Genomic DNA, 138,058 nt, shown 5'->3' on the forward strand with positions numbered 1-138,058 from the left:
AATCTTTTATCATTTTGTACATTATTATGACCTTGCCCATAATTATATTGTTCTTCAATGATGACATTTCTTTTGCATCATATAAAAAGAGTTTTAAGTTTTAATCTTGATGATCCCCACACAGTTAATCGCTGACAGCTTCCTTCAAGCCACTGGGACAAACAGTGCTGAAATATGAGTGCACCACATAACAACCTGTCTGAACTGGATTGACTTGCATCCCCGGTGGAGCTAAAAACCTACTGATGGCCATTCGGAGAATTCCCAAGCGAGCCCAAAACACTTGTTTGATCAACTCTTTGAAATGACATTGAGGCCGTTAAGAACAGCGTGACTATAAACACCAAGATAACCAGAATCAGCAGGAGCAATGGAGTGTTGCTACCCCTACGCAGCGTGTCACCAAACATGGGGGCAATAGAGGCGCACGTGTGATACGGCGCAGCCTCCAGTATATTCCATGACAGCTAGTTTCTTGAAGTAGTACTGAGCAATTGTATTCACACAATGATATGTTTTGGCCGTATTTTAAACTCTGTAGGGATGAAGTACTGGTATTATGTTGTACGACAAAAATACAGCAAAAACAGTCAGTAAATTGAAATCTGTTTTTATAAATACGTATATGATCAGACTTGAACTAACCCCAATGGACACATTTTTTGTCAACTTATCACAGAGCTTTAATTCCGTGTCTTAGTGAAATTGTCTCTGCTGGTTCCTCTTAACTTTTCTCACGCCTTGATACACTTTGGCTACAATTTTACTGTATTGTGCCGAGACAAAATACAAGTAAAAGTTATAAATGAATAAAAAATAGTGTACAAAAAAGAAATTAAAAAAAAATGGTGGTCTATGGGTGCCAAGCCATTTTAGAATACATTACATTTCTACATTTGCTTTTGTTGGATTGCATCAACACTTAAATAACAGGCAAGGCTGCGACACAAAATGTATTCAAACAGTCAGGTACATCACAAGGAATTGTACAAATTGGTGCCATGTGTTTCTACGTCTATTTTCCTGTCTTCTGTCTCGGCCCGGATCTACAGGGCTGTATTGCAACCTCATTTCAAGACATTTGCCCCCTCAATTTTCGTTGTCTCACATTGTACTTTAGTGACGAGAATATTTAATTGCGCCCCTTTCGAAAGCCTAATGCCCCCTTAGTCAGTCAGTTAGTTCTGGAGCCAGTGCTGCTTCTGTCAAACAGGACACATTTCCAGTCCTAGACAAATGCGTGACAAGCAGCTTCTGAGTTTACAACACGGAGGATTTCAGTGGCTCATTGTCAGGTTTGCCGAACGTCTCCATTTGGACACACTGTAAAAGTACAACATAAGAACAGTTAAAGCACACAATGATTTTGATTCAATATGCAATCCCCCCCCTCCCACATTATTGATTTATGTTAATTGAAAGCGTCAAGCGTATTGTTAACTTTGACAAGGACGGAATAAGTCTGGACAACTAAATGAGATTAGGTTTAATTACTTACTATGAACATGAAAATCATGGACAGAGAAAGGAAAGAGCTAATGGCTTGGGAGGGATGGTCTGCTTTGAAAACTTGAATGTGGCACAAATTAAGGGTTTGGACATGGTTAGGATAAGGCATATTTATATTTTTCAAAGACAGCAGACTGTCCCTCCCAAGCAGACAATCTAGCACAAACAGAAAGATATAATATAACTTTTTTGTAGTGTATTCCTTTCTTTATCTTTCTTTATTTAAGGATCCCCATTAGTCTTTACCAACGCAACGACTACTCTACTCACTGGCTTCTCACCTGTGTACTCTGCACTGTCCCATTATTGTTTTGACGTCTGGCCGGTGAAGCTGGGACCTGGCCGATTTTGCTTCGGTTTAGGTTTGGCGTGAGAGCCTGCTGGTCCGGCGTGTTCAACTCATTGGCTTGGGAGACACAGAGCGCCTTCTGGAAACTCTGCTTGAAGTTGTTGGACAGGAATCCGTAGAGGATGGGGTTGGCGCACGAGTTGACGTACGTTAAGATGACCTGGATGAAGTACATCGGAGCTGTGAAGTCGTTCTCGGGGATCGTATACACCAGGTTGACGATGTTGATGGTAAAGAACGGCAGCCAGCAGAGTACAAAGACCAAGACGATGACCACCACCATGCGGGTCACCTTACGCTCCGACTTTCGGAGCTTTGTCAGCCCCGCTCTTGCACCTGCTGACCTCACCTGAAACGGAGACAATTAGAAGAATGACTTTATTTCATTACCAAAGACATGTAATCAAATAGAGTATACAATAAAGGCCGTTTTCCATTACCCTGATGACAAGGAGCAGGTAGCACAGGCAGATCACCACCACTGGACCAAAGAAACCGAAGATGGCGGTGTAGAGGATGAACGCATTGGACCACAAGATGTACGGGTCGGGCCACGTTATGTTGCAGCTGTTGAACCCCTCTTGAACGTTCGAGAAAATGGTGACTGGCAGGGCAATGGGAAAAGCCACTGCCCACATCATGGCGTTGAGTGTCTTGGCCACCTGCGGCTTTCGCCACTTGGCACTCTTCATGGGGTGAACGACCGCCAGGTAGCGATCGATACTCATCACCGTCAGGCAAAACGTGGAGGAAAACTGGCTCAAAATGTCTGCAGTCATGTACATTTTACAAAGAAACTCCCCATAGGGCCAGTAGGACAGCACGTTTTGAGTGCACTGGAAGGGAATGCAAAGAATATAGAGTTCGTCAGCCAAGGCTAGATTGAGGATGTACAAATTGGTGACAGTCTTCATCTTGGTGTACCGGACCACTACGTAAATGACCAGAGTATTTCCGAGAAGACCGACAATGAATATGATCATGAAGATGACCGCAGAGAGCACGGTGAAGACATTGGCGGGCATCTGCGGCACTGGAGAGGAGTTGTTTTGGCTGCGAATTCCAACACTCTCCGTGGCGGGAAGATATATGTCGGCATAATCGCCATTCAGTGTCCAGTTATAGCCATCCATCTTTATCAATTATCAAGTCATGCACTGATTGAAGAGACAGGGAACAGCTGCAAAGAGAGAGATTGGTTTTCATTGCTTTGTCAGTGGCAGCTGGCACATAAAAGAACACAAATTCACTTACAACACTCTTTTCGGGGAAATCACAACCCTCTGGAAAACATATGCATATTTGACATTTGCCTGATAATTGCCTGGGAGAGGATTCAAAATTCCTTATTGTTCATGAAAGGACTCGACAATGAATGGAGAGTAGATATGTAGCAATGTGACTTGCAGGACAAGTTTGTGAACAACTATTGTTAATACAATAATCACAGCTATGAAATTGGATTGGGAATGACCTATTTTAGACAAGTGTTAGTTGTGCTGCTAAAAGACGCAACTAATTCAAGAGAGAAACAAGAACAAGTGGAAAAACTACGGTATTAGAAAGTGTAAATAGTTTTTAGGAAACAAAGACATAATGGACTTTTTATACAAAAATTAAAATTCTAAATGATTATGGAAAGGATGGCCCTCTTGCTAAATGCACTGTGTAAACAAGAAGAGCAGCTCAGCACCATGTCTCATAAATTCATCAGCTAATGTGAGATTAGCCTGTGCCTGGAGGCTGGATACTCTTTTAGCTTTTGACTTGTGCATGACCTAAAGTATTATTAACCAATAATTTCCTTATGCCAGACTTTGCGACTTGCGGCTGTTGAAAAGTGTTTCACAAATAAATGGTCTGACGTTTGGAGGCAGTGAACCATGCACCAAAACATGAGGTGACGTGCGGCCCGCAGGAGGCTGTTGGGAAAACAAACATGTGAAGGCTCCAGGGGCCATGAGCCAAACATTACCGGACACCACAATAGCCAGTGTGCACAGTGTTAATGGAGGACACAACTGGTGTTGGAAAAAAACAAATCAATTAATGATGAGTCTTTATATTGGACACAAAGATTTTTGATTTAGGTGAAACTATTGGCAGAACGCCTATTACTGGACACACAAATGTGCATTTACTATTTCACTGTTACACTCTTACTGTTTTGGTCGCATATTAATCAAGCTAATTAACACAATGCATTTTTTCTACTGGAGTCCAATTGTCTGCATTTGTTCTCAGATTTCCATTAGGTTAATGCATTTGCAAATGGCTATTGGATAATTACATTTACTTATGGTTCATTCTCAGGGAATCTTCTTACAATTGAAAAAAAGACAAAATGGGGGGAAAAGAGGGAAAAAAAAAATCAAAGTTCAAACAATTTTACTGCTCTCACTATATAATCTATATTATATGTTTTTATAAACAGTTTCCATATAATTGTAATTGACAGTAGATCAGTTATAGTAGTATAGATATTGGAATAAAAAACTTTTATATATAACTTTTTTTAAATAGACATAGATGTTACCAGCAAAAGGGATTTGTCTCTTTAAAGTCTTAACAACTTTGTAAAACTGTAATCATGGAAAAACCCAGATCCACAAACCATTATTCTTAACAATACAATACCTAAAATAACGACGGAAGTCTATCAAAGACATTATGCTCATCCACATACCTGTTGTCTCATGTGCTCCTCATCCTCTGGTCCGGTTGTGGATTCTTTTGCACTTTTTGGAAATTGCAGCGTTACTCTGGGCTCACTCTTTTCTCATTCCCCCACACACTCCTCACGGTTGGCTTTTCATCTTAAGTCCACTTGATCCTGTTTGGCTCGATTCCCCCATGATTTGTGAAGAGCTGTCACCTGTGCATTCTTCAGGAAATCCTCTAAATGAGAACACAGATGAGAGGCGCAGAGTCAAGACAACGGCCACAACCCTCTGCCTTTGGATGTGAAAGTCCCACCCACTGGGAAAACGGCATTTACTTCACAGTCCAGAGTAGAGCACGCACCAGCCTCTCCCTCCTTTCCACGAAAGCACAAATTATATGGCCGCATTCTAGTAAATGTCAATCTAGTAAATGTTAATATTGTGCTCTTCAGTGAAACAGAAGCGGGTTGCCTGGATGTAAGCTTCTTTAATGGAGGCAGTGAGTGGAGAGATAAATAACAATATGAACAACTTCAACATAAAAATATAGGGGAAAGGATTGGGAAATTTATATCATCTTTATTCCACTAATAAAACTCTATGAAACCACTTTTAGCATTTTAGGTTGTATAACTTAAAATCTGCTATTAGCTTTGAGCAAAACCAGTAAAACTAATTCAGCCGAAATTAGTTTAAAGGTTGGCACAGAGAGGGGAGTTTAATCGGACTAAAAAAGCTAGAAAAGCTGCATTGTCGTGGAGACAATGCCAGTGCTCAAATGAGAGAACGAGTCAGGTGCAGCTGTCTGGATCTTCAAATCCCAAAAATCAGCACCTAATGACATCAGCAAAGGGGAGAGAGAGAGCGTTTCCAATTAAAACATGCATGAACAGAGGCGAGTCCAGAGACTTTTCATCTGGAGAGTAAAGAGCACTGAGTGTCTTGTATGTATGCATAGTCCAGTCAAACCTGTGAAAGAGGCAGATTTAGGGACATTTGCTGTGAAAATGAACAGTGCCACCCAGCTGTGTGAGCGAGACAGTGATGTCCATTGTGGCGCTCATGTGGTCAGGGCAATGACACGGCTCATTACTGCTCTGTGCGCAGTGGCATTTACGTTGCGCCCGTCCTCAAGGTTACCACACAAGAGACCGTGCATAGACAAATAGGTGGCCTACGCGCCGGTCGAGCATCTATTCTACTGGGTAAATGGTTCCTTAATGCGAAGCTTTTTTAGTGATGTTTTTAGCAGATTATTTAGCTTGTCTTTTGAAACCTTTAACTGAAAAGAGACCAATTTACATTTGACAGAAAACCGCAGGTCTTACTGTTATCACTGACCTGATACAGTCAACCAAACAGTATCATGATGACTTGAAGTTGTTTACCTGAAATAAACTTAAGTGTACTGTTTCTGGATTTGTGCATTAGAGTTTAGTAAGCGCATAGTTTTCTTTACATATTCTGTTGAATGGAGGTAATATTTTATAGAAGAACTACTGTATTCTTTCTGCCTATCCAACGCCAAATAAATGCACAGGAATGAATCAAAACATGCTCTAATTAGACTAGAGAGGAAAAATATAAAGTAAAGGAGTTGTTATGATATTCTGTAGCGCTAAACTTCGTGAAGCCACTGCAAGTTCAACTACAACGTATGAGGGCGGTAAAAGCCGTTTGCTGAAGAAGATGAAACTACAAACTCGCATTATGGAAATGCGGAGTATATAAAGCAAATGCCTTTAATGTAGTAACTTTGTGGTTGGACATTTGTAACACACACTTCAAGGCACTCTTCAGTGACTTCTGAGACTCGAGACTCAACGTGTTTCCGTACATTATATTTTTAATAGAAGCTTGTGCACTTTTTTCTTTATATAGTTTTCCAACTGTTTTATATCAAGCAGCACATTCCCCCAGGCTCAGTCAGACACCCAAATATTTTGATTCTCAGGGTTCGTGGAACAAGGCTACTTTACTAGAGCTGTTAAAAACACATTTGACAGGGTGCAGTGGTAAAGATGTAGACTATACTCAATAACAAAGCCTATCCTCAACAAAGTATGGAGGCCTATAAAATGGACACTTTACTTTAACCTTTTCTTTTTTCTGGCACCCACACATAAAACTGACATTGACTAAGGGCTCAATATCACATTCAAGAGAAATGAAGTTTTGGGTGATTGTGTGAGTGCCCCAGTGGTTTCTGCCACCCAAAATACAACAGTCTTAGATTAGATTTGATTCTGCTTCAATTTAACTATAGTGCCCAGCACTTCAACCAGTTGTTATGGGTTAACTCATCCACTGGGAATATTGGGCATATGATACATTAAAGGTACACTGTGTAACATTTTGGACTATACTGTTGCCATCAGTACAAAACATGCTCCTAATGACCAGCTTGACAGAAAATGCTATTTCTGCAGTGAGAAATCAAAGGATGGATTTCGATGGGAACCTAACCTGTTTAAATCTCAAATTCTGCTGACATTAGTCGACATCTCCATGGAAACGAGCAGGAGACGTACCCACTCCCGGCAAAGCTATGTCATGTCTTAGGAGAGCTGAGCCACCCACAGCAAAATCACATGTTTGTTTGAGGCATTTTTCAATGCTGAAAATATCTGTCATAAAATAAAAGATTGTTTTTCAATTTTATTTTTTGGTGAAATTCTACGCAGTGTAGCTTTAACACTGCGTAGAAGTGATTAAAAAAAAATTGTGCTGTTTTTCATTGTTGCGTTTAGTAACAAGGGTCCTTGAAACTTTAGAGACAATATAAAATCTTACTGCATAACAACAAATAATTGTTGAAAAGTACATTGCTCCAGTCCGGAGTGAATCATTACATGAGCAGCTGCAAAAGTGTCAGGCCTATTTTGTCCATGTGATTCTTTTGTTTACTCTATAGTGCAATAACATTCGCTGAGGTTGACTGCAGGTTTAGTGATTGCCATAAATGGCCCAGCTCACGTCACACTGTCCTGTCATGGCTGTTAATGATGCAGTTGTGATACAGTGTTAAAGCAAATGATTCAGCTTTGTAAGAAGAATACTGCAGTTGCCTTGCTACCTTGCTTACGGCCTACAATGATTGGCAGTCAGTGTGTTCCTCCAGCCACAGAAGGGTGCTAGGTGATTGGGGCGCTCAAGCAAATGTCACTCACCACTGCAGAAGTATAATGGAAGATAATGTGCATGAAAAGGGAAACAGAGTGGGTGTGAATCTGAGTGACGCATGGTTCATATGTGTGCGTGGTAACTTAGGATTCTCTGGTCCTACAATGGTCACACTCCACTGACCACATGCAACTTTTAAAACAGTGAAATACACATTGTGCCTGCATTTCTCAGGGCTTTTAACGATACATATTTGAATGGGCTTCATTATATTAAGCTGTGAATAGGCTATATGATTGAGAGGAATGCAGTGACAAAAGTGTGACGGAGCAAGTGTGCAAATGTTGGAAAGGTAACATTGAATTGGCTTGTTTACTAATTTTCCTGATGTAGTGCGGACAACAAATTTACAAATGCCAACCATTTTTTTTTATTTTTTTTTCCACTTTAGTTTCGATGGACCAAGAATGGAAACTTACCTAAAGTGACGGTGGAAATGGCCATGACTGTCTGAACAAAGAGTCCTGATGACCTCTAGTGGCCCTGCTGTAGAAGCGCAGATGGCAGCCCTCAGGTAAGGCAAAAGCAAAAGGTTTTAGACCGTACATAGTCTGAATTTGGGTGTTAGTTGCAGAGTGCGTTTCAATGTAAAAATGTCTTTAGTCTATTATGTCAAAACAGGAAAGTATTTCATAAACTGTAAAAAAACAAAAAAAAAAACAACAAGCAGACTATTTGGAGGTTCGGTTTAAACAGATTTAACCATTTAATCTACATCAGATAAAGTTTATGATAAAGAATTCTGGTGTGATTACAGTATATGTTTTTTATACAGTAGTATCAAAGGCTTTTGCTTTGAGGCTTATGATTACATTTATATATACAGATCAATAAAATATGTATTATATGCACTTGATTATTCTGGCATCAGTTACATTTTAGCATTCTTGTTCACTATTGAACTTTTGCAATACTTTGTTTTCCCCAATGCGCCGCTCTGGCCTCGTGGAGTTTTGCATTGGCATTTTGCTTGTATAGTATTGACATCACACTGAAACCACCATGACACTTTTTTATGGCAGTCCTTGAAGTCCTTGATGTTTTCTAATCATTAACCAACTTCAATTACGTCTTGATTCTTCAGTAAAATCAGAAATAACTTTTACTCTCTTCCCACAAAAAACACCAGGTAAATAGAGTAGGCACTGTCCAGTATATAAACAATAGTGTTGAAAATAGTCATGATGGTGATTACAACAAGTTTATCCCATGTACACACGGAACCGCAGGATGCAGGTTTGGGGTTTTTCTTGAAACCGTACAGCGGCCATATGACCATGGCGGTCATGTACATGAGTGTCGCCATTATGTTGTAGACAATCACCACCTTTTCAAATGAGATCGGTGAGTGTGAGGTCAGCTGAGCAGTGCAGATTACAATAATTGCAATGGAAAAAATGAAGCATAAAGAATACACTGACACACACCACTCTAACTCTGGTGCCTTGGAGTAGTGATTAATGTCCATCGAGGTGAAGATGATGCATGCTATGAATGTCTCTAGCATTTTCATTATGCCTGGTAATGTTGAGAGGAACCCAATGTTTTCCCCTTGTGGTTTGATCCTGGTTAGAACCACCTCGCCGACATACACCAAGACACATATCCAGGACAACACAGAAGCCCCAATCTGGCGTTGGCACGGTGACCCGCTTTCTCCTTTACAAGCGAAAAAGGACGGATAAATAATGGATGCAGTGAAGATCATGAGACTTGCTAACATCGCAAAGGCAGCGGTGAAGTCTTCCCATCCAAAAGGTGCTTTGGTGTGAATTGTCGTAAACTCCATGACTATTATAGCGAGGGAGACAATGAAGCAGATGCTCCAGGTAAACATGCACCATGACCAGTACGAGTTGGTGACATATCCAACTGACGCCACCAGGCTGAATGAAATGCAAGTCAAAATGGTAGCTACGATTCGCAAGATGCCAATAGGTTGAGTGAGCGCCCGTAAATCCACTCGAATCATGGTCACGGTAGTGCAGATTATTCCGTCAGATATGGTCAGGGAAGTTCAAACTCCATTGTTCAAGAGAAAAAAGCTTGCAAACGTCCCAAAGATCCCAACGCCAAGACAGATAGGATAGTATTTGAAACTGAAATGCACTGTGGTCTATTCAAATGCAGCATCTCATCCTTATCTCTTTTTATGGCATGGGTTCATACAAGGGATTGGTGGGAGTTATCATGTTCACCTCCTAACACAGTGTGGACTATTGTCCTGTTCCTGCTTGCACTGTTCACTGACCCATTTTTTCCATACACAAATTAGACAAACCTATAATGTTGTTGTATTAGTGTACATATACATTTTTAATAACATATTGAACCATGTTTATCGTCCCAATCCTCACTTGCCAGCAGTTCACAGTGTCTTCTTCCTTCAAAATCTTGGGCAAAATATTCCTTTGCGTCCACCTGGCCTAGTATAATGTCCACTATTGTAAAAGGTGTTATCTCTATTTTCCATGTTGAATTCTATTGTCAAAAGTCAGTGGTTTTACTCACGTAGTATGATTTTTTTTTATTGATCATTAGCTACATCTATTTGGCTACGCCCTATGGAAATGATGGATCATAAACTGCCTTTAGGGCGGGGCACTCGAGTTTATTGCATGAGGTTGGCCGACTGTTCAGGGTCATACTAAAAGATCAACAGGTAGTAAGAATGTGAAAATGGAAGGTGTGTTAATCCTATTCGAGTGTTAACCTATTATATGTGGCATGAACTTCGGGGTATACATACACGCATGGCACACACATTTAAACGCGATTCATCAGTGCAGGGTTAACACAGGCCTTTACCTAAACATTAAAGAAGAACTCAGTCATAAGCCATGATAGAAGAAGTGCAAAACCACAGAAAGGATAATTGTGAATATGGAAACCTACGCAAGTTTCAACGCTACGATGTTGTGGGTTCAGTCTTTACTCTTTAAAAACTCATTACAAACTCGCCCAGCCCGGGAATCAACCCTGCAGACTTTGTTGCTGTGAGATGAGAATGCTAACGGCTCTGCCACCTCTATGTTTCGATTTCAGCTCTGGCTACTCTCCTGGGAGTGCCCCTCCGAGTGCGCCTTAGGTTTCAACCTTTCTCATCTCCAAAAAAGATAAGAATGTAATGCATCAGTTATTAGGAATTGATTTATTTATTTACTTGATTGATTGTCCCGACAATAAGACATTAGAAATATATGTAAAACATTGCATTGCTCAATCATGGTTGTGCTGCATTCATAAATGATATGGGCATGTCCATGATACAAGGGGATACACATAGCATATTTTCTAAGCATAAATGAATAATTTTAACTCGATCCATATCAGACTTTGATAACCAAGACATGAAATAGATATACTGCCAGAATAGACTTGCTTTGACATTGTTGTAGCTTTTTTTCCCCCTTTGATGAATTTAGCCTATGCACTGACAAAGAAAACCAGCCTCACTGAATAAATACTGTCCACAATATATGCTATCAAGTTGACACAAGTCATAAAGGAGATCACCACCAATTTGTTCCAAGGACAATTATAGACGGTGTTGCAGGAGTCGGGCCTGGGATTGCTCTTAAAGCTGTAGACTGGCCATATGACAACAGCTGTGATGTACATGAGCACTGCCAGCACGTTCACAAATGTCAAAACTTTATTGAACGGCGCAGGGAACAGGGCCAAAAGTCGACCGATAGTGAGGAGGATGATGAGGAGGGCAAAGATGAAGCAGATGCAGTAGACAGCCACGCACCACTGGAGGCCGGGATACTGAGTGTACTTGTATGAATCCAGGCAGATGAAAATAATGCAGGCAACAAAGGCCTCAAGCACCTTCAGGAGTCCCGGGACTGTGGATAGGAACCCACTGATCTCCCCGGGTCTGGCCCTGGTCAGCCCCACCTCGATGGCGTACAGGAGGAAGGCCAGCCAGGAGCACACACTGGCACCGATCTGTTTGCCGCAGCTGGAGCAGCTGAAGTTGACCGGGTAGATGATGGAAGCTGCCAGGATCTGTGAGGACGAAAGAGTTACAGACTGTCAGTGTAAACATTAGAAAGTATTCAGATTTACTGCCAAAAAAAGTCCTGCTATTGGCAAATATCAACAGTATTAATGTTCCAAACACATATGAGAGATGACTCTATACCAAGACGTTTATGGTCACACCAAATTATCATTTTGTTCCTCATTAGCTACAATACTGGCAGTTATACAACTTTACTCCTGTCCGATTTGCTAAGTGCTATCTATGTGCAAACTAGGTGACTGTTGTTTAAGTACATCAGTGGTTGTCTTTCACATCCAGGTTTATACGCAAAATTATATTTAATTATATTTATTTATTTATTTTTCTTTTTTACAACAAATAATTTCATTGACGACAATGCTTTGCTAAAACATCTGTAATATATATTTTTTTTTTCATCAAAGCCGTGATATATAAACAGACACATACCATCAAGGTGGCCAGCATCGCAAACGCACAGGTGAAGTCATCCCAGGAGATGGGCAGTTTGACGTTGATAGTGGTGATTTCAAAGAAGAGGATGAGGAGAGTGACCGTGAAGCAGAAACACCAGCTGAACATGCACCAGGTCCAGAAGGCACCAGGGTAGTGATGGACTGAAGCCACGAGACTGAAGGTAATACAGGTGAAGACCACCTCCAGCACCCGCAAAATACTCACAGACATCGGAGATGCCTTAAAGTCCAGCGAGACCATGGTTTATTCACTGCTCAATTTGCTGCAAATGAATGAAAATTACTGGCTCTATAACCTTTGGTGGTTGAGTGATCTTGAGGTGTTAGCTGTTCATCCCATCAGTGCTATGTGACACAATATGCCAAGAGTAATGTGGAAGCTCAGGCCGCTCCCATTTGGAACCTCTTCCTCAATATATTTATTTCAAGTCTAAAGCGCAGGTGCATAGCAAGATATGTGTGCTCACTGTTTGCACAGTGATGTGCACTTCCGTTTTCTTATCAGTTGTGTACCTGAGGGTGGACCTGTAAAATATTAAAGAATTCAGGTATTACTCTGGAAACGTTTCTTCAGGAACCTCACATTATGACACTGAAGCCGGTGCTTTACACTGATCATCTACTGTGTTTGTTATTGCTCTCTTTAAAGTTACAAATGATGACATTTTATCATTGTTCATTTATTTCAATTATTTCAGTCTTAGTAATTTTTTGTTGATTAAAATGAGTTGATCTATTTATATTCACTGCCAAAGGAACAGGTCTGTGCAAAATGATTAGGGGAGAGCGGGGTATGCACACTCTCCAGAACAATGAGTAGAAGCACAAGGCTCTAATTTTAAACTAACCAGTAAACCGTTATGTTCATAATTTCTGAACTTGATAACCACTGAGCTCTACAGGAAACATAATAGATGGAGCAGACCTGTCGCAAAGTAGATGAAGTTTTTCTTCAGGTTTGGGACATCAGTAACCTCTGTGTGACCCACTGTTCCCCACAACATGTGACCCAATGCTCCCCAGTCAGTCATTTTAGATTTTTTCACCAGCCGCCAAAAAACATATGGCATTTAGTCAATGATTAAGATACCTGTAAGATTAATGAAACTCAAGTTCTTCAGTGTGAAAGCTAACTTTTGTTCCAGTTTTTTCACTCTGCTTTACTCACTTTTCAGGCAGCTGCCACCTATCCATAAACCATAACATCTCACTCTCTTATTAGCTCTAAAACACTGGGCGACCCAACCCTCTCCATGACCCACCACCTCCCGCTCTCCCTTAAATATGTCACACTTACATGATGTTTGGTTGTCTAAAAACAAAAATAAAATGAATTGTTTTTTATTAAATCTTGACTAAAATTAAATTACATATTATCAACTAAATGACTAAAACTAAATAAAAAATGTCATCAAAATTAAGTGGAATCAGAAACAATTCACCCTCATCATTCCCAAATAACATTATTGTTAAATACTATTCAAATTATTTTACATTTGTATGATCTGTAAAGATTTTCTCAATGACTCTGTATTTATTTGCTGCATGCTTCCACTTTGAAACTTTCATCTTGATAACTTTTACACATTTAATATTACTGTGTTTTAGTTCAAACTGAAACTGAAACCCAAGGACATTGAGACATCACAGAGTTTTTGTTAAACTGTTGCCTAAGGCCCTTGAACATCCTCTTTAACGTCAGCGACAAACCGTTTTTCCAAAAGCCACAAATTAACCATAAAGCATTCTGTACCACTTCCTATAATGTGAGCTCATCTATTATGCCAGTCCACCGGAGGACAAGAACGATCAATATTTTCTTCAAAATCATTATCATGATCTCACTGTTTTGAGAGTAGCGCTGTAATATAACGTTTAGCCACAGGGGGCGCCCCCGCGCATAGTTTTAATATTTCCTTGAAGACTTCACCGACAGAGGAAGCAGCAGTGAGTTTTTACAATCTTCTTTATCACTTTTTATCTGACTTTTAGATCGTGAGTCAGGTCGGTTGTATTTCTGACTAATAAGGATGACATAGTTATGAGGGGAGACGCTGTGGATTATAGTAAAAACACTTTCCTTGTTTTAGCAGATGAGCTAAGCTAGTTTCATTTCCTCTGAAGCCCATAGGTGTAGCCCTTATCCCGTCTGCCTGTTCGGGGGGTGTTTGGACCGACCAGTGTGTTGACTCCGATTGTTTATCATTTTACTTCGAAGTTACAACAGTATTGGTGTTGTTTCTTCTTTTCTTTAAAGTTTATTATAATATTCACGCTCTTTCCTTTTCAAATGAAGTCTTTTGTCCCGTTATCTTTATCTTTATCCATCCGCATCAGATGAACTTGCCGAAATGGAGGATCACACTTTTATAATCATTGGTTAAAATAAATAAAATAAAAAAGAAGAGTAAGAATTCTTGTTCCTTTTGGCTTTGAATAAATAGTTTTCTCATCACATAATAATATAATGATGTTACACTTCCATTCACTACACAATTGTTGGAGGTCAGCCACAGCTGCCCTGGGGTGGTCGGGCAGAAGCTAGGCTGCCGAGCTGTGCCATCGGCCCCTTTGATCACCACCGCTCACTCAACTCTACATTCACATAGGCAAGATGGGGGGTCTTGCCCAATGACAGAGTTGAACCGCCAACCTTCAGGCTATAAGATGTGATTATTTTACTGGTACTGAGTGGCCACTGTGCTGACTTCTCATTGTCCGCATCTGTCTGTAATATTGGGATAAGGATTATTTGTAATAGCACATAAAACAATCAAGTAGCAGAAGATTCGATATTTGGATATAACTTAATTATGGAGTTTACATTAAGTCTTGCTTTTGACTTTTAAAATCAGAAATGTGTCTATGGTGATGCTTTATGAATGGATATTTTCACTGTTAAGGTCTGCAGTGGACTTCAAAGATGGAAAAGGGATCTGCCCCGCCTGCGTCTGAATCTGTTCCTCCATACCCAGGGCCACCATTGAACTATCCAGGTGGGCATCTCCGGCAATCTCCCCATAACACGTGGGCATCTCCCACGTGTTATGTCAACTAGTATTCGTGCATAAGTTGACAAGTTCCTATTCATACGTAGGTTTTTTTTAAACAGGTCCGTCACACCCTTCTGCGCCGGCTTTTTCTCCAGCAGGTGAGCAAACATACACGGCAAATAAGGTACACACGCCCACTGCTTTTTCCAATTTTATCAAAAGGAAGTTTCTTTTGATATGTAATATGACACAAATATGTGTATCCGTCACTGAATGCCTTCATCAAGAAAAGAAAAAAATGGCAACACAATAAACATCTTATCTCAGGTGTTAAAATGAGAATGTGTCTATCCATGCGCCTTTTTACAGTGTCTCATATTGGAATTAAGTTTGTCATGCCAAACACAATTAAGTGCCAGAGCAGAAAATACATCAAAATAAGGTATGAATCCTCTGTAACGAAGCAGGCTGTCACTAAATGGTCACTGAAGGCATTTTTCATGAGTAATGGTTTGTTTTGTTTGAGCATTTCTAATTCATTTCTTGTGGTCCTTATGACAGTCTTGTGACCTGTTTTCCGATTTTCATACTCAATCTTAGAGAAAAAGCTGAAGATATGTTATCTAGTCAAAATATGAGGTTTAATTGTATGTATGTATATATATATATATATATATGGAAAACACACAAAGCTGTGTGTCAGAGTTCTGCCCAAGTCAGCTTTGGCATCACCTTATAAATGTGAGCACACCAAAGGCAGAACAGCATGACGGGTCAAGATACAGTTGGTGTGTATATGCAAATCACCAGTGTCAAATGCAGACACTTGGGATGTTAATGTAATCACGAAAGGCCTTTTGTTTATGGGCCACGCCTTTTTGGGCCTATTGTCTTAAGTGTGAAAAAGAGGATCTCGTCAGGGAGGCAGGATGCCGGCACTTTCTGGCAGTTAGGTGAAGCTCAGTGTGTCATCAGACGAGAGGAGCCTGGTTGGGGTATTGGCCACACTGTGGCTGGCTTTAGATAGTCGTAACATTAGCCCCATTTCGGAGGACCAGACTGGACCGGAGCGGTTTGAAGGTGTTTCTACAGTCGAAAGTGAACTGCTCCACTCCAAAAGCGGGGGTCCAAACCGCTCCAGCCCCAGACCACTTCAGCCATGGGGTCTGGAGCGGTTTGCAAACTAGACCGGTTTGGGGGGAAAGGGGAGGCGGGCTTGTCACCACTCTGGTTGGTCAGGCCAATAGTCAGTTTGCATATTCAAAGTTTCTTTCTCTTCACAAGGCTCTATCATGACTGGTTCACAGAAAATATCTGCATTTTTTGCCATCTCTACTCACAGCCTATGCCTGATTTTGATGTGAAATCATTCAATTAAATGATATATTTTCCCTCATATTTATGTCAGTAATCTACTGCTCAAGTTTTCAAGTTTGATATGCACAGTTTTCCCATACATTGTTTCTTATTGTCCATATGAGAGGAGCGAGGACTCATATTTCCGTCTTTTTTTTTAGAATTCACTGTCGAACCAAAAAATAATAGGTGTACTCGTTTTAGGGATTTTTCTTTTTTTCTTCTTTCTTCTTTTCCTCTGGCATTGAAAACTGTTCAAACACTAGAGCGCTCTGCCCCTCCTAATGGCCCCATGTAGAATATACAAAGGTGTTTTGATGCAGGACTAAAGCACAGTGATATCAAGCTGTGGTTGTTGCCACATGCATATGAATGACCATGGCCACTCCCATAACGACCCAGACCACTTTACACGAAAGACACTTGAAACCCAAACTTGTGGGCGCAGCCCCTCCCTAAATGAACCGGACTCAAGTGAACCGAACTGGTCTAGTGCTGTCGAAATGGGGCTTTTGACTAAAATTGTCACAACAGACATCACTGTCCCAAATCAACACCGCCTCATGTCACCAGCTTATGGGCCTTTAAGGAAACAGTTCCCATCTCCCTTCCTCTACAAATAGACATATTACATTGAAGGTACCAGGGGACATACAATGAAACTCACAATATATTAAAACGACAGAAAAAGAACAAAACAAAAACAGACCAAACAAAAGACGGAAATATGAATCATAGAGTAGAAACAAATCTCACAGTTGAATATACATATTATGATCAAAATCAAAGCATTAACTCACAACCAATTGAAAAAAGAAAAAAATGCGACTAATTAAATCAATGGTGAACAATCGCATCACATGTCCCGACAAAGCAAATTCCTGCATCCGAGCACCCGAAAGACAAAGCACCACAACCACACACCGTGAGCCAGGGGTGTCCAGCCTCTTGACATGATGAGGCACCCCCATGTAACAAAAGCGACGGAGAGCCACCCATGCACCAAAGAGGCCCGTCCAGCGATGCCACCCCAACAAAAATATTCAGCGCCGAAGAAAATGTCTCTAAAATGTGATTAATGTGGAGCGAGAGCTGCTTGTTGGAGATAAGCTTCTCCCATGTCTATCAAACTGTGAATACTTGGTGAATGAAAACGCCCAAACTTGAGTGTCCTATGTCGGCCAAGCATCAACAATGAATACAATTACCAGAGAAAAACAAGCCGGATACAATGAGGAACTTAAATTACATTGAATTTAGAGCAAAACTTAGCGTTTCTGGTTATCTGACGATTGAGTGAAGGTACAGATAAGAATGTTGTTTTTTTGTTTTTTGCTTAATGGATATAAAATTTCGCAAGGATCAAAACAAGATCAATCATAAAGGCACCGTCTTTGTCAATACCATCATGTGTAAAAACACCAAAAACGACTAAAATATAGATTGAACTGTATGTTTAATTTATGTGTTATGAACTTTGATGAACTTTATGAACTTTCCATAGCTTTTAGTATAACTGCAATGCCATAATAGATGTGATACAGTTTCTGGATGATTGGAGCAAAAAGAACAGCAAGTGTTGTGGAAATATGTCCACAGTGTCTATACCGGATTAATTTTGAACTTGAATTTAGTTATATAGTGTCTGAACAGGGTAGATCTTGTGCAAAATCTTATATTAAATTTCTCTGATTTTGTTGGAGTAGTGATTATTTGTCAAAAAAAATTGGAGCTCAAACTGCAACATAAGCAAACTCAGGACTTAAAGGCCCTGTACCTAATTTTTTGATTGCAAACAATGAAAGGGGAGGCCACTAAATTAAAATGGTCGTTGTGGTCCAAACTCAATGGTAACTTTCTTAATGCATTTGTTGCATCCAAATTCTTCACAGGGAGAAGTCTATAAGCACATTTCTCACAAAAATGCTTGAAAAATAGCCTGTAAGTTCATGAAATTGATACAAATGTTTTATAATTTGGTGCATGCTGTTTTCCCCACAAATGTTTCAATTACATTATACCAAAGGAGGATAAAATAATTTTCATTCTATTTCTAGAAGTAAGGTATCAGGTATAGCTCCTTTTAACTCGTATAAACACTTAGACGCACCATGGGTTTTGGTTTTACGCAGTTTCCAAACAAACTTAGGTTTTCAAAAAAGGGTTTATTCTCCAGATTTAGAAGGCAAACAGCAAGGTTTCATATGCAAGGCCTACTTGCTGCCTCTCCTACTCTACTGGTAAAAACCATTAGCCAGGTGTGTGTTGGACAGTGTGCGTCACTCCCCTATATCCCCTAAGTGCGCAGTGATAGAATAACCAAACAAAATATAACAAAAGGTAAACGAATTAGAACTTAGCATATAGAAGAATATATTACAAAAAGAAAACATACTTAAGAAACCAAAAATAATGTGAACAATTACTAGAAAATACACAACTCAAAAAGTGTAACTAATAAACAAATAGTGAACTTCATTTTACTGCAAACCAAAAAACTGACAAAAACCTCCTACAGTTGGTTATCATGTATTTTTGTGGCAGTAACCACACTTGAGACCATGTGATGTTATCAAAAAAGGAGTTCCAATAGCTTTTGTCATTTTGGAACAGAGAGCTGCTCTGTTGCCGTTTCTTGCAGACCCAAAGCAGACCTTACCACAGCAGGTAACACAAGGATCAGAAACGGTTACATTGCTCGAGGGAGGGTAATTTCTGCATAGCGTCAGCGCACCCATAGGAATCAAATTTATAACTCCAGTTAACTCTTTGAGTGTGAATGAGGAATGAGTATTTTTGGCAAAATTCTTGGTGACTATGCAAATTACCCCTGGAAGTCAAAAGTTGTGAGACCAAGTCATTTTTTTTGACAGTTTTGTTGAAAAATTTATTTATTTATTTATTTGATAGGGACATGTGTGAACAATAAACATGTACCACACTACAACATTTATAGCCAAGGCTAATTTGCAATGTCCGTCCCTAGAAGGGCGTTTCATTTTCAAATGCAGTTTGGACCCTATGGTTCCAGATGTAGTATCTATGTGGGTAAAGTTGTGTTTTAAGCCATTTTCCACGACAACAAAACCTCTTTATGATGATCTGACAGCTTCAGGGGTATCTTGCTTATTTGAGCTCTACAAACTAAGAAGAATGGAAGCCCACCGATTTGATTGAAATTGGAATTCAGAATCAGAAGAAGCATAAAACACATAACACATGACTTAGTTAAATAATAAACTATAAAAAACTAAACTATAAGGGCATGCGTAAGAAGATTACATTTACACTATGATAACGACAACAACAAAAATGAATGCTGGCCGTCACCAGACTCTATCACTGCTACAGCGGTCAGTCTGGTTCCCAGCGTTTGTGCCAAAATCTCCACTAAGGAAAAGCTCACCAAACTGGGTTGACCAGGCATTGGGCAGAGTCACGCCTTCCTGTTGAAAGGCAGCTTAAGTGGCTGTCTCTCACAAAATTTCCATCTCTAGTGACTGAAACAGCAGGTTTTATACAAACAAACAGATGTGTGATAGTTTCACCTACTCATGTGCTAATTCACTCAGGATGTCTGTAGCAGAGGTCTTCAATACACAATACATTTCGGGCAGTACCATGAATATTGATTCATAAACAAAAGGCAGAGGTGTGAGGAACAGCTGTGAGCCTGACCCGAGTTTGGGCACTCTTACTTCACCAAGTAGATCGAATCATATAGAAAATATTGTTTAACTTAAAATATTTCCATTACACTCCTAAATAGTTGATTTTACTTTCAACGCAGATGGTATCAACTGAGGTTACATCGCAGCTTTTTAATGCAAATAACTCACGTTTATTTAAGTTAAAATACAGACCTGAAGCTTTTGAAAAGATTTCACTAACGTTAATCGCAGGCTTCACCTGTAAGGCATTCTCTATATAGCAGTGAGATATAGCAGTGTCATCTGCCAATTGACACAACTTTATATTTCTACCAGCAATAGACACGGCCTCCAACCGACCCAATTTCACAAAGTGGCAAAACATCAGAGCTACAACAAAGAAGAGGTAAACCGAGACAGGACAGCCCTGCCTAACACTCCAGACAGAACCTCTCTGTTGTACCATCACTTCATTTTACTGAGCTATTGGCTCCTGCATAAAGAGTTTTCATCACATCACAAAAGTACGACCCAAAGCCAAATCTACGGAGACAAGAATAAATAAAGGGGTGTTCGAATGGCCAACATTTATGAGGTCAGCATAGTCTATTAGGTCTAAAACTAATCTGATGTTATTAAATGTATTCGTGTTACTCATGAATCCAGACTGATTTTCATCAACGATAGAAGTCATAACCTTTTTAAATCGGTTAGTAAAAACAAAGGCCGGGCTCTTGCAATCATGGTTAAGAGATTGGCCTCCAATTATCGATAAGCAGAGGGTCTTTCTTGGGTTTAGGAATTAAAGTTATTGGTCCCTGGGCCATACTTACTGGGAGAATGCCTTTAACGACACTTTCAGAGAAAAATGAGAGAGAAAAGGGGCCAGCAGCTCAGCAAAATCTTTGTAAAATTCTGAAATAATGCCGTTTCAAAATTGCTGCGTGAGAGGAGCATCGCACATCAGATGTTCCACTTGCGTTATAGTATTATAATACCTTCAAACAATTGCTCCATTGCATCATTATCAAACTGTTTTATAAAGTGAGGAGAAGTGTGAAATGCTTCTCTTATTATCAGGCACAACTTCATGAATATTCAATTGTGAAATGGCATTAAATATATGGCAAAAAATCGGAATACATTTTTAAATGATTTGAAAGATTACTTCTTCAGATTTGTGTCTCCTAAGAAGATCGCTTCCGTATCTTCTGAGGTATTTACCGATTTCAAATTGGACCAGCTCTCAGTTTCTTCCATAGTTTTCCTCATTAGTAGCTTTTTGCCATAAAACACAAGTCTACTGAGTTCATGTTTAACAATGTCATGCCTTATTCATTATTCATTTTCCAATTAGAGAAATCAGTCAAGAAAGCTTTATACAGATGGTAGTAGCTTTGTGGTCCGTCAATGGAGGAGGCAAAACATCAACTCTAATATTAACAACAACAAATAACAAATTGATTTAGAAACCAGCCAATAAATCAGACGGGACTGTCTAAAGCCATATCTATTGCTTCAAGTGAAAAGTCTATTGTTGGGACATACATCATTTAAACCATATTCATCAATTAAATAGTTTAGAGAAGTATTTGACTGTGAAGGTTTCCCAGGAGAAAATCTTTCCAGGACCACATTGAAGTCCCCATTTCTCCATTGAGTTTTGCTTGCATCAATGCTGACCCGCTGTGAAGGTACTGATCAGCCACTTCCCCTCACTGCTTGATCTGTTTCGAACAGAACTATACTCCGCAGGTAGAGTGAGGGGGAGGCAGCGGTTTCAGGAAAAGGCCCGTATGTGTCAATAGCATTAGTCACATGTTGCACCATTTTTATATTGCACCATTTTATTCTGATTCATGAGTTTTCTCGAGGACAGCATGTGAACTGGAATTTGCAACTTCCCAAAAAAAAATGAAAGTGTATTATCCTGATGACACTCCTTTTCCTGAGTTCACAGATGTGGAAAGCAACTAAATGAGTCCACATTGCTGTTTCTAGTATTTTTGATCACATTCTGTTGGTATTAATGGTTGTAGTGCGTGTGTTATAGTCTGTAGCAATGTGGTCATGTATATTAAGCGTGTGCCTGTCTGATATCGTCTTTTATGTCTGAGTTACAACATCGCAAGGTAAGATTGCGACATCTGCCATAAAAAAACGGTGAAATTTTCCGTTAAATGAAACCACTGGCTTACTATTTCGGAGAGTGAGAAAAATGTTACACTTTAATCCAAGTTTTACTATTATTTGATGTTTACATGCCATACATTCCTTCTGTAACCACTGTTTACACAAAGCTGGATTTTAACCACATTTTTAAATAAATATGACACCATAAACAGATATAAGATTTATACGCAATAGCCACAGTGGATAAATGACTTCCCGCTACAAGCATCAACATGTGGGCTGCATTAACATTCTTGAACCATGAATCACTTTTTTTTGTTTTTTGTTTTAATTTGAGAGCCTTTGCCAAAGACTTGTGCAGTTTAAACTTGTTTAAACAGTTTAAAGTTGTTTAAACTGCAGATCCACAAATGTGAAAAGTATAATGTCATGATTTCACGTCTCACTTCTTGGACAGCTTTTTTTCTCTGGACAACTTCGCCCAATCAGATATAAAAGGGGAGGGATTTACATGGGAGGGGAGCCTTACAGTCGTGCCATAGTCTAGTACAGAAGGATCAACTAGGGAGCATTTCCTCTGCTGTGGTCACGTACGAAGAATTTTTTTTCCCTCCAGTGAAAGGGAAACATTTCTGCGCATTTGCTGGTTCTTGGGAATGCACAGGTAGGAACTACATACTTATTTGTCTACAAGTTAACCGTCTAAAATGTTTTCTTTGTAAAAGAAGTGTAAAAGATAATCATTAACATGTGCATCATCTGGGTTTTATTACGTTGTGGCAGTTGAAACAGCTCGCCATCTCGTACAGAGCTAAGCAGGGTGATGCAGTGTGAAAGAATTGATGTGCAAAGTTCATGCTTTATTTTTCCCGTAACATGGCTTGGCTGATTCTTGGGAAAATTGTGGGAAAGTCCAGGGGAAGGGGTGGGTCCCTTTTTTCGCCCTGTTGTTTTTCAGAACACACGCAGCCATGGGGAGTGGTAATTTAATTACTATTGATCCATTGCAGGACCAAATAATGGAATTGCAATACTAATGGACACAGATTTGATCATAGAGATGGTCCACATGAGAGACAGACACACTAATGGAGTGGACGGTAAACTCCGGGGCCGCATTTCTTATCACAAGCAGAATTCAAGCATAGACGAGATGGCGAATCCCCGACAGTTATAAGCTTCTAGCGAAAATGTTTTGTTGAAATTGAGTTATTCAAATATTCTTGTTCCTGAACCACTTCTGACAACAGAATAAAATGAGTGAGTTTTGAGCAATTTTTTTTTTTTTTTAGCAAAGACACAACTCATTTCCATTTTGTTACACGAGTGTCCGGACTTCAAACTCAATAATTTGAAAACTACACAGTTTGCAGATATAACTTGGTAATTCTAAGGGGACGATTAATACGGTTTTAAATAAAAATATTAAAACAGATTTGATCCTCAACATTTAAATATTTGTAAATTTACCTTTTGGGGAAGTGAGGGAAAACTAGCTTGTATTACCACAGATTTGTGTGAAAAAGAGGATGTCATTGTATTGAGGGAAAATCAGTTCAGTTTCTTGCTTCCCTTGTTGAAGTGTGCCGTGTTTAAGCAGCCCTTTACTTTATGCATGTGAAGCTTTTACTTCCTGTTTACAGGCAGTGTGAACCTACTGTTAACACTGTTAACCTACTGTTAACACTGCCAACACAGCTGAAATCAAAATATTCATAATAAATGATCTAATTGCAGAAGTCTTTGAAGATGGAAAAGGGATATGCCCCTGCTGACTCCGCCCCTCCATACCCAGGACCACCAATGAACTACCCAGGTGGGCAGCCTGGGATGTACCCACCACCTCAAGGTAGGAAGCATGATTTTACAATTATGTATTGTTAAGTGGATAATATTCTAATCCATCTCATGTTTTTACTTTGTGAAACAGGTGCTCCTTACCCACCACAACAAGGTTAGTAAAAATGACTAAACACATAACATTGCACTTTACTTAAAAGCACAGTAAAAGCATGGTTTGTACAGTTTGTATTTGTTCCAAGAAGACACTTGCCATGTGTCCTGTTGATTCATAGTCTTCATACTGGATTATAGTTATGGTTACGAGTACGAATAATCGTATTACCATGAATTAAATGAGTGTCTCTTGTTTTATTGTAATTATCACAATTATCATGTTATTACACTTTCAGAAACAAAGCAATTTCCATATAACTACCATGCTATTGAACTGTAAAGTGGCTTCCCTTTTACTTTTACCTTTCTATTAATGTGATCCTTTTATTTCTTTTAACAGGTTATGTGCCGGCTCCAATGCCAACGGCAACAGGTTAGCAGAGTGTTTCTAACATTCACTGGACTTATAATGTAGTGGAAAGTGTATCTATCCAACCCGCCCGCCTCTATTTACTCTTGTATGCATGCTTAGCATGCTTCACTAAGTGATACCGAAAATAACCTCATGGTCAGCGAACTGCAGTGGGAGGAAAATTCTCTCAAATGCTTGGAACAAAGCAGCTATTTTCTGTCCAGGGATTTTCTTTGCAAACACAATAACACAATTTGAAAATTATTATTTTTGAACCTAAAACAAACACTAATTTTGGATATTTGAACATATGGAAAACCCCACCCTCAGCCATTCTCTAATGAGCGTAAGTCTTGTAATGGCGCGCTAAAAGGATTAAATAGCATTTAGTCATTATATTGTTTTTGTACATTGGCACCATCTGCTGGCAGTACACGATGTAACAACCGTTTCATCACCCCCCCTATTCCGGATTTACCACTGCTGTTAGCCTTTGTACAGCCTTTTATGTGAGTACAGTATTAGTTGAGCCGGTTGGCTTAGACATGGTGGATAAATGAAGTGGACAATAGAGATCATAGACCTGTGATGTAATGCCATTAAAAGAGGTAATTGTCTAGACCTATAAGTAATGCGTGATTGTCCTCCACAGTGACTCACATGGTGGTCAGCCCAATGCTACAGGATGCCCCAGGTCAGGCTATGTGCCCTCACTGCCAGCAGACTGTGACCACCTGCACTGAGCGCACCCCTGGACTCATGACCTGGCTTATCTGCGGGGGATTGGCCATATTTGGGTGATTACACTTATTCATATTATAGTTTTTATTCTACGAAAAAGTTGAGGACAGTACGATATTATAAGTATTTAAAGATGATTACTTAAAGTAAAAAAAGAAAATCTCAAGACATTAACTGATTGTGTAAAACATTTTAATGCACAGCTCTAATCAGCGACATGTTTTCAGAAAGTAGCCTAGTTATTTTTTGGTTATGTCGCATCTCACCTAAAATTCTTGTCAGTTACCATAAAGTTATTGAAATGTAAATATTTACTATTATTATTACAACTACATATTCTACATTTTCCCTCTTTCAGATGCTTCCTCTGCTGCTGCATTCCCTTCTGTGTTGATTCCTGTAAGGATGTGGAGCACCGTTGTCCAAATTGCCAAAAAACGATCCACGTTTACAAACGTTTATAACAAGTTTGTCTTTTGAATGTGCACAGTGTGAAAGCAAGGGACATGTCATTATATCGACGCCTGTGTGTGCTCATTCACTGTATCTTCTTGTATAATCAGTGTAAATAGATGGTTATCATATATAAAACCATGTTGTGATGCAGGACGGCTTACTGCAATTAGTTTAATTTTCAGTCATGTAAACATAATGATGCAAGTTCATGAATTGATTATTGGAAGTAGTGCCACACTGTGATGTGGGCGGTTCCATGGGGTTAGGGTTAGGTAAGTAACTTTGCAAATTTTAGCCCTTTGAAGAAGCTTTTAAAGCCAAATATTGTATGTATTAGTCACAGATTGAAAAATGCTGTCTAAGTAGCTTGTACAACTTTTTTTTTTTTTTACAGCACATTTGATTTGTGCTGTTTTCTGTAAGACTGTGGAGTATTAACTGTGATGGAAGAATATTTCAATGATTGTTTAATAAATACCTGCTTTTTACTGCATTGAGTATCACAATGTTTGCTGTGTTCATGTGAAGTGATTTGCTCCAGAGATGTTTTATTTTTTTTCACTTCTCCCTGAAGCAAAGAGGAAGTGGTCAGTGCGTCCACACCCACCACACTGCCTTCAGTTTAAGTGAGCCCCCCATGAGACTGAGGGTTGTGTTTGTGTGTCTCTTTTTCAGCAACAGGAACAGAAGCTGTAGAAATTAATCTGATACTGATATTAGTGAATCAATAATAATGTACTTCCTACAGGCTTAGCTATGCTTGGATCAGTCACTCCTTACCCAGGGCCACCCTCAACCTACCCAGGTGGGCCTCCAGCACAAGGAGGACATTCAGCAGGAGGTCGGTCAATGTATATGCATATCTTTATTTGTGTTTGCATCCCTAAAACTAACCTTTTTTGTCAAACAGGTGCTTACTATGCGCCAATGACCACTTTACAAGGTTTGTATTAACTGAAAATTGTCATGTATCAGTGCACGATGAGCAAACACATACTGTATTTGAGACAAATACCTTCTGCTGCACATTTGTCTTGCACTTACAGGACTGAGCCACATTGGCAACTTACTTTGATAGAAACACATCATTCAGTAGCCTTTCATTTTGTGGAAGATGTTTTTGTAGACATTAAGGAAGTGTTTCCTTTTCAAAATGTAACACAACTCGTTTTTTTTCTGCAACATTGTGTTGTTTTTCTCAACCAGGTCCTCCCTATGCAACGCGACCAATAGTAGGTTAGTAATTCCTGTACCCAAATTTTGAATTGTGATTTCACTACTGCTGCTATTTTTTATTTTTTATTTGTTATTTTATATTTTTTATTTTTTATTGTTTGATTTTTTATTTTATTTTTTATTTTTTTATATAATATTTTTTTTATTTTATTTTTTTTATTATTTATTTTTTTCTTTTTTTTCTTTTTTTCATTATTTTTTTTTTTTTTTTTTTTATTTATTTATTTATTTTTTTTTTTTTTTTTATTATTTATTTATTATTTTTTTATTATTATTTTTTTTTTAATCTATTCTAATGATATTGTAGAAAACATATTTGGACACTCTTAAAAAGGCCAGGTGCTTTGTTTCGGTGTTGGAAGTCAGAAGGTTAGTGTTGGGTCAGTGGAGGTGGAAGAGGTTACTGAGTTTAGGTGGCACCAACTATGAGTGTGGGATTTACTGGATGAACCAGGTGATCGCTGAGCCAGAGCTGCCAATAGACTAGACGTTGAAGGATGATGCGATCGAAAAAAAGGTTAAGGAGAAGAATACAAGGAACTAGAGATGTCAGTGTATTGCAGTAGTTATTTTCTTTGATGGAAACTGCACATTTACAGAAATATTGAAGTTAACAAGAGTTTGTCAGATTTTTCAGAAATTAACACTTTTACCACGTGATTCACTTAAAATAATAAAAAAAAGAAAAGAATAACGATATAAACAGTTTACTGTATGGGGTGGGCTAAGACACGAATTCCAAGAGAGGAGAAACAATATTGGGTTCATGAGAACGACACGTGACAAGATTTTGAAATATTTCCGTTTACAGTTTAACCCGATTAAAATAAATCTTTTGAACTTTTTATTTCATAAAAATTATAACAAAACACATACAAAAAAAAATTATACAAAGGGTACAAATCAATAATCAGTTTAAAATATATTTTTCAACTTAAGAATATCAGTCATAAATATCAGTTTTCATTTGCAATCTTGCTGTTATTTGCTTTCAGTTTCTTTTTCCATGGGGTAATGGTGGGGGGGCTGTGGCTTGAGCCAAGAGACAGTAATCACTTTCTTTGCAAGTAAGCATAGTATTTCTAGTTTGAAAATTTTACAATTTGATCTTAGATTGCTCGAGAATATTCCCAATATTATGACTTTGTTATGGACTGTCCCAAAATACATGAGCATGGTCTCCCACCTGACCACAGCCCCTCCAGCATTGGTCTGAAGTTCTTCCAAACTTGAATGTGACAAAGGACGCCCTAAAAAGTCTAATTTTAGTTTTCCGCTCTTAAAGAACTGGACTTTTTGTTATTTTATGTCCCTCCTGCAGTGTCCTCATCCTTGATAATTATGTAAATCTCCAATTCACATTTTCCCTTAATGTCTGAGGTATTCTCAGTGTCTTTCTGTAAGCATAAGATACGTATCTACTATTAATTGCTACTTTAAAAGTGGAAACCAATATAGTCTGTAAACATGGTGGGTAACTATTAACTAAATAGTCCAGTTCTTTAAGTTGTTTACAGTGAGTAATATATGTATGCAGCCCCGTAAAATAAAAGAAGAAAATCACAATATTAATCTAGGAGAGACAAAAAATCTTGTGGCATTTGATTTGGCAAGATCTTGTGGAAAGAGATCTTGGCTCATCGCTCATACTGTATATGAGTTGAATAGGAATCCATGTGTTGAACTGTCATCTTTGAAATAGAGGTAAGAGGTAAGTTCTCAGATGCCCAGGATACCCTGGTTAAAAAGTAATATACTTAAGTATGTTGCAAGTGGATATACATTTTGCATTTTACTTGTGTTTATACATACAACAATATTTGTACATTAATGTTTAAGATTTCATAGAAAATATGCATCAAGTACACCATAATGAAATCAATTAGAAGTAGTTTGTTTGGCATTTTTTTGCAATACATTTTCAAATATTTTTAATTGGTTTTGGAGCCTACGTGTATTTCGCGTTGCTGCTTTATGCAGTTGTAAAGTGGCCGTCAAAAAGAAGATCACCGGTTCGAGTCCAGCTGAAGCAACTCTCCCAGATCAGCTCAGTAAGTTTCTTCATGTGACAGGACAAGAATATCTGCTAGCCCTGAAAACATATAGCGAGCATAGCCAAACCACTGTACATTTTAGTTGTTTTATAGTTACTAATAAAGTACTAGCATTGTGTAGAATAAATCCATGTCCTCCAATAAGTATACTAATATTAAATACACAAAATGTCACACGTGACTTTTTCTTTTTTTTTTTAACTGATGAGATTAAACCTAAAAAATGGTATATTATTTTTTCACTGGGGTATAATTAAAAATAATTGAAGAAATATATATATTTGTGCCATTATTGTTATTATTTAACTATTTTCTTTTCTGAACTTTTGTGTAAGATTTGTGTTCTCTTTCACACAGTTCCCCACTATCCATTTCCACTAGTGATAAATGACAGCAACGTTCGAGGTGAGCATTTACTGATCTCTGAACATTTGAACTTTGAACATTATTAATTGAGTTCTTTGTGCCTGATTATTTCTACACACACATAAAGGTTTTCTCTCACACTGACAGTGATCTGCAGACACGTTCAGTATAAAAAACGTGGGCCCTTTTGAGAAAATCTATTCACAAACATTTCTGAAAAGAAATTCCATAATTAAACCATTTTGAAAGAGCTCAGAATAGCAATGAAAAGCTTAAGCTCCTCCTGCTGCACTTTCTGTTATACTGTATTACACATTTTATAAACAAAAAAAGACAAAATCAAACAACAACATCACTAAATAAATCACTCACGTCCAGCCATGACAATGTCCGTTCAAAGAGATCTCCACATTCTGATCGAGAATAGATTGAACCAAAGCTATTATTTAACGGCTTCTCCTTCCGCAGTGTCTAACACACCGGTTGGTCCATTTATCCATGACGTCCCACGTCAGACTGAATGCCCTCACTGCCATGAGTCTGTGGTCACCGAGACACAAAACATAGTGGTGTTACGGACCTGGATAATGTGTGCTTTTCTCTTTGGACTTGGGTATTTATAACATTAATGAAACAAAAACATCCATCACAGCATGAATAATCGTTTTACTCTTCAGTCTCTCTCCTCTTTTAGATGTTATCCCTGCAGCCCCATTCCTTTCTGCATCAATACCTGTAAAGATACGAGGCACCGGTGTCCTTCCTGCCAAGAAGTCATATACTTCTACTAGAAGATGGGCCAATACATACTTGTAATGTATCGGGGACACGGGGAAGCCTCTCACTGTGTTTACCCTAAATGCCTTATTTACTTAGCATTTCACCAAAACACTAATATCACTTCCTGTTGCACTAATTTTGAGTCTAAATGTGTTATATGATGTGTATAAGGTGAATATTTATGAATATTTAATGCATGTGTTGTTGATAAAGTTAATCATGTGTGAGGCTTGTTATGATAAATGCGAATGCACGGAAAAGGCCATGGTGTGGGGAGATGGTTTTGTTGAGCTTTCTTGAGTTAATCTCAACCAAAGTTGTAGAAATGTAGTATCCAATGAACTAACCCTCATTGGAGTTACATGTGGGGCTTTTTACCAGTATTTTGCACAGTAAGCTCATGTGTCATTCAACGCCCTCGAGGCTCAAAAGGAACTCATAAATCACTGCATCTTTAATATCTTACATATCTTTACTATGAAAGTGACATAACATACTAACTGGAGCCACTCACTCTGTATAGCCTTGGCTCTTACATCTGTTACTATTGCTGAAGGGGCTATATGTGTAACAAATAGTATAATTGCTCTTGCTTACTCGCATTTAGTGGTATTAAGCTGTGCCTTTCTTCTATACAGTATAAGCACTTTGTTTACACTAGCGATGCCTGAACAGTTTTTCCTGTACCTATGCAAAAGTATTCTTTATCTAAAAGAGTAGAATTATGGTATTAATAAATTGCATACATTTCTTTTCATTCACCATTTATTTGAGCTATGGGACAAGCAAGTAGAGATCAGATAGTGCTGTTCAGGACCCACCAGACATCCAAACACTTAAATGAGGAAGTGGGAGGTCCAATATGAATAGAGTCATAGACGGTTGTTTTGAGGCTGATCTTTGAGTGACTGAGAATACACAGGTATGGAAACTTAACTAATTTATTCTGGAGCCAAAATATAAGAAGCAGCTTTATGCATCTGTGTCAAGTGTTTGACAGTAGCTAGTTATGTTGTCTTAGTGAAGATATTGACTGGACATTTACTGTGTATCCACTGAGAGAGACAGAATTCAATGTATTTGTGCCTTCTAACACTGACCATAACAAATGTAAAAGTGTACTGTAATAAAGTAAGATGAATCATGAATTAGATCTTCTGTTATCAATTTTCTCTTTAAATTACAGTTGATGACTGGAGTATGCTTTGAGAGACTGCCAGGTGTGCTCAGAATTAAATCATTGAAGTTAAGGGTGCCTTTTTTTGAGTGTTCGGAATCAAATGTAAAATGGATGCAAATGGGTCAGTGAAAACACTACAATATGAACTTCTTTGCTGAAAAATGTTAAGATAGTAGTTGTTAACAAATTATTATTGTCTTTACAATGAAACAAAAAACACTGTTTTTATGAAAAATGGAACTTCATTACTTCTCAATATTTTTTCTCAGAAAATATGGATAAAGGCTATGTAATGAATGAGTCAGCCCCTCCATACCCAGGGCCACCCATGCACTATCATCCAGGACAGCCAACAATGTACCCACCGCCACCAGGGGCTTATCATCAAGGAGGCACGTTTATTCAGTTATTTATTTTTGCTGCTCCATGGGTTTTGTCTGTGTAACTTAACTCTTTGCTTTGTGTGCAGCTCCCGCCTACGCTCCAATACCCACCACATCAGGTTAGCACGAACTGAAGCCACTGTCAATGACCACAGAGAGTAATCTAAACAAACAACCTGTATAGTATGAGACATGGAAATTCCCATGTGTTGTTTTATTAATTAAGGAATGTATTTTTATAATTTGGCTTGTATTTTTCTACATCATCATCATTTTATCATTGTGTGTCTGGTAGTTGTGGTCCAGTCGCAAGCCCCAGTCTTCACCACAACAGGTAAGTGTGAAAACTATACTGCACTCTGATGTGCCCTCTGCCCTTGGACTGACCATGCCCTTATTATATATAATTTTAATAATAATGCATGTAGTGCTTCTCTGGACACTTTACATTGTATCATTAATTCCCATACGTACTTGGTGGTGGTGGTAGAAACATCTGCCCTGTAGACTGACGGAAGTGAGGCTGCTAGTCTGTGCCATCGGCCCATCCGGCCACCACACTACATTCACCCAGGCTTCCTGCTGTTCCCAAACAGTCTCCCATCCAATTACCAACCAGGCCCTTCCCTGCTGAGCTCCCGAGATCAGACGGGATCAATTTGTTTGAAATAAATGCTAAATTGTTCTAATGCATTTGGGAGGCCTTCGGTTTTGGACGGGCAGGGAAGGGCTTCTTGGAGAAAAGGTTGGGAACCGCTAATTTAAGTATTTTATTAATTTATTGGAAAGAAAGAAACACTCACTTTCTTTCAGTTTCCTGTGTGGGAGATATTTCTTGTATACATGCAATAGCAGTATGTGTCTGCACAGTTCTGGGGAGTAACTGAATACATGTATTCAGAATGCAGTTACTTTCCTTGTATCAAAGGGATACATTGCAGTAAATTAATAATTAAATTTCAGTTTCATATTCATAAGTATATTCATAGCTCTGTTATTTTGGGCTGATTGGACAAAGTAACGGAATACGTTACAAAATACATTTTAAGGCAAACATTCAGTAATCTGGCACTAAATACAATTTCAAAGTATTCTCCCCAACAATGTATATACAACAGATGATTGCTGATTTTAGTAATTGAAGCCTGAACTAATGATGAAATGATGAAAACACACATGAAATGCAAGAGGGAAAATGTATCTCCTGGATTACTTTGATTAGCTCCTCTGGATTCTATGCATTTTTGAACACCCCAATTTATTTACTGCAGCCGAACAAGAACCATCCATTCATTTGTCAAAACTGAAAGTTGTGTGTGGAGCCTGTGTGTGTGAAGCATATTCATCCAATTAATCTCTACAATTTGACACTTTTAACTCAAAGTGATGATGCTCAGAGACTTTCTTTAAAACCTCTGTACATTGACAGTATGACCAGGCACTGGGCTGCACTTTGGCTCCATCTGCTGGTTTACACCCCTTAACTGCATGAACATCATCACTTCTGTGGAAACTGTGGCAACACTAACTTATTTACTGCACTAATGTTTCTATTTTTCAAGACTTATTTGTTTACTGGTGTTCACTTAAAGCCACGTTGCGGAACATCCCAGGTCACGCGTTGCTATGTCACAAGGGCAGCAAAACAGTTGTAAAGCTGAAAGGATAAATAAAAATGCAAGGATGCCAAAGGTGCTCCTAAAGACGTTTGTGAGCTCTCAGTCGTACAGGAATTTTTCATCTTACACGAAAATTCCTAAGCTGTGACTACTAGTACCACCAATGAGCATAATTAAAACACACACATAATGAAATGAATGTATTTTTCTTTCATCCTCTATTTATTAGGTGAAGCAGTATGGTTTCAAGTAACAACAATAGTTTATAGTTTTTACAAAAAAAATTAACATTTTGGAATTGAAATGGCATAGTCAGTATCAAAGTTGTTTTTGCAAAAAGTATATTATTGATTTTCAGAATTAGGTGAATGTGCTTTTCTCTACAGTGGTGGCTTCCGTCCTGCAGGATGTCCCAGGACAGACTATGTGCCCTCACTGCCAGCAGGCTGTAATAACCCGCACTGAGCACACAGCAGGACTCATGGCCTGGCTCATATGTGGAGGACTCTGCCTTGTTGGGTATTAACATTAGTATAATCCAAATGATAATCTTGTTTGTTAAAGGCTTAATCTAAAGTCCAATGCCTCCTTCAGGTGCGCCCTCTTCAGCTGCATCCCCTTCTGCCTTGATTCCTGTCAGGATGTAGAGCACCGGTGTCCAATCTGCCAACGGGTCCTGTACATCTACAAGAGGATGAAATAGAGACAAATGGAGACATACCCATAGTGCAGCACAGTGGTATAGTTTCATATTGTGAAGAAATTCTTTATTACTAATACATTTCACTTAATTTTTCTATGCATATTTTTATACATATTTCTAGTACATTTCACTTCATTTTCCTTTGAATGTTCATCATTTATTATACAATACAGGTACATTTGGTTTTCATTGAAACCATAGACATAAAACATCCAAGATATCAGCTCGAAGTCCAATCGATCCCAGTGGGGCTGGTGATTCTGTCTCACAAGGTGCAGCAGTTGGCAGTGCACAGGTGTTTAAAATTTCCACCGTCATGGCAATCTCTGCCAAATTCCGATTATAGTTAGTATGTCCATTCTATTTCTCATTGAACAATAATGCAAGAAAATTTCGCAGATGAGATGTTAGGCCCAATCTCAATTCTCTTTTCTACCCCTACCCCTTCCCCTAGCCCGAGCCCTTGCCCTAGACCCTGAAACCAAGGGCTAAGGGCGAGGGTTGAAAAGACCGCCCTAAGAAATGGGACAGCCCTCCATTTGACTGCTTTTTACAATTAAGATGATGAAGGTTATGTAAAAAAAAAAAAAAATCAAGCCTACTTATCTCTATAGCATGTTTCTGCTGAACTAGTTCATCACTTAACTGATACTGTTTTGTAACACCTAAACAACAGGACTCGCCGATCCGATCATGTAGCGCACTCAGCGGGGATGAGCAGCAGCAAAGCGAAAACGTAGAACTGACACGTTTATAGAAACAAAGCGAATAAGTCATGAACGAAGCGTTCTGCAACTTTATAAATCTTGTAAGAGTGCTTAGTGATGATGTTCGTGAATTCATTTCGCAGCATATTTCCTTGTTTTGTCAAACTTCTCCTTCCCCTTCGTCTGAAGTGTGCATCTGAAAAACCCTCTCTTAAAGGGCTATGTGTCCCTCTCCCTCACCCCGGCCCTACCCCTCGCCGCAAAATAGAATTGGGACACACCATACCTTCGTCTCTCTTGAGCGCGCATAATGAAGGGAAAGGGCTAATTAAGTGGAGGGCTAATAGCCTGGCTAACGCCAGACTAAAATCACAAATGATTCGAGCGCACACAGCAGTCTAGTGTTAGCCAGGTTAGAGGGCTAAGGGGGAGATCGGGCCTTTAGTCCTGAGCCGCTGTGACCATGAGCGCTGCCGTTGTGGGCCAACCTGACCAGTATGTTTTAGTGCTAGGGGAAACCAAAGCACAAACAGTAGAGAGAAAAAAGCTGCGTGGTTTGTTGCAAAACGGCAGATTTGAGTTGGGAAAATCGAGATGGTACTTTTGACTGGCGCGCTCAATATTCAGATTTAGAGAAAATGGGGGAGGGGGGGACTTAACATGGGGACGTTAGACATGAAGAGTTTAATATTATTAAGGTTAAAATATATTTGTTTTTGATCAATTTCAGTATTTTTTTCCTTAAGCTACTGTTACTTTGTATTGTAAAAATCTAAATATTTGACTAATAAACATACTTGCTGATTTGTACATTTAGCTTGTCGTCTGTTTTAGTTTTCATATCTTCTGTTCTGCTGTTTCCTTTTGGCACAGGAAACAGCTCGCTGTTCGCTGCAGGTATTCAGGTTACTGTATGTGGTTTAATGCTGGATCATTAGTGTTTTTTTATGCCCAGTAAACAAGAAAAAGCGTACTTTATTTTGCATCTTGTAATGCTATTCTTTTCATTAATGCATAAACCTTTTTAGTTTGAGGGGCTGAGTGGCCTGCAAGTTTTTTAGAAATCACGTGTGACAGAAAGGAAGTCAATGCGCTTCATGGTTTGCTGCTGGAGGCGTTAGAGCTTAAATCTGCTGTTGCAGAGGCACCAGGACACACTTCGAGAGCAGGTACAAATCACTTAATTTAACAAGTGGAAGAATGTCATATTACATTTAGATTTTTTTTTTTTTTTTTGCACGAATTAACTGGAGCGTTGTATTTATTTTTTTATTGACAATGAAAGATTTGTAACTGTAGTTATGAAATCCTTCAAATCCTGGCTCAACCCAAAACCATGGAGGACCATCCCATCAGAGTAGGTCTTTATATAATATTTATCTTTGTTTTTATTTTTGTATTTGTTTTGTTATTACCTGTGTTGTCTGAACAGTGACAGTGATTCATGTCTTGACGACATCAAGAAATTCCAAGTCAATAAAGAAGGTGTTGAGCACATCAGGATTATGGTTTATGGGCCTTCGGGAGCAGGCAAGTCCAGTTTCATCAACACAGTGGAGACAATTATCAGAGAAAGAATAACTTGTCAAGCTTTGCCTGACACCGTTAGTGGGTCCAGCTTCACCAAAAAGGTACAGTCTGAATGCAGATTACAGCAATTATGATGACAATAATAATAATAATTTAATTGTTTTTCAGTATCAAACATACACCATTAAAAAAGACAGCAGCACCGTTTATCCATTTGTTTTTGTTGATGTCATGGGTCTGGATAAGGACAGAAAGAAGGGAGTTTGTACTGAGGATGTTATTCTGGCCCTGAAGGGACATTTAAGAGATGGCTACAAGGTACGAGTTCCCTTCTTTGTTTTGACAGATTTTAAGAAATGCAAATGTCCTGAAACAGACAACAATGTTGAAATATATTACAAAATATATACATTTAATTAACAAATAAACAGGCGAATAACCAGTTACTATGAAAAGAGTGCACAATAGCAAGATCCGTGAGTCCGTGACCCATTCGTCCCCCATCCCCATCATCACTGAGGTACATATCCTTTTTGCTTTTTTGCATTTTATTTGCTCTTCACCATATCAGTGGTATGGAGCTCAAACTCCTCTGACAGTCATGCCATTTCCCAACCACACAACACTGAAAAATGTAAAAGTTTTCTCTCTCTCTTTTCTCTCTCTTTGTTTTGCAGTTCAACCCTCAGTCTCCAATAACCAGCTCTGACCCTTACAACAGCAGCCCAACTTTAAATGATAAAACCCACATCCTGGTGTGTGTTGTATCAGCCAACAACCCTAATATACTGACTGATGAGCACATCGAGAAGGTCAGAGAGATCCGCCTTGCTGCTAGTGACCTGGGTGAGTTCAGTGCTGTTTATCTTTTATAAACAAAAACAGACATTCATACTGACTTACTTTTATTTAATACAAAATTATTTCAGGAATTCCACAAATAGCCATTCTTACCAAGATTGATGAGGCCTGTCCTGAGGTGCATTCAAATTGAAAAAAAGTTTACCTCAGCAACGTAATAAAGAAAAGAGTAAGTCAAAACCCCTGGACACACAGCCTGCAGAACTTTACAAGCGTAATCTTTTTTACTGTATTGTAGACAGAAGAACTGGAATCATTATCAGGTATTCCACTGAACTTCATCTATCCCGTGAAGAACTACCGCTCTGAATTCTGTTCTAACGAGGACATCAAAGCTCTGACACTGATGGCTCTGAAACGCATGATCAAATTGGGGGAAGACTTTCTTGACAAAAACTAAAACTTTTTGTAACATGTTCTCGGTTTCTCAAATAATTACTCTTTTATTTCATTTTTGTATTTACCCAAAATGATTCAGTTTGTTGGGCAAATGTTATTTTTACAAGGTTATTTTTTCCTTTCTCATTCCTGGTGAAGAAACTGTCATCGCTTAGTCACCATTTTAATAGTGCATTCTGACTCCAATCATTATTGTACATCAAATATATCATTTAAAACAAGTTCATGTAACAAAACTGTTGAGTGCATATAGCAGACAATAATCAGGTTGTCTATTTACAAAGCAGAACTGATTAATGAATCAAAAATGTTGCCATCTTATTTTAATGTTATTCAAATTGGTTAGATCATTTTTAATTCAGCTTTAGAAATTATGTTTTTTGAGAGGATGAAAGGGCTTTTGTTTCCGGACTATAGCCTCTGGAGGTCCGGATCTGGACTCAGGTCCGCCAGTTGGGGACCCCTGATCCAGGATAAAGGTTCGAAGTCCAATCGATCCCAGTGGGTCTGGTGATCGTGTCTCACAAGGTGTAGCTGTTGGCAGTGCACAGGTGTTTAAAATTTCCACCATCATGGCAATCTCTGCCAAATTCTGATTATACAAGTAAGTTATTTATTTCTCAATTGTACAATAGTACAACGAAATTGTGCAGATCAGATGTTATGGGTTAGTCCTGAGCCTCTGTGATGTGCGATGCCATTGTGGGCCAACTGCAGCGTGTTTTTGGTGCTCGGGGAAACTGGAGCACAACCAATAGAGAAAAAAAAAGCTATTGGTACATGGTTTGTTGCAAAACTCAATAGAAAAAATGGAAGAAAACATTAAGTTACACATGAAGAGTTTAATATATTTGTTTTAGCAAAAGTCTGTATTATTTCTTAAGTTACTGTTACTTTGTACTGTAAAAATCTAAATATTTGACTAATAAACATCCTAATTTGTACATTTAGCTTGTCGTCTGTTTCAGTTTTCATGTGTGATCTTCTCTTCTGCAGTTTCCTCTTGGCACAGGAAACAGCTCGCTGTTCGCTGCAGGTATTCAGGTTACTGTATGTGGTTTAATGAAGAATAATTTTGCTGAACTGAAGATTTATCTAAGTGTTTTTTTATGCACAGTAAACAAGAAAAAAAACATACAGGTGAAACTCGGAAAATTAGAATATCGTGAAAAAGTTCATTTATTTATGTAATTCAACTTAAAACGTGAAACTAATACATGATATAGACTCATGGCAAGCAAAGTGACATATTTCAAGCATTTATTTGTTCTCATTTTGAAAATTATGTTTTACAGCTTGTAAAAAATAAAGAAATCTAGATTTCAGAAAATTAGTATACATGAAACAAATAAAATAAAAAAAAGATTTTAAACAGAGAAATGTCGAGTATAATCATGCATATACTTGGTTTGGGCCCCTTTTCCTTGAATTACTACCTTAATGCAGCATGACATGGATGCTATCAGGCTCTGCTGAGGTGTTATGGAAGACCAGGATGCTTCAACCAGAGGAATATGATATTTGAAGCCCAAGTCCAGGATCTGTCTGTGTGTGGAGGCTCTTGATGCACTGACTCCAGCCTCAGTCCACTCCTTGTGAAGGTCCCTCACACTTTTGAATGGCCTTTTCCTGCAAATCCTCACGCACAGCCTGCAGAACTTTACAAGTATAATCTTTTTTACTGTATTGTAGACAGAGCAACTGAATGTATCTGTGGGTATTCCACTGAACTTCATCTTCCCTGTGAAGAACTATCACTCTGAAGTCTGTCTCAACGAGGACATCAATGCACTGACACTGATGGCTCTGGAACACATGATCAACTTGGGGGAAGACTTTCTTGACAAAAACCAAAACTTTTTGTGACCCATCCTCGGTTTACCCAAAATGATTCAGTTTGGTGGGCAAATGTTATTTTTACAAGCTTATTATTTTCCTTCTCATTCCTGGTGAAGAAACTTTTTACATGGCGAGAATTTAGCTCATAAGAAGTTGCAGTTGTTATTGTATCCCCTGCTCCTGTTAACCTGTTAAACTAGTCTCATCACTTAGTTAATTCTGACTCTAATCATTATTGTACATCAAATCTAAAATGTAATACAAGTAAATGTGTCAAAACTGCTGAGTGCATATACCAGGCATGAATATGGACTCAGCAGTTTTGAAACCAAAGACCAGTCAGTCATAATCATTTTGTGCGTCTGTGGTTCAGACACATGACTCTGATACTGTGCCATGTTCCCTCTCAATTAGTCTCGTGCTCTTGTTAGTTTTTCAGATCATGTCATTTCAATCTCTATGCGTAAATAATAGAAAAGATGAATCCATGACAGTAAAAACTATGTAAGAAGATTTTTCTCTTCCCAGGTTTCTCTGTTGCTCAGTGGCACTGAATGTATCATTTCATTGTAACACTGTTTGTTTTAATGGAGATTAAGTCATTGTTTCCAATTAAGGTGACCCTTGATTGTCCAAAAACAAGCATCACAATAAATTGGTCAATGCAATGATAGCTACTTGTTTTGAAAATGATCTACTAAAAGATTTAAAAATAAATAGTTACTCAAAGGCATACTTAAACTTATTAAACTTATTTTGTGAATACGGATCACCTTTGACACCATAGTTTCAAAAGAAGTCAAAAGCCTATGGCAAACCCTGGTAGCAATTTAAGCTCTAATGTGTTTGAATCCCTTCAAACAAAAAAATACATTATTTTTGTTTGTGTCACCACGCACATAACGAAACCAAAAGCAATCTTTCAAACACAATCCAGATGTCAGTTTGCTGCTGGAGGCGTTAGAGCTTAAATCTGCTGTTGTAGAGGCAACAGGACACACTTCGAGAGCAGGTACAAATCACTTAATTTAAGAAGTGGAAGAATGCCATATTATATTCAATTCATTCATGCAAAATCATAAATAAATGTAAATATTGTGCTTGATTTATTTTTTAATTTAAGTGATTTTGTAACAGCTATGAAATCCTTCAAATCCTGGCTCAACCCAAAACCATGGAGGACCATCCCATCAGAGTGAGTCTTTATATAATAATTATCTTTGTTGTTATTTTTGTATTTGTGTTGTTTTTACCCGTTTTGTGTGAACAGTGACAGTGATTCATGTCTCGACGGCATCAAGACATTCCAACTCAATAAAGAAGGTGTTGAGCACATCAGGATAATGCTCTATGGACCAACGGGAGCAGGCAAGTCCAGTTTCATCAACACAGTGGAGACAATTATCAGAGGAAGAATGACTTGTCAAGCTTTGCCTGACGCCGTTAGTGGGACCAGCTTCACCACAAAGGTACAGTCTTAATAAACGTTACAGCCACTACAGCAAATATGATGACAATGATCATTATTGCTTTTCAGTATCAAACACACACCATTAAAAAAGACAGCAGCACCATTTATCCATTTGTGTTTGTTGATCTCATGGGTCTGGAGAAAGACAGAAAGAAGGGAGTTTGTCCTGAGGATGTTGATCTGGCCCTGAAGGGACATTTAAGAGATGGCTACGAGGTAAGATTTTCCTTCTTATTTGTTTTGACAGATTTTCAGATTTTTTTATGTATTACTATATACATATGTTAAAGGGACTAGATGCAAGTTGTAATTTTTATACTCTCTACTGCCACCTCAGGTCTTACACGTAACTGCAGCTTCTATTCCTGGGTTGCAGGTTCTAGAATTTGATGATGTCCTAGTTAGTTTTTCCTATTAACTGCATTACACTTTCACAAGTTGTAAAAACCTGCCACCTGAGTTTTCATCTGAAACCCATCAATATTAAGCTTGTTCATGACGGCACTTCAGACCCGAATTAACAACTTGTTGAGTGACAGGATTTTAGAGGGAGTTGTGGTGAACAGGTCTGGGCTCATTCTACACATTAGGACATTGCTAGCGCATGTAGGGGGTAGAAAACACATCATTTTAACATTTTTAAACTCCCTCTAGTCCCCTTAATCAACAAATAAACAGGCGAATAACTAGTTACTATCAACAGAGTGCACAATAGTAGGATCCCTGACACATTCATCCCCCCCCCACTATCATCACTGAGGTACATGTCCTGAAAGTTTGTCCAGCCCAGTTTTCTTTTTTATTTCCATTTTATTTGCTATTCACCATATATACTTGTGCTCAAAAGTTTACATACCCCTGATCTTTTGAGTTTTTGGCAATTTTTCAGAGAAAATTCAAGATTGTTTTTCTCTCGTAATGGTTGTGTGAAGCCATTTACAACTGAGTCTGCTATTTTTAAATCATATGAAAAATATAAACTACCAAAATGACCTTAATCGAAAGTACATACCCCAGTTCTTAATACAGTGTATTTCCCCTTTGACTTCAATGCAATGACAGCTTGGATTCTTTCGTAGTAGTTGTGGATGGGCCTCTTTGTTTCCTCAGATGGTGAAATTGATCATTCTTTTTGGCAAAAAGCCTCCATTTCCTGTAAATTCCAGGGCTGACTTGCATGAACATCATGTTTGAGATCTCCCCAAAGTGGCTCAATGATATTGAGGTCAGGAGACTGAGATGGCCACTAATGGAACAATACTTAACAAGTACCGGGCAGTCCCAAAGTATATGTGAGTGATCAGCTACTTTGCCACAGTTTCTCCAACATAACGGAGTAAAATTTAGAAATAATTAGAGGGGTTCTGAAATATCAAATTTTAATTTTTCATTCAAATTCTCAAATTGCAATTGATCCCTTTATGGCTGATCCCACACATATGCTCTATCATCAATAATGATATTCAATTCCAGCTCCCACTTGTCTCAAACATCAAACGTGTTATCTCCCAGGTTTCCCATCAGCATTTTGTGCATGAGGGACACATGATTCATGGTCCGCAGGTGTTTTTCTCTTACAGTGATGAAGTATTGCTCTATACCTGTGGGATTTGCTTTTATTTTGTCCTAGTCAGCATGACTTTGGATATAGTGTCATATCTGGTTTTGTAGTTGAGAAAAAGACTTTAAGTGATTACCTTCAAATAATTGATTAATTGTATGCAGACCACTGCTTTCCCATCTTTTAAAGCCTGTCCCACAATGACGGCTGGAATTCAATATTATCACATATAGACGTGGCCCGTGATTAGTTATTTACACCTTCTAATTTTTTCCTTACTGAGTTCCATATTTGTAGCATGTTTCACCCATACATTATTCAGTTTGAGCTTCTTCATTCAGAAACGGTAGGACTGATAGTCTTACACCTGATATTGCATTCTGTTCTATTTGGATCCGACCTGCCTCCTGGTCATTATTTACCCATTGTGTTATCCTAAGTAATTGCGAAGCCCAATATTAATATTTAATGTTTGGGAGAGAGACTTCACCCAGGTCCTTTGTCCTTTGGTGAGCATAAAACTTTCAATCTAACTCTCGGCCTCTTTATTTGCCACACAAATTTGGAGAGCACTTTGGGAGCCTCGGTAGAGTGCCTGCACAACATTCTAGTTAAATTTATCATTATGATTAATGCCTTTTCCCAACCACACAACACCGAAAAATGTAAAGGTTTTTGTTTATTCCACAAATTGTTCTCTAAATGCTTCTCCAATATTCTTTTCTTTGTTCTGCAGTTCAACCCTCAGTCTCCGATAACCACCTCTGACCCTTGCTACAACGGCAGCCCAACTTTGAGTGATAAAACCCACATCCTGGTGTGTGTTATTCCGGCCAACACCGCTAATATACTGACTGATGAGCACATCGAGAAGGTCAGAGAGATCCGCTGTGCAGCTCGTGACCTGGGTGAGTTCAGCGCTGTTCATCTTTCATAAACAAAAACAAAAAAATTCAAACTTACTTTTATTTTCTTCTGAACTCTTTCAGGAATTCCACAAATGGCCATTCTTACCCAGATTGATGAGGCCTGTCCTGAGGTGCATTCAGATTTAAAAAATGTCTACCTCAGCAACATAATAAAGAAAAGAGTAAGTCAAAATCCCTGGACAGGTCACACACAGCCTGCAGAACTTTACAAGTATAATCTTTTTTACTGTATTGTAGACAGAGCAACTGAATGTATCTGTGGGTATTCCACTGAACTTCATCTTCCCTGTGAAGAACTATCACTCTGAAGTCTGTCTCAACGAGGACATCAATGCACTGACACTGATGGCTCTGGAACACATGATCAACTTGGGGGAAGATTTTGTTGACAAAAACTAAAACATTTTGTGACCCATCCTCGGTTTCTCAAATAATTACTTTTATAGCATTTTTGTATTTACCCAAAATGATTCAGTTTGGTGGGCATATGTTATTTTTAGCTTATTATTTCCCTTCTCATTCTTGGTGAAAACACTTTTTACATGGTGGGAATTTGGATCATATGAAGTCGCTGCTGTTGTTGTATCCCCTGCTCCAGTTTAACCTGTTAAACTAGTCTCATCACTTAGTCATCTTTTTAATAGTTCATTCTGACTCTAATCATTATTGTACATCAAATATTACATTTAATACAAGTATATGTTACGAAACTGCTGAGTGCATATACCAGGCATGAATATGGACTCAGCAGTTTTGAAACCAAAGACCAGTCGGTCACAATCATTTTGTGCATTTGTGGTTCAGACACATGACTCTGATGCTGTGTTATGTTCCCTCTCAATTAGTCTCATGCTCTTGTATAGGTTTTCAGATCATGTCATTGTAATCTATTCATAAAAAATAGAATAGACAAATCGATGACAGTAAGAAGATTTTTGTCTTCCCAGGTTTCTCTGTTGTTGCCCAGTGGAAATGAATGCATCAGTCGATTGTAACACTTTGTTTGTTTTAATGGAGATTGAGTTATTGTTTCTAATTAAGGTGACTCTTCATTGTCCAAAAACAAGCGTCACACTAAATTAGTCAATCAAATGATACTTACTTGTTTTGAAAATGATCTACTTAAAGATGAAATAAAGTCATTCAAAGGCACAGTGAAGCTCTGTAATTTAGTTAATAGGGATCACTTTTGCCACCATAGTTTCAAAAAAGTCTATGGCAAACCCTGGTAACAATTCAAGCACTAACATGTTTGGATCTCGATAAAAAAAAAAACCTGAATCCTTTTGTTTGTGTCATCAAGTATATATCGAAACAAAAAGTACATCTTTCAAACACAGTCCAGACGTCGGTTTAGACTGTGGCATTCTTTCGCAGCAGCTGCATCAGATCGTGCACAGGCTACAATGAAACAGGTAAAAGTATTTTATTTTGTATTGTATTTGGTAAATACAATGTAGATGTTTTTGAATATTTTACATGCAGAAAATATTTAGAATATTCTAAATATATTGTAAAATATATTTAAAGTTGGTTGATTTCAAGTGTGTAGCTTTAGGTACCTTTGTGACAAAAGTACTATATTTTACTACAGTTTCAGAGCAAACAGTTTCTCCTTTGTGATCCAGCACACTGGCTTATATGGATGTCTGTGTCTTTACCTATAACACAAGATATTCTCCATTATCTTGTTAATTTCTTACCAGTACTTTTTTTTTTTTCTTCAGATGTTTTCGTTTGGCCCCAAACCAAAACCCCCCTCTCCTACACGTATGTAATATACTGCATCTTAATGAGGGCCAGTAAGACAAAGCTAATGTTTGTGTTCTTCATTTTGATCAGTTCTTGATGGGGACTGGAGAAGAACACCACCATTGTAAGTGTGGGAACCTTCAATCTCTTTGTGTGTGTAAAATAACATTCGTAAACCTAAACTGAAATTAAATAAATAAATTAAAAAACAGGAATGAATAAATTAAAAATGAATAAAAATACATCAACAATTTCAGCCACAAACAAAAGGAGAATTCATTTATAATTGATTGAAAATGGATCATAGTGTGGCACATGAAATTGGGCTTTGCGCTTGACTCTAGCCTCTCAGTGTTAAGCTGTAAATGGCTCACAGACAAGACAAGACAAGTCTCGCCCAGATGTGAGTCAGCCAGTGTTCCTCAGGAGTCGGGACTTGAGGTTCATAACAAACCATATTTGTCTCATTTGAAGATAATTAACTTTGTTCTGACAATTCTTTCATCAGAGAAAAAGAAGATTATTTGCAATACGCTTATGATTATCAGCCCGACAACAAGGATGTTGAGCACCTCAGGATTTTGCTTCATGGGCCAAATGGTTCTGGCAAGTCCAGTTTTATCAACTCTGTGGAGACATCTTTACGAAACAGAATGAGCGGACAAGCTTTAGTTGGTGTTGGCCAAGACAGCTTCACCATCAAGGTATGAGGAATATTTAATTCTGTTGTGAGTGTAACGTAACACGGTGCTGTCACTATTGGCAGTATGAAACACACAAAATACAAAAGATGAAACCTGGAACCTTTTATCCATTCGTCTTCAATGACATAATGGGCCTGGAGAGATGTGAAAACAAAGGGATCTGTGTGGATGACATCAAACTGGCCATGAAGGGACACATGAAGGACGGCTACGTGGTGAGCTTCAGAGAAAACAAAACACTCTTTTAAACTGTTGTGGAAATGTCACTTATAACCATTGATCTGTTGCTCAGTTTAATCCACAGTCCCCGTTTACAAGTGCAGACGCTCATTACAACAGCAGCCCCACTATCAACGACCAAACGCATGTCCTGGTGAGTGTCGTCTCGTCCAGTACGGTCAGTATCATGAGTGATGAAATCATGAACAAGATGAGAGACGTGCGACGAGCAGCTAGAGACTTGGGTAAAATAAATATGTAATGTATCATTTTTTCAAGTTTGTTTTGTCTTTTACGGGTTCTACTCAGTTTACATTTCTCATGACCAGGGATTCCTCAAATGGCTATTCTTACCAAGATTGATGAAGCCTGTCCAGAGGTCCAGTCTGACTTGAGGAAAGTCAATAAAAGCAAGTTTGTGAAAAATCAGGTATATTTCTCCGTACAGTACTAATATTCTGTTGTAGTGTTAGTCTATTAAAAAATCATGGACATTTTTGTCAACTAAGTCAATAACCAGTTTAGTCAGCATTTACATTATTTTATTCAGGCATACTAATCATATTGCGCTGCTTGTACCTTTTTGTTTGTTGTACAGCGTTATTGGAAGCTAATCTTTTTACTTCCTTGTTTTAATTTTTTGTTTAGCTTTGATTCATTTTTTTGTGTTAGTGACATCTAATAAAATGCTTACTCTTCAGATAGAGAAACTCAGCGCTGCTCTGGGTATTCCACTGAACTGCATCTTCCCGGTGAAGAACTACCACTCTGAAATCTGTAAAGATGATCAAATCGAAACGCTTATACTGATGGCTCTGAGGCAGATGATCGATTTCGGGGAAGATTTTGTGAACAACATTGTGGAAACCTTTGAAGGTTGATTACGCTGCAGATTAATTTCTCCTTTATTTCCCAAAAGAAGTGAAAGTCCCTTAATCACATTATGACTTTCCGAGACTTGTCACGTCACCTATTGTTTCTCACTTTAAGCTTTAAATCATTCACATTTTTATTCATTAATTGTTAAGTTGTGATAATAATCATTTATAATGGGACGGAATATATTTGTTGTTGAAGTGTTTTTGTTGTCTGTGTCATGTGGTCAAAGGGAAAGATTAAAGAAAATATGGGTAATTTAACATTTAATTTCATCATCATTTACATAATACATTTTTACCATTCAGTTTTGCTCAAGAAGAAACAGATGAAAAAAAAATATGTGCGCACAATAAACAGCCTATTTTCATGATGAGGCTCTTGGTCGTCATTGTGTTTAAAACGTACCAAATCGACGCATCCCAAATTCCTAGTATCACGTAAATAGACCAGACACATGAGAATAAACATTAATTTGTCTCTCTCGCGCTGAAGATGTGGTTTCATTTTGTTTTCCTCTGCTGTGTTAGAATCGTAGACACTAATGACCGCATCGAAAGAAAAACTTAAAGCAGTGTTAATTTCGTCGACTAAAATATTTAGTCTTAATTTTAGTCAAAGTGATATTTTTGACGACTAAAATTGGACTAAAACTAAATTAAAAGTTTCTCATGAGACTAAAACTATGACTAAAATGTCCAGATATTTTAGTCGACTAAAATAAGACTAAATAAAAATGAAAAGGAGAGACTAAAATCATCCAAACTTCTATTGACCGTCTGAAAGAGCCTCATATCATGTAAATTCACCGCCAAATGAACAGGTCTGTGCTTTGTTCATGAGGAGCAGCTCCATGAAGCAGAGGACCTGAATTAACTGTGATTATAATGAATATTATAAATGCAGTCGACTAAATTAGTCTTAAATTTAGTCGACCAAATTGACATGCAATTTTAGTCGACTAAAACTAGACTAAAATTGAAAGGATTTTTTCGACTAAATCTCGAATAAAGTTACATTACATTTTAGTCAAAAGACTAAGACTAAAACTAAAATAAAATATGTTGTGTCAAAATTAACACTGACTTAAAGCAGTACTAAGTAACTTGTTTACATTAATAAATCCTTTTCGTAGTCCCTCTGGGGCTAATACTGTACACGTGTTAATGGGGGGTCTTTCATCTCCCCCTGGTGTCTCTGGCCAGAAAACCACTATTACAACTTGGCTGCCACCAGTAGGAGTCACCAATACACTAATGGAAGAAGCTAAAGGGCAAAGCCACATGAAAAGTATTTACAGCAAGTTTAAAAAAAAAAAAAGAATATCTCCATTATTGGATGTACAATATCCCTCTCTCCCTTTGTCTTTTCTGTCAGCCAAGTATTTGATTGAGAGTTAAAAAAAACCCGCCACATGCTACGACACCTGCAGTGGCGCTTATGGCCTCTGGGGGCATAAGTTATTTAGTACTGCTTTAATCATTGAAGCACAAACTCTATTTTTAATGTTTTTTTATCTTGGTATTTTTCTTTTTTTTCTTTTTTTTTTTTACAAAGCACTCCGCTGTTTTATACAAATAAATTGGTTAAGGTGTCTAAAGTTTATACTGATCCTGCTTATTCTGATTCTGAAAAATAGCCATTCTGCTCACATGATGAGTCGACATGCAGCTCTCTGTGTAATCTGTTCTCTGCATCTGCATCATGTGCTTTTACTTACATTAGCAGCATTGTAAGTTATAAAATGTGCAATTATGCTAATGATAATAGAAGTATTTAATAGCTTTTTAGGTGAGTGCTTATCATTCAGTCTTAATAATTGATAACAACCATTATAAAGGACATTTTCAATAAATTATTCCTAAAACAAAATGGAAACAATAATGCATTATTCACTATTCAAAATCAGGCTGCGGGCGGCAGAGCAGTGCTGTGGTGGGAGCCAATTATTCAAAAGACAATAACTTCCGATTTCCATTGTAAAATAAACATAATATGTTACATTATATTAAATTAGCTATACTTGGTTGTACGAGCTGTTCATTGAGCAGTTTGACAAAGCTAATGTCCAGACAATGAACCAACACCTGCTTCCTCTTAAACAGCTGTGGCTGGACGTGTCAGATCTGCAGAACAATACTGCACCTCCTATTTGTTAAACCCATAAATATCTTGTGTTGGTTTGTCACGAGCCAAGGTGGGTAGATGTATTCGCAACTATTTACTGTATAAGACACCATAAGTTTAGAATTGTTGTTCAATCAGTTATTTACAGTCCAGACATCACAGTGTCATGTGATCCTTATAGCCCAGGTCTTCAAACAGGCTGACTGTTCTAACCTCTTCTCTTTGGTAGAGTTTGTTAAATTCATTGTGTCAGTTCATTTCTCTTTCAATATGTGATCCAGAGGGTTTACCTAAATTGAATGAACCATTCATTCATTTAAAATCCTGCTGTCAGCTCGTTTAAGAATGAGAAAGGAGAAGTAGTGGCTGCTTCGACCAGCTTCAGTCTGGCCTGTCCCTCTGTCTGTGACTCATGGTTTGATCAGGAAGTGGCATTATTTCCTCTGTCCCCACACTTGTGCTGTCTATAGACTTACAGACTTACTGTTTTCATACCGATCTGCAGGCTGGATCATTGTCTCAGTGGTGGAAGAGCGATGAGTTGAAAGGAACAGAAAAAGACCCTGAACAAATTAAGAATAGGAGTTTCCTGTATTGCATTCCTGTTTGTTTCTGCAGATGATGATGGACCAGCCGCAGCAGACCGAGCAGAGTTCATGCACTGAGGACCGCATTGAGCATGTTCTGGAGAGATGTCTGTGTGACCTGGGACTAGACACTCCTGATAAACAGCTCTGGAACGGTAAGTCAACAGCAAGGGCAGGGAATATTTGCAAAAGGGTTCAAGATTAAACAATAATGTATTGGATTTTCTCAGCTGGACAATAACACTACTCTGAATCTACCTATAGCCATCTCTGGACATCTCAAACTTAAGCTGCACACATTGGAGTTAAACCTCTTTGAGACATGTATTTGAAAGCAATGAGCTAAAGTTAATATATATACTTTTGTCCACTGTTTCTGTCCCTGTTGTGAAACCCAAAAGCAGAAACGGTCTCCTGCATGTCATTTCTTTTGTTTCCTTTAAGCCGGACTCTGCATTAACCGCTGGTGTTTGGAGGAACTGGTGAAGAGAGATCCACAAAACTTCCTCATCCTCCTCAACAAAATACTGAGGAAAACTGAAGAGGTCCGACACACACTGTTCTGTATTATCTATTTATCTTTCACAATGTATCAGCAGTGGATGACGTAATGTGGCTGATGGCACGCACACATATACTGCATGTAAAGGTCAATCTCTAACTCCTGTTGCAGAAAAACAATACAGAGCAATGAGCAGCAGTTGAATAGGAGAATTCAGCTTCCTGACCGCCTGATGGATGAAGCTATCCATCTGTATATACAAACATTAATGTGTGCAGGAGTGCAGGGGTTTCCAAACTGGTGTCCTGGGCCCCTGTAGTATTACTTTTCGGGGGTGTCCAAGGGACCTGATCAATTGGGCGTTGTGAAGCTCTGGACTTTGAGAACAGTTGTAGTAGAAGAATAGAATCTGTTTTTATCAAAGCAGACAAACAAAACACCATCTGCTCTGCCTTTAAGGAAAGGTGCAGATCTTTAATAATATGAGTTTCTGTTGCTTTCCTATTGTTTGCTTTAGGTGTTGTTACGGTGTGAGTACGAGCTGGTGGTGCCTCTCACTCTCCTCCTCTCCTCTGCTCTTCTAAAAGTGAGATTATATGTTTAAATTGTGAAGAAGGAATTACCTTATACTCTCAGAACTGTCCACGTGATGTCTGGTTTCTCTGCCACAGGCTCCTCATGTGCCTGCAGACTGCCAGCTGCTGCAGGAGGCCTACAGCCTGTTCCACCGTTTCCTGTCGTGGCCTGAGCCCTGCAGCTCGGCCTGCCATCGCCTGCTGCGCTCCCTCCAACACGAGATGAGGGCACCAGGTACAAGAAGACCATCTTTGATAATATCCACAGACATGTATCCCATGTGTGACCATGTGGTGGCAGTGTTTACAAGCACAAACAAACTGTTCCAGGGATATCCTTTCAAAGACTCATGAGGACCGAGCAGGGACTTCCCAGTGATTCTCACAGATCCAAAACCATGTAAGTTGAAAAACTTTATTTTGTTTCAAGACTTTTTAGTGCCAGTTAAGTAAAAGTAAAGCTTCAACAATAGTATCTAGATGAGACTAACCCTTCAGCCCTGGCTTATCTGTTTTGTTTGAAAAATCTGATATGAATTACACGACTGTCACCATCACAGCCTTGACTATTATGTTGCTGGTTTTGTTTATCAGGACTGTCCTGTTGGTGAGTCCAGAGGAGGACACCCCTCCTGAGGTGCAGTGTGTCTCCCTCCAGCTGGGTGCCCCCCCGCCCTGCAGCAGAGACACCCACATCACCCTCATTCTGCAGGCTCTACATGCTGCACTGGGGGCTACAGACCTGCCTGCCCTGCACGCTGCACTGCTGGTGAAACACAATACAGTTATTGTATTTCCTGCTTGTTATAGCATTTCTCATTGTAGTGTAACTACTTTTTTGGTGTAGACAATCAGGCCTATGTTGTCCATTTTAAATAAAAATCTAAATAATGTTATGGATATATCTTTATATTGCATGCCATAGGAATTAGAGAGGCCATCATTGTGTAAAACTCTAGAAATGTTTTGCTGCTCATTTGCTTTAAATGAAATGTGGCTTGTGGCTCTTCAAAACACATGTTTGGTGATCCTTACAGACAAAGTCGTCTGAAGAATTGGAGCAGATGCTGCAGACACTGATGGTCAGTCTGGAGCAGAGTGCCTCTACAGCAGACCTCAGCAAGGCCAGAGCGAGCCTGCATCACTGCCTCAGCTCATTACGGGAGACACTCACTGGAACTTCTGACAACTCTTCCAATACAGGTATAGACAGTATTCATGTAAATGACTCTTCTTTGAGTAGCAGGTAGAAAACAATATTGTCAGTACCAAGTACGTTTCTGTCTGGGTCTTCAATGCCATTGGTGGTGGAGTACATTGTTTGCATGATTAAGATCACTGAATGTTCTTGATTCTATTCATTGATATGCAAACATACACTGTTTCTCATCAGGTTCAGGCAAAGGCTTGCAGCTGCCTTTACCAAAATGTCACATACGAGCATGGGAAAACGACAACTTCGGTAAAACATGCCATTCCTGTGTTATGCTCACCCTGCTAATTCACAACTCGCTGGTCAAGAGCCTCTTTTCTTCTCTACAGATGTTCTTCACGATATTCTGGATGGCGGTGGGTGTGATCTGGATTCTTTGGAGGAAAGCTTCCTGAATGGAGATCTGGATGATATCATTTTGGACGAGGAATATGAGACAAACAAAGAAAGTGACTTTTCTAACAACCGCGTCTCCACTGTATCCTCTGCATCCATAGACTCTGTCTTCTCTGGCCTGTCCCTGTCCTCCAGCTGGTCTGTGTCCACTCTGTCCTGCTCCTCAGGGGTCGACAGTGACTTCAGCGAGGAACCAGGACAAGGCAAAAGCGGAGAACATAGAAATAAACCCAAGAAGAAATCCAAGTCTCTTCTGGGTGTAGAGCGCTTCTCTTTGCTGTTTAAGACTCCCCGCAGCCCTATGCTGTGTCGCCGCGCTCAGAGTATGAGCTCTCGGACGGATCTTCCAAAGAACAAACCTTATCACGACCCCCACAGGCAGAGTCAGAGCCCAGCTGGCTCTCCGATGAAGCACTTGTGTGTGCGCAAGAGGCCCATCCTGAGCTGTGATCTGACAGATGAGCCAGACGAGGCGACCCAGCTCCGAGTGGTGGTGTTTGGAGGGAACAAAGAGTTGGGGAGGCTCGCCCGGGCTTATTCAGACCTCCAGCGAAGAGACAGGAAACAACTCACCAAAAGATCCAAACTGCACTTTTATTATGTTCCAACAAGACAAAAAAATGTCGGAATCCAAGAATATCGAGAAGCGTCAGGTGAAGCATCAGTCAAAGCTTCTGTGGTGAGATGCTTTTTATAAAGGTTCTTTGTAGTGCAGTGATCTCTCAGTATGAACATTGTTTGGAAATGTATTTTTGTTTTAAGATTGTAGGAAGGTAGTCATTTTCACAGAAGGAAGGATGTGAGATGTTAGTGTGGTCGTCCTAATCCTAATGTAGATGTCCAAAGTAAATATGGCTTAGATTTGTTACTTAAGCAAGTTTTTCTTTTCCTTCATCAAGGATCTCTTTCCAGACAGCACCAGTAATGTCGCGCACTTGTTGGGAACAGTGGACCCTTGGTACGAACGCAATGTCCTCAGTCTGCTTAGCCTGTCTTCAGACATTCTCTGTCAGGTGATCTATTTGATTTGTGTTTGTATCATCAGCGCAATACAGTGTAACAAAATATGATTGAATAACAGATTTTGATGCACATGAATAAATGAACCATTCAAAAAGCTAATCTATTGAACACAAAACAAATTTATTTGATTTTATATTGTCTTTTCCTATTCCAGAGTGCGTGTAAAGACGGCGACGTGTCAGATGTATGCCGCTCTGAAGTGCGTCCCTCTCTGCTGACTGAGATGGTGCTGTACTACTGTCGCCACGCAGAGCAGTCTGTCCTGGTGCAGCTCTATCAGGCCGAGGTCAGGCTGCACTACACACTGTTGCCACTGTCAGGATTGTGTCAGGACTCAATACTGTTAAACGTTTCACAGCTCACTCTGTCCGGAGGAGAGCGCAGAGTGGAGGTGTTTGTTCAGTCGCTGGAGCTGGGACACTCCGCCGGGACCAGAGCTGTGAAGGCCATGGGTCAGTCCACAACACACACAAAACCAATGTGGTCGTCATATCTCTGCATCTCAAGAGTTCAAAGCACCAAAAATCCTTTTCTGAGAACAACAATCAGAGGTGTGTCATCACTGCTGAATGTTTAAGGATTAATGAACCGCTTCACTGCCAGATATGTTGATAAAGCTGTTTTTCTATCTGTTGTTCCTTATGCTAAAAATAGCTTGTGACAGACTCATAAAGTTAAATAGAGCCTTTACCATTATACTTTCTCACACCATTGACTCAATAGAACTTTCCTTAAAGGAACAGGCCACCGGTTTTACATACTGAGTTATGTTCTTACCTGAACTTAGACGGGTTGATGGGTACCTGTCTGGTCTTTGTGCGTGCGCTCAATCACGCAAATGTTGTTAGCATTTAGCCTCTCCCAGCATAGCTATATTGCCAAACTGGTGTGAAGTTAGAAGCTACCAAGCTGTTCCACGTTTTACCTATTTAAATAGAGTTACGATAAAAGTTATACGATCCAAGTCTTGTTACACAAAATTAAGCATGTTATGTTAACATATATTGTACGGCGTAATAATACCTTAGGAGCACTTAGACGTCTGCGCAGTAAAGTCAAAGTGCTCCTAATATTATTACACCTGACAATATAGTACCCCTTATTTTCCACTTAGAAATTGTCTTGTTAAATTTGGCAATACATAACATTTACAGTGGTGATTCAAAAGAATGGATTTGGATGATTTGGATGATTCTGATTATTGATTACTGATTTTAGTTACTTAGTTTAAAAATGTAAAAAGGGGGCTCATGCCAGGCTGGGCTGTTCAGGACTGCCCCACTTTGTTTATCGCAGTTGATAATGGACCAAAATATTCTTTGCTTTAGACGAGACAAACTCAAAATAATGTCTGTATTTCCATAGTTTTCGGTAGGTTTTCAAAATTTCTGTCAGCTGTCAAAACGTTATCAGCTGTGAAAATATTGCAAATAGTAATCAATAGTTAGTTGTTGATACAGTCATTTTAATCTTATTAGCAGTTTTGCAATTGTAATCCCATTACATTACTCTGTTGCTTAAAGGGGGGGTATTATGCAAAATCGACTTTTTCAAGCTTTACATCATGTTATTAAGTCATTCCCTCATTGAAAACATGCCTGAAGTGTTGCCTTAGCACATTCACGTATTTTCGAGTAATCTGTAAAAACTCTGATGGCGGCCATTTTAGGGATAAAACGCCTGATTCCTTCAGGAAACGCCCTCGACCTCCAGGATACGCCTCCGACCTTTCGTCACCAGCCGAGTAACCAACCACTGCTCCTCAGCAGAACCCCCTCCCCGCAGTGTCTAGCCCTAAGATGTAAACAGAGTCATCATGGAGGATTAGCTTCATGTGTTGTGAACCGGAGCCACAGCAGACTTTTACAAAGACACACATCAGTGTTTCTGTTACCGAAACACCCAGGATTAAAACCGGTGACAAGAACACTTATTTCAGTGTCTGGTTCTGCGCTGGGCCTTGATGATGCACAGAGCCTCCGGAGAAAGCTAATGCTAAGCTAAACCTCGAGTCATCACGTGAAAACGAGAAATATGCACAAATAAAGTCAATAAAACCACCACACTCATAAAGAACCGTTTAACAATGATCACACACTGAGCCGGGCTTGTTGATTTGGAAGTTTATTGCTCACATTTCATCTACAATGGGTCATAGCCGAGTGGCTTTCTCCCGAAGCTAACAAGCTAGCCGCGACAAGCTAACGGGAAAATTCACTGAATACAAGCAGCATATTATGCATTGAAAACGTCACTAAAACAGGCAACTGCTTGAAGCAGCCTTTATGACGATCACACACGGAGCCTGGCTTGTTGATTTTGTAGTTTATTGCTCACATTTCATCTGCAGTGTGTCGTAGCCGAGTGGTTTCTCCCGGAGCTAAGGCCCTATTAGCCGCGACAAGCTAACAACCTTCACCTTCACAACATTCATTGAAAACAGGCAGCATATTATGCACAAATAACGTCAATAAAGCAGCAACTACTCGAAGCAGCCTTTACGATGATCACACAATGAGCCGGGCTTTACACATTTGTGGTTTATTGCAGACTTTTCATCAACAATGAGCTGTAGTCGATTATAACAAGCTAACGGGTAACCTCGAAAAACCATTGTCCACCTGCACAGATAATGTCCGTCTTTTGAATCGTATGGGCTCCTGCAGATCCTGGTGTCGTCCATGGGGGTATAGTTAGAGATCCATAGGGCATGGCAGATGCAAAGAGAAGCCTCCAAACAGCAGTTATTTTTCAGGCAAGAGCCCCTTCCAAGCGTCCGGTGTGGAAGGTTCGTCTCCAAATAATATCCTGTGTGGCCATTGTTCACAAAGTGATAAACAGTAGCTCCTTTCCAACAATAAAAATTAAAATGCACCGATCGTAGTTTCAATACTGTTGAGACAACGAGCGCAACGAGCGCAGTGTTGACAGCGTGTGGAGGGGGCGTGTCGGAAAGGGTCAGAGGTTCTTAAAGAGACAGGGGCCTATTTCAAGTCATTTGCTTCCGCCATTTTGAAAGAGCAATTTTATACAAGGCAGTTATTCTAATTTACTGCATTGACAGACCAACAGAAGGTTTGGTCATCATTGTAGTGTGCTATAGACTGGTGCTATGTGGCTGAAAAAAGCATAATACCCCCTCTTTAAAAAAACAATTACTAATTACAGTTCAACATTAGCTTAAAGGAGAGCTGAGGATTTTACATTTTTATTGCTGGAATGCTTGTTGAGTTGTATTGATGTTTTTATATTTACCGTAAGATTATTTTCTTGAGAGTGCCAGGGAAAAAGGTTTTTCATAGTACCTTGTACTTGACGACTTTGACAAATAAACTTGAACTTGAAACTTGAACTAGTGGATTGCTTTAATAATCCACTACTGGCAACACTGATGAGGACCAAACCTATTTAAATCTTATACTTGGCTGCCTCGAGTCAACATCTCCATGGAGATGAGCTGGAGACGTCTCTCTCCCAGTAAAGTTACAGTCAGGTCTGTGGAGAGCTGAGCCGCTCACACAAACACACGTTTGTTTGCTCATTTATTAGGGATTGTTCAAACATAGAAATATCTATAATTCATCTATAATAACTTTGTATTTTATTCTGTTTATTGGGTGAAATGTTACGCAGTGTGGCTTAAAACATAATCAAATGTGTCAGTAACTCAGTAACCAGCAAACCATATCATTTTCAATTGTAATTTTTCCATTGATTTTAGGTGCAGTCAGCAAACGCTTGGGCGTAGACGACGAGCAAGAGGCCGCCCCTTTAACACTAAACATTGCTTACAATAAGGTACTGCATTTCCCACATGTTGCTTCCACTCATTTTGTCTGTAAGTTTGCAAAGTGAGGAGAGATGGAGTCAAATTCCTCCCCTCTTTAACCAGAAAGCACTTCTTAGTTTGCAAAATGAGGAGAGCAGGAACAGGATTTTCAGTAGTAAACGATCAAGCTCCTCCCCCTTCTTTCCTGATTGGACGTGCCACAATAAAGTTCATCTCATTGGTCAAAGTGGTATCCCGCCGATTCTGATTAGTGTCTGAAATCAGCAATGGGAGAGACGTTTGAAAAAATACTGTTATTTAATAATACTTACGTTACCCCACATTTCAGACCCAGGCCGTCAATTATACACATAATAATTATCTATTAAATTTGTAAAACATTGAAACTCAGTATATTTTAAACCTTGTATACTTGAGCAAGGGACTTACGTTTTTAGAATGAGTTTATTGTTTTAGATTGTATACTAAGTAGCACGCAAATATTTACATTAGTGCATTGTTTTTGATATGCACTACATCTATTACTTGCCATATTTATATTTTTGAATCTTCTCAGGTTGCTATCAGTGGAAGAAGTCAGTGGATTGAGCTGCAGAAGGTTTGCACGTCCATAAACTTGTTCAAAGCGAGCAGGAAACACGAGCAGCTGGGTATGCGAGACGTAAAACTTTATGTCCAAATTTGCGATGACTCTAAGAATAATGTTTCTGCGCAGAGAGTCTTCAGCTGATGATGGCGGAGGTTCTGAAGAGGCAGTGCTCGAAGTCTAAAAAAAGCTATAACCAGGTTTGACTCATTTGGGCAAATATTCCACAGTGCCAGTATTTCCTCACACACTTCCTCCTTTCTGGTCCCGCTGCAGTTCTGCATATCAGAGGTGAAGGTGGACAGAGCCCATGTGCATGCTGGGAGTGAGGGCACAACCTTTGCTGTGTGTCTGGATCAAGATGAGAAGAAGTTTGTTCAAAGTGTTGTCAGGTAGGCTATTTCTGTAAAGAAGAAGTGTCTGAAAGGGAAGCCAATGGTGGGATGTGATAAGATATACTGAAAATACAACTAAATGATGTGTGTGTATTTGTAGGTGTGAGGTGTCTCTGTGCAGTAAACCAGGCTCCTCCTCAGACTGGAGAACCTATGGGACCAGTCCGGGACAGGTCCAGCCTCTGCACCCGTCCTACTGCTCCCTGCTCTGTCTGCCCCTCCGCTCCTTCTGCCCGTCACAGCACTGACACGAGGTACCAGACAAGCCCTCACACTAAACCAGCCATCCCTCGAAACTGTCCGAGACAGAATATCAGGACTTTGTGATTGTTGTATTATTTATAGTGTGGTCTATTTTTGTACTTTGTGGCTTTTTTTTCTTTATTTGTTGCCAACGCAAACAGTAAAGTGGTACTTTTTATGCTTGTTCTATTTGTGAAATAAACCTGTAAATAAAAGTATACTACATATTGTTAGTAATTATATTGTTGTTCTTTGAGTAGGGCTATCCATGGGCGTGGTTACCCAAGCGTGGATAAATACGGAAGTTGACACTGTCTGTTTTGTTTATATACTATGGTAACTGGTTAATGCTTTTTCATCTTCATCTGTACAAACCTGTTTAAATCAATCCGTTTTTTTATTATCCATATTTCATAAAGAAATAGAAAGTTAAAAAACCTGCTTGGCTTCAGGTGACATTTTTCATGTGATTCCCGAATCTCCTGCTGTGACCTGAGATAACCTTTGTACTGTAAGTGTATAACATACACTTTTGTGAACTTAAACCTCATTCAAGTATTTGGATTGTGACTTTGCTTTGCATTCAATTGGACCATGTTTTTCTCTTCTCAAACGTAGTGTTCTAGCACTTATTACTTACTATACTTATGATTACTATTGTTTGTTACTTCCTTGTCTAAGTTTGTCAAACCTGCCGTGAAAGAATTTGGACAGCTTACATTCCCTCGTACACCACAGTCATTACGCCTCAGTCGTTCTTGGACATGGATTTCTCTGAATACGTTCTCTTTTGACCACTCATTTTTAAGAGTTTAAACCTTTTCATTGGTGACTGTCATGTGCTTGTGACTCTGTCCAAATACATGTTATCTTTACACGGTAATTTATCCAACAAGAACCTGAAGTTTGGACACGTTTGTTACTTGATGAGATCGACTTCAGCTACATTTCTACGATGGGTGATCGCACAGGTGAGTCTTACATATTTGTAACTATTAAACATCATAACAGTAATAAATGTTTTCTTTTGAAGCGGATGCACAGTCGTCAACTGTAAAGGTCAATGTAAAAAATACAGTGAAGGCTCTGTTTAAAGAGAGTTTCCACGGTGCATCTGAGAAAGGTAAGTGATGCATTGTATGAATGAATTTGTTCATTCATACTAATCACATGTGTGCCAAAGAATTGAGCCCAAACATGATAGCGCTCTTTTTAATAACCTTTAGTAAAAAACTAAAACAATCCGTAAGTAGTTCATCAGCGTTGAATTATACATGTTTCATGTTTATTATATCTTCATTGATTGAAAAAGTCCATAGGTTTGAATTTTGTAAGTTGTAGATTCTTACACATTGCACTATAGTCATCTATAGTTGTTTTATAGCTATTTCGGATTTTTATTCATATATTGTTAGAATATATTAAATTTGTGATGATTTATTTTGTCTTTGGAGGAATGCTTCGATGGAATCTTTTCAAGAAAGTCCAGACCCATCCATCCTGCACAGTCATGCTGGTCAAAAAATTGGTCAAACAACTTCAGAAGGGCATAGTCAAGGTAAAATTCATAATGTTATATTCTGTTTAAAATTTTTAGTTTTTTTTTATCAGTTTTGAAGGAACTTAACCACTGTGTTTTGTCATATGTCAGCTGGAGCTGCTTGAGTCTGCTGTGCGCATTATTCCCTTACTCCACACGCTCTACTATGTGGTTTTACAGGTACAGCTCGACACACGCCTCACAACATGTTTATACAACACAAGCTCACCACTAATAATCAGTTTAACATTATTCAGCTTAAGTGAAGTGTGCTGATCATGAAGAGGCATGTCATTTAATCAGGATAGATACAATGCATCAGTTCACCAATATGTCGGGTATCGGTTCTAAAGTATCGGTGTTAAGGGTTTAAGTCTGCAGTGTGGAAGTCATGAGAAAGGGGTGTGTCTAAATTTCATTTCTTATGAGTTGGCTAAAATCACTGGCCCCACACTATCAGCTATGTACAAGTGAAAAACTGCTGTTTGCATAGCATGGAGGTGTTTTTAAAATGTTATTTCAAAGTCCTTTCAAGGTTTTTGTTATGCAAGCAGCAACTTGTAAGGATATATTAAATGTCCTGTATTAAATTGTGTTTTATTATTTTAGAGAAAATGTAAATAAAGAATTTGAATGCAGGAAGAGCGCCTTCTTGTTGGCAAATAGAAAGACCAACAAATGACCATAAATAATTAATTTCGACTCATATATTTGTTTAAAAAATTGCTTTATGGCATTTGCTAATATCATGTATATGCACGCATAGTTACATGATATTAGAAATGTTGTGTCAAGCATCTTACTAAGCTTCAATTGTTTGTCCATGTTGCTCCTCACAAAGATGTTCTGCCGCGGTCCATTTCAAAACTGTTTTTCCTGTGTTCAGTCGCCCGCACTGATTACCCCCAAACTCTACCAGGCCATGTACGCCTGTCTGATGAGGCTGCTCGTATTGCCACTTCCCTATAGTGCAGTAGCCCTGAGCACTCTGAAGCACATTAAGATGGAGATGTTCACTCCAGGTGGGAACTTTTACCTGAGCAACACAAACACCACTGAACGACGGCCAGTGTTGTGACCTTTGCCTTTTCCTTCAGGCTCCTTGTTCCACAGACGGGTCATTGCAGAGCAGAGCCTGAAAAATGACCACTTAAAACTTTATGAGAGGTGAGCAAAAGCACCACTGTCATAAATCATCTTCAGTCGGACAAACAATCGACAAATACACACTACGTTTTTAAAAGACAAGTGAAAGAGCTAATTAAAATCTGTTATGATTGTTTTCTCTTTCTAAGTTTGATTAGACAGAATAGTGTAGGTACTCCTGAATGATAAAGGTTTCTAGTTTCGTTAGAAAATGTGCCTTAGACAATCTAAAATAATATTTTTCAGACTTATGGGCAATGCCTGTATGCCTATTTAAATCTCCTACATGATCTAGGGCCACAGAGCTGAGGACTTCAGTACATCCCACTGAGAGGACCAGCTGAAAAGCTTCAGTAATTTGTGAATGTCTGTTTCCCGCAGAGTGTTTTTGCTGGCTGACCCGGAGCTATTCTCAGGGCCTCTGGAAGCCACAGTCAAGGCAGACCTGGAGGTGTGCAGCTCCCTCAGAGACCCCCTGGTCCTGAAGCGAAACCTGCTGCTGAGGTTACTTCAGTCTGGGCTGGGCTCTTACTGTCACAGCCCCACACTGCAGCAGTCACTGGAGGTAAACCATTCTCTGAATTCAGAAAGTGGCCACATATGGCATATAACATCAATTGTATACTGGGAAATTTTTAATATGAATAAAAATGCCCACGTTTCTCCTCCCAAACACATGCAAACTCAAACTTGGGCATGAGTAAGTGATTAGACAATTGGTCCACAGAACCTTAAGTCGAATCCAGCTTTCATTAGTGCAGACTGTCATTGTGTAAGGTGGACAGTGGACACTTCGCCCACCTTGCTTTTATACTGATGTAGTCTGTGAGTGAGCGATTAGCGGTTGTCGGAAGGGCCATTGGCACAGATTATCAACCACATTTCCGTCTTTAAGAAATGTCTTCTTAATATAGTCTTCTTACCTTATAAACTTATATGTTGCAAGCTTGTAACATAATAATTACCGTAGTGTTTTTTCAGCATAACATATTTGTGTAGAACTTGTCAATGTGTGCCTCTTGTTCCAGTGTTTTGGAGACCAGTGTCTGGAGAGCTTCTTCCAGGAGACAGTTGCTGCTGTGGAGGAGGGTGTAATGATGGGCCCTGAGGGCTGGAGACACTACATCGATGAACTGAAAAGGATTTACGCCAATATCCTGTCAGCCTCAGACGAAAGTGAGCATTACTTCTACTGTCTATAAATTATCTATTATTATTATTTGATGATGTTTCCTACCATTTATTTGCTGGCGATTTCCAGCTTTACTGCTCTTTTGAGGCCTCTAAGATCCAGAAATTGCAAATCAAATAATGGCTTGGTGCAAATTCCCGACAGCTTAAACTAGGGCTGGTGTTTTCCTCTGATGGTGCCATTCCAGTAATCGATCTGTATTTGGGTGACCTGAGCTCGTCAAGCCTTCAAAATCTTGACATCATCTTTGATGTCCTAAGAAATGCCATCAGAGCATCACGAAAAACAGTTAAAGAATTGTTTTTATCAATTGATCAACATTTCTAAACTTAGATCAATTGTGTCCAAAAATGATCTTGAAATTATGATTATCCACATTTAGACCACTGTAACAGTTTACTTTCTTGTCTTAAAGGAATAGGCCACCGTTTTTACATACTGAGATATGTTCTTACCTTAGCTTTGACGAGTTCTTTAGGACCTGTCTGGTCTTCCCCCGTGCCTTCAGTCACGTAAACACAGCGCAGACGGCGTTAGCATTTAGCCTCTCCCTCTCTCCTCTATAGCTCCAAAAAAGGTCAAGATAGAAGCTACCAAGCTCTTCCACGTTTTCCCTATTTAAATATGGTTACGTGAAGTGTTACACTACAAAGTATAATGACACAAAATTAAACAATGTGGATTTTCTAAGCGGATAAAAGGGGGAACTATAATGTAAAGCGTAATAATACCAGGAGTAGTTTGGCATCCGCACAGTAAAGTGAAGATTACTGCGCAGTAAAGTGAAGATTACTGCGCGGATTTCGAACTACTCCTGGTATTATTACGCCTTACAATATAGTTCCCCCTTTTATCCGCTTAGAAAATCCACATTGTTTTCTTTTGTGTAATTATACTATGTAGTGGAACACTTCACGTAACCATATTTAAATAGGGAAAACGTGGAAGAGCTTGGTAGCTTCTATCTTGACCAGTTTTGGAGCTATAGAGGAGAGGGGGAGAGGCTAAATGCCAACGCCGTCTGCGCTGTGTTTACGTGATTGAAGGCACGGGGGAAGACCAGACAGGTCCTAAAAGAACTCGTCAAAGCTAAGGTAAGAACATATCTCAGTATGTAAAAACGGTGGCCTATTCCTTTAAACAAAACTCCTGGGCACTTTTCATTTACATTATTAAATCCTGGTGCAGATCTTTAGAGCCTTGCATGGTCATATTAGAGACTTGTTAAAGGCGCTACATAAATAAACTGTACTAACTTATTCAAATCAGGTATTCATGTATATATTGTGTGTGATCAGTTTATTTAGGGGATGAAGACCACACAGTGTACCCTGTCTCTCTGCCTTATCCTGAAATCGACTTGATCCTGTGGAACAATGAAGATGATCTGTGTAAGTTTCCATGAATCATATCCACAACCTGGATATATTTTTTCTGTACGGTCTGCTGAGCTGCATCAATTTAGATATGATTGTATTCAAGATGTACTATCTTTCATAATTTTTTTTGCAGGGAGTATTCTGACCAACTTCACCCTGACCTCAAGTCCCAGCTTTGATTTAGATGAGACAAGCCGGCGTGAGTCAAGGCGGTCTAAAGACAGTGGCATCGATCTGAAGGAGAGTGACTGTGACCCTCCTCAGTCCCCCATGCACAGCAGCGGTGCCTTGAGGAGGAGGAGAGCTTACAAAAACACCAAATCCAGCAACCAGCTCAGTCTGGTCAATGATAAGATGAGGAGCTCCACCAGCAACTTCTCCTCTCTTGGGGCGCAGCGCAGCCACACGGCCCGCATCGTTGTCATGGGAGATGATCGAATACTGGGCAAGCTGGCCTGTGCATACCGTAGCATCCAGTAAGTCAGCTTTTCCGGAGTTCTGAAATACCCTATGTGATCATTTCACTAAACAGAAAGGGCTAGGATGTGTCTAAAAATCTGCCAAAATTTGTAACAAATCTTCTGCCACAGTAGTGTCTAGGGAACAAGAGCAATTCTGGATTTTCTAATTTGACAAAATATATTTATTTATTTTTATTGTTTTACTGAACAGTTAACTAATTTCCTCTCTGAGCACTGACCCTAAAATGTAGATTTGCTGATGCAGTAGTGCTGTACTTTCCAACAGGGAAAAGGAGTCAAAGCACAGAATGTTGACTAAGAAAATGAATCTGCAGTTTTACTACATTCCAGTCACAGATGCGGAGCCTTCTCTATCTCATCAGCCCGTGAGTTTCCTCCAGAAAATGATAAACTGTTGAAATAGTCAAATATTTCCTGACACGGCCACTCTTTGCAGAACACCCCAGTTAAAGACGATGCCAGGATGTCTCTCGCTTCTTTCTTGGGAAAAGTAGATTCCGGGTATGATGAGAATATCAACAGCCTGAAAACGATCATCCCTAAACTGGCTAGAATGGTAATAATAGACAGACAGTGGTAGTTTTTTTTTTCAAACTAGGCTTGAATTTTTTTTTATTGATGTGGATCTGTGTCAGGAAGTGAATCACAACAGGCCATCGGAGCAGAACCTCTTCTTCCTGGACACTCTCTGTTACTATCTGCGCTGTGGAATGCAGAAAGTAAACCTGCCGATGTACAAAGTCGTGGTGAGAATATTCTCAAAATATTTCATATTCTTAATCCACAGAGTTTGAATAGGGAAGACAAAATACTGGTAATACTGGCACTTGGTACCTCACCAAACAGACTTTCATTTGCCATGTGTACATCTGTACCTCAGAGGACAGTATTCAACCCCTTCACCTTTTCCACACTTTTATGTTACAGCCTTATTTCAAAATTGATGATTTTTTATTTTTTTCCGCATCAATCTACACACAAAACCCCATTATGACAAAAAGGGTTTTCAGATTTTTCTCTTTTTACCAAATGTATTCAAATATCACATAAGTGCTTACACCCTTTATTCAGTACTTTGTCTTTGGAAGCGATTACAGCCTCAAGTCTTCTTGGGTGTGATGATTCAAGCTTGGCACACCTTCATTTGGGGTATTTTTCCAATTCTTCTCTGCAGATCCTCTCAAGTCACGTTAAACGGCTATTTTCAGGTCTTTCCAGAAATGTTCAATCAGGTTCAAGTCTGAGCTTTGTCTGGGCCACTCAAGGACTTTCACAGTCTTGTCCCAAAGCCACTCCTTTGTTAGCTTGACTGTGTGCTTCGGGTCGTCCTATTGGAAGATGAACAGTCGCCCCAGACTGAGACGCTGACGCCCTGGAGCAGGTTTTCATCCGGATGTCTCGTCTCCCAGTTCCTGTCAAAACCATCCGCACAGCATAATACTGCCATGCTTCACCATAGGGATGGTATTCGCCAGGTGATGAGCGGTGCCTGGTTTCCTGACGCTTGGCGTTCAGGCCAAATAGTTTGCATCTTGTTTTAGAGGATCTTGTTTCTGATGGTCTGAGAGTCAGTTATTTGCCTTTTGGCAAACTTCAAGCTGACTGTCATGACCCTTTAACTGAGGAGAGGCTTTAGTCTGGCCACTCTACTATAAATTACTATAAACATGATATGTGAAGGGCTGCAGAGATCCTGTCTCGGAGGTCTACAGACATTTCCTTTGCCTAAGTTTGTGCTCTGACGTGCACGGTCTGCTGTCGGCCCTTATATAGATGGGTATGTACCTTTTCAAAAGTCTAATCAATGTAATGTACCATAGGTGGACTCCAGTTAAGCTGTAGGACGATCAGTGGAAACAGAGAGGGTGAATACTTATGTACATGTGATATTTCAGAGTTTTTTTTGTTTTGTTTGTTTATAAATTTGGGGAAAAATCCAAATTAATCCATTTTGGAGTAAGGCTGTGACATTAAAAATGTGGAAAAGGTTGAATACTTACAGTTTTTGCCAACCTTATAATTGTGACCCCCCTCGAGCAAATCCTCTCCCCGCCCTTCATCACACTTCATGCTGAACTTGTCTAATAAAGCTTAAGGGACTAAAAATAAAGATAGTTTCACTTCAGAGGCATCAGCCAATGGGGAGCAGAATCAGCTAACAAAAAGCAGAGAAAGTATAAGGCATAAAAGAAAATGCAATACTTGATTAAACCCAGGATCAAGATGTGATAGTCTGCTGTGGCTTGTACAGTGTACGGCTCCTTGTTTGTTGCTGATGTTGTGTTCTGGTTAGTACAGATGACCCGATGCAGTACCGAGGCAAGCTCAATGATTGAGGAGGTGTTTGTGTCCAGCCTGGTGGCCGACGTGGCAGCGTTCAAACACCTCACCCTGAGCACCAGTGGGTCTTTTTCTCTCTTTTAAGTTGGGGACACGTCGTTCTAAGATTCAGTGTGATGATTTCTAATGATAAAATGAGCAATTCCCTTTTGAAAGAGATACTGTAGCCCTAACAAAATGATGTCTTCACGTCTTACAGGTGCTGCCAGTCGCAGAAAAAGGACAGTGGACTGTTATGGAGGCCTTATGTCAGTCAGTTACAGACAGGTATTAATTAGTTCATCCCCTTTTCTTTGTACAGTATCTAATGAAACAATCTACTCATACAGTTCCCTTGTTTTCTCGTCCTCTAAGACTTTTTTGAGCAAACGAGAGGTGTTCAAAGGCGTGTGTCCGATGGCGTGCAGTGCTGTCATCACCTCTGAGCCTTCTGTGGCGCATGGTCTGTCTTATTAAAAGCACTGTCGGCACTTTAGTTTCGACGGTTCTAATCGATGATGTTCTGCAGGTGAGGATTGCCTCGGGGTCAGATTCAACTCTGTCAACCCAGAGGAGAACACAGTAAGTATGAGCGCTGAAGTAGATATTGGACAATTTAATAATTGTCTCAAACTGTCACCTGGTTGAGGCCAGTGAGAGCATAACTTTTTGTATGTGTCTGTAGTTATTCCATTTTTCTGTTGTACAAATAGAAGATCTTCACCAAAACCATCAGCATCAAAGCTATGGAAAACCGAACGCTGGATGTCTGTTTGGATAAGGACTCGCGCAGAACATACAGCGACATTCAAAGGTACTGATCGTCTTCTACTATTTATTATGTCATTTTGATGCTTTTTAACCGCATGCTTGTTTAACAGGATTGAAGTATTTCCTTGTGAGGACCCGGGCTGCATTATCCAGAGCAGGTTCAGTTTAAGCATGAACAAAGAGTTGCCTCTGAGCAAATACGTCGATAAAGTTCTATCTCTGCCAATCAACACCTTCTGTGGTATAGCCAGCTGAGGAATAAGAACTGTAACTATGTGGAAATGCATTCACGATTTTATTAGGCAGTGTTAACCTTACATACTAACATTCGCTTGTTGTGCCCACTGAGACATGGTAAAGCAGATGTATAAATGTACTATACTTAAAGGTGCATTATGCAACTTTTTATGTGAGAAAAAAGTTGATATTTGTTCGTATTTGACTTTGTAGTGACCCAGCGGCTGTAGAGTGGTCAGCATGGAGCCTTTACTTTGGAGCACACTGGCCTTTGTAATGTTCAAGGATCAATTGTTTTCTAGTTGTTCTGGTGAGAGGCTGAGTGAAACAGTGAAAACCTTCCAAACAACAGATCCTGGAGCATCCTTGTGATGGGAAGTAAGGTTACATCCTGATCACTCTTACAGCCACTGGGTTTCTACAAAGTCAAATATGCACAAACATCAAAGTTTTTTTCCACATAAAAGTTGCATAATGCACCTTTAACATAAAACAGTGTTAACCAGTATATAAGATGATATAATTTATGTTTGAATATAAATTGTTATTTTTGATACTAGTAAATGTCACTCCGTGTCACTGATGTCATTTGTGGCAATCGCCCTTATTTGGGCTTATAGAAAGTATTTTTTGAAACGATCAAAATATGAAACGTTTCTGGTTACACGTGTCCTAAATAAAACCTTTTTGACCCTCTGTATTTCTGTGTGGTACATTGATGCGGTCGCCCTGCCTCCCCAACATACGAGGGCGCTCCAGGTGCACAGTCCCTGCTCTATGAAAGTACAGTACACAAACGCAGCAGACTCAGGTGTACACGCGGAAAAAGTTACAAATCGCGTTTGATGTCATGTAGAGAGACCGGATGGACGAAGAGCAAACCAGATTTACACTTTAACCGATAAAAGGTAAGCGCTGCTGTGATCGGAGGGTTTGTGAGTGCTGTAACATGACGTGGACTTGGAAATAGATAAACGCGGCCAGGTGTGAGGCAGGTGTTCCTGCTGTCCGGTTCACTGTGGGTCAACAACTGCAGATTAAGTCACGTTCAGTTTTTTTAGTTTTAGAAATAAAATGATTGTTCGTTTTGGGGCTAACCTACAACCCATCAACTACTTCCTCATATTTTAGCATGAGGCACACTGCTTCAAGATTTGTAAACCAGGGTGAACACGTGTTATATTATTTCATTGGGAGATTTTGTTCTAAAAGTTGTCTAAAGAGAGAAGAAAGCTTTTATGTTTTCAAAACCTGATTTAAAAGTAGAGCTAAAAAAAACAGCTAAAGGCTTGTTTAAAATAATATTAAAGCCTGGTACAGTTTGTAGATTGGGTGGGTTGGATCACACAAGACATTTCTAGCTTTACTGCCAAGCCTTTGCCAGGATGCTCACTCTCCAGTACAATGAGTATACACCTCTAAATCAGGAGGCTTTTATAGTAATAGAAACAAATTAATACCAATTTGAATTACTGCATGATGTAACCCGAGTCAGTAAGAGGAGGGTTGGGTCACTATTCTGAAGGTTGACAGACTAACATTGGGATGATATCTTATAGAATTTTCATTGTTCATTTTGTAAAAGTTAGAATATTCACATAGAAAACATTTTCAAACAATAGACTATTCAGTGCTGATCTTGATCACCACTAACATCCACTGGAAACATATGGTGCAGACCTGTCAGTCCCTCCTACAGATAAAAACGGTGCCTCTCTCTCAGTCTCTGGATTAATTAAAGTTTTTTTTTGTCTTCCTTGTCTGAAAATGAAATGGTAAATGGTAATTGGACTCAACTTATATGGCGCTTTTCTACCTTTATCAGACCCAAAGCGAGAGCAGTAAGGAACCAGTCACCCATTCTCTCTCTCTCATTCATACACCAGTGCACGCAGACACTGGAGGCAAGTAGGGTGAGGTGTCTTGCCCAAGGACACAACGACAGTGTGCTTTTGCGGGAGCTGGGATTCAAACCCGTGGCCTTCCAATCAGAATCAGAAGACTCTGTCTTCTTTCTCAGAAAAGTAGAAAATGTTTGTTATTCAGTTGGGTACTGATGTTTACCAGGTGTCATGGATGAAAAGCACATTAATGTCATCTGTGTGACCCAACCCTCCCCACAAAATCTGACCCAGCGCCTCCCAGTCAGTCATCTTTGATGTTTTTACCTCAAGCCAAAAGACAAATGGCATTCATTCAATGATTAATACACCTAGTTCTTCAGTGTGAAAGCTGACTCACACTTGACAAAGAAAAGTTTACAGAAGTCGGAATGTTTTAGTTTGCTCTTGTTTACTCACCTTTCAGGCAGCTGCCATCTTATATCCATAAACTGTAACATCACACTCTGCAACCATGAGCCTGGTCTCTCTTATTAGCTCTAAAACATTGTGAGACCCAACCCTCCCCACTCTCCCCCATACAATGTTTGTCCTCTGCAGTGCTTTATTCAGCGTGCCTAACTGTACTTTTTAATGTGCCTTCATTCTCAGTGACCGCTGCTGTGTCTCTCGTCTCTCCGGTGCTGCCAGATGAACCAGCATGCGCAGGAACAGACAGATCAACGTGTCACGAGCTTTGGCTCTGGCCGGTGCCTTTAACTTTCTCATCTCCGCTGCCAAAGCATGTCTCCTCCCCTTCCTCACACTTTATTTTCGCCATCTTGGCCTTAGTCCCACAGAAACTGGTCTTGTGATGGGCACCAAGCACCTTATAGCGCTAGTGTGGAGCCCCATCGCTGGCCTGTTATCCAAACATTATGACAAGAGGAGAGTTCTGATTAACAGCTGTCTGGTGGCTTCCGCCGTCATCTCTCTGGTAATTCCCTTCATCCCTCCTGCAGATGTGCACAAATTAGACTGTAATGATCCTATTTCAGTCATCAGTCCCACGCAAAGCTCAAGGGACACAAGGAAAACAGAAGCCCATTTGATGACTTATTCAAATCTTAAAATTACAAATCCAACCTCTGCCTCTGTTGAGATGCCAAATGGATCTCAGGTGTATCATCTGTCTTCGTCTTCCAGTGGTAATCAAAACCTCTCTACCGTCACTGCAATACAAGCCATAAAGGAAAAGAGGTCTATTGTTGGACTCCAAAACAATTTGAATGAGAAATCAAAGTTAAGTGACAGCACCGAGAGCCATTTTGACTTTATTTCAAGCCTAAAGGCAATGGACATTCAGCATCAGCTGTTTTTCCTCATTCTCATAATTATTTCGGTATTGACTGCTACAGTAGCTCCGCTAGAGTGGACCGCGGACGACGGCCTGTACGAATACCTGGATTTTGCAGATGCTTCCGATCGTTACAGCAATTCAAAGACATGGAGTCTAATCGGAGCTGCATTTGGCGTGGGGGGAGCCGGCATTGTTGTAAGTCAGTTAAACTGTCTCATAGCTGTGGAGACTCCAAGAAGTGTCATCCATTTTGTTTGTTTTGCCGTCATAGCACTTGTGACAGTCCCTGTGGCAAGTTTTCTGCCATTCTACCTGAACAGGAAGCGGACAAGGCCTAATGGTTTGGTAAAGGGACTGCAGTTGGTGCGTGGATCCATCCGTGCTTTGCTATGTGCCATTACAATTTTACTGGTTGGAATGGTCATTTCAGCTGTGGAAAACTTTCTACTTTGGGAAATGCAGGATAAAGGAAGTAACGAGCTTCACATGGGGTTATCACTGGCATTTGGACTGATATCCCAAGCAGCATTCCCTTTTTTTGTTGGAAAAATATCCAAATTTCTAAGTCCCGGAAGGCTACTGACCCTTTCAGCAGCCGCCGTAGCAGTCCAAAGCTTCTACTTTTCGTTTCTGTGGGGACCTTGGGCTGTCCTCCCTGCCCAAATTCTGAACACTCTAAGCTTTGGGGGTCTTTGGTGGGCCGTCCAAGTTCAATGTGGTGACATAGCCATCCCGGAAACAGAAAGGAGCGTTACTAGAGTTTATAACGCCTTGTGTCTGGACCTGGGACGCGCACTGGGAAGCGTTATTGGAGGCCTAGCAGTACAAAAGTTTGGAATTGCATGGATGTTCAGAGGAGCGGCAGCTGTGCTAATAATGTGGTGCATTATCTTGCCTCTACTGCAAATGAAAGCTCCTAGACAGAGAAGGATAAACTATTCACGCTTGCTAGCAGCTGATGCTAGTGAGGCCAGTGAGTCAGAGTCTGAACAGGAGAGAGACTGGTTGGATAAAGCTATGCAGGACGAAAAGTGCAATAATAACAACGGAAGGAGGATGCACCATTGAGGCGTCACTACGGAAACCTGACCTATTGAATGTAATTTCCCATGGGTTTCAACTGCATGACTTTTTCCTGTTATGGATCATATTTGTCCATATTATCAATGCTAAGGGTTCATAATAGCCCAATACCAAGAATAGATATTTAAATTAGATACATGTCATTTGTTATTTTCATTGAAGCAAATGTCTCTTTGCCCAGCAAATGAGGGATTTCATCATATTGCTTGCAGGAGGGACACCATGAAAATAATTGAAAATCAAAGTGTAACTTTCCATTAACACCTGCTCAGCATGACTCAGTGTGAGCATGTGCGACTGTGCGTGTGTGTGTTTTGACTTTAGCACCAATTACTGTTTCATTCCCTCCTTATCAGCATTGATAAGTGCTCAAATGGACAGGCAGGTTGGAGTGGGCCTTCTTTTTCACAAATGTAAATAAAGTAACTGGATAGGACCGGTTAACCTAACTGTGGAGTCTGCAAACAGAATAATGTGGAACCACACCCTTCATCTTCTGTCTCTTATGCTTAAACTCGTGTTTTTAAACGAATTGGATGTGTCTACTTTGAATGTACGAGGAATGACAGTTGGTTATTGTACTGTATTGTATTGTATTGTATCTTATATGCAATTGACCAGTGTTGTGTTAAGACTGTTGTATTTAAGCAAATTAAATGTTTGAAATACTGCCACCAACTTAAAAAAAAAAGCATTGTGTACCCTGTCTTTCAAAATTCTTCAAAACAAAAAAGTTATATTTTTCTTAGTTTTTTTCTGTCTGAGCTGTGAAATGTTGAATCTTAATGGCACTCATGTCTGTCACCTTGGTCGTTCAAATTAAAGACCTAGGCTTAAATTCTACACAGATTGAGCTCATTATAATAATTGTTATATTCCTCAGTTTGTTTTTGGATACTTCCACTTCACAGCCCGATACTACCACTACTTGCCATGTTTAACCTATGCAGAAGAAGATACTAGAAGTGCCCTTTTTTGATCATAGCAGTGTTACATACATAATGAAAAAGCAGCCCTCATTTTAATATATTTACAGAAGTTGAGTAAAAAACTAGTTGCGGTTCTTAATTACTCCGGTAGATGGCGTATGTGAGTCTGGGCAGATGTGCGCTTTGAGGTTCATTTCTGTGCGGAGCGTCTCAGCGACATGCAGCAGCAGCAGCAGCAGCAGCAGCAGCACGGACAAGTCGGAGCATAGATACTTAGATACTTGAATTAAAAAAAATACGTTCATTGTCACAATTATAAAGGGACTAGTTAGAAGTCCTGAGAATATGGAGGACGGGGGCAGCTCTCAACACCATGGCTCTACAGAGAAGAGGCAGGTGCAGGCACGCGATGACAAACCAGGTGAGTATATCCGTTATTTCCCGCCCTTTGAAGCACTAGGGTACAATTGACGATGCAAATATATTACATTTTACAATATTTAAATCATTGCCCATTTCTTGTAAACAAACAATAACACTTCATTGAACTCTTGAAAATGTTAAAATCACTTTGCTTGTTAAAACTGACATTTTTAGTTCTGGCCCAAACTCGTTTTTAGCTCTCACAATCCCTCCTGCACATCCGAATTGTTCACGCAAAGAACATATGCACGTTTCACGCCTGTGTACAGCTTTGAGCGGTGGCAAAGTAAATTCATGCAACATGTTGCACTCATTTAGAATCTACTTCTATCTTGAATATTTAGGTGAAGACAATGCAACAGAGGTTTGTTTTTGCAGTGTTTACAGCAGGCTCTGTGGTGGCATACATTGAGTCTGCCCCTGCAGATGTGCTTTGAGGTGGAGAGTGTCAGTGCTCTCAGGAGGCCCGTGTTGTTTGATGGGTGTGTGATCATTGTATGGTTATAATGTGTGGCAGTAATTAAAGCCAGTGGCCTGTGCTGCATGACTCATCTCTGCTGCCAACAGACAGGAGAGAGAGGAGGTACCTGCACTATAAGCACAGACTGGAGGTATTTTACTGCAGAAATATGGAAAAAAAATAATTCCAAAATATGTTAGGCTACTATTTTCAGCAAAAGTGGTTTCTAGTTGCATAATTTCCCTGCAATGTGAAGTTTGAAGTATTTATTTATGAACTGGCTGGATTGCATCAGGCTGACTAAGATAAGATAAGATAATCCTTTATTGATCTCACAAAGGAGAAATTCACTTGTTACAGTCGGCGTTCAAGAAGATCACTCAGAGTTAATAAAGTGCAGCTGATACAGAGATTATTGCACATGTTACTTTACAGTCTTATTGTACAGTCTGACAGCAGTGGGGATGAACTATATCTCTTTTATTTCAGCAGCAGGAGATGTGGTGTCAATGGCCGACTCCTCCGTCACCATCGAGGACATTGACGTCGAGTTGTTTAAAATTGAAAGGATACGGGACGTCTTGGTGCGCAGAGAGTCAGAGCTCAGATACATGTAAGGATCCAAAACAATCAACACTGGTTATCTTTTCAAACGCTGTATTACATAATTGTGATGTTAATTGTGTTACAAGTGTGTGAAACTTCTTCTAAAACATCAGTGTGGTGTGCTTTGTAATTGGTAACGCTTTATAGAAATAGAAAGGGTACATGAATTACGGCATAATTCATGATGAATTAATGCATCAAATAACATGAGTGGCTTCAAGAGATGATACTCATGAATTGACACGTGCTTTATTTCATAAGAGTTTACTCATGAACCCTTTTGAACTCATGTTATTTGATGATACATTCATGCATGAATTGTTCATTAATTATATAGAGTACATTAATGAATGTTCCCTTCTTCAAAAGTGATACCACAGTCTTTTTGTTTTCTGAGGATGGATGACATTCAGCTCTGCAAAGAAATAACCAGGCTCAAGAAAGAGCTGCAGATGATTGTCTCAATTCCAGGTGAGTGCTTTTAATACTCTTAGTTTTTTTTTAATGTTTGTGATGTTACTATTTTAAGATTTTTATTGTGTGGCTTCTGTCTAGACCTGGTTATATGAATCGTCCGGTATTTTTCTGGTGAAATGTGCTCTCTCAGATTCCGCCTTTCATTAAGTAGCGATGACTGCTCTGATAAAGATCAAGGTTGCTGTGGTAACTGTAAAGATCAAGAACTCTGCCATTTCCTTTCAGCAATAGTTACAGAACTAAAGATCATTTCGCTTTTTTATGATTCTGTTTTTTAATTTCACTATCTGTTTATTGCCAGCCAAAATGATACATTTGCAACAACTTTGACAAAATACTCTGGTTGTTTGACAGAGACTGAAAAGTCCAAAGAGCACAGACTGAGAGAAGAGGAACTTATGCAGCAGATCCATAAACTGGTGGAGACACGAGACTTCCTGGTGGAGGATGCGGAGTTCGAGAGACTCAGGTACAGCTAAATTTAACACAGTGTCACAAATGCAACGCTGCTGCACAAAAACAAACAATAAAACTTATGATTTATGTAAGTTACTAGGTGTTTGAAAAAGTGATGAATGTGGCAATGAATGGTTGTTTCTGTCAGCTGGTACACAAGTAAATCCTCAGATTAAGCTAAAGAAGATGAAGAAACTGTTTATGAATAGTCAGATCAAGCAATATCAAGCCGTATGAAATTTAGCGCATATTCACCTCACGCCATTTTCTTTCCAACAGAGAAAGAGAAGAAGATAGAGAAATGGCCACCTTTTTACAGTCAAAACTTACAAAGACATTAGCGGAAAAAAGTAAGCTGTGGACTACAGTTGTTAATCATTATCCTTTAGTAATAATTACATGTTTAAGTAATTGTATTATTCATATTATTTTGTGTTCCTCAGGTGCTCTGCAGAATCGGCAGGTGGCACCGCATTCTCATACAAAACCTCGCCCTTTTCTCACCCAAACTGGACTAACGCTGCTCAAAGACTGTTGTGGACTCAGCTGCTCTGTTATGTAATACCACTACCATTTATTGCAGCCCAGGTTCATTCTGAACAGAGATGTGATTATGGGAGTCATTCTGTCTGTGTGTCTTATGAAAAGTACAAGTGGAGCTGTCCTTGGTGCTTCATATGTAAACAGTGCTGCCTCTTTTCAAACTCCCATCTATTTTCCACTTGCCCGGGGCAGGTTACGATGGCGGCAGTCTTGGCAAAGATGGCCGAGTAGACTCCTCTTTCCATGCACACTTGCTCCATTTTGCTTGGGCGCGTCCTGAGGTGTTCTCAAGCCAACCCAGAGACATATTACCTCCAGTGTGTCATTTGACATGCCCAAAACACCGCCCCATTGAGGCATCCAAAAGGCTTCTAAGTGAAGGAGCAGCAGCTCTACTGCATGCTCCTCCTAGAAAAGCAAGGTGGCCAAAGTTATCGGTGTGAGTTATACAGGTTTTACCTTTTACCTTATGTGCAATGTATGAATTGTATTTGCTGTTCCCTTACATTATCAAATGCACAGCTGTGATTCTAATAACTGGGACCAGTGCTTTATCTGTATTTATGTAAACACTCTTAGACTGGTGTGATGGATTGGTGGAACAGGCCAAAACTGGAGTACATCTTAAATCCTTTACCTGCAAAAATTGGGAGATGGGGGAATGTGTTCCTGATGTGATATTTTGTGGTGGCAACAATTACAGGCACTGTTCCCTCCATGTCCTTTGCCCCTGGGGATTATCACGACATTACATTTCAGGGCAACACGCACACTGACCACAAGCAGTTGTTCTCTGGTCGTGACTGTCTAATAAAAGATTCATGCCATCACAAATGTCTAACATCTCTATAGCAACAGAGGGTCTGCAATATTGCGGACATATGGTAATTTCAAGCATGAAAAAGAGTGTGCATATATCAACAAAGCTCGTATTATTACAATATTATTTATCTGAAATGTACGCGTATATCGTTGAATCCTTCTAATGTTTACACATATTCCACCAGCACCGATGTACTTTTCTCAGACTGAGGAAGCTAATCAGCAGTGTGCACACTGTGAATGTAGCCAAGTCTCTGCCAACCCACACTAATTGGACACTAGTGAAAACATGGCCAGCTCCCTGGCTGACATTAAACATTGTGGAGAATGTACTATGACGCTTGTCCAATTAATGTCTTTCCTAACTTGGACTGTACTTCTTTTTGAAGACTTTAGTAATTTAGTAGTGTCAAGACTTTAGTAGAGTCAAGCATAAGACAGGTGCTGCTATTCCGGCCGACAAGAAAGCTTAAGATGGTTATAATTGGTTACTATGTTGTGTATTTGCCCCAGGGATTTTCTGTGCATGAAAGGTGTTAAAGAGAATTAACCACAGAGATAAAATGCTGACATAAGTGAAGATGGAGAATGAGCTTAGGAAACGTAAAGGGACAAAATGACCCTGTTCCCTAATTGTGAAATAGTACCTCATAAAAGGTAAGTAAGTTAACATTATAATGCAAGTGTTGGTGTGTAATCATATTTTGTCCATGATTTAAAAAGCACCACACCAGAGCACTGTACCAGGAACAGATAAAAAATACCCTTTTGGTATTACAGTTACAAAGTAAGCGTTTGTCATTGCTCTCTTGGTTGATGCCCTGGGAATGTAAAGTTGGTTCATTTGTGCTTCCCATACTAAAGAGTTCTGTTTCAGACAAAGGGCTGACACCCTTCACATGGGCCTCCTATTGAGCCAGTCTGCTGCTTTCTTTATCTCCATTGCTGTCCAGTAGGACTTCATGAATCTTGGCATGTGCTATTAGATGAAGCCAGAAATGTTTGTGAGAACACTTTGAAGGCAATGATGAAAGCCTCTCGTATACATGCTGTACGATAGACACACAGGATCAGATAACCTCCTCTTCACTTCAGTTTAGTTCTATTTGTTTTTAACTTGTTTTTTTGTACTCTAATAAGAAGTAATCCAATGAGTCTACCTAATCTTGTGTCTATTTCAACAATAGATTTTGAAAATTACGTTGTGATTGTGTGTTGCACAATTCCCTTGAATGCATAGCCTACTGTCCATATTGCTTAATAATGGTTGGATATGTCCTTGCTAAGAGCCTACCACATGTGTAATAACACAATGTTTGTTTGTTTATTTAACAAACTAAATTGGGGTTGGTTGGAATAGATAATTAGCCTATTTTCTTGGGTTGTATCGTAGGATGCTTGTTAGGTCTAGACAAGATTGACACAGACATTATTAGGATATAGTATATGCATATTCTGCATGCATTTTTATCATAAGATCAGAATGAAACTAGTCAGGCTTCAGGAATGTGGACTGCCATGTTGTGCTTGAATCATCCTGGTTACAGATGACTATCCTCCACTGGCGATTGGTTATGCAATGGCCGTATGAGCGACACAGTAGCCTATTGAAACGTGATGGATTTTTCATTTCATCGTCAGAACCAGTGAGGGGCGCAGTAGTGCAGCTTATATGATCAATACAGTCGATCATAGCTCGCTCCACTAAAGGCTCCTCTCCCTTTAAAAGGTGACGCAGCTCAACTAGTGGCCCACTTTGTTGTAGGCTAAGAGGGGAGCGGAGCCGCCACAGCAGCACATCTGCGGAGGGGAAGCGGCTCGTGTGACGGCGGAGAGGCCCGGGGGACGTGGGTCCTTACTGCCATCAGCATGGAGTTCTTCCTGGGGAACCCGTTCAGCACCCCGGTGGGCCAGCTCATCGGTAAGAAACAGTCACCCATGCGTAGCTTAGCGTTGCATTGTAATAAGCGAGATGCGCTATAGCTTCGCTCTGTCTCCTTTATTCCAGACATTGCTTTTGCGCTTCATGTAATGTTTTCGGTTTATTCTATCCTCATGCAAGATTTATACGTACTCAATATCGCGAATAAAGCGGGTTCATTCTAAAATATTGAAAGAATATAGCAAAAACCCAAAAGAGAGGAGTCGGCTTATAATTTGAGTGACAGGGCAGCCGTTCAATGAGTGTGCGGCATCGGCGCGGGGGCGGGTCTAAAGGACAGTTATTCGCACGCTGATTGGTTGCTTTTATAGACCTTTTTACCGGCGAATAATGGGCGGACAGAGTGGTCTGCATCCTCCTGACCCAAATTAGATTGCTATTGGCATGTAGCCTGATAGGTTTGCTAAAAGCCATTGTGTTAACTGAGTCAACGAACAGAAATGAGAAGAAAAGAGAGCGATGTAATCCATAGGCGTGTAGGCCTTCTGAAGGAGTCACGTCACCCCAAGTCTCCTCAGAAGCGCCATCGCAAGAGGCTGAAATCTGGCATCATTTGGCCCTTTCCCTCTTCAAATGTGCAATATATCAATACTTTTACAGACAAATAACATAGCAGTTGTAAATGGCATATGTTGTCCTACACTATACCCAAACATTAGCAGAAAGGTAATCTATTGAATATTTAAAATGGCTTTAGATGGACTACTCCTGTACGAGTGAGATCCCACATAGACGTGTATCTAAAATCCAAAATAGTTCTAAATTGTGTTTAGACCAGACATCTAAACCAGAGAAATAAACTTCTCATCAAGAAAGCATAAATTAGACTCTCTCCAGTTACTCAAAATGAATATTGTTAAACACTCTGAGCATCATCAGTGCTAGTCATGCCACAGTTTGAGAACCACTGGCCCAATGTCTCTTGTTAACACTGAGGACATACAGTAGGTACTGCTCTGTTTTGACACTGTATCTGTGGGCATTCCTATTGACGGCATAAACACACCCAGACTGACCACTCCCTGTCAGCAATATGAAAACAAAACATGCAGATAAATATTATCACGGTGTGGCTGTAGTTACCACAATAACAGCGAACAGGAGTGAATAGTGATGGTTGTTAATAGTAGTAGTGGAGGTATCATGAAGCTTTGTCACTCGGAAATTTTTAAGTTCTTGGGACCTAGCTGTTTTTTTTATGTTTTCTTCCATAGTCATTTCACATTTGGTTATCTTGAGAATATTTTATTATAGCCTTTTTGACCGTATCATCACACAAAAAAAAAACTGGCAGAGTTTAAAAAAGAAAAGAAAAATATCACTTTTTAATTGGGTGTTAAATGTCATTGTGAAATGCCTTAATTGAGGGAGCAAACATTTTAAAATGGACCCTTTGTTGCCCTGAAGGTCCAGGACTGCAAGTTCCTTACGTCTCAGTTCTGCACAGATGGGCATTTGCATCCATTTTCTTGCAAGAAATCTATTTCGTCTTACCCAGATTATCTACATTTCCAGCCATTTATTTTTTAGGTCACTCTCTGCTTCTCGCCTTCAGTGGTGCCCTGAAAAATGACCCTCACAAGCTGTTTCCAGCCTCGTCCACATGGCTTTAGAAAGTCAGCCTGTTCATCACCAGTATTTTAGTCAGAGATGTGCTTTATTATATTATTTTACTTTCTGTTGTCAGTGGATTGCATAACAAGTATGTGAATGCCAGGAGATACAATCATGAGTTATTATCTAAAATAGAGGGATTTTATATATTTTTTAATTTTACTATTTCTGGACAAAGACTTTTTGGGGGACTTGTTGGAGTTCAATTTCAATTACCCTACATGCAGGCAATTCTAAAACATTGAATTATATGAGTATAACATGTGAGTATAACAACAATAAGCATCGTTTACCCCTTGATTTCAGTAAAAGCTTTGTATTGGTTTTTTATATTAATGGACAATATGGGCTGTTTTCTTCTTTTTTGAACATTATTTGTTTTATTGACCAACAAACAAATAACGAAAATAATCAAAGATTATGTAAGAGATGCTATGGCCCTGTATTAAACATACTTGTGTGATGTTACCTATATTTCTCAGACGTTGTATAACACTTTCTTTGTTTTCCCACAGAGAAAGCCACCAGCTCCAGCCTGCCTTCAGAAGACTGGGCCTTAAACATGGAGATCTGTGACCTAGTGAACGAGGCAGAGGAAGGGTGTGTGGCTGGCAATGTTTCTGTTGAAAATGTCCTCTGAGAAATATACCTAAACATGATCCATGATTTCAGGCCCAGAGATGCAGTCCGAGCCATGAAGAAGAGGATAGTGGGGAATAAGAACTTTAAGGAGGTCATGATGACGCTTACTGTGAGTTACATGCACTCATCACAGAGCAATTCATTTTAGGGTAGAGTATCCCAGTGATTACCCAGTGACCTATTTTAATGTAAGAAAAAATACTTATGTGGCTTAGGTTTAGATAACCTTAAATATTTCAATACAAATAAAGAAAAACTTTACTCTGTTTAAATAAAACTGCATCTCATCAGGGCAGTTCTTTACATGATGATCAATAAATTACACATTTAAACAACAACTAGTACTGATTGTAATTTTAATATATATTAGTGAGAAAAGTCATGGTAGGAGTCTTTATAAAACCTTGATTTGGTTTGTTATAACAATTATGAAAACAGTGATGTCAAACGAGGACAAGGGAGAGAAAGATATTTTATTATTCAACTTGTATGAAATTGTAATAAAGCTGTGAAAATCAATACTTCAAGATACTGTATATTGAGCGATCTCTTTGATGTTTTCTGGGAGCTGAATGGACAAATATGAAAGAAGAACTAAGTAACTGTTAATGATATGATTTGGGGGTCTTTCATTTCCCCCTGGTGTCTCTGGCCAGAAAACCACAATTGCAACTTCCCTGCCTCCGGGTCGGAGCCATCAATACACACTAATAGAATCATGAACAAGAAGCTAACAGGCTAACAGGCAAAGCCAACTGTGGGCTAGCGCCACTTAAACATTAGTTACAGCCAAGTTTGAGTGAAAAAAATGATATCCATTGTGTAATTGGATGTACAATATCCCTCTCTCCCTTTGTCTTTTCTGTCACCTTTCCTACCACACCTGCCTCTAGGGGCATGAGTTACTTAGTTCTGCTTTAAAAGTCAGTGCACTAACAACCAATGTAGTTATCGCTTATGCAGTATGGCTTATTTCCTTTAATAAGATATATATCGTTTTTAGGTTTTAGAAACGTGCGTAAAAAACTGTGGCTACAGGTTCCACATCCTGGTCACCACAAGGGATTTTATCGAGGGGATTCTGGTTCGTGCGATAATCCCAAGAAATAACCCCCCAGCGGTGCTGCACGACCGGGTTCTCGGCATTATACAGGTACGAATCCAGAGCATATCATATTACTGAAAGCACTGGTGAATGTTTGAGTTAGACACTTGTTTTGTGTGTTTAGGCGTGGGCTGATGCATTCCGCAGCTCGCCCGACCTGACGGGTGTGGTCTCTGTGTATGAAGACCTGCGAAGAAAGGGACTTGAGTTTCCCACAATGGAGCTGGAGGGGTACAGCTCTAGCCAAAACCACAAAGAGGTAAAAACATAGGGCACTTTAATGATGCTGTGATAATCAACAAGACCGTTTTTTAAAATGATAATTTGCTGATACAGTGAAAAGAGGGCTCCCTGTCTGTGTGCTCCTCTCTTTCTGCGCTTGTACTGTTGTTTTCTAAATCTACTCTTCTCTCTGGGACTTGCACCAGACCTCTCCGGGGAATGGGCCTACTGTCACTACTCTGCATGCTGGTCTTATATCCACCAAACTCCCACTGCAGCAGCCCCACAATGCTCAGCTCAAACACGCCAAAGACGGGAATCACGCCTACACGCCCAGCCAGGTGAAGGGCTTTCTCTGCTTTTCTCACTCTGAGCCACAGTGAAGGGTAGTGAGTCTTGTGGTGGTTTTAGGCACTAAAGTCTAAGGTCTGTCCCTGTGTGTCTGGTTCTCATTCACCGACTATTTTTCAGTTTCACTTGGTAGTTGACACACACACATAAACACTGGCCTTTTTAACTTAACAACTCGTTCAAGCTGTCATTCTCATGTTCTTCACACAGTACTGAATATGCAGATGATCATTATGATTTCACTGCACTATAAATCAATAGAGCATTTCACAAATTGTTTAATGGTCAAGTAAATAATGAAGTAATGTACTGAGCGTGCACCTTTCTTACGGACGAAACGTGCTTTTGCAGGTGAAGCAGCTGAAGGAGGAGCTGGCGGTGGTTAGGAGTAATCTCATGACCATGTCCGAGATGATGAGTCAGTTGGATCCTGTCACAGTGAAACAAGCGGACATGGAGCTGCTCGAGGTATTACCACACATAAACTGTTCATGTGCTGATTCTGTCTGCTCATTTTCATTTTGTTAGAGTTAACCAAAAGTGTAATAGTGTTATTCATATTGCTAGGCTTCAGGAACCTATTAGCACAGCACCATCTGTTTCTCGGTTATACATTGGCCTCTTTGATTGCAAATATGTAAATTACATTCAAAAAAATAATTAGATGCTTTTCCTCTTCATTTTCATGTAGTACTAGTTTGTACAATTTTTAGTCCGCATTAACTATATACAAGAAGTAGATCTGTGGTTCTCAACTGGTCTGTGCCAAAAAAAAAAAAAATCCAACCCACTGACTGAACAGGTGTATCTGTTATAATGAACAATACACTATTCTCCCACAGATTTGTTGATTTAAGTTTAGAATAAGCCTACAGCTGAAATCATAGTCAAAACAGCTCAACACAAGTCATTTTAACAGACTCGAGTTGTGTTTTTATATATTTCCTGTAGTTGAATATTGAAAGAATGAAAAAAAAAACACCATCAAACTTTCGTCTCCATCGACCACCAATTGAGAACCACTGCACTTGCTTTTCTAATGTATTTGCGATGAAAACTTGGTAGATTGTGATTAACCCTGTCGTAACCTACAGCATGTCTTCTGTTTTGTCTTCACTTCACTCTCTTCCCTTAACTGATCTGCCGTATCACACTACTGTGTCACACCGGCCCGTCAACGCCCCCCCCCGCCCACACATGCTTTGTTATTGTGTCATTAGCAGCTGTACACTGTTTGTAAGGAGATGCAGGACAGGATCGTGAAGGTGGTGCCCCGTCTGAGTGAAGAAAAGCTGATCGAAGAGCTGCTCACGACCAACGATGAGATGAACACTGCCTTCACCCGATACCACAGGTCCGATACGGGGTGCATTAGCAGCCTTCTTAGCAATGTTTTAATTCCTGTTACTAATGAGGTATGCTTTTAGGTTTGAAAAGAGATTAACAAATGGCCAACATGAAACACAAAAGGTAAAACTACAGTGTCATTTCGTGCTGTTTTGTGTTACATTTTTACTGCGGTGAATGCAGTGTTAGCTAAGTGAATCAGCATGACAACTGTTAACCAATAAAACCAATAATTAATAGTTTACAAGTTTTAAATATTCACAAAAAATCTTACGTACCCTATCTTTTAAAGTAATGCACTTTTCTGTTGTCATACCAGTTACTGTGTGCCCTGAAGTGTATGTAACTCCTGTCTTTCTTCCAGGAGCACACATATGTCAATCTCGCCGACCTCAACCTCACACCTGAGTCAGGTATCCAGTCAGGAGCGGCGTCTGCGGAGAGTGACGGCTCCCTCAGCCAATCACAGTCTGGGAGTCTGTGTGGGCAGATGGCTGGACTCAGTAAGTACTATATCTCCATTTGCATAATATAAAATTGAATCATACACAGTTTCTCACATTGGACTCATGAATGTGTAGATTGAGCCCTTCTTAAGTGTGACTTCTTTTCTAGGCACAAGTGAAGCAGAGGACCTAACTTCACTATTACACAGATCAAGGTAATCATTATAAGAGGAGTCTTTCCTATTTTTTTAAAATGAAAACAAACTAATTTCTTTATTTATTTTTAGTGAGCAAAGTGATTTTGCTGTCGATGCCTTGGCTCAAGCCAGTAGGCTACATCCATGTGGAGCGGTAAGTTGTTCTTTTACTGCTACGCCCTTTCACAAGCATCGTCACAATCTATAACAATTTATTGAATGCTTTCAAACACTAAGTATGAAATGGTAAATGCTGAAGAGAAAATAATTTAACATCCAGTGTCGATTGTAGCCAAGAGGTCCATTAACGGTGGGTACAAACAGGAAGGAAGAAATCCATGAACATTAAGTCTATTTTGGGCATAGATCCCAGCTAAGGAGCGGTAAACAAAGACAAGATGAGAGGAAATGGTTCTAACTTTATATAAGACATACTTTCTAGCAATTCAGCCTTGATCAAAACTCCTATTGTATTTAACTGTATAGCTTGTATTATCTTCCTGACCCCAGGATTGAAAAACACTCGTTTAGACAGATCAATCTCAAAAATCCCCACCAAAACTTCACTGGTTAGTTAGTTACTTTTACTTTTTCAATAGATGCAAAAAATGTATTAAACTAAACCTTTTCATGGGGGAGGCAAATGGTAAAAAAATATATGATGCATTAACTTGGATGGAGTTTGGTTTGAAGTTTATCTTGTGAAATTTGTAACATGTTGACCGACTTGACAAGGATGCCACTTTTTCAAATCCCTGTTGTGTCTTGTACCAAGGACGAGAGCCCCGCCTCCACCAACAGCTCCTCACCAAAGTTAGATTGGATGATTAAGAGGGGAATGGTGGGTCTGCTCACTCTGTGTGCCCTGGTTAATCCTCATCCACATCCTCATGGTTTACTTTTAGCCTGGGTGCCCTTTGTTCACTCATCTTACTGTGATGCACGAGTACTGCATGTTTTTAAATGTGGTGTTTATACTTTGGGTTTATAGCCAGTGTAGAGCATGAGATCTAGTTTGCCATATGCACAATTGGCCAGTTTTTTTTTTAGTTTTTTTAATTTTTATTTTGTGATATTGTTGTGTTACAATGCATTTACAGATCACATGTTTTTGACAAATGCTGATAGTGTTTTCTTTTTTAGATTCCCCTAACTCAAGCAAACGTTATGGATGATATTGAGAAATGGCTTTCACTTGAGGATGATGTGAGTATTTTTGCACTGAAAACCGCTGGGCTGGGAGGTCATTTTGTATTATAGTAGATAAAATAAATATAATGCAAAAGTAACATTTCTACTTTAAGAAATAAGCTACAACAGATTACTTTTTTGTTCAAAATGTACAACATTTTCAAGCCTCTTTCTACTGTTCCTCACCATTGTTCTCTTTATTTTATTTTGGGGACAGTATGACGACTATGAAGAAACAGACGGTGTAACTAGTGAAGGTGAGAACAGAAGCAATTCATGACAACTTCCTTACATTTACAGTTCCCTACAGTTATTTCTATTCAAGTCAAATTGGTACAGGGTTATTTAGGAGGTTTTGGAAAGGGAATTTATAGTTTGTCAGTACACTTCAAAAATGCCAGAGTGTTTCCAGTAGGTGGCACTATACAGTATGTTAAAATATTCTCTTTTAGTTTATACTTACTAATTTGGCTTCTTGTTAAAAAGGTGGAGGAGGGTGAAATTAAACAAGATGTAACAATGAATATATTGAGTCTCTCTGCAAATGTATAGAATTAATCCTTTAAAAAAAAAAAAACTGAAAAGAGCTACATACAGTGGGTTGCATAAGTATCGGCCCCCCTTTAGCTTTTCGACATTTTGCCATACTATGGACCATAAACCTAAATACATTTAATTGAAATTTTATGTGAAAGACACACAATAAGTGACACTCAATTGTGAAGTGAAATGAAATTTATACATGATTTATACATTTCATTTCACTTCACGATTGAGTGTCACCTACTGTGTGTCTTTCACGTACAATTTCAATTAAATCTATCTGTTTATGGTCCATAGTGTGGCAAATACTTATGCAGCCCACTGTATTATTACATCTGTCATTTGTGCTTTCAGCTCAGCACCTTTTTTAATGACTTCATGCCTAACTCAAAATGTTGTTTTTTTATTTGCAGAGTTTGACAAGTTTTTAGCAGAACGAGCCAAAGCAGCTGATCGCCTCCCGTCCATCCGCTCTTCGTCACAGGACCAGAGCACGTCAGAGTCCTGAGTTCTACTTCTCCTAAAATATTAACTAAACTTATTAAGCTCCTGCACTATCTGCTTGGAAGTGAAGATTTTTTTTTGGACAATGCTTAAAAGAACATTTGACATGAGCAGAGCCATGGTAGCCTTTGGGGCATATTTCTAACAGAAAGGATTTTATATCCAGTAAAATGTGACATGGTCATGAAAGCTATGTGTGATGCAAACTTTGCACATTTTATATTGTACATTCCTGCTGATTATGAACATTGGATGTTACAATTTTGTAACTAAGCTTATGTATTATATAGTTGTTAAATATATATATTGTCAAATACAGTAAGCTGAAGAAAAGGACCTTGTCAAAGTAGCAACGCTGTGAAAGATGGCGCTAGAATAATATTTTGATACTGGCTTGTGCATTGTGATGATTTGAATGCGATTTAACGTTGATGTTGCCTGTAATAAAAAGCGGGTATGGTGGATTTTAATGTGATATTAAACTAAAGCAATCAACTGGATATCTGGATATTTTGTTTGTCCGTGGCAATTGTCTGAAAATGTTTTGTGACATATTCTCAAGAGTGTATCTTTACACTTTACATTATTTCTAGTTTTCATTTATTTACATGTCCAAACAATAAAGCTACAGAAGGCCCACAAAACCAACATAAGATGAGTGTACAATTTGGTTTTAAGAAAATTGTTTTGATTTTATAACCCATTTTGCGTAAGAGTCATAATGGAGTTCTAAAATAAAGCCAAGAAGTTGTTCTATCTGATTGCTGCTGTTGGATACAAAATAACGTAAAGAAAGCTCTAAATATCTGATTACCATTTTATAAAAAGCAACATGTTTTACGGTCAGATCAGTAAGTTAACACAAGCTGAAACCTGATTGGACAACACCGACCACCTGGTTCGCTCTCGTGCTGTTGATTGGCCAATCCCGTGACGCCCTTCTTACGCACAGTCACGTAGCGCCTTGTTATCAAAGCTTTTTTTTGCTGCACGTTTTTCACCTGAAAATATTGAACCGTCTCCGCAATGTCTCTCCGAAAAGCCGCAGTAAATTTGCTAAAGCCTGTCCAGGGGGTGCTCCGGCCCTCGGTCTCGGGTCTGAGCAGCAGAAGTTACTCAGCGGTAGCAGAGGCCAGGACTGTACTGGAGAACGAGCTGGACTCAATCCGCTCAGCCGGGACGTGGAAGGGGGAGCGGGTCATCACGTCAAAGCAGGGGCCGCATATCAACGTGGATGGCAGCCACGGAAGTAAGTTTAGGCTTGAACGTGACAGCTCAGATCATTTCCTGTAAACTTGAGGTACACCCGTAATAGCCAGACTTACTTTTCTGAATGTTAACGTGTCTTCTACATGTGTGGACATCACATAATGTAGGGTTAAGCCTCCAGTAAATGCATTTGGCAACTCACACATCTTTGGGAGATTTGCTTGAACAAATATCTAGCAGGCTTTATAAAGGCCCACTGTTTTTGGACCAACCCAATAACCCATATTTGTAATCATTTTGTGCAAAACCACTCCTTATGACGTGGGGCCTTTGCTATAGTATTGACAGTTTGTTGTCTTGTCAGCACCAGCCTGTCGGTGTTTACATTACAGAATGGACCTCTGGCAGATCTTTTTGAATGGACTTTAGGCTTGGGCCATGACCTCCACTTTGTTCAATTCGTCAGGACGCCACAGCTACAAGCCCATGTTATTATGTCACTCTCTTTGCTCTAATCTAACTCTTGTATGTTTCATTAGAGCAACAGCGATTGGATTCACTTTGATTTACTGACGCAGCCGAGATTGTAGCTTTTCTTTGTTATGTTGCTCTGTCTAACTTCGCACTCTCTTTTTCTCAGGCATATTAAATTTCTGCGCTAACAACTACCTGGGCCTGTCCAGTCACCCGGAGGTGGTTCAGGCTGGAGTGGAGGCACTACAGAAGCATGGGGCCGGCCTGAGCTCTGTTCGATTCATCTGTGGAACACAAGTGAGATCTGTCTGCTGCTAAAACTTTGCGTTGTGCCGTAGTCAATGAAACTTCATATGTGTCTCCTGCAATTTTCAGGACATACATAAAAATCTGGAGCAGAAACTGGCCGAGTATCATGAACGAGAGGACTGTATCTTATATGCTAGCTGTTTCGATGCCAATGCTGGGCTGTTCGAGGTACTTTACTTTTCTCGTGGAATGGTAAACAAAAAGAACAGCGTTATTTTAATATGTGTGTGTGTGCACATGTTCAGGTGCTGCTGGGTCCAGATGATGCGGTCCTATCTGATGAACTAAACCACGCCTCTATCATTGATGGAATTCGTCTGTGTAGGGCCAAAAGGCTGCGTTACAAACACATGGACCTCAGTGATCTGGAGACCAAACTCAAAGAAGCTCAGGTGTTTAATGAAGACTTATCTGCCATAAAACCACATTTATATTAATCTTTCCGTGTTGGTCAAGTAATGTTGCATCTGTACTTGTTTGATTTCAAAATTGGTTATTTGTTAACAATAACATTATTACAAAGATGGTAGATATATTTTGTCCTCCTCAGTCATCTCGCATGCGCCTTGTAGTCACCGATGGAGTGTTCTCTATGGATGGAGACGTGGCTCCTCTACGGGGAATATGCGACTTGGCAGAGCAGTATGGAGCCATGGTGTTCATAGACGAATGTCATGCCACTGGGTTTCTGGGACCAAGAGGACGGTGAGTGGTTAATAGATAAGTACTACTGCGTTTTTGTTTTTATTTTAAATATTGTTCTAAATGGAGACTTTTCATGTCTTGTAGTGGGACAGATGAGCTCCTGGGAGTGATGGACAGAGTTCAAATAGTAAACTCCACATTGGGAAAAGCTCTTGGAGGAGCTGCTGGTAAGACTCAAGTTTCCTGACTGACCTACGGACAATTCAGTTCATTTTGTTTTATTGTTTGTTCCACCACATGAGAGTCACAAGGACAAAATCCAAACTTTCAAACCCTTAATGTAAAAAAACACAGTCAATTATATAGAGAGCAAGATAAAAAATATATATATACATATTTATGTACACAATAGGGGACAGTAGGAGGCAAAGGGAGAGTGCCGGACAGCCTGGTGGATGAAGCTGTCCTTCAGTCAGTCTCCCTCCTACTCAAGTCTGTCCCCTCTGCCGCAGGAAACCCGGGTCAAATGCGGTTGCTGTCCGGATCATTGTTGTTGAGCCATGTGTCCATAAACAAAAAGTTTATCTTGAGAAAGTCACTGGGAAAACTGTACATATATATTTATGGGAAAATTACTGAAGGATTAGGAGAATATGACCAGATTGTCAGACAGTGCACCCAGAACAAAACATGAAAGTTCTTGCACAGTAACTATGCAAACATAGTTGGAACCTACTAAAAATAAACTCCAAAATAAAGTTATGATGCATTCATATTTTGTTTTCAGGTGGGTACACAGTGGGGCCTAAGCCTCTGATCGATCTCCTGAGACAGCGCTCGCGTCCGTACCTTTTCTCCAACTCCCTGCCCCCTCCTGTGGTGGGCTGTGCCGTGAAGGCTGTCGAGCTGCTGCTGGCCTCCACTGAGATCGCAGAGAGCATGAGTGCCAAAACCATGAGGTACAGTTTGAGCACACCTCATCAGGGTTAGTTCTTTTGCATTAGAGGACTCAACACCTTGATCAGAAGAGTGACTATGGTGAGAACAGGGATTGTGGGACTGTTTACCACGTCTGGAGCTCCTGCAGGTCGCCCCAGCGGCAATAAGGATGGGTCAAATGCAGAGAACAAATTTCCCTACAGGCGTTAATAAAGAATACCTTAGCCTTAAACAAAGCCCACTCATACGGCTGTCGTGCACTCTGGCCACTGGCCGAATCATGAAAGCACTAAACAAATGTTTACAACTTTGTAGGCAGACTCTTTAGGTCTCCAACTTTAGCAAATCTTCTGTGTGTGTGGCCATTATTCACATAAAAAAAATCTAAATGTTGTCCATTCTCCACTGTGACCTTTTTATTTTATGAATAACAATATCATTGAAATTAAATTAATTAATTAAGTCACCAATGGTGATATTGCCCTGTTTGTGTGTGTTCAGATTCAGAAACAAGATGACGGCTGCCGGCTTCACCATCGCAGGCACAGCTCACCCCATCTGCCCCGTGATGCTGGGAGACGCACGGCTGGCCTCTGTCATGGCTGACGACATGCTCAAGCTAGGTTAGACAGACACATTTACACTACATATCAGTGGCGGCTGGTGATGTGAAAACCAGGGGGGGCTGTTGCCTCGACCTACCTTCAATTATATTTTAGAAGATACTTATAAACATTGTTTTTAACTTAAAAAAGAAAGTTATCTTTGGGGCATTTAATATCATTATTTTATGTAGAATATATTCAAAACGTATTGTTTAGTTTTATTCAACTAAAAAATAAATCATTTCTGACTAAAGCGTAACGATAGTCACTATACATATTTGTTTTGTGCACCACTGATTTGTGTTTTGCACCAACAGAACCAGAACAAAGGCAGGAGGTGTTTCCTCTTTGATTTCATGAACAGTTTTAGTCCCAGACCTGCTGTGGTTTCATTATGAGCCTCAGAGCCACAGGTTTAAACCTGTATAAACCGTCAGACAAATGATCCGCTCAGAAATAATGTGCAGCTCACGTATAGACGAGAATCCTCCTCCTCCTCCTCCTCCTGTAGCACCTGGAGCTCCACCTGTTTCCCTCAGTGAATGAATGACGTTCCCCTCTCCTGTCGTAGCTCCTCCTCACGGTCCTGAATCTTCTCTCCATCAAATGTCCACGTCCTGGGACAGAACTGTCTGTCCAAGTGAGCGAGTGTTGTCCCAAAGTGTGAGATAAACAAGCAGCAGCTAAAGCAGACGAGCTAGTTAGCATCGTCATGCTACCTCCAGGAAAGTCTGTTTAGACGTGACTTCTGACTGAAGAAAGTTGTCCCAAGTCCATTAGTTTGACTAAATCTTTTACCTCCTCTCAGGAAACAACACGAAGCTTCTCTGTCAAATGAGAAGTTTTTCCTCCGATCGTCCGTGAGCTCAGAGCTGCTCCAACAACGAGCTCCTCGTGTTTGTTTACAGTAGAGCTTCCTCGTCTTTCACCTGTTAAATCCCCGATGGGCGCTTGGCCTCAGCGCCCATCGGGGATTTATTATTGCGCGTCTCTGATTGGTTGAATTAATGATATACAGTGACGTTTTTATACCATAGTAGAGCGTCATTGGTTAGATGTTTGGGGCGCTGTTCCTCGCCGCCCCGAGCACAAAACTACACATTTATGATGCTGTTACAGCGGTTACAGCACGCGATGAACCAGGCAGACAAAATAAACCGCTCCTTCACCTCCACTCCCCCTCCCTCCACTGTATAAAAGACCTGTATATAAGAAAGTTAGGATTTTGCTAGGCTTAAATTTTTTTATTTTATTTGCATAATTGATAGGAGGGGCGGCGCCCCACCGCCCATAATGGACCAGCCGCCACTGCTACATATATTGATTTAATACTTGGAAATAATAATTTTCTTCCTTCCTTTAGGTGTGTACGTGATTGGATTCTCATTTCCAGTTGTACCAAAGGGCAAAGCCAGAATCCGTGTCCAGATCTCAGCGGCTCACACAAATGAAGACATCGACCACTGTGTTGACTCTTTCATCCAAACTGGCAGAAAACACGGAGTCGTTTCTTGAATCTAAACCAAAGAACGTTACTCACTTTTTGCAAATCAGTGACTGTTACTTAAGACTTGTGAATGATTCTGTCGGAGGAGTTACAACCGTAAATGAATGAAGGTTACAAATATGGAGGTCCATCAAGTTACTGAACTTTTATACTAGCACATGTGCCTAGACGTTTGTAATCAAATCAAAGAAATCTGGGGTTACGGGAATGTTTTGCTGCTTACAACAACGGTGACTTAATGCTACAGAATTTGAGTAATTATAGTGCATAATATGTATTTGCAACTTAACTTTGTGCTTTATGAAATATTAGTAAATAGATGTGGTTTACATGACAGTTTGGTGCTCAGGTAAAGCGCTTTTTAATGTATTGTGAGATAGTCAGCAACTTTTGAAATAAACAATCTGCAATGCCTTCAGTTGATGTTTTTTAACAATCTTGTTACATAAAACATGGTTAGTCGCACATTATTAACCTCTTACCCCCCGCCTTAACCGAGCACATTTTCTCCAGTTTGGTTTTACCCAAATCTAAAAACTTCCCGAATAGTCAGCCTTGAGCTGTAATGCCTCATTTGAAAGCTAAGACCTCATCATCATCATAAACTCATAACTTTTTGGTTGCATTGTCACCATGTTTGTGTCACATTTTTGAAACGTTTTTGTCATGTTTTCGTTGTTTTTTATCATGTTTTTTTGTTGTTTATTGTTGCTTTTATACCACTTTTTTTTTCTTTGCTTTTTTGATGAGTTTTCGTCACTTTTTTGTAGTATTTGTGTCACTTTTTTGTAGTATTTGTGTCACTTAGTATTTGTGTCACTTTTTTGTAGTATTTGTGTCACTTTTTTGTAGTATTTTTGTCACTTTTTTGTAGTGTTTTTGTTGGTTTTTCATCACTCTTTAGTTGTATTTTTTGTCGCTTTTCCATTGTGTTATGGTTGCTTTTCTGGCACTCTTCTTGCGTTTTCATCCTCGTTTTCGTCGCTATTTTGACACTTTTGTCCCCAGAAGATTTCAGATTTGGGTAAAGCCAAACTGGAGAAAACGTGTTTTATGCACCACTTCGAGCTGTCTCCACATGCTCCTCCTACTTTTGTCATTTTCGCGCCACTGCTCAGTACAAGTCCCACCTCCTCAACTATGGCACGCCTCGAGATCAACTTTTGTCCAATGAAGGAGGCTCTGTTTTCTTACAGCCAATAACAAATGAGCAGACAGGTGACGCGTCAGGGCTACTCGCGGGAAACAGACAGGAAAGAGAAGAGTCTTTGCCGCGAAACATCTCCAAGCTGCACAACAAGGACGCGTGCAGTTTCTGATCCAAGAATTAAGGACTCTTCCACACCTCGCATTCACACTCTCAGCCTTAAACTTGCTTTATCTCCAGTCCCTGCTTGAAAATGTCTGGCTTCGACGATCCCGGAGTGTACTACAGTGATAACTTTGGCGGAGGAGATGGCCCCGGTATGGATGAAGGGGGACAGAAGAGGATCCACATCAAAAAGCGGTTCCGAGAGTTTCTCCGGCAGTTCAGAGTCGGCACGGACAGGACTGGCTTCACCTACAAATACAGGTAATAAAGCCATGCGATGGTACAGAAGATACAGGTGCACCATGCTTTGTATGTGGTATTGTGACCACTGATATGATTGTGCAAAGGACCAATCCACTGTTACCATGGAGATCCGCCATGTTTGTGGCTGTTGGCATGCATTTTCCTTTGTCTAACATTAGTTACAAACGGTATAAAAAGGTGGAGAAGCCGTGAAACAACTCTGCTAGCTGCTGAGTCACTGCTGTTAAATACAGGCAACACACTGTGGTGTCCAAGTGTTTAAATATGAACAATAACTCCCAGCATTTTATCCATTTATCCATTTATTTTCTTCCGCTTTATCCGGGGCCGGGTCGCGGGGGCAGCAGTCTCAGCAGAGATGCCCAGACTTCCCGATCCACTCACACCACCTCCATCTGTTCTGGGGGGACCCCGAGGCAACACCAGGCCAGCTCGGAGACATAGTCCCACCAGCGTGTCCTGGGCCTTCCACAAGGCCTTGTCCCACTAGGACATGCCTGGAACACCTCCCGTGGGAGGCGACCAGGAGGCGTGAAGGAGCAGCGACTCTACTCCGAGCTCCTCCCGGATAACTGAGCTCCTCACCCGATCTCGAAGGGTGCGCCCAGCCACCCTGCGAAGGAAACTCACTTGTATTTGCGATCTTGTCCTTTCGGTCATTACCCAAATCTCATGATCATTTGTATTCGTACACAATTCGTATAAACTCGCCTTTCCTAATATGGCTCTTCAGTAAGATATCAGTTTTATTGTGATCACAGTAATAGGTGAACATATGTCTATCATTCCTTATTAGCCACTGCAAATGTACAAACATGAGGTATTATATCTCCTGTTCATGCGAACTCTGAACATAAATTAACTATATGTTATAGTCAAATGTTTTCTATAACTATTGCGTCCTGTATAATATGCTTCATGAAGGAATAACAAGTCTGTCTTTGTTGCAGAGATGAGCTGAAGCGCCACTACACTCTGGGGGAGTACTGGGTGGATGTGGAGATGGAGGACCTGGCCAGTTTTGATGAGGATCTGTCTGACTGCCTCTACAAACTGCCCACTGAAAACCTGCCTCTGGTCAGTGCGACCGGCTCCTTGACATTTACAGCAAGTTTTCTTATAGGACTGCCCTAATACTGTATGTGTGCATGTTTTCCAGTTGGAGGAGGCCGCACGGGAGGTGGCAGATGAAGTGACCCGTCCTCGTCCTGTGGGTGAAGAGAATGTTCAGGACATTCAGATCATGCTCAAGAGTGATGCTCACCATGCATCCCTCCGCAGCCTTAAGGTACAACGCACTCATTACTATGCTTTTGGTCCAAATGTAGATCAATCTGCTCTCCCAAAACTGCTTTATTTACTTGGTTCTCAATCAATCAGATGACTTTTTTCCTTAGGTTTGGGTAAATTTTGCTTTATTTAACAAAGCCTTAAAAAACATTCTGCTTTCAAGTAGTCAAATTTAAATTTATCTGTAGAAGCCTTAATATTTTACCACAAAATCTCAATAAGTATCTTGGACAGTTATGTTTCTCGGCTAGTACAATTCTTGGTCCTAACCATCACTTGTGCTGTTGTTGCAGTCGGAGCAAGTGTCCCGTCTAGTGAAGGTGCACGGCATCATCATCTCGGCCACACCGGTGAAAGCCAAAGCCACTAAAGTGTGTCTCCAGTGTCGCGGCTGTCGCAATGTGATCAGTAATATCCCCCTGCCCCCAGGTCTCCAAGGCTATGCTCTGCCCCGCAAGTGCAACACGTAAGTCCACATTTTAAACCATTCGTGATAATTATGGGTTAAGCGTAAAAACAAACCAAATAACAATGTGCTTTCTTGCTCTGCTCGGTGCACGTTTTTTAATGAAATCCCATCAAACTTGTCCTTTTTTATAGGGAGAATGCGGGCAGAGTAAAGTGCCCCTTGGACCCGTACTTCATCATTCCGGACCGCTGTGTGTGTGTGGACTTCCAGACTCTTCGGCTGCAGGAGTCCCCGGACGCTGTTCCTCACGGAGAGATGCCCCGACACCTGCAGCTCTACTGTGACAGGTCAGTCCTTTCGGTTGTTGGTTGAATCGAGTCATTCATCGTTAAAACTGGCTAACTTTATTTCCCCGTTGTTAGGTACCTGTGTGACCGCGTGGTGCCAGGAAACAGGGTGACCATCCTGGGAATCTACTCCATTAAGAAAATGGCGGCGGCTAAAGGCAAAGGCAAAGAGAAGGCTGCGGGCGTGGGCATCAGAGCGTCGTATCTGAGGGTGGTGGGCATCCAGGTGGACACAGAGGGCACAGGTGAGATCAGACGGTCTCTTCTATCTCCCCCTGTGGTGAGAAGCAGGTGATGCAGTTTTTTTGTGTTTGTTGTTGGCAGGACGTGGCGCTACCGGCTCAGTGACGCCGCAAGAGGAGGAGGAGCTGAGGGCGCTGGCGGGTACTCCTGATGTGTACAACGCGCTGGCCCGTTCATTGGCTCCTTCCATCTACGGCAGCGACGATCTGAAGAAGGCCATCACCTGCCTGCTGTTTGGAGGCTCCAGGAAGAGGTTAGATAATGGACAATACGGATTTGAATTCTACTAACCGCTTATTTTATTACTTTGTTGCAAATTTTCCATAATATTGCTTGGTCAGCAAATGTGAACAAAGAACAACCAAATGGTTGTACATTTTTCCAACGACCTTGTGAGCTTAATCCTGCTGTCCTCTTGTAGACTTCCTGATGGCCTGACCCGCAGAGGAGACATCAACCTGCTGATGTTGGGAGATCCTGGAACAGCCAAGTCCCAGCTGCTCAAGTTTGTGGAGCGGTGTTCTCCTATCGGGGTAGGTTTTACAACACTCTTGCTTATCCTTCACTGCGTTAATCCTAAGAGTTACCTCCACAGTTGGTCAGAGTTTGTAAACGGTGCTTCTCTTTTCTTCAGGTGTACACCTCAGGTAAAGGCAGCAGTGCAGCTGGTCTGACTGCCTCCGTCCTTAGAGACCCCCACACCAGGGGCTTCATCATGGAGGGAGGGGCCATGGTGCTGGCCGATGGGGGAGTGGTGTGCATTGACGAGTTTGACAAGGTAAAACGGAGCTCTGGTAACTGGTATTAAAAGTCATTTTGCTGTTATTTACTATGTTCTGTTTTTAGATGAGAGAAGATGATAGAGTGGCCATCCATGAAGCCATGGAGCAACAGACCATCTCAATAGCCAAGGTATCCATTTCTTGTATTATTCATTCAAGATACTACATATTAATTTATAGTATTGTCTTGTATCATTAGCAGTGCATTTGTTTGTTGCTTTTCATGGTTCTAACATGTTTTGTTCCTTTTTTTAGGCTGGCATCACGACCACTCTGAACTCTCGCTGCTCTGTTCTGGCAGCAGCCAACTCTGTGTTTGGACGATGGGACGACACCAAAGGAGAGGACAACATAGACTTCATGCCCACCATCCTCTCCCGATTTGACATGATCTTTATCATCAAAGATCATCATGACCAGCAGCGGGACATGGTCAGTTGGGGCGGAAATATTGTTTGTTTCATTTGTAGCTCTTATCTCAATAGCATGCCAGTAGGATAATGTACCTAAACATGTAATAACATGGTAATTGGGTGGAAACAGGACACTCATCTTAATTTATGGTAATATGGTAACGACATGCAGTAGAATTGGGTAGTGTTTTCTGTTTGTGTTTTAAAGTACAATCATTTCAGTTTCTTTTGATTATTTTTTCAGACCTTGGCTCGTCACGTGATGAACGTCCACCTGAGTGCCCAGACGCAGACGGAGGGGGTGGAGGGAGAGATCCCATTGGCTACTTTTAAGAAATACATTGCTTATGCCAGAATGTGAGTACTGTCTGTATTGTCCAAATTCTGAAGATGCAAGCTTATTTTCTAATCCATTTGACTGAATGTTTGCAGTAAATGTGGGCCTCGCCTGTCCGCGTCTGCTGCAGAGAAACTCAAGAACAGATATGTGGTAATGAGGAGTGGAGCCAGAGAGCATGAACGTGAGAGCGACAAGAAGCCGTCCATCCCCATCACAGTCAGGTGAGGACCAGCCTGTGTGGTCTATGAGATATACCTAATTTATTGACTTGCCCAGTCTGAATTATACAGGGATTAAAAACTTTACCTATATTGTTCAATACAGTGTACATCAATTCCAGCCTTTGCTCGTCCTGACTGTGTGTTTCACCTTCACAGGCAGCTGGAGGCGGTTGTGCGCATCGCGGAGTCCCTTGCTAAGATGAAGCTGCAGGCTGTAGCAGGAGAAGAGGAAGTGGACGAGGCCCTTCGACTTTTCCAGGTCTCCACCCTGGACGCTGCTCTGTCCGGGAGCCTCTCAGGTCAGCGCTGATCCTGTTTTAGTTTAGTTTTTACTCGAGACAGTATTTGTGACGGACTTGCTTTCTGATGACCAGGAGCGGAGGGCTTCACCAGTCAGGAGGACCAGGAGATGCTGTCTCGTATAGAGAAGCAGCTGAAGAGACGCTTTGCTATTGGCTCCCAGGTTTCTGAACACAGCATTGTGCAGGACTTTACAAAACAGGTGAGTAAAGAGAGATGGTGTTTTAAATCCATAAACGACTTTTTGTTGCAAATGGTCCTCAGTGAAAGACTTCTGTATCATTCTTGTGTTTGCTGTATTCTGAATTATCCGTCTTGTCATTGTAGAAATACCCAGAGCATGCCATCTACAAAGTGCTGCACCTGATGCTGAGGAGAGGAGAGATGCAGCACCGCATGCAGAGGAAGGTGCTCTACAGAGTCAAGTAGAACTTCCCTTTCACTTAGACCATGTACATAGTTCTTTACTGCGCTTATTATGATGCAACAGTCTCCACTTGAGCAATCTTAAAAAATACTGTTTAAGAAGAAAATGTATTGAATGATGTGTATGAATAAATGTTAAAATGTGTTTGGTAATAAAGTATTGATGAATAATATTCTTAGATTTTTATTTTTATTACAAAAGCAGTTTGTCTGTACATTTACACTTTTTATTTCAATACAGTTGTATACAGTGCATTTTTGGGTTACCCATTCACAACTAATTTTATTATTTTTTAACGTTAATACTTTGGTAGAGTTAAATTTTACATGAGATGTTTTTGTTAATTTCCTTTTGGCTGACAATAGTTGTGCTCATACTTTAGCTAAGAAAAAGTCTATAAAATGCTAAGCAGAAGGAAATTACATTATAGTCCTTATTAACAGATTTCCGTAAAGTGCGTCTTGTGCTGAAATATTTGAATGATTTAAAAGGAGTATAACCCGATCCCCATAGTAACCAGTCCCACACACAGCCCCACAGTGAGCTGCACAGAAGAGGCTGATGGGAAAAGGGCACTTCGAGAGCTTTCTTTGGGCTTCTCTGCAGATTCTAATGTCACACTGAGCATTTTCTGTAAGTCATCAAAAACCTGTGAACAAAAAACATGAGTCAGTTTCAGTTCCTCTTTAAAACACAACTGGTGTCCATAAGACTCGTGTTTGACCTACTTACATTGGTGATATTACCCATTTGGTCAAAACACAAAATTATATTGTACAATTATGCTGATGTCCTCACACAGAAAAGTATCGAGTTTTAAAACTTAAATATGGGGATAACTAACTTCTTTTTATCCTCTTCTGGGAACAATTGAGACCTGAGCCATTTTTTTCCCCTTTTGACGTGAAAACCACCAAACTAATTCAACCAATGGGAACTGACCTGTATGTTGAAGTTGAAAGCCTCCACAGCCTCCTGCAGCACGTCACTCCTCTGCTCCTCCGTCAGTTCGATGCTGTTCATCCTGCTCCGGTACAGCTGTTTGAAGCGGTTGGCACTGCTCACTCCAGGGAAGGAGAAGAACGCGAGGCCATCTGTGCTCTCCAACCCCAGTGCCTTCTGCGCCAGCTTCCCCAGGACCTGACCACCTGAGAGGTCCCCCAGGTATCGAGTGTAGGCGTGGGCCACCAGCAGCTCGGGTTTCTCCTTACCAATCTGAAACAACGGACATTTTTAGTAAGTATAAATTACACTAAACATTATTATTATATTGCTGAACTAATGGCTAGATGGCTCATTTGGCTTGGACCGGCCTTTTCACTGTTACTCCTTATACACCTAATCTCACTTCTCCTTTTGTGCAGAGTTCAACCAAGGACAGTGACCCACATAAAGCTATATCACGTGTACTGTACATCATCCGTCTTACCTCTCGTAGTCTCTGTGCGTATCTGTGGGTGGCTGCGGGGAAAATGATCTTGCTCCTCCACTGTGGACCTAAGAAAAACTCCAGGTCCCTCTCCAGCGCCTCGGTGCGGTCCAGCTCCTGGGGGAAGTAGATCGGGGCCACGGCTGGATGAGAGGAGTTTCTGTCCATCTCCTCCTCCAGTGCAGTGTAGATCTCATACAGAGAACACAGCAGAACCTATGTGTGGCACAACAACCGCAGTGCAGGTTAGTCACTGTATTTTGCCATTGCTGTGTCAAAACGTCATGATACATTTTTGAGTAACCATAGACCACAGTCACAATGAGGCAAAGTGGCACAGCAACAAAAAAATACACTGCGAGTCAGAAAAGTGAATGGAAAAACACTCTTTTGATAAGCTACAATCACATTTATGACATTTTCTGTTGTTTTTTATAAGTCAAATATATATAAACTGTTCAAATAGGTACGAGGTGTTATTTTCTCAAGGAGGAAGACGTACTGAATAACTTTCAACTTGAGATTTTGTGTTTTTTCTTTGAAATCCAAGTGTCCTTTTAAGGGGGAGCTGTGTATCTTGGCTTTTTTGTTTTGTTTATATAGATTTAGATTTATTTGCCACATGTAGGCAACAATGCAATGAAACCCTTCATAACTCACTTGTATAAAATAATAAAAACATTATCTATTTGAACCCAATCCGGGATAGGCTGAGCTCTAAAGCAACAATGCTCACCTATCAATTTAGGGGAGACAAATGTGAGCGGCTCATGGGCTTGGTTTACCTTGTACTGTGTTCGAGTGATCTGCCCCTTCTGGAAGCTGGACATGAGCTGTGTGGTCTCTGCTCTCACATGCGTCTCCTGGGTGGCAACTTTAATCTGCTCTGACAGATCACTGTAAAATATTTCACAACAAGATTAACAATAAATAAATATAGAATTTGATGTCAGATTGAGGGCTGGGGCTTGCATAAAATGTTGACTGAAAGTGGTGTAGAAATCTCCAAACGAAAAATACTTTTTTTTTCTTTACACGTCATATTCATTTTGTGGCTTACAGTCCATCCAATAGAAAACAATCAAGCCTTTGTGATGCCAATGGGAGAAAAAGCCATTTGTGTTGACAGAGAGACATGAACTGTGTGGCTTTAACCTAAAATCTAGTCAAAACATCTACAATGTTATGGCTAAAGTTCTTCCATGGTATTCTGAGTGAACGGAGACATAACAGGAAGACAACCATGCAAGAACCTAACTAATGTACCTGGTTCACTGTGACAAGCCAAAATGAACAACATACAAGTAAAAACAAAGCGTTAAAAAGTTATTCCTACCTGCCAGAGTCTTTTAAGTCAAATTTTCTCGCACTTTTCACGTTCGCCATCTGCAACAACATTTTTCTGTAAGCATTTCCATTCATATTGACGCTGATGATCATGCTCAAGTTGTCTATGAAGAATTGTAATCATTACCTTTGTTTTCAGTCTTGTGTCTCTCAGAGTTCCTCCGGTGCTCGCTGTGATTTGAGCGGCTGTACTGTCAGGTTTTATATCCATTGACAGGATGCTGACTGAATGACTGCCTGACTGGGGAAGTGGAACTGCTGACAACCAAGAAGACACGAGGGTTACAGCTAAACATGACAAAGCAAACCAGAGAAGGAAGCTCAAAGCATGACACGACACTAAATGCAGAAATCACCATCTCAAATGAGTTCTTGAATTTGTTAAAATTGTTTAATCAGGAGATTTGCCAATGGTACAAGCATCATTCTACTTAAGAAAAGTATTTTTTGTCATATTTATTTTCACTTGAAATGAGAGAAAATATGTTTTTGCCTTTGTTTATTAAAATCAAAAACACATGCATTGGTATTGGACTTCAATCTGTTCTGGGTCAATGAAGGCAGTTAAATTTCAAATATATATATATATATATATATATATGTTAAAAGTTAGTTACTTGCTGTCTCTTGTTGATACACCAAGACTGCATGTGACTTTTTGGTATTTGCAGAGGACATGACTGAGTTACATTTACTCAAGTTAAGTACGTGTACATTCGTAACTTTTAGGAAGAAATTGTACTTCTTAAAGTAGTTTTATCATACAATACTTTTTACTTCTACTTGAGTAAAATTACAATGAAGCATCTGTATTCTTACTTGAGTAAAACTAATTGGTGCTTTCCACTGTGAGTGCCATATGCTTAATTTTGATCTATAAAATAGATGCAGATCGTCTAGTGCACCTTGTTCTTTAGAATTAATTTGTTTTTCTTTATTTTCATGTACAATAACAATTTCCACATGATTTTCTGTTTTGTTTCACACAATTTATGGAGCCATTTTAAATGATTCAGACTTTTCACTCAGTTACCGATACTCAATACTCACAGTACCCAAGGAACAATTTCCCCAAGTACTTGTTTTACTTTTTCTTGAGTAATTGTTTGTGTCACTACTTTTTACTTGTACTTGAGTAACGTTTCAAAGTAACGTTACTCTTACTTTAGTAAATATTTTCTCTACTCTCCCCCTTCTGGGTATTTGGCGTGATTATAATGTATACATTTATTGTTAATATTGGTTAAATGTATGGATTATAAATAAAGCAGGGGAACATGGGAGAACCAGCTGCCAACATCAGTGTGACGTATGCGTTAGAGGCGGGGCTAACCTGGGCCATTCAAAAAAAAGAAAAGAAAAGCTGAGATTCTTCAACAGTGCGAACATTATCCGCAAAATGTCTCTGTAAAACGCACAACAGAAACCATGTAGTAGCGTTTTCTGGGGAGTTATGCCAAATAACTCTGTGCTGTCATAAATGGTAAGTTATTTTGAAAGATTCCTTCGCTCACATCTGTTTCAGAGCATCATCTTCAGCTAGCTCCGCATCCACTGCCGCGCTACAGGCTAGCCTCCTGAAAGCTAGATCCATGGTTAGCGGCTACTACAAGAGCTACACACACTGACTGGCAATACTTTGTTTCAGCACAGAATGTAAAGTAAAATGTGTTTTTGCTTAAGCCAAATGGTTATGCAACAATGTAGCCCATTAGTAAGCTGTTATGTAAGGTCGCATTTTTACTACAATCAAGTCTGTCAGATCATTTCTTTAGATAGAACTTCCAGAATTGCTTCTACAATACAGTCTATGAAGTGCAATGGTTTTCTGGTGCAAATATGTTATGCAAAGTTGTCTTGATTTTCATAATATAAACAATGAGTATTAAAACCTTTCACACACTAATTGTGTCTGTCAAAAAGTGTAATTGTAACATTGTCCTTTTTGCTTCAGGGGATGGAGCCAAGCCTGGTATATTTTCTCCTGAGTTTCCTTGGTTTCATAATCGGCTCAGAGCAGCACACAAACATCACCCATCACCATGACTACTGTGTACTGGGGGCAGGCCCGTCTGGACTACAGATGGGACACTACCTGTCCCGAGCCAGAAGAGACTACATCATTCTGGAGAGGAACTCTGGCCCAGGCAGCTTTTTTAACAGGTGCAAAACAGTGAAACTGATGTGTATTCACACGTATCTTTTATAATTTGATGAAACAAGCAACATCTGTGTTACAAAAGATCCAGATATCATCATTTATCAGGTCTTTTGTATTTTCAATACAAAATGGGCTCAACAATTCCATGTGAGAACTGTACTGATTTATGAAATTGAGTTAGACGGAGCAACGCCATGAACCACGTCACTAGACAGCGCCGCATTAGACAAATACAAAAAGACTCCAATCTTAGGCGTAGTAGTTTTTACATTTAACACATTATACAACAAAAAATAAACAGGCAAATGGCGCACATCCACCGCACACAGTTAGCAACCTGGGTACTCATGACTGACATCATGATTGCGCATTTGTAGGAACACGCTCCAATAGCTAAAGCTATTTAAACGATTTTTATGGTGTAACATCCTTTTGACATGTTTGCTAAAGAACCGCTCACGCTCAAACAGCTTCACCTACACTAATATGGCGGGCTTCGTTGCTAAGGGGCTACGTCAAAAATACCCGGATAGATTCCCGTCAAACCCAATAATGGTGAAATGTAATTCCACATTTTCACAAGAATTCTTCATTTATATATAGAATAACAGAATGCTTTTGAATCAATATGTTCTCTTTTGTCCCTTAGATATCCTCGACACAGGAAGCTGATAAGCATTAACAAGATCCACACTGGTAGTAATAACCGTGAGTTTAACCTGCGGCACGACTGGAACTCGCTGTTGAGTGACAGAGGTGACCTGCTGTTTGGGCGAGTGAGCAGTGACTTCTACCCTCCGGCTGACGCTCTCCCACTTTACCTGTCACTGTACGAGAGAGAGCTGGGGCTGAGGGTGCGATACGGGGTCGACATTGGCCGAATCAGAGCTCTCTCATCAGCCAGTGGGAAGCAGTATGTCCTGACGGATCAACATGGCTCTTCATACTTCTGCAGGTACTGTTGATATGGGAGAAACTAGTGGTCATAGTTTTGTCTAGTTGTTAATACTTTGTTTTTAACAATAATTCAGGCCACAGGTTTGGTTCATTTAAATACTAGGAAAAACGGGGAGATTGTTTTTTTATCCTTAACTTGTTGAACCAAGATCGATAGTTTCTTTAAGTTAAACAGACTTTGTAGTGTAGTTCATAGAGTAAGTAGGTTTAATTTTTATAACAGTACAGTGTTTTACTGATTTCAGAGACTAAATAAAACAAACTTTAATACCCTATGTTTCATTCTGGCAGTGTCCTCCTCTTAGCCACTGGTCTATGGGTGCCTCAAACCATAGAGTTTGTGGGCTCTGATTTGGTTGAGGGGTACGAGTCCATCTCTACAAACCCAGAGGACTACAAAGACCAGGCTGTTCTGATCCTGGGGAAGGGGAACTCCGCTTTTGAGACTGCCCAGAGCCTGTTGGGAAAAGCCAGTCGAGTCCACATGGTCAGTCGCAGCGCTGTCCGACTGGCCTGGCAAACTCACTATGTTGGGGATCTGAGGTACATCCAAGTTTGTTATCTTATATTCTGATTGATTTGAAACATCGGCCTTAAATTAAGTGATGAACATTTGATGACATTTCCCTCCCTTTTTAAGAGCTGTAAACAACGAGGTCCTGGACACGTATCAACTGAAATCCCTGGATGGCTTAGTGGAAACTCACCTTGAAGAGATCGCCATCACCAAACGAACAGAGGAGGGCAGACGGAGGCCTAAAAAAGACAAGCTTTATCTGACGTTGAAAAAATACACCCAGAGTGGAAGCAGTAGCTCTGATGCGAGAGCTGAGGAACTGTCTGGCTTTCACATCGACAACTTCTCCATGAGAAAGCCCTATGACCGGGTGATCCGCTGTCTGGGATTCAAATTCAACTTTAGTATATTTGACAGGTAATATTTTAGAATGCCTAAGACTTCATTATACTCATTGGTATTTAGTGAAGTTATGTATTTCTTCCAAACGTCTTTAGGTCTGCCAGCCCACCCCGCAGTGACAATGCCAGAGGGAGGTTGCCTGCGGTTACAGCCTGGTATGAGGGCAAAAACACTCCTGGGTTGTTTGTGCTGGGGACTGCTGCTCACTCCAGAGACTACCGCGCCTCAGCTGGAGGCTTCATCCATGGCTTCAGGTACACAGGTAAGGGGTCACACTTTCACAAATCCGCTTGGACTGCATCAAAGCCACAGAGACTCAATGAGACAGTTGTGTGCAAAAACACTTGAATTTTGTCTGGATCATAGTTAGTTCTTACAGGTTTGAAGTTTGTTTTAATCAGTAAATCAACCAATCAATCAATATTCCCCATAACGTATTTTACAAAGGTCTGAATAATGTGTAATATAAAACATTTTAGTCCATAGTTCACATACAACTATACAAAAAAGATTCACTTTGCCACGATTATTGTCTTCCCTGTGGCTTCTGCAGTTGAAATGCTCTTCTGATTTTCCATAAGATATATGTGTGTGATATTTAGTCCAACTGTATGTACCTCTCACCCCAGTCAGAGCTGTACATCGGGTGCTTGAACATCGACATCACGGACACATGTGGCCCTCCACTAAACTGTCGACCTCACAGCTGTCATCCTGGATCCTCAAGAGGGTCAATGAAGCCTCTGGACCATACCAAATGTTCCAGGTGCTGGGGGACATCGTACTGCTTCAGGGGTGAGTTTAAATTAATGCTACTCTTTTGTTCATTTATCATTTTCTGCATTATCCCATCAGAGGTTATGCCTGACTAAAGCCCATCTCAGTTTGGGTCTTGGGTGAGGCAAACTTTTCACACAGAAGCATCAAGAAAGGCGTCTCTCCTTATGCCAATTAAAACCAGTGATTCTTAGTTTGCTTCCCTTGGTTTTTGGACTTGTTGATGTGTACCACAGTCGGTTGTGTTCACCATCAGGTCAAACTAGGGCTGAAAGATATATCGTTCTCGTATCGTTATCGTGATATGAACATCCAAGATATCAATACAATAACGATATATTTTGCTTTTGCGATATTGATATCGAGATATGAACTTTCAAAATATTCAAATCGAAAAAGAAAGATATGATATATGATTATTCATCAATAAATCTGCACTCTTTTGTATTATGATTTTATTTGTATCTTTTATATTTGGTTTTCACCTAACCCATAGTTATATCGTACTGTATCGATATCAAGATATATGAAATTTTGTCCATTTCGTTCAGCCCTAGTTCAACATTTTCAGCCAAGATTCACTTGAAATGAACCTAATTTGAACATGGCCTCATAGTCACCATTTCACCTAAGCACACCTTGGAATAAAGGTGTAGCAGGAAGTGTTCATCCAGTGCCACAAGAACACTAGTTCCCTTAATTGCATCTCTAAATGTATATTTGTTTAATTCTATTTAATAACTCCTTGTTTTCTCCCATAGCTCTCAAAGTCGATACCTGGAGGAGTTTCCACTTCAAGCATTGGCCCAGTTTGCTTCTCTGTCAGGCCACAAAGTCACCAAAGGACTAATAATTCTGGTTATGCAATATGGTAAAAAGAAGATGGACTATTTAGGCCGTAATAGAGCTGAAACGGACTGGACCAGAGCTTGGAAATCCAACTTCCTTCATCCTGTTTTATACTACTACGACAGACTTCCGACAGGTGAGTGTTATCTGTTCCGTTTATTTTTCTTGAGCCGGTAAAATAAATGTTAATATAACTTTTTTTTTAGAGGAAGAAATGAGGCTCCGCCCTCATGGTTGGCCTTTACCACGGCCCAAAGCTATTCATCACATGATAGAGGACTTTCTCACTGAATGGGATGGGTCCATATCTCACATCCAGCCGCTGCAGCGTTTCCTCGAATACTGTGTACAGAATGATCTTCGGAGTTTCTATGCGGGTATGTTGATCCAATAAATGATAAGGAAGCAAGGATTTCAAAACCTTTTCATCTGGCACAAATATATGTAACTATTGGCATTATTGACATTCCTTCATACAGTGTAATAATATTGATATGAGACCTTAGAACAGGTCACTTTTCTCTGTACACCAAGAGATCTTGGCAGTAAAAATGTGTTAGACAACTGTAATATTGACAACGCAGCCATATTCAATAGTTTGGCATTGATGCTGATAATCTTTTTTGCTGCAAAAAATTGTCATATTACTGTCTTTCATTTTGTTCTCTCTTTTTGCAGAATCATGCTTTCGCCTCTCCCTGACCCACCGCCAGCCGCCATTGTCTTGTCGGTATGGATACCTGCGAGGACAGGGGTTAACACAGAGCAGTCAGACTGGACAAAAACACTATAACACCGCGGTAGAGTTTCCCGAGCCAAACAAAGGCAACCCACATGACAACTCTGCATTCACCAATTATCTGGCACAGGCTGGAGCTCCCATGTCCTCGGGAATTAAACTGGATCTCTGACTATGAGGTTGACCTTGGACTTTACTCATTATTGTCAATCCTTTCTACCTCCGGCACCATAACAGTTGGTTAACGCGAAATGGCAATAAGTGGATTATAGTTGCATTTCACTTATAGGCCACAGCATAAAAATGTTGGCACACTAAGCACTTTATTTTATACATTCTAGGCTTGTATACGCTGCTATTTCATTTTGTGATTTTTTTAAATTCTCTTACTAGCAAGTATCAGCCCATTACCTGATTATTATTCTTTCTTTATATACAGTCAAAGATCAAGTCAGCGGGTAGTTTTTAAATCTAGTTTAAGTCTGAAGTCATGTCTAAATTTCCAAATGCTTTTTTACCATCCCGATTCTTGACATTAATAAGTTCATTTGCACGTTTCACAACTGGGTGCAACACGGTCTCTGTAATGTAAACAACCCCTGCTTGTTCATGATCGATAAAAGGCTTCATAATTACAAACAAATGTCTGCTTTTACTGAAGGTCAAAACACATTTGATTCTGGTGTAGGACCTTTTAACTTCTGCATTTCGCTGGTGTTATTGTTTTGGTAACCATGTTGTAAAAACATAATCATTTTCTTCTCACTGTATCGGGACAGGTGCCACTTGACGAGTATTTTACACATTTTATTGCTGTATTATGTATCGACTTAAATGGTGAAGGGTGGTCGTAAATAAACGTCAATGTCTAACTGCGCTTGCGTGGCAAAGTTGTCACTTATTGGCTGGGGATTTATAGTCCTGCCATTGGCCACTTGCAACACAACAAAGTAAAAGCTCATTGGCTGAAAACCCGTGAGTATTATTGACTGTACATGGGGCGTGCCGATTACTACTGGTACTGAGATAATGTGAAACGGGACGTATTACTGCTGTAGGAATGGCTTATGTGATACTAATATGCTAAAATTCAGCACCATGCGCATATGTGTGATGATTCCCCTGGAGTGGAGAGCATCTGCTGCGACGACTCTTGCGTAAACGCGGTTCCCATATGTGGCGATCGCGATAGACTATGGACGGGTGGAGCCCCATCGTTGTTGCCGCTGCCGCCGCCTCAGAGAACGACAGGTCCAGCTCAGAGGGAGAGTACGTGCTCGAACCGGGACCGGCGCACGAGGCGCGCAAGGCGGACGAGCGCGATCAGCAGCAGCAGCGGGTCAGCATGGACACGATGGAGGCAGAAGCAGGAGCAGCAGCGGCCGTGGGGATCGGCTTGAGTGGCATAGGAGAGGCCAAGGTACTGCTGGGTCGAGTGGGACAGATGGACGATAAGGAGCTCCGGTACTTGCACTTGTTGTGGGAACCGGGACGGGCGCAGGAGGTGAGCCCCGGAGCAGGACACAAGCTTGGGAAAGTGCTCGGCGGCAAGTCCAAGAAGAGGCACCACCGGGCTGTGTGCAGTCTGGCTCCCATTGGCAAAGATATTTATGGTAAGGGGCATCAAGAATGTACTGTCGTGCAGAATACAGGACCATCTCATGAGACCTTTAAAGATTACAGGGGACTAGGGTAGCGTTTGTTGGCTACATTGTAGTAAAATGATGCAAATGTACCCACAGAAGTATTTTGTTGACTACATTGTAAGACAAATATGAAATCTTTTATTTCTTTATCTATTTTTTCCCTTAGAGAGTAGACTCCTCCCTAGTCTACTCATCTAGCAGAATGATGTTGAGGTTAAAGTTATAAGGGGTATTTAGCCTAATAATAGATGAAATAGCAAAGTTTTTAATCATTAATCTGATATTTGTAGCTGAGCATAAGCTGTATAAACCTAACATTTTGCATGCTTTTTGCAGCTGTGAAGAGACTGAGGGAAGCAGCCAACGGCAACGACATCGACACAGGTATGAGATGTGAGATCTGAGGCTCAATGACCTAAAATATTACTATAATATTCTATATTAGAAACAAAGTCACCATCCAAAAAGTCACTCACTCTGTAACAGTGTTTTGATGGACTGTTTTTTTAGCATTCCCTGTGGCATTGGTTTGATAAGCTGCTCTAATGTCACTTTATTTCCGTCCAGTGTTGCATTAATTTGTCGAGACCTTGTAGTGGTGTGTGTGACTCGGACCACTGCTCATTTGCCTTCCCCTTTACTACATCCCAAAGACTCTCATTGAGGTTAAGGTCGAATCTGTGGTGGCCAATCCATGTGTGATGTCTTATGCTCCCTGAACCACTCTTTTCCCAATTTTTTCCTGGCCCTGTCATCTTTGAATCTACCTGTGCCATCAGGGAAGAGAAAATCCATCGATGGGATATCCTGGTCAGAGTCAGGCAGTCAAGTGACCTCATTCTGTGTTGTTTTTCTGTGTCTCCGTCAGTCCGGAGACTCCTGGAGGATGACATAGACCCATGTGCGGCAGACGACAAGGGAAGAACGGCGCTACATTTCTCGTCCTGTAATGGCAACGAAGGCATTGGTAGGTCTTGTTGGAATTTTGTATGTTTCAAATATGATGTGCCAAGTACACATACATACTGTAATTTCACATTCAAAATATATGCAAATATATGTGTTGTGCTCTTTGCACCTGTACAGGAAATGAGCATTATTCATTTTAACAGCTTTGAATTTTATAACCGATACGGAGAAGTAGATTCATGACTGACTCAAGTATTTCACACAGGTTAGAATTACCATTTTTAAAGGGTTGAACTAGATTTCCTTATTGAGAATTGTGTTTATTATTGATAACATTATCAAAGCCACAGAGACTGAATCTTTTTCTGTAGAAGAAGAAGAAGAAGAAGAAGAACGTTTGACCAGTTGTGAATCAATACAATGTGTTTATGTCTTTCTTGTATTTTCTGTGTCTGTCTTGCTCTTCTCTAAAGCATATTTTCACACATTTATCATTTTAGTTCAGCTGTTGCTAAGCTATGGTGCAGACCCCAACCAGCGAGACAGTCTGGGAAATACCCCGCTGCATTTGGGTAAGTAAACCCTGAGCCTAGCTCAATGTTATGCCTCGGGCACAGTAAAGTGAGAGAGCAATGTTTATGTTTTCTTTATTTATAATGTATCTCATTACATTTCTAGTAATGAGGCGTTATTGCACTGTATTGCCGGCTACATTTAGCACATTTCTTCACTATTTTAGTAATTTCTGTCTTTGTTTTTGTAGCTGCCTGTACCAATCATGTGCCTGTGATCACCACTCTGCTCAGAGGAGGTAAGACAGCTGCCTCTCTTTTTGTGGGTCTACATAGTGTCGTAGATCTCAAAAAGCTCATCTGTGTTAAAAGTTCGTGTTAATAAAATACCAGTGCAAGTTTCAATGCTTAAAGGCCTATACCTGATTTATTTATTTAATTTTATTTTTTTCATTTCAAACAATGAAAGAGGAAACACCAAATTAAAATGTTGGTTGAGGTACAAACTCATCCCTAATCTTCCTCACATATTTGAAGCATCCCAGTTCTTCTCAGGGACACGTTTAATGGCACATTTCACAATTTGCAGGGTCACTTTTCAGGGTCACTTTCCCAAAAATGCTTAGAAACTCTCCTGTAAGTTCATGAAATTGATTCAAATGATTTATAATTAGATCTACAGTGTTTTCCCCACAAATGTCTGAGTTTACAGTATACTAAAGGAAGATGAAACGAGATTAGATAAGACGGCCTTTATTGATCTCACAATGGAGAAATTTACTTGTTACATTCAGCTTATTGGAACACTCAGGGTGTGCAAATAGGCAGAAAATGTGAGAAAAATAAACCAAAAATAATGAAATAGTAAAACAAGTTTCATTCCATAACTAGAAAGAAATCAGGTATAGCTCCTTTTAAGCACAGTTTCATTCTTTTTATTATTGGCTTTCATTTACTAAATGTTACAAAAGACATACATATAATAGTAATCACTAAATTAAAAAAAACAACAACGTATGAACAGATGAGTTTATGAACCTCAAGCAGTTATACAATTTTATGTTTTGTGCATTTTTCAGGAGCCCGAGTTGATGCCTTGGACCGAGCTGGCAGGACACCTTTACATTTAGCCCGCTCCAAACTCAATATTCTACAAGAGGGAGATTCAAGAAGCCTGGAAAACCTGAGAGGAGAGGTCACACAGGTAAGAGTAACTTTTGAAAGATTCAGAGTGATGTGGTGATTTTTGTGCCCATGATGTTTATGCTTCTTCTCACAGATTATTCAGATGTTGAGGGAGTACCTGAATCTGATGGGTCAGAGTGAAGCAAAGGAGAGACTTGAACACATATCAACACAGTTGCAGCACACACGCACGAAGGAACAAGTGAGGCATCATATCTGCCCGAACTTCTGTATTTTTATTGAACATTGATTATTTTTACTTACCTATTCCAATTTTTCTTTCCGTAGGTGGATGAAGTGACTGATTTGTTGGCCAGTTTTACATCCCTCAGCTTACAGAAACAAAATTTGGGAGATAGGTAGAAAAGACATTCTTTGAGCTGATTATAATTGTTTTGGGGGGGTATCTATTGAGTTTTTATTTTTTGAGAAAAACATAACATTCAGTATTATCTATTCATTATTTTGTCCCCAGTTGTGCCGTAATGGAACCAAGAAGGTGTAAAATTAAATCATTTGAGTGAGTTTGACTAGGACCAAAATGTGTGAGTGGGTCAGAGCAGCTCCAAATACAAGAAAATAAAATTCACATAGATTTTCTTTGACTGAAGAAAACAACTATTACAGTACAGTGCTTCTCATGTACCTGCTAGCTCCCTTATTTGATCATGAACTCAAAACTGCAAGGGGCCTTACTCCAACTTTTTTGATAGTCAATAAGTGATTCACAAAACGATTTTTGTGCTGCGTTTTATGAATTATTTCAGTGTTGATTCAGGTTTTCACGTGTGTGTCTTTGTGTCGCATTGCCTTCTTTCTTGTGCTGCATGTTACATTTGTAAATTTGATTTGTATTTTTGGTAATGACTTGGAAATAATATTTGAGACAATAAACTTTCACATCTTTCACTATTGTGTATGTTTTGAAATTGGTGCTTGTATTATTCAGCAATGCGTTTGTCCTGGAACTTACTAACAAATTGATGTAATTAATAGTCCCAGGTCTGATCCATACACTTAGGCAAACATGGCTAACTTGGAACAATAACATTGCAGGATCACTTGAAGTTGCCTAAGAGAGAACTAAGATAACTTTCTAACACATTTAAATTTATTATATTAAATTTGTGAGAATAATTTAATTCACACGATGTGGTAGTTTTATTCCCAGGGTTTAGTGAGGCATATTCACTGAACTACATTACGGTATATATATTATAGTAAATACAAAATGTTGTGCTTGAAAGTCTTTGCGCGTGTACACTTTGCAGCTCTCTGATTGGCTGTGTCAAGCCAAGCTCCTCCCCCTCGAGGCGTGTATTGTTGTCGATGAAAACAAAGATGGCGACTGGATCCGCTTAAATAGGACATTTTTCTAAGGTAATGGCACTAAATAACGTTGTTTCTCCGTCTCTAGTGTACGCTAAATGCACAGAATTGGCGTTGAATGCATTCAGGAACATCGCGGTTTCTTTTCCTCGTTTCAAGTGAGGCCTAGTAAAGAGGTGAAGCCTCGGTGTATCCTGCCGTTCAGTCTCCCATTAGCTCCGTCCAGACTCGGCTGTGCTCACCCAACACGTGAAATTAGCAAAGTGCGGGTAGTCTCAATGAACTCAGAGGGGGTGTGTTTGTGTATATTAACGTAAGAAGGCGGGAGATGCTTTACTATCCAGTTTCTACAAATAATGGAGCTATCTTGTAGAATGAACAAAAATGAAATCCTTCTTACAATATTGGAGGAACTTATTTGTGATACATTTTTGAGTAACTTACTGGGGACGGGGCAATACAAGAATACACTTGTACACAGCGATATGAAGGTTAATACATGATACATTACATGCCCTGAAAGTTTTAATAATAATAATGGACGTATCCAACATGTTTTGTGAAACTAACTTGCAATTGTTTTCACTTCAGCTGATGATTGTGGAGACCCTTGTGTGAAAGCAACACATTGACGACGTGGGGCCATGGCTTTTGAAGAAATCAAAGGTAATATGAATCGAGTCTTTAATCATATTAAATCCTCAAATCTGTGTGTTGCTCAGATAGATCTGGTTTGTGTTTCAGATATGGGGATGGATGGTGACCGGGGACTAGTGGCTGGACGCAGCCAAAGAGAGAAGAGGAGGTCATACAAAGATTTGTTGAGGGAGGAAGAAGAAATTGCGGCTGAAGTTCGGAAATCCTCCAAGAAACGGCCAAAGGTAACGGTGTTTTGAAAATATTTTCTGTCATTTATGATAATTCATGCTTTTATATTTTTTAGGATTCTGAAATGTTCATGATGGGAACTGACTCCCACAAGAAGAAGAAAAAGCACAGTGATGACCATTATTACAGAGGTATGCATAATATTACATCATGTATGAGTAGTTCATGGGTTGTGTGACTCTATATCACAATTTATCTTGTTGGAAAAATGAAATGGTTGAATTAGTTATTCCTATCATATGTATCCTTTATTCAGCGTTATTATGTTCCTCTCTCCACAGCCACACATTGTTTGCCTTTTAATAGAATTGTATTTTTCTGTTGTCAGACTATGATGGCTCTGGACCTCCACCCCACAAGAAAAAGCACAAGTCAGTGGACCGCTCCCCCACACTGTCCCCTTCCTCTTCACACCCAGCAGACACAGCCATGGGTCTCCTTCAGGCTATCACCTCTCCCCTGGCCACTGGCTCAGACCCAAACCCACACCTCCACAAGAAGCCCTCCTATCCCTCTTTCTCCTCCCATTCCTCCAAAGAGCGCAAACGCGAGGGCAGTGGCGGTGGGAGCAAGAGCAGCCACGCGTTCTCCCACTCCCGTCCCATGTCTTCATCCTCCTCGTCGAAAAAGCACTCGTCCTCCTCCAAGTCGTCCCTTTTCCACGGAGGAATATCCAAAGAAGAGCCGCTGACACTACGGGAAGCAGACGGGCTCAAGATGAAGCTGATCATGTCCCCCGAGAAAGAGGAGAGCGAGGGCTTCATGTACGCACCGCACTCGACGAAAGGGAGTGTGAAGAAGGAAAAAGATAAAGACAGGATGCAGCTTGGGAAGTCGTCCAAGAAGAAGACACAGCAGAGTCGGGAGCCTCTGCCTGTGGTAGGCAAAGAGGTGGAGGTTGAAGGTAAGGCGTTCATTTGTTCATTTAAGTCCAGTCCAGTGTTCCTGACTGGACTTAAATGACCTAAATGGCATTGGAAGCAACTATTTTCCAACATTGTGCTGTGGGACATTATTTCCATTTATATGTGAACTATGATCATTACATTACAGGGCATTACGGTGGGGGTCTGGGAGACGACAGCTCTTCGTCTGGAGGTGAGCTGGAGGCCGGTGAACTGGTGATCGACGACTCCTACAACACACACATGTCAAAGAAGAAGAAGAAAAGCAAGAAAAGCAAGAAGAAGAAGGATAAGGAGAAAGATCGAGAGAAGAGCGGGAAGGACAAGAAGCACAGCAAAGGCTTTGGAGGTTAATGTCACAAATACTTAATGCTTAAACGCATACACTCACTCTTTTTGTGTTGCGTTAAATTGATTTTGGTGTTCTTTTCACCAGACACAGCGAGACACGGCCACTCCCATCCCACAGTCACTCACAGTTCTGTCGGGCCCATGTACGCCATGAGTGCACCCCTCCCTCCACACCAGCACCCGGGCGCTGACGCAGTACCAGAGAAGAAGAAGAAGAAAGAGGAGAAGGATCGAGACAAGCGGGAGAAGGACAAAGATAAGGTGTTTGTCATTCACACTGTACAAATGGTCCCCTTTCTGCATAAGGGCTTCTTCTGACTTGATTTTTTGTTTATTTGTTTGTTTGTTTTTCATTTAGCCCAAGAAAAAGACCACAACAACTGCCTACCAGGTATTTTGTAAGGAATACAGAGTGAATATCAATGCAGAACAGCCAGGATTGGGTGCGTTCACTATTAAAACACTAGATGGGATTCTATTTTATTTGTCTAATTAACTCCTTGTCTTCGTTTTATGTTTGCTTTTAGATTTTGGGGAATTGAGTAAGAGGTTGGCAGAAGTGTGGAAGTCATTGCAAGAGAAAGACAAACAGGTGAGTTTTGTTCACATTTGAAACCTTTTTTTTTCCACTACTAAGAGTAATAAAATATATGTGGATAAATCTATAATAGTTGTATTTATTGTGTCCAGGTGTGGAGGCAAAAAGCTCAACATCTGCAGCACAAACAGAACAAAGCTGAAGCCATGACGGTCAAACACAAGAGCTCCACAGAAAGCAAAAGCAAAGGTGGAGTCACATGAAATACAGTACATATAGTATAATGTGCTTGTTCAAAATGTTCATCCATTCATTTCTTTTGTGGTCTCAATTACTGCAAAGTTTTTTTTACTATCTTTCATGCCATGTTTGTTTTTGTGACAGTGAGTGGAGGCTCGGCTGGACTTGTATCCCCAAACAAAGGCCAGAGTGTGTCCCTTTCCCCGGCCCGCGTCCCAGAGGTTGACCCGATCGACGCAGCGGCTCATTTGCAGCTGCTGGGAGAGTCTCTGTCTCTGATCGGACACAGGCTGCAAGAGACGGAGGTCAGTATCTCTCAGACTGTATAGTACGGACAGAACAATGGGTTGGAGACACTGTAATAAGTACCGCTGATTTCCCTTTTCGGTGATAGGGGATGGTGGCAGTATCAGGGAGTCTATCTGTGCTGTTGGACTCCATCTTGTGTGCGCTGGGGCCTCTGACTTGTCTCACTGCACAGATCCCACAGTTGAATGGCTGCCCACGGAAAGTCCTGGTACGGTGCATGCAAATACTATCATTCATAATAACCAGTGATCCGCTTTATCTGAACTGTGTTATTTGTTTACAGTCAAATACGTTGGACAACATAGCCTACATCATGCCTGGACTCTGAATGAACAGCGTATTTAAAACCATGGCCTGCTGTGTAAAAAACTTGGGCATTTGTTGTCTTGAAATGTTTATACTGACTGTATTCTTTTACTTTGAAAAAAAAAATCATTGTATTTTAAAATATTTTACTTTTTCTTGGTTTTAAAGTTGGTGATGTATGGATGTGTGGATGCGGATTGACCAGATAATTATGAATGTTTGAAAAATGTTTGTACTCAAAATGTATAGGACCTTATGTCAGTCAACATACGAAACAATGTTAATGTTTTTACCTTGTCAAATTTGCAACTTATTATTATTGCTCCTTTTTAAAAAAAAAAATACAACTGTGAGTAACAATATTCACTTGAGGTCATGATAGGATTCAAAATAATGAATTTTGAAATACAATAAACATGACCAGTGGAGTCCACTGGACTAATTTGTTGTAAGTCACTTTCTTGTTTGTGTTTGTACTGATCCCTAAAACACAGGACACAATCTTCATTATATGAATATAAATACAAAGTTATTACTCATCTTTTACGCATGGCCTTGTCTGCGCATGCCCGTTGGGCGCCGCTGATGCGCAATGTCCCGAACAGCTGGTTCAAGAGTAAAGTCACTGTAACTGTACGATCAAGGAAGTACTTCTACACAGTTCATCTCTAAAGAACCGCGTGATCCTCTGGGAATGGCAACATCTTGTCGATCAGGTAAGGCTTAAAAATACTGTACGATTAAGGAGAATTATTTGTCTGTAGGTGCCATTTCCTTCTGTTTGCGCGAAAGACCACTCCTTTTTATTATAGAAACGCTTAGCACTTTTGGATACTGTGTTCAGCATTTATAACGTATCCGTTCACTAAACAAGGCACGGGTGAAGACTCAAAACTTCTTGTTGGTATGCAACATCAAGGTTATATTCCTCATGCGCAGAGGCAGAGCTCCGGCTGGTGGTCCTGGGCCGGGCCGGGGCAGGGAAGACCTCGACAGTGAGCACCATCATGGGTCTGGAGCAGGACGGCGCAGCCCTCATTCAGGAAGAATGCAGTAAACACGCGGGCCAGGCTGCAGGCAGACAGGTGACACTCCCACTGGAACAATCTAAGTAGAGGAGCTCTGAAAACGCAACACTCCAAAAATAGGCCACAGCAGCTATAGTTTTTCCATCATAGTCATTCTCATGATCGCTCATCTACTGACTGAAGTTAAAGAAGATGTTGCCAATGTTATGTAGAAGAGAAATCATTACCTCAGTCATGTATTACCTTAAATGAACTTCTTCCACTTGAATCAGTTACATTTTGTTGTGGCTCAGACCAACATGTGAAACTAATTTGTTTCTAGTTTTATTATAAAGTGTAGAAAATATGATCTATGTTCTTATTTCTGTAATGATCACAAGTATTAAATACTTTGGCACTTTTATTACGGTCACACACCAAAGTGAATGAGCAAATAAATTGGAATGATTTAGAATAGTTTATATGTCTCCATGACTTTTCCTCAGGTGACTGTCGTGTCCAGCTCTGACTGGTTTGGTTCGGCCTGCGTCCCAGAGGACAGGAAAAGACAGCTCTGTTCTCTGTTGGCCCTGTCCAGCCCCGGGCCCCATGCCTTCCTCCTGTGTGTCCCCCTGAACCAGCCGGCTGACGGAGAGGCCAAGGCCCTGGATGTCCTGGAACAGCTCCTGGGTCCAGCTGCGGTCCAAAACAACACAGTGGTTCTGTTCACTCACACAGAGGAGCTGGATCAGGAGGAGGGGCTGGAGGAGTACCTTCTCAACTGGAGGAAAGACCTGACCGAGCTGGTGAGGAGGTGTGGAGACCGCTACCACACGCTGGAGACACAAGGTGAGTCCACAGGGGTTCTAGCTGTCAGGAGCAATCGTGAGGTTTTTTTTTTCCCTCTCTCTCTCTTTTTGGGGAGCATATTCTGAATTCAGTTAATTGTAGTGAGGGACAAACTATCACAATGACACTGCAAATAGTCTGAGCAGCATTTGTTTGAAATTAACATGAAGTGAATGAAGCCTCTTCTCTCAACTGTCAAATGTAGATAGTGCAAACCTTATCATGAACACATTCAACCCGTAAAGCCATTTGGTTCTCAACTGTTGTAGCTTTTGGACCAACCTTCAATCTTTCATGGCAAGCTCTGACTCAAATAAAAATATCAACTTGAACTTAGAAAACCTCTTTTTTGTTACATCATATAAAAAATGCAGTGAGTTTTTTTGATTCAAGTATTGACTAGAATGATCAAAAACACTGCCGTGCACATTGCAGTATATTGTATTGGTCGACCCACCTTTGTTTGAGCTGAAGTCCACATTTTGTAGACATTTCTCACTGATTTCCAAATCGTTGCCTAGGAAAAACAGAGTCCGAAGAGGCCGTCCGAGAGCTCCTGGACAAAGTGGATCAAGCTGTGAAGGAGAGCGGGACGGAACACTTCAGCTGCCAACTGTACCAGGACGTGGAGGAACAAATCCAGAAGAGACGGGAGGAGATCCTCAAACAGAGACAAGCAGATGGACTGAACACAGACACTGAAGACCTAGAGGCGGTAAGGCGAGAGGCAGAGCGGGGTGTGGAAGACTTGGATCTGAATGTGGATGCTCTGTTCCCGTGTAGCGACGTCCCAGTGTCTCGCTCCTTCCTGTGGAGACTGTGGGACATGCTCAGTGGCTGGCTGTGGAGGCTGCCTAAGCTGGTGAGGAGGGAGGCCCTGCTGGGGGCTCTGGTTGGGCTCTTCGTGGGGGGGCCAGTTGGTGGAGCCGTAGGGGCCACAGTTGGATCAGTGGCGACTGAAGTGGGAAGAAGGAAAACACAGAAAACAAAGTGAAAAGCACAAAAAACGGGATGACGTTTTCTGGATTGCGCCTTAAAGTCACTTCACTGTGTTACTGAGCTACACACCGACTGCTTCCAGTCAGTCACATTTTCCTGCAGCTAAAGAAAATTATTATGGCCTAAGCCTATCTTTATACTTGGATCCTATGCTTCATTGTTGTGCGTAAAACAGTTTTGAGTATTCTCCAGAGACCAGACAGTAGTGCCTTCTAGTATGTTGCTGTTTTTATGTTAGCCCCCTAAATATGGACTGCATTGATCAGTCAGTAAATTAAAGAAAGAGACAATGCTCATCGTCTATAACCAAAGCCTATTTTCTCTACTATTGTTTATTATTATAAAAGAGAGGTAAATTAAGATTAGTTCTTGTGTTTCTGCAATTTAGACAAAGATAGAAGTATGGGCTCAGGCCATTAATGACTGAGGATTATTCAACTGAAAGCTGCTCTTGTGTCGTCGGATGTTGCCAAAGATAGTGCTTTGCTCCAGTGCTGTTTGCCTTAGACAGTGTTAAGTATGTAACATTTAGTCACAACTGTAAAGACTGCTATTCAAACTAATTACACAATAACTGTGTCTGCTGGGCTGGATAGTTGAAGTATTTCTATATTAAACTGCTGGTTGAAAGTGCACTTTATATAATTCTGACGAAAATCTTACTTGGATGTTGGATGTTCTATGGTTAGTTTGATCAAAAAATTCCATAAAAATATGTTTTTTAATTGTATTTCAAATATAATGTGGACAAGGCTTATCCCTGATATACTGTACATGGTGCTTGGATTTCCTGGTATTAACAAGCAGCAAATGAAACCCAAACAGTGTTAGGAGAGTTCTCTCTGATTTTGTATTGGTCAAAGTTAATTTCAATGGATGCAAGTACAGGAAATGCCCACAAGGTGGAGACATACGCCTTCCAATAAAGCATTTCAGTTCAAATTAAAGCTGATACTGATACTAATGAAGCTGGTGTGTATTTGCATTTGTCCTGTGTTTATTAAAAAAGTATATTTTCCTCAGTCTGAGCAGTGGAAGGCCAAATATTTAATTGTTGTAAATGGAGCAACTAGTTAGTGTTATGACTCCACAGTCTATGAAGAACTTTTAAAATGTAGGGTTTTTAAATATTAAAGTGAAGTGGTGCTACGTGGCTCCCTTTTCTTACCATTACAACTCATGCAGATTTTACAGCTGCTCAAGGACCACAAATTTTAATATAATAAATACAAAATAAACAAAAATCACAGAAGTGCAAACAAGGTGGCAAACCCATGAAACTCTAAACAAATATGCGCAGCACAAAGAAGTACTTAAAAGACCTTTTACATTGGTCAAGCTAACACAAGGTCTTCATCCAAGCTTAGTATAAAAAGAATCACAGAAGTTTTCAAGAAGTTGTTGTGATTTTAGGTAATTTTATGAATGGTTTTAATATTTTTTTAATGGAATTTACACAACAATAAAAGTGATGACACCAGTAAAACAAATTAACATTGGTTCAGGATTAACACACACACACACACACTCACACACGCACGCACGCACGCACGCACGCACGCACGCACGCACGCACACACACACACACACACACACACACACACACACACACACGTGTCCCGAGTGTGGGTTACAACGGGATCGGAACTAAAGATTTAAGTTAAGCTCTCGACCCTGTAACAGGCTATAATTTGGCATAAAATAAACTCCTAAAATACAACTTGGACAGGGCGAGGATTGCGGTGATATACATGAGCATGAATTTGTTTTACACACTGTTTTGTTGTATAATTTTGTAATCTGAATGTCTTCTGGAGAGCGGCTCTGCAGTTCCTGGTGCGTCAGCTGTGGATCAGTGCTGTGTTCTCAATGGCAGGTTGTGCTGTGACAGTGCTGTAATTGATACTGGCCTAAAACTGCTAACCCATCCTCACGTCTCTCTCTCCCTCTGCCTCGGTCTGCCGTCTCTTTCGTCTCTGCCTGCCCCGGGAACTGCTAGGCGTTTCCGAATGTGGGTGGTCCGGCTGCGCGCTGGTGGGTGGGAGGTTGGAGAGCGAATTAGCTCGGCTCTCATGTTTCCCTGAAGAAGAGAGAGTGAGAGAGCGGCAGTGAGAACTACATCTGTCTGCCAGATGTGGGCTCCGCTGTTGTGTGGAAGAGCAGGAGAAAACAGGTTTAAAAAGTACAGGAGAATTGGTGCTAAACAGGTTTTTATTGTCAGGGATTACACATGTAGAATGGAGTGGAGTTTACAGCACTGGCTGAGGCTGCATGGTTCTCTCTTCTCCTCATCAAACGTCACACTGCTGCCTTCAAGCCGATGTATATAGAAGAGCACCTGTCCAAATATTATCCAGCCCTCACTGGTTACACAGTGGATAAAGCGGAGTACAAAGATGAAGTTGGCTTTATGCAGAAATTAATGAGGTTTTTTTGGAGTGGAAAATGTTTCTCTCTAGAAGGTTTAAATCCTTTGAGATGACGACACTGGCCTGCCTGGCTGTAGAGCTACTAAAATAAAATATGTTCGGTTACATATTTTCACAAAAATGAACTTGAAAGTTTTAGGAGCCAACTTCATAATTAAACTTATGATAAAAACAAACAGCAATTATAGCAATTCCTCTCATGAGTTCTTATGATTCAACCATTGGGCTTAAGGCTGACTATCGAAAACCATCAAAACAATTAATCTGCTGTCATTTTGGTAAACGCTCGCAACCCACTAAAAATGGATGCCGACCCATCAGTTGAGAAACAGGGCTTTGAACTGTACTTCAACGTCCTACACCGAAATGTACAACGATGCCGTACTAGGCTACTTCTACCACTGCCGAGTTTACAACTGGTGCGGCTGCTGTTGAACAGCTTTAATTATAATTCCAAAAGTGTGCGTAGCTTAAGTACCTCAAAGACACAGTAAAATTGTTGAGGGAATTTTCCTGCACAGTTTATTTTTTGTTGTTCGAACTTGTTTTAATTATTATATTTTCTCATATGGAGCTGCCTGGTCATATAACTCATCATATAACAAAAAAACAACAACAACACACAAACAAAATGGAGAGCAATGGAGAGCAATGGAAAAAATATTCTGACTTCATTTACCTGTTGCAGTCTCAGTCAGAGTTGTGCTATGTTTGTATGTTTATAATCCATTAATTTCCCATAAAACAAAAAGGTACAGCCTTTATATAAGACTGGGTGTAGATATATATATTTTAAAAGAAAAAAACAATATTAATTTGAGCTATTTCAGCGTGTAATTTTACAGTACATGATAGAATGGATATTTCCTGCACCCACTGCAAGGCCCAAACAATACTTCTACAGTCTGAAACTTAAAGCAACAGAGTTTTCCTTTTCCTTTACTGGAGTAGCTATCCAGTATCTAGCCTTTAACCCTCTGTGAGTCAGTAGGTCACAAATCACAGTGTGCAGTGTGTCCCTGGAGGCGCAGACAGCAGTGCCTCTCCTGCAGCAGTGGAGACAGTTGATTTGTGCCTGTGTGCATAAGCAAAGCCAGAATCTGGACAAACATTGGAGCGGCTCACCAGTGGGCCATCATTAAGGCAGTGCCGCGCTCGTGTTGTTCTAAGAGCCCTTGTGGTCCCGCCGAGGACTCGGGGCCGGTCCGTCGCGAGCCCGGCTTTTTGGGGTTTTTTCGGTGTTATCGTTGCGCCCTGCAGAGTGGAAAAGACAGCACAGAGAAAAGGAAAATAAACAGAGATGACACAGTCTTTCCTGAACTGCACATGGAGGAATCAATGGACTACTGCATGTGGGGTGTGACTGGAGAAACATTCATTCAGTCCCTACACAGCCACAGAACGGGCGATAGACAAAAAGGGTGTGCTAACATGGACACGGGCGATAAATCAAATACATTTTTCGTTGTTGTTTTTTTTGGGGTATGCGCTTGTAATAAATAAGGATAATTAATATGTAAACAAATGAATAAAAATGTGGTGAGGATGTGCTCCAGATATGTGTCAAGAGTCAGAAACGCTTCTATGAGACAACTTGGCACATTGATAAGAGATTCTGTGAGGCTTTTGCGCATCAATAGAATAGCATGATATAAACGGTAACATAAATACAACACTACAATGCTGCCATAAGGTTATCCATAAGGAATGTCAACAATGGGCAGCATGGGAGAAGTCTTTGAGGCGAGAAAACCCGCTAACACAATGTTGGATGTCTCAGTTGTGTAAGTTTTTGACCAGAGCCTGTGAAGCTGAGCTGATTCTCGCTGCTCGAAGACGGAGTCCTGTGTCGTGTTCCTCTACAGTCTGAGTCTCTCTCTCTCTTTCTCTCTCTGGGTGATCTGACTGTAAGCCGCTCATCTTTTTCCTATTACTGCTGTTTTCATGCTTCTTCCTGTGCGAGCGTGTGCGCCTGCAGTTGTTTGTGCTCTCCTCTTCCGACTGTGAAAAAAAAAAGGCTCTAACATGATAATAGCACGACAAAAAGGCAAGTAAGTTGTTTTATTGCTATTAACCACGCAAATAAATCAATATTGAAATGACATGCTGTAATTATATATGGAGTTACGAAAAACTGATTTAAAATTGTTGAATTACATCTGTGTGAGACTCAAAAGGACGTGGGTGACTTTGGAAAGGCAAAAAAATGTTCACACTTTGAATGAAAAGTGAAAGAAAAAAAGTGAAAAAGTGAAAAAGTGAAAGAAATTAAAAATGCTATAGCACGATTCTTAAAACTTTCTTTCAAATATAGTTGACTTAATAACATAAACTTTTCTATCTCTGAATATAACTGAAATTTGTTGCAGCCTTTTCTCACAGAAAATTCCTTTGTTTAGCGATTGGAGATGTGGCTGTATTTCAACTTTTAATAACAAACACTACATTGGTATTTTATTTACTTTACTTTATCAATATCTTCTTAAATAAATTCATCACAATCCTTTTGCTTTTATTACATCTAAATATCAGACTTAGAATATAGACAAATGGTAATTATGATAAATTATTTTTGTATATAGTCAAAACTATAAATAAATACTTACAAATACATTATATTCCTCAGCTGTTGTTCTGGAGTATTGTGGCCAATATTTTCTTTTGTCTTTTTCCTTTTCTCTTTAAAGACCTTATACGTCCAAACAGCTGAAGTCTTGTGCATGTGCTGCACGTTAAAGCCTTTTCATATGGGACATAAATATGATCAGATTTATATTTTTACACAGAAACGGCCTCTGACTCCAGCTTGAAGCTATTGTAATTAAACCAACATGACGTGCCGCGCAGATGCTGGATATATTTAATTCAGACCTCCCTGAAGTATTTTACTTCCATCACACTATTAATACTAAACTCACTGTTTCCATCTGTGTCTAGACATTGTCAAATTATGTTCAAATGGCGACCGTGAGACTTCATACTGTGGTCCCTTCACTTCAAGCAAAAAATTATTCTGTCCTAGATGTCGCTAAGAAAGTTTATGGCTCATTGTTGCAGCGATTCACAATTTTTTTTTTAACACCCCCGTTCTTTGTGCTGGAGCCAGGCCTGGCTCCCCCAGGCCTGGCTCCCCCAGTCCAAGTCCACAGAAATACATAAAAAAAAATATTGCCAATACGCACTAATTGAAGAAATGTGTCTGTTTTCTGCACCTGTACTCATTTTCCAATTATATGTATGGAATTTCTACGGTATAATTTGTTCAAATAATATATTTTATGACCTGGGCCCCCCCTGCAGTCTCTGGTGCCCCACAGGTTGCGAACCACAATCTAAAAGATCACAGCTAGTTTCACTCCTTTATTGAATAAATGTGAAAGTCAATGGCCGTCTCTTATCTCACCTTTGCAACTGACCACCCATTGTCCAGGTTTATCCTATTGTCCATAATTTCTTGAATAGGTTGTTCCCGATGCCTGGAGGAATAAAGAGAATCAAAGAGAATCAAGAACATCATATTTTTGCAATACGTAAACCTGTCACAATAATTACTGTATTTTCCAGACTTTAAGTCACAGTTTTTTCATAGTTTGGCTGGAGGTGCGACTTATACTCAAGTGCGACTTACATATAAAATATATCATTTCACACGTTTATTATTTTCACACTTACAGCCGCTAGAGGGCGGTCTCGGCTTTTGTACCAGCATCTGCTACTCCTGTACTACTGAAGATTTAAAAAAAAAAAGGTAATAAAGCAGCTGAAAAAAAGTGAGGAGTGAGTGAGAAACTTGTGACAAAAAACGGAGGTTACTCTTATTGCAATGAAGAAAACAAAAAAAGCTAAGCGCGGGCTAAAAGCTAGATGGCCACAGCTAAAGGAACGAGTTCGCAAATGGGTGCTTGACCAACGTGCTGCCGGGAGAGGCTTGTCAACAGTGCCGCTACGCCTCAATGTCCAGGTAGTTGCCAAGGCTGGAGCGACTTATAGTCTGGAAAATATATATTGACTGTCTCTACTTTGTGGGGGCGCAATATTTATTGACTGTACACTTATTTGTACATTTAAAGGCTTTTAACATGGAAGATGAAAATATTTGTGAAAATATTGTGACAGAGTACAATTGTTGCCATATAAGTACAGTATATATGGTGTTTCAATGCGCAACAATGTGTGTGATATAATTGTGTTTGTGTGTGGTTTCCTGGGATTATCATGCTTTAGGTTTTTCTGCCTCAATATCAAACTTCACATTTTGTATCGTGACAGGCCCAGGGATGAGTTTCTCCTTCTTTTCAAGTTAATTTGAAGTAACAAAAATGCATCACAGCTAGTGTTGACGTATCATTGGGAAAGTGCATTGTTTCCGACAGAAGGCAGTTCACATCGTAATCTGACGTAAACATGCCCCCGCCTCATAAAACAAGGTGTTGAGAAGGGTCGAAAAAACAATGCAAAATCACACACAGCTGCTGAGGTGGGGACCGAAGCTTTAGTCACGGTTTGGTCCTCGCTCTCGTCCATGAGAAAGTATTTGAGAAGACGATGTGTGGTCTCTTCCTGCCGTCATCTGCCTCTTAGGAGGAGAAAGCCGAATATGGCCGCCACATTTGTGTCATTTATTTTCACTGCTACAACCTGAACATACGTTTTGTCACTGGAATACCAAAAGGCAGCGGGGCTTGACTAATGGCCCCTGGCAACATGTCGGCGCTCGATGACAGTAAATGGTTTGCAGTGCGGCTCAGTTCTGGTGCCAGCGGACAGATGCGCCGCTCCATGTGTGAGGGGCCGAGGTGCTGCAGGCATGTGCGCGTTGTTTCCTGTTACAGAGACAGTTTATGGAAGAGAATAAAAGGGGTGAGGATGGATGAAGATGGCCAGAACAAGTGAGTTACGATAATGCTGAAACTCGGGTGAGTGCCTTGGCTACGGTGAAGTTTGCCGTTTATGACCTACAAAAGACAAATGTCCAGTAGAGTCAGAGAAATATCTTAGATAAGGAATGATTTGAATAAATACTGCTCCTAAAGACCCTTGTGCCACAAACGCTGCTATGGAGACGACCAACAAAACAGTTCATGTTGTGGTCCATTTGATTGTAGAACTTTCCTCCTTCTTTATATTGTTTGTATGGCCCGAGTTAGTGGAAATTAGAAAACTAATTCTTAACTGTGGTGGATGTTCTTGAAGATGCTCACACTGTTAACCTTTAGAGTTCTTTAACTCCATACAGGTTTTCAACCTTTAAATCAATTATTTAAAGCAATGGTGCTCAACTGGTGGGTCGGGACCGTTTTGGGTCGCGAGCTTCCTCTAAAACATTTCTTTTAATATTTATGTACAGAAAAAGTATAGAGTCTATTAAAATAACTGTTATAGGGTAGATTTAATCCTTATTTCAGCTTTTAATTCAATGAATGCTTATTCAACAATAATATTTTACTTCGCAGCTTGTCCGGTATGGTGGGTCCCGACACCAACCAGAGACCCACTGATTTAACCTCTTAACTCCCGCCTGAACCGAGAGATCTTTTTCCTCACGTCATCAGATTTTTTTTCCATCATTTTTTTGTTGGGCATTCAACTCATTTTTGTAACTTTGTTGTCATTTTTTTGGTAATTTATTGGTAAATTTTTTATCACATTTTTGTGACATTTTTGTCATTTTTTCGTCACATTTTTGAACATTTCTTGTGACATTTTTGTGACATTTTCATCATTGTTTTCGTCTCAGTTTTCACACCTTTTTTCCAGAAGCTTTTGGATTGGTGTAAAGCCAAACTAGAGAAAATGTGCTCGGTTCAGGTGGGAGTTAAGGGGTTAAAGCACATTTGAGCACATGGTACCATTGAACATGCACAAGAACACGTGAGCATTAACACACTGTACCATATATAGCCTGTGTGGATGTAAATGCATCATCCTCAAAAACCGAGGTACTTTAGGATTATTAGTCACAATTTGGACTGGGTACCGTTCAATGATAACAGTGTCGTATTGGAAAAAAAGTTTAGATAGTATAAAAATTAATGAATAGTATTGAAACAAGGTACCAATGTCTTTTTTTCTTATATGTACCAAGTTTTGATGCCTTTAAGGCCCGGAAGTTACTTGGTTGTTTCAGCTCAAATAAATGATGAAAATTTCAAAGAAATAGTGTTTTATGTAACAAATGTACATTATTGTTCTGTTTTATGGTTCTAGATTACAAATAGTTTAGTAGTAGGGGTTCCCTGGGGTCACACTGAAGCAGTAGTTGCAAGATGATTTTGAGACAATTTTTTATTTATTTATGCCATTTAATTTGATGTTTTTTTAAACAGTATATTTTAGTGAAATTAAGCCAAATATCAAAACACAGTATCCAAACTAACATCATCAAATCAGACTTTAAATGTTGTGCACCTGAATTTATTATAGATAGTAATCATATTTTACAGTGGGGGGTCCCGAGGTGTTGGTCACGGCCTGAAAGTTTGAGAACTCCTGGTTTAAAGCGTAAAAGCCCACTGTAACATATAAAGCCTGTGTGGATGAATTGTCTTGATGCACAATGTACCAGAAAGCTATTGTATTCCACTAAAAACATGTACAATAGGCCAACTTTGTGTGAGAGTGTTTTAGAGAGCGGGGACGATGGATGGAAATGATCCCACATGCACGAGCCTCGTGTGTGTTCATTGACAAATGAACAAACAAATCCGTCCGAGAGTGTGTACGTGTCCTGTCTTTACTTACACATCCTCATTCTGATGTGCACGTCGCAAGCACGCCCCACCATGGGAGATCCTCTCTGAACTAAGTAAGATAACCCTGTTCTGGTGAATGTTGTGAGTTGGCGGTCTCCACAGCAGATGGGGGACAGAGACTGAGGGGGGTGCGCTTCACTCACAACACCAGACCACTGTGCGCTTTAGGAGCTGCGGCTGGGACATGCGTGGCCCCTGAGCCCACCGTAACTGATGAATGGTGTGGCCCACATTAAGTGACATGCGCCGTTGGCTGTAAGTGGGTGTGATGATTGGGGATCCTTTTGAAGCAGGGGCCGTGTGCCGCGTTTGAACCATCGGAGCGGACCCCTCTCTCTCTGTAAAGGACACCAGGCTGCGGTTTGGTCATAGGCCCTCGCACACACACAAACAATCAGCTTTGGGCTTTGGGGGAGGTGGCTGTATTATTCCTGCTGCAACACGGGCCTAATCAGAATCAGATCTGACCCGGGCCCGGGCCGCTCCACACTCCTCGATTGGATCAAGTGGTAATCCCTGCTCTTACCACATGAATGGGAGTCCCAAAGAGGGCTGCGCTCGCTCCTGCCGTCAGTGTCGAATGTCACTAATGCCCATGTGCTGTCATGTTGGCTGTGATGGCCATGGCTGTCGTGTGATGGGCTTAGCCCAGGCCTACAAAGAGACGGACAAGTGGGACGATTAGAAACATGGCTCTGATGTGAAAGTTGTATTTGAAAATGGATCTGCTGTTGCCATCTCGACTTCACAGATCCTTAAGTCCGCACGTCCTTCTTCAGGAGCAAACCCAGGCTGTTACTTTATACTATTTTTAACGTTTTACAGCAGGAAGACTCAACTTAAAACACAAGAGGTCCAGTAAGTGATTCCTTCAGCCCAGTTAAGCACCACTTTACTGTGGACCAGCACGGGAGACGTTACAGTACATTTAATATATAAAAAATACAAATGAGCAAGCCATGCTCTTTTACTGTATTATATTGTACCAATGGTGTGCACGCTTTTACATTTTTGTGCAGATATAATTCTCAAAATAGAGCAGTCATTCCCGAGGTACTATCTAGTTGGTGACACTTAATCTTTCATATCAACTCTGCCCATGTTCAGTCCTGACTCTGCACAGATTTGCTTCACTGTATTATGTGATAGATCTTTGAATCCCTTTCAGAACAAAGTGGACGACCAATTTTTCACTTTGCAGGACAAAAAAAAAAGTTTCCAGAGAGACACTTGCTTTACAATAAGCACGATTAGACTGAAGGAGATCAAAACAACAGCAGGACACATGCTGTTTACATCACAGCAGCAGAAAGCCCTGGTCTCAGCCAAACGTATAATTCATGAGACACAAAATAGAAGAGGAAATATCCGGCCTGTTCCCCATTTATTTGTGGATAAACCAGAGAAAGCGTGGCAGTGGATCTGTCTATTATGGCTGCTATCACTAGACGACCACCAACAATACTAAAGTATGAGTAAACATCTGAGGTGGATGAAAAGCTCTAGAGACTTCCATCAAAGGAACAAGAGAAGACACAGGAATAATTCGAGAAATACGAACACTGGCCATTCAGACTCGATGTCAAAAGTGGTATTTGCTCATGTTGTTCATTTATTCATCATAAAAAATGAGCAGCTTTATTTCATTAGTCAAGCTTTGTTTATGAATGGTCTTTAAAGTGCATACGACAGGTTTGAATGCTTTTGAACACAGGACTTATTCAGATGAATAACGTCTGTTGCAAGTGAACAATCATTTTATTTCAGTGAAGCAGCAATTTGGACAGAAACGTTATTTTTATTTGCTGCTGACAGGAAGTGACATTGATAAAGTTACATGGCAGTTTGACTCATTTCCCATTGACTTAACATGGTTGGCACGGCAACAGTGTAAAATTGTTGTCCTCTATCTATGTCACTTCCTGTCGGTGTCCAATGAGGAAGTGAAACTATAAACGTCACAAAAATGGTCAAACTAAAGAAAGCTGGGTTCAAATGTTAGCAAAACCTTAAATATAATTGCGTTAATATTGTGTCTAATGTGTCATTATGCACTTTAATGGTCAGTGTGTGATCATGTGCTTAGCTGTGTGTCATTGCAAACTGGAAAACGGGCTCAGAGATTTTTTAGCAATGGGATTAAGTGATTGTGCTTGAGTTAGACTTAGACTAAAAAAAAAAAAGAAACTTCTAGTATTGTAGTTAATGAAAATAGAGACAATATGATTTTTTTCTCTGTAGAAATCTGATGAATTAAGATGATTATCAGGGACAATGTGATTTGATTTAGATCATAAGTCAACATTCATTTGGATATGTCTATAACAAGTCCTGGTTCAGTGTTGAGGAGATTTTGTCTACCCACGCTCACAGCCTTTATATCTCTGTCATGTCTTTTCAAAGGCACCCAAACCCAGAACACGCAGTGGACTCACACACGCGACCTTGAGCTAACAAGGGATACCGGCCTCGTCTGCGGGGCTTTTCCAATAACGGCTCTCTACAGACACATCAGGGGGATGAGCCACTTGCGGTGGGCTTGCCGTTTGGTGCGCGCCACGGTCCGGCTCCGATGCGGTGGAAAGACAGAGGCCCCAGGGCGGCCCCTGGTCCTCTCTGACGCCCGGAGCCTTCAATCTCCATGTGAAATGAGAGACAGGCCATTGGTGCGCCGGGAAGGGCCTCTGATTTGTTCTGTGGTCCCTTTGAACGCACGCATCCTGCAGAAAAGTGCAGCGCGTAAACATGACAGGAGCAGGCAATGAGATGAAGATGTGCAGCTGCTCTGTCTTTGCTCGGCTCCAGTGTGGAAATAATAACCCAGTGTATTTTGACATGCAGTGAATCTAGTGTTAGCTCATCTTTTGAGACCTCAAACATTGTCTGTCAAAACTTATACAATGGATACAAGGAATCAAACCCTTCGAAGTCAAAGGTAAATTTTAACTATTTTGGCGTGGAATGCTCGCCATCAAAAGTGATCAAAGACTATGTAGAGTGCAAACCCACGCAGTCCAATGTGTTTCTGTTTGTCCATGGTTTGTGAAGCACAGAGAAGACGTGTGTGAGAGACAAATCGTGAGAGAAAGCCGACAGATTGTGGTGGCTTTGAAGTGTGCACAGTCCTTAGAATAGACACTAGGTGGAAAAAGCCTGTGTGCAGCGACAAACGTCTGTGTGCTAACCACTAAAGCAGAGTGTGCTGTGGAGAGTTCGGTGCTATCGTTGTCAAATGGCTTGCACGCACCCACTCGCGTGTGAAGACAATCGGCCCGTCAATCACTGAGTGGTGACAAAGCAGAAAAAGAGTCTTGCTCAAATATCCCCAAGCGAGGAAGACAACTGACACGCCTTTAAAGAGAAACAAAGCAGCCCGGACCACATCCAAATCCTGTTGTACTTTTCTGTGATCAAAACACGGCCACCAATATGTTCCCCATATGCTGCGCTCCATAGTTTAAGACTGGCGTTGGGTATGTATCTATTTATCCTGCATGTACATCGAAGTCTGCATAGGTCCAAGCTGACAGCACATCACTGCGCACCATTCTTATTACTTTATCCATGAGGGTGACACACGACCCACCGTGTAGTAGCAAAACCTGGCAGTGGAGGTACTGTGGGTTCAACAGATGGACAAAGATTGGGACTTCTCTTTGTAATAAATGACACAATTGGACGGTGTGGGTGAGAATTTCTCTTACTGTCAATGAAGAAACCTGTGAATGGAAGCACTGCAACACCTGAGGACCAGTGTTGAATCCTAAATGGTCTAACCCTTGACTGTGGAGTTTGCATGTTCTTCTAGTTTATGAGTGCCAGTGGTTTGGTTTCAACCATCAACCCAAAACATGCTAAAACAGGCTAAAACCTCCAGCTAACAAGTCTAGATTTAGATCTGGAAAAGTGTCCCTGGGAGAAGTGGGAAATATATGGCAAATGCTATTTTGTTGGCCGATACACGTGGGATAAATTAACATTCAGTATGCAGTGTTTCTAAGATTTCCAATGTATTAGTCCCTTTAAATAGAGAAAATAATTCATAACAATAATTTGGATGTAGGACGAGTTCCTTGCTTTCCTTTTCTTAACGTCTTGTCCCCCGCCAGAACTGAGTGCATTTTTCCAGTTCGGTATTACCTAAATCTAAAAGCTAAGACCTACAGAAGTGACCGTAACTTTGCTGTCACATTGTTGCAGTGCTTTTGTCACTTTTTTGTGGCTTTTTTGTCATGTTTTTATAGTTTTTGTCGCTTTTTCATTGCTTTTTTGTCATGTTTTAGTCACTTTTTTGCTGCGTTTTCATCCTTGTTTTTGTTGCTATTTTGATGCTTTTTTTTGAGCTTTTAGTCTTGGGTAAAGCCTGGAGAAAATGTGCTCAGTTCAGGTGGGGGTTAAATAAATATGGGAATTGTTATTTATTTATGCAACATTAGGACATTGAGTATATACAGGACCAAATTACAAATTACCCAACAGGAACAATAAAATCCACCTTAACCATCTTAACCTTTGTCCGTTAGCTCAGACTGTAGACACAGCAGAACAACTAGACATTTTTTTGTTTTGGCTTGTGATCCCTAACAACAACTGTGCTATAATTTCAGCAGAAATGTGAACAGCTCCATTGAGCTTTGACCATAACCCCCTGCGATTACAACCAGGCCCAGCAGATATGAAGCACATCAAGCGATGTTTTTCCATTCCAAATTCCAAGATGACTTCATTTTTTCGCCGCACGCCAAACCCCAGTCACAGCCAACATCTGAATACACCATCACTCACAGAGACGCTGCAGGCATCACGCAGTCAGCAGCTTTTGAAAAATCAATGTGTCTATTCATATGGCCAGCCTGATAATTAACGGATGCGATGACTCAGTGCAGACACAGTGCGGCGATTATCGGATGAGGCCGTCATATTTGTTTTACCAAGATGTTGTGACGGCCCGGGTCCGGCGCATCGTACGTGCGCGGGGCGGTGGTGGACGGATCAGGGTGGTCCCGGAGCTCTGTCACAACAACATGACCCTCCGACAATCTCAAAGAGCAATTCTGCGCAGAAGTCTAGTGGTGTTATCAAAACACACACCGCACTGGGATTGGAGCAACAAGGCGGCCTTTGACACCCCATCATCCATCTACCAGTGCGCTATCGAACACCAATATGTTGCTATGTATAAAGTGTTATTCAATGGTCTAGTCACTATCTTTGGAAATATATGCTGAACACATGCTGAACCCTGCCTTTGGGACAACAAATTTGCCATATGAAGCTTGTGGCATAAAGTATTTCCAACTCATTCAAAGAAGGCATTGACGTTTGTGCCAGTTTCTGTTTCATGAGGGCAGCTCCAGCAATGACACAGATAATATATATCTATTGTCCCATGAATGACAAACAAAGAAAAGAAAATAGTCCAAATGTCACCTCTTATTTTGACTCTTAATCGCTATCGACCATTATAGGAAACAGGAAGCATATGTGTTAACTATTCTTGAAACTAGGCTAAAACCCCCACACTAAGCCGGGCCCAGCACAACAGAAGTGCCATTGACACTGACCCTAACCCTAACCCCGTCCATCCTCGACGCTTCAGGTGCTCTCCTCTTCTGTTTCCAATTAGCATGGTATGAATTAGCGCCGCTCTCCTGTCCTTTGTCCAAACATTGCAGTGTGTTCATCCCTGTCGACCCTCCACGCTTCACTCCGGCTCTGACTTCCCGCCTGGGCCGCGCCGTCACATAAATCCAACGCCTTTATGGCCCTTGTCGGCAACCTCTGCACTCCCTTAACTCATGCTCGCTGTTGTTAATGTGCGCCATGTTTGGTATAAAACCCTCCATTTTCAGTCAATGAGGGTATAAATCCACAACGGTATATCAAAGCTGGAAAGCAATATAACTTCTGGTTTTACTGGATGTCTGCTTACTGTAACTGAGATATTTCGCAGGAGACAAGGACAAAGTTTGACAAAGTGTACTCTGTGCTGCTGCATGCGGCGCCGTGATAAGGTTGGACAAGGTACGTTTATGGTCTCTTTCTGTAGCTCGATAAAAGCAGAGTTTTTTTGGAGCGTCCAGAGGTCAAATTATTGTTATTTTATGATACAGTTTCTATTCTCCAAGCAGACCTGTGTGACCAGTGAATGTTGCTGCTGGGACCTTGGGCAAGACACTTCCCCCACACACCCATGTTGCCTACGTATGAAAGTGCTTTTGTGATTGTAACTGGATTGGCCACAGCAGGATATATATACGACAGCATAAAAACTGGCCCCTAAGATAATTTTGAGAGGCCGCTGTTTTTAAATACTGAAATATGTTCTTACCTGAGCTTCGACGAGTTGTTTACGCGTGAGCTCGGTCACGCAAAAACACAGAACATGTTGTTAGAATTTAGCGTCTCCTCCTCTCCTCTATGGGGCCAAAGGGGGTGTGGAGTTAGAAGCGGCCAAGCTCTTCCACGTTTTCCCTTTTTAAAAAGGGGTACTACTGTATATTGCAAGGCGTAATAATACCATAGGAGCACTTTGACGTCTGCGCAGTAATGCCAAAGTTCCCCTAAGGTATCATTATGCATTGCAATATAGTACCCCTTTCTATCCGCTTAGAAAATCGACATTTTGTGTAACTTACTTGGATCGTGTAACTACTCAATTAGGCTAAACATATTTACTAAACACGGAAGAGCTTGGTCGCTTCTAACTTCACCCCCATATGGGTCCATAGAGGAGAGGAGGAGAGGCTAAATGCTAACAACATGTTCGGAGTTTTTGTGTGACTGAGCGCACGCATAAAGACCAGACAGGTACGCATCAACTCGTCTAAGCTCAGGTAAGAACATATCTCAGTATGGAAAAAACGGTGGCCTGCACCTTTGAAAATGCCCTCGGCCCGATGACCTAACAACCCCATTGTTAGGTCATCTATATAACACTGACAATTGCAAAACAAATTGCAAACCGGCCTACTACTGTGCATTATAGCTTTGTTAGTAAAAATAAATGGGTAGAATAAATATTTAATTATTTAGAAAAATGTTAATAAACTTGTTATCTGAGTTAGGGTTAGAGTTAGGGTTAATAATTATTCATATACAAATCTCAAAGCTTATTGAGAGTTTACAGCCTACATGCCAGTGTGATACCTCACTTGAAAGCCAAGATCTAGTTTCTAAAACTATGAGATCTGTAAGTGAAACACAACTTACATCACATTTGGCGTTCCTAACCTTAATCATAATCATAACCCTAACCCCCTGATCAGGGGGAACGGTAAGTAACAGGTTAAGTGTTCAGAAAAGCATTATTTGAGGCTAATATATTCTTGTGATTAAAAAGTCTCATTAACATCTCATATTTAATCCAGAATTTATTTTTGCAGTAAATACAAAAATGTTGGCAAGCAAAATAAATAAGATAAGTGTTTTTGCTCTTAAATTATATTAATTAGAAATAGAATAAACATATCATTGTACTAAATGTTATATGATAAATATCAATTTACTTGCCATTTTCTCATTTTAAATGCAAAAATCATGGCAGATTATCATAATGCAGCCTTTATGTCCTGATTTTTACCACTGTGTAATAATAATGGAGTTTGGTCATCTAAAATGCACCAGATTGCACCAATTTACATCTGTTCAATTCAACATTTCCTGGAGGAGGTCCCCCAAACCCCCCGCGGAGAATATACCACCCCATCGCTGAGAGGGCGATTCACATGGGTAAAAAAAACTAGTCATTCTCTTATAAAACACACATTGAGTGGAAATGGAGCCTTTATTCCAAAGCACATTATCCTCGCTGGCTTCGTGGGTCAGTCTGTTAAATGAAGAGTTATTTTTCCAAGGCGGAAAGATCAGCCGCAGTGTAGCCAAGTAGGTCCTGAGGTCAGCGCTGGCACCAAGAGTTCACATCTGTTCAAATAAATCCTGCCCAGTGCCATCAGCAGCAAAACACACGTGTAGCCTGTTCACCCAGTGTGGGCCCGGCCAGGCAGACACGGAGTGTCCATGTGCACTTTTATGAATGGACATTAGAACAATGGCTAAAGGATGAAAAAGCAAAAGCTAAATAAAAGTGTTGAATAAATAACATAATAATCAAAGAGAACAGAATATTCATCAAGTAGCTTTAACCAATAATAAATTGCTCAGAATTATGTTTCACTAAAATATTTTTGGTCCTCAGATTTTACATTAAAAGATTTTTGTGAATTAAGACATATGCCACATTCTATACCCCTAAAACAAACATGTCACGAACTGTTTTAGATGCTGATATGAAGGATTGAGGATTAAGCCAAATAAGTGTCAGCACCGAGTTCAGAAGTTTTGTGTGTTAGATACTTTAAAGCGTCATGACGTAAAAGCAAAAACAAGTGCTAATAATTTATCATTGACTTCTTCCACATTCCTGACTCTGGCACCTGTCACGAGTTGTATTTTTTTATTTTTACAAGCTGTGGCTGCCGCTCCGGAGAACACAGGAGACGGGGAGATTTACAGAGCGTGTCCTCCCCGGGCCGTGCACTCCTCGCAGGGATCAAGTACTCCCGAGGTGTACAACTTTATATTGTACAGCACCAGCAGAGCTGCTGCCACAGCCCTAACACAGACCTCACAGTGCCCTCGCGGCGCACGTTTTATGAGCTTCAACTCATCCCCGGACTAACGGGAAAAAAACACTGCTTTATGGGACTCCTGGGGAAGAACAGGGGGAAAAAAATGAGCTGAAATGTGAAGCAGTCGGTTAGAAGTATGCTCGCTGAAAGATGGCAGCGCACTGGGTTACAGAATGTCAGCCCGTTTACTGCTGCCTCTGACCTCCAGCTGCCTCCATCATGTCAGCCTGATGAGTAAGGTTAACACATCCCAAAAGGAGATGCATCCAAGGACAGCGTGATCTGTCTTGCGCATGGATGTGTGTAACGCAGAAAACGTTAAGCTTTTATTTGTACAGAAGAAAATATCAGTCAGTCAAATTGTGTTTTAACGGGAACAAAAAGCTGTCTCAAAGCCCAAAGAAATATTACACAACTCTGGCTAATATACTGTAAAAATAAAACCTATGACAAATAAATATCACTTAACGTTGGTCTTT

General features: G+C 40.3%; 19 protein-coding genes across 23 annotated transcripts; 15 read left to right on the top strand and 4 right to left on the bottom strand.

Annotated features, from left to right (window-relative positions):
- Positions 1-864: 864 nt before the first annotated feature.
- Positions 865-4,795, bottom strand: LOC306969512 (somatostatin receptor type 5-like). Its single transcript, XM_079565148.1, has 4 exons — positions 4,545-4,795; positions 2,299-3,038; positions 1,791-2,207; positions 865-1,323 (listed from the first exon to the last, which is right to left on the bottom strand). Exons 2-4 carry the CDS (start codon positions 2,989-2,991, stop codon positions 1,261-1,263), a joined length of 1,173 nt encoding a protein of 390 aa, XP_079421274.1. The 5' UTR covers positions 2,992-3,038; positions 4,545-4,795; the 3' UTR covers positions 865-1,260.
- A 4,011-nt stretch (positions 4,796-8,806) lies between these two features.
- LOC306969513 (myeloid-associated differentiation marker homolog) lies at positions 8,807-9,676 on the bottom strand (the record flags this gene model as incomplete). Its single annotated transcript, XM_079565149.1, has 1 exon — positions 8,807-9,676. The coding sequence occupies one exon, from the start codon at positions 9,674-9,676 to the stop codon at positions 8,807-8,809; it is 870 nt and encodes a 289-aa protein (XP_079421275.1).
- Positions 9,677-11,130: 1,454 nt separating this feature from the next.
- On the bottom strand, positions 11,131-12,430 carry LOC306969514 (myeloid-associated differentiation marker homolog; the record flags this gene model as incomplete). Its single annotated transcript, XM_079565150.1, has 2 exons — positions 11,131-11,718; positions 12,164-12,430. The coding sequence occupies 2 exons, from the start codon at positions 12,428-12,430 to the stop codon at positions 11,131-11,133; spliced, it is 855 nt and encodes a 284-aa protein (XP_079421276.1).
- Positions 12,431-22,836: 10,406 nt separating this feature from the next.
- On the top strand, positions 22,837-34,241 carry LOC306969579 (uncharacterized protein). The gene is made up of 10 exons (XM_079565242.1): positions 22,837-22,985; positions 24,059-24,170; positions 24,252-24,275; positions 24,618-24,650; positions 25,282-25,426; positions 25,729-25,826; positions 31,912-31,944; positions 32,121-32,159; positions 33,831-33,963; positions 34,039-34,241. Exons 2-10 carry the CDS (start codon positions 24,071-24,073, stop codon positions 34,145-34,147), a joined length of 714 nt encoding a protein of 237 aa, XP_079421368.1. The 5' UTR covers positions 22,837-22,985; positions 24,059-24,070; the 3' UTR covers positions 34,148-34,241.
- A 1,712-nt stretch (positions 34,242-35,953) lies between these two features.
- On the top strand, positions 35,954-44,018 carry LOC306968697 (interferon-induced protein 44-like). Its single transcript, XM_079564173.1, has 7 exons — positions 35,954-36,023; positions 40,607-40,678; positions 40,754-40,952; positions 41,021-41,170; positions 43,252-43,423; positions 43,505-43,605; positions 43,682-44,018. Exons 2-7 carry the CDS (start codon positions 40,623-40,625, stop codon positions 43,841-43,843), a joined length of 840 nt encoding a protein of 279 aa, XP_079420299.1. The 5' UTR covers positions 35,954-36,023; positions 40,607-40,622; the 3' UTR covers positions 43,844-44,018.
- On the top strand, positions 36,156-37,728 carry LOC306969580 (interferon-induced protein 44-like; the record flags this gene model as incomplete). The annotated part of the gene is made up of 6 exons (XM_079565243.1): positions 36,156-36,211; positions 36,287-36,485; positions 36,553-36,702; positions 37,062-37,230; positions 37,314-37,414; positions 37,484-37,728. The coding sequence occupies 5 exons, from the start codon at positions 36,156-36,158 to the stop codon at positions 37,376-37,378; spliced, it is 639 nt and encodes a 212-aa protein (XP_079421369.1). The 3' UTR covers positions 37,379-37,414; positions 37,484-37,728.
- Positions 44,019-45,561: 1,543 nt separating the features above from the next.
- Positions 45,562-47,097, top strand: LOC306969581 (interferon-induced protein 44-like; the record flags this gene model as incomplete). The annotated part of the gene is made up of 6 exons (XM_079565244.1): positions 45,562-45,599; positions 45,705-45,900; positions 45,963-46,115; positions 46,193-46,364; positions 46,449-46,549; positions 46,821-47,097. 6 exons carry the CDS (start codon positions 45,562-45,564, stop codon positions 46,998-47,000), a joined length of 840 nt encoding a protein of 279 aa, XP_079421370.1. The 3' UTR covers positions 47,001-47,097.
- A 2,485-nt stretch (positions 47,098-49,582) lies between these two features.
- LOC306969721 (phosphoinositide 3-kinase regulatory subunit 5-like) lies at positions 49,583-58,491 on the top strand. The gene is made up of 17 exons (XM_079565425.1): positions 49,583-49,864; positions 50,154-50,254; positions 50,729-50,797; positions 50,883-51,021; positions 51,117-51,186; positions 51,381-51,555; positions 51,824-51,989; positions 52,180-52,248; positions 52,329-53,074; positions 53,295-53,408; positions 53,573-53,704; positions 53,777-53,870; positions 57,140-57,216; positions 57,765-57,858; positions 57,924-57,994; positions 58,071-58,186; positions 58,290-58,491. Exons 1-17 carry the CDS (start codon positions 49,741-49,743, stop codon positions 58,435-58,437), a joined length of 2,505 nt encoding a protein of 834 aa, XP_079421551.1. The 5' UTR covers positions 49,583-49,740; the 3' UTR covers positions 58,438-58,491.
- An 858-nt stretch (positions 58,492-59,349) lies between these two features.
- pik3r6b (phosphoinositide-3-kinase, regulatory subunit 6b) lies at positions 59,350-67,568 on the top strand. The gene is made up of 18 exons (XM_079564970.1): positions 59,350-59,403; positions 59,887-59,990; positions 60,084-60,152; positions 60,859-60,994; positions 61,070-61,139; positions 61,500-61,683; positions 62,147-62,294; positions 63,609-63,701; positions 63,823-64,165; positions 64,437-64,536; positions 64,608-64,727; positions 64,807-64,917; positions 66,470-66,572; positions 66,711-66,778; positions 66,866-66,953; positions 67,020-67,072; positions 67,204-67,304; positions 67,372-67,568. Exons 1-18 carry the CDS (start codon positions 59,388-59,390, stop codon positions 67,514-67,516), a joined length of 2,052 nt encoding a protein of 683 aa, XP_079421096.1. The 5' UTR covers positions 59,350-59,387; the 3' UTR covers positions 67,517-67,568.
- A 729-nt stretch (positions 67,569-68,297) lies between these two features.
- On the top strand, positions 68,298-71,888 carry mfsd6l (major facilitator superfamily domain containing 6-like). The gene is made up of 2 exons (XM_079565430.1): positions 68,298-68,406; positions 69,991-71,888. The coding sequence occupies exon 2, from the start codon at positions 70,040-70,042 to the stop codon at positions 71,744-71,746; it is 1,707 nt and encodes a 568-aa protein (XP_079421556.1). The 5' UTR covers positions 68,298-68,406; positions 69,991-70,039; the 3' UTR covers positions 71,747-71,888.
- A 1,039-nt stretch (positions 71,889-72,927) lies between these two features.
- Positions 72,928-76,115, top strand: LOC306969343 (bMERB domain-containing protein 1). 2 transcript variants are annotated; one of them, XM_079564961.1, is made up of 6 exons: positions 72,928-73,111; positions 74,063-74,186; positions 74,577-74,650; positions 75,011-75,125; positions 75,392-75,462; positions 75,556-76,115. In XM_079564961.1, exons 1-6 carry the CDS (start codon positions 73,036-73,038, stop codon positions 75,672-75,674), a joined length of 579 nt encoding a protein of 192 aa, XP_079421087.1. In that variant the 5' UTR covers positions 72,928-73,035; the 3' UTR covers positions 75,675-76,115. The 2 variants fall into 2 exon arrangements, with proteins under 2 accessions (XP_079421087.1, XP_079421088.1); XM_079564962.1 differs by having other exon boundaries at positions 74,066-74,186.
- A 2,002-nt stretch (positions 76,116-78,117) lies between these two features.
- Positions 78,118-87,148, top strand: tom1 (target of myb1 membrane trafficking protein). Of its 3 annotated transcripts, none has more exons than XM_079564950.1 (16): positions 78,118-78,398; positions 80,549-80,633; positions 80,706-80,784; positions 81,679-81,828; positions 81,905-82,039; positions 82,209-82,343; positions 82,705-82,821; positions 83,577-83,707; positions 83,781-83,823; positions 84,065-84,203; positions 84,316-84,361; positions 84,434-84,497; positions 85,119-85,184; positions 85,487-85,549; positions 85,752-85,791; positions 86,491-87,148. In XM_079564950.1, exons 1-16 carry the CDS (start codon positions 78,347-78,349, stop codon positions 86,583-86,585), a joined length of 1,440 nt encoding a protein of 479 aa, XP_079421076.1. In that variant the 5' UTR covers positions 78,118-78,346; the 3' UTR covers positions 86,586-87,148. The 3 variants fall into 3 exon arrangements, with proteins under 3 accessions (XP_079421076.1, XP_079421075.1, XP_079421077.1); XM_079564949.1 differs by having other exon boundaries at positions 78,119-78,398; positions 83,574-83,707; positions 86,491-87,146; XM_079564951.1 differs by lacking the exon at positions 85,119-85,184 and having other exon boundaries at positions 78,119-78,398; positions 83,574-83,707; positions 86,491-87,147.
- Positions 87,149-87,530: 382 nt separating this feature from the next.
- gcat (glycine C-acetyltransferase) lies at positions 87,531-92,627 on the top strand. Its single transcript, XM_079563989.1, has 9 exons — positions 87,531-87,830; positions 88,431-88,561; positions 88,640-88,741; positions 88,819-88,965; positions 89,124-89,278; positions 89,363-89,445; positions 90,006-90,177; positions 90,659-90,780; positions 92,126-92,627. The coding sequence occupies exons 1-9, from the start codon at positions 87,608-87,610 to the stop codon at positions 92,275-92,277; spliced, it is 1,287 nt and encodes a 428-aa protein (XP_079420115.1). The 5' UTR covers positions 87,531-87,607; the 3' UTR covers positions 92,278-92,627.
- An 891-nt stretch (positions 92,628-93,518) lies between these two features.
- On the top strand, positions 93,519-98,711 carry mcm5 (minichromosome maintenance complex component 5). The gene is made up of 16 exons (XM_079564839.1): positions 93,519-93,842; positions 94,796-94,922; positions 95,005-95,133; positions 95,429-95,601; positions 95,736-95,891; positions 95,967-96,136; positions 96,216-96,387; positions 96,556-96,667; positions 96,769-96,912; positions 96,981-97,046; positions 97,172-97,348; positions 97,574-97,686; positions 97,762-97,890; positions 98,047-98,189; positions 98,265-98,392; positions 98,518-98,711. The coding sequence occupies exons 1-16, from the start codon at positions 93,670-93,672 to the stop codon at positions 98,617-98,619; spliced, it is 2,214 nt and encodes a 737-aa protein (XP_079420965.1). The 5' UTR covers positions 93,519-93,669; the 3' UTR covers positions 98,620-98,711.
- Positions 98,712-98,990: 279 nt separating this feature from the next.
- Positions 98,991-101,603, bottom strand: hmox1a (heme oxygenase 1a). The gene is made up of 6 exons (XM_079564682.1): positions 101,523-101,603; positions 101,383-101,433; positions 100,832-100,943; positions 100,047-100,262; positions 99,560-99,832; positions 98,991-99,266 (listed from the first exon to the last, which is right to left on the bottom strand). The coding sequence occupies exons 2-6, from the start codon at positions 101,430-101,432 to the stop codon at positions 99,102-99,104; spliced, it is 816 nt and encodes a 271-aa protein (XP_079420808.1). The 5' UTR covers position 101,433; positions 101,523-101,603; the 3' UTR covers positions 98,991-99,101.
- A 1,125-nt stretch (positions 101,604-102,728) lies between these two features.
- Positions 102,729-108,140, top strand: foxred2 (FAD-dependent oxidoreductase domain containing 2). Its single transcript, XM_079564250.1, has 10 exons — positions 102,729-102,876; positions 103,348-103,556; positions 104,204-104,509; positions 104,803-105,054; positions 105,152-105,445; positions 105,526-105,692; positions 106,060-106,225; positions 106,969-107,192; positions 107,263-107,433; positions 107,735-108,140. Exons 1-10 carry the CDS (start codon positions 102,874-102,876, stop codon positions 107,965-107,967), a joined length of 2,025 nt encoding a protein of 674 aa, XP_079420376.1. The 5' UTR covers positions 102,729-102,873; the 3' UTR covers positions 107,968-108,140.
- Positions 108,141-108,626: 486 nt separating this feature from the next.
- Positions 108,627-112,956, top strand: ankrd54 (ankyrin repeat domain 54). The gene is made up of 8 exons (XM_079564835.1): positions 108,627-109,408; positions 109,778-109,825; positions 110,310-110,408; positions 110,851-110,922; positions 111,114-111,161; positions 111,942-112,066; positions 112,142-112,249; positions 112,336-112,956. The coding sequence occupies exons 1-8, from the start codon at positions 108,991-108,993 to the stop codon at positions 112,408-112,410; spliced, it is 993 nt and encodes a 330-aa protein (XP_079420961.1). The 5' UTR covers positions 108,627-108,990; the 3' UTR covers positions 112,411-112,956.
- A 397-nt stretch (positions 112,957-113,353) lies between these two features.
- On the top strand, positions 113,354-117,203 carry hmgxb4a (HMG box domain containing 4a). The gene is made up of 13 exons (XM_079563843.1): positions 113,354-113,427; positions 113,968-114,042; positions 114,121-114,257; positions 114,320-114,395; positions 114,593-115,168; positions 115,318-115,518; positions 115,606-115,781; positions 115,879-115,963; positions 116,048-116,112; positions 116,211-116,307; positions 116,443-116,603; positions 116,693-116,815; positions 116,891-117,203. Exons 2-13 carry the CDS (start codon positions 114,021-114,023, stop codon positions 116,933-116,935), a joined length of 1,764 nt encoding a protein of 587 aa, XP_079419969.1. The 5' UTR covers positions 113,354-113,427; positions 113,968-114,020; the 3' UTR covers positions 116,936-117,203.
- Positions 117,204-117,489: 286 nt separating this feature from the next.
- Positions 117,490-119,814, top strand: LOC306969479 (GTPase IMAP family member 7). 2 transcript variants are annotated; one of them, XM_079565106.1, is made up of 4 exons: positions 117,490-117,629; positions 117,853-117,998; positions 118,427-118,769; positions 119,291-119,814. In XM_079565106.1, exons 1-4 carry the CDS (start codon positions 117,608-117,610, stop codon positions 119,761-119,763), a joined length of 984 nt encoding a protein of 327 aa, XP_079421232.1. In that variant the 5' UTR covers positions 117,490-117,607; the 3' UTR covers positions 119,764-119,814. The 2 variants fall into 2 exon arrangements, with proteins under 2 accessions (XP_079421232.1, XP_079421233.1); XM_079565107.1 differs by having other exon boundaries at positions 117,504-117,629; positions 117,833-117,998.
- The last annotated feature ends 18,244 nt before the right edge of the window (positions 119,815-138,058 follow it).

This window comes from Gobius niger, assembly GCF_951799975.1.
Source record: "Gobius niger genome assembly, chromosome: 10".
NCBI classification, from domain to species: Eukaryota; Metazoa; Chordata; class Actinopteri; order Gobiiformes; family Gobiidae; genus Gobius; species Gobius niger.

Coding starts and splice junctions, on each gene's coding strand:
- pik3r6b (XM_079564970.1), top strand. Junction 61,140..61,499: donor CACTTAAAACTTTATGAGAG/GTGAGCAAAAGC, acceptor TGTTTCCCGCAG/AGTGTTTTTGCTGGCTGACC. Junction 64,537..64,607: donor CTTCTCTATCTCATCAGCCC/GTGAGTTTCCTC, acceptor CACTCTTTGCAG/AACACCCCAGTTAAAGACGA.
- LOC306969579 (XM_079565242.1), top strand. CDS start 24,071: ATGGAAAAGGGATATGCCCCTGCTGACTCCGCCCCTCCATACCCAGGA. Junction 24,171..24,251: donor GATGTACCCACCACCTCAAG/GTAGGAAGCATG, acceptor TTTGTGAAACAG/GTGCTCCTTACCCACCACAA. Junction 24,276..24,617: donor TCCTTACCCACCACAACAAG/GTTAGTAAAAAT, acceptor TTCTTTTAACAG/GTTATGTGCCGGCTCCAATG.
- LOC306969721 (XM_079565425.1), top strand. CDS start 49,741: ATGATGATGGACCAGCCGCAGCAGACCGAGCAGAGTTCATGCACTGAG. Junction 49,865..50,153: donor TGATAAACAGCTCTGGAACG/GTAAGTCAACAG, acceptor GTTTCCTTTAAG/CCGGACTCTGCATTAACCGC. Junction 50,798..50,882: donor TCTCCTCTGCTCTTCTAAAA/GTGAGATTATAT, acceptor TCTCTGCCACAG/GCTCCTCATGTGCCTGCAGA.
- LOC306968697 (XM_079564173.1), top strand. CDS start 40,623: ATGAAATCCTTCAAATCCTGGCTCAACCCAAAACCATGGAGGACCATC. Junction 40,953..41,020: donor GGACCAGCTTCACCACAAAG/GTACAGTCTTAA, acceptor ATTGCTTTTCAG/TATCAAACACACACCATTAA. Junction 43,424..43,504: donor CTGTGCAGCTCGTGACCTGG/GTGAGTTCAGCG, acceptor GAACTCTTTCAG/GAATTCCACAAATGGCCATT.
- LOC306969512 (XM_079565148.1), bottom strand. CDS start 2,991: ATGGATGGCTATAACTGGACACTGAATGGCGATTATGCCGACATATAT. Junction 2,208..2,298: donor ACCTGCTCCTTGTCATCAGG/GTAATGGAAAAC, acceptor TCTCCGTTTCAG/GTGAGGTCAGCAGGTGCAAG. Junction 1,324..1,790: donor GGACAGTGCAGAGTACACAG/GTGAGAAGCCAG, acceptor GTACTTTTACAG/TGTGTCCAAATGGAGACGTT.
- mcm5 (XM_079564839.1), top strand. CDS start 93,670: ATGTCTGGCTTCGACGATCCCGGAGTGTACTACAGTGATAACTTTGGC. Junction 96,913..96,980: donor GCATTGACGAGTTTGACAAG/GTAAAACGGAGC, acceptor TTCTGTTTTTAG/ATGAGAGAAGATGATAGAGT. Junction 97,891..98,046: donor TCCATCCCCATCACAGTCAG/GTGAGGACCAGC, acceptor TCACCTTCACAG/GCAGCTGGAGGCGGTTGTGC.
- LOC306969343 (XM_079564961.1), top strand. CDS start 73,036: ATGGAGGACGGGGGCAGCTCTCAACACCATGGCTCTACAGAGAAGAGG. Junction 73,112..74,062: donor GGCACGCGATGACAAACCAG/GTGAGTATATCC, acceptor CTTTTATTTCAG/CAGCAGGAGATGTGGTGTCA. Junction 74,651..75,010: donor GATGATTGTCTCAATTCCAG/GTGAGTGCTTTT, acceptor GTTGTTTGACAG/AGACTGAAAAGTCCAAAGAG.
- tom1 (XM_079564949.1), top strand. CDS start 78,347: ATGGAGTTCTTCCTGGGGAACCCGTTCAGCACCCCGGTGGGCCAGCTC. Junction 80,785..81,678: donor AGGTCATGATGACGCTTACT/GTGAGTTACATG, acceptor TATCGTTTTTAG/GTTTTAGAAACGTGCGTAAA. Junction 82,040..82,208: donor CTAGCCAAAACCACAAAGAG/GTAAAAACATAG, acceptor GACTTGCACCAG/ACCTCTCCGGGGAATGGGCC.
- hmgxb4a (XM_079563843.1), top strand. CDS start 114,021: ATGGCTTTTGAAGAAATCAAAG. Junction 115,519..115,605: donor GCACAGCAAAGGCTTTGGAG/GTTAATGTCACA, acceptor TCTTTTCACCAG/ACACAGCGAGACACGGCCAC. Junction 116,113..116,210: donor TGCAAGAGAAAGACAAACAG/GTGAGTTTTGTT, acceptor TATTGTGTCCAG/GTGTGGAGGCAAAAAGCTCA.
- mfsd6l (XM_079565430.1), top strand. CDS start 70,040: ATGCGCAGGAACAGACAGATCAACGTGTCACGAGCTTTGGCTCTGGCC.
- LOC306969479 (XM_079565106.1), top strand. CDS start 117,608: ATGGCAACATCTTGTCGATCAG. Junction 117,999..118,426: donor GCCAGGCTGCAGGCAGACAG/GTGACACTCCCA, acceptor ACTTTTCCTCAG/GTGACTGTCGTGTCCAGCTC. Junction 118,770..119,290: donor CCACACGCTGGAGACACAAG/GTGAGTCCACAG, acceptor ATCGTTGCCTAG/GAAAAACAGAGTCCGAAGAG.
- ankrd54 (XM_079564835.1), top strand. CDS start 108,991: ATGGACGGGTGGAGCCCCATCGTTGTTGCCGCTGCCGCCGCCTCAGAG. Junction 110,409..110,850: donor TAATGGCAACGAAGGCATTG/GTAGGTCTTGTT, acceptor TTATCATTTTAG/TTCAGCTGTTGCTAAGCTAT. Junction 112,067..112,141: donor TGAGAGGAGAGGTCACACAG/GTAAGAGTAACT, acceptor TTCTTCTCACAG/ATTATTCAGATGTTGAGGGA.
- hmox1a (XM_079564682.1), bottom strand. CDS start 101,432: ATGGCGAACGTGAAAAGTGCGAGAAAATTTGACTTAAAAGACTCTGGC. Junction 100,263..100,831: donor TCACTCGAACACAGTACAAG/GTAAACCAAGCC, acceptor TGCCACACATAG/GTTCTGCTGTGTTCTCTGTA. Junction 99,267..99,559: donor CTTTCAACTTCAACATACAG/GTCAGTTCCCAT, acceptor TTTTGTTCACAG/GTTTTTGATGACTTACAGAA.
- foxred2 (XM_079564250.1), top strand. Junction 105,446..105,525: donor AACTTTAGTATATTTGACAG/GTAATATTTTAG, acceptor AAACGTCTTTAG/GTCTGCCAGCCCACCCCGCA. Junction 107,434..107,734: donor TCTTCGGAGTTTCTATGCGG/GTATGTTGATCC, acceptor CTCTTTTTGCAG/AATCATGCTTTCGCCTCTCC.
- gcat (XM_079563989.1), top strand. CDS start 87,608: ATGTCTCTCCGAAAAGCCGCAGTAAATTTGCTAAAGCCTGTCCAGGGG. Junction 88,562..88,639: donor GATTCATCTGTGGAACACAA/GTGAGATCTGTC, acceptor TGCAATTTTCAG/GACATACATAAAAATCTGGA. Junction 90,781..92,125: donor TGACGACATGCTCAAGCTAG/GTTAGACAGACA, acceptor TCCTTCCTTTAG/GTGTGTACGTGATTGGATTC.